The 144,179-nt window shown below is 44.1% G+C and overlaps 1 protein-coding gene across 2 annotated transcripts; it reads left to right on the forward strand.

Moving 5' to 3' along the window:
• The first annotated feature begins 27,825 nt into the window (after window positions 1-27,825).
• Window positions 27,826-113,327, forward strand: CIMIP2C (ciliary microtubule inner protein 2C). Of its 2 annotated transcripts, XM_073672903.1 has the most exons (5): window positions 27,826-28,061; window positions 28,151-28,251; window positions 111,724-111,997; window positions 112,355-112,467; window positions 113,185-113,327. In XM_073672903.1, the coding sequence occupies exons 2-5, from the start codon at window positions 28,211-28,213 to the stop codon at window positions 113,189-113,191; spliced, it is 435 nt and encodes a 144-aa protein (XP_073529004.1). In that variant the 5' UTR covers window positions 27,826-28,061; window positions 28,151-28,210; the 3' UTR covers window positions 113,192-113,327. The 2 variants fall into 2 exon arrangements, with proteins under 2 accessions (XP_073529004.1, XP_073529003.1); XM_073672902.1 differs by lacking the exon at window positions 28,151-28,251.
• Window positions 113,328-144,179: the final 30,852 nt, after the last annotated feature.

Below are 144,179 nucleotides of genomic sequence, written 5' to 3' on the forward strand. Positions count from 1 at the left end.
ATATGTGCTGTATATGGCAGTATTATTACTGTAGTGTTATATAGGCTGTACACACTGTATTATACGTGCTGTATATGGCAGTATTATTACTGTAGTGTTATATGTGCTGTATATGGCAGTATTATTACTGTAGTGTTATATAGGCTGTACACACTGTATTATACGTGCTGTATATGGCAGTATTATTACTGTAGTGTTATATAGGCTGCACATACTGTATTATATGTGCTGTATATGGCAGTATTATTACTGTAGTGTTATATAGGCTGCACATACTGTATTATATGTGCTGTATATGGCAGTATTATTACTGTAGTGTTATATAGGCTGCACATACTGTATTATACGTGCTGTATATGGCAGTATTATTACTGTAGTGTTATATAGGCAGCACATACTGTATTATACGTGCTGTATATGGCAGTATTATTACTGTAGTGTTATATAGGCTGTACACACTGTATTATATGTGCTGTATATGGCAGTATTATTACTGTAGTGTTATATAGGCTGCACACACTGTACTATATGTGCGGTATATGGCAGTATTATTACTGCAGTGTTATATAGGCTGCACACACTGTATTATATGTGCTGTATATGGCAGTATTATTACTGTAGTGTTATATAGGCTGCACATACTGTATTATATGGGATGTATATGGCAGTATTATTACTGTAGTGTTATATAGGCTGCACACACTGTATTACATGTGCTGTATATGGCAGTATTATTACTGTAGTGTTATATAGGCTGTACATACTGTATTATATGTGCTGTATATGGCAGTATTATTACTGTAGTGTTATATAGGCTGTACACACTGTATTATATGTGCTGTATATGGCAGTATTATTACTGTAGTGTTATATAGGCTGCACATACTGTATTATACGTGCTGTATATGGCAGTATTATTACTGTAGTGTTATATAGGCTGCACATACTGTACTATATGTGCTGTATATGGCAGTATTATTACTGTAGTGTTATATAGGCTGCACATACTGTATTATATGTGCTGTATATGGCAGTATTATTACTGTAGTGTTATATAGGCTGCACATACTGTATTATATGTGCTGTATATGGCAGTATTATTACTGTAGTGTTATATAGGCTGCACATACTGTATTATATGTGCTGTATATGGCAGTATTATTACTGTAGTGTTATATAGGCAGCACATACTGTATTATACGTGCTGTATATGGCAGTATTATTACTGTAGTGTTATATAGGCTGCACATACTGTACTATATGTGCGGTATATGGCAGTATTATTACTGTAGTGTTATATAGGCTGTACACACTGTATTATACGTGCTGTATATGGCAGTATTATTACTGTAGTGTTATATAGGCTGCACATACTGTATTATATGTGCTGTATATGGCAGTATTATTACTGTAGTGTTATATAGGCTGCACATACTGTATTATATGTGCTGTATATGGCAGTATTATTACTGCAGTGTTATATAGGCTGCACATACTGTATTATATGTGCTGTATATGGCAGTATTATTACTGCAGTGTTATATAGGCTGCACATACTGTATTATATGTGCTGTATATGGCAGTATTATTACTGTAGTGTTATATAGGCTGTACACACTGTATTATACGTGCTGTATATGGCAGTATTATTACTGTAGTGCTATATAGGCTGCACATACTGTATTATATGTGCTGTATATGGCAGTATTATTACTGCAGTGTTATATAGGCTGCACATACTGTATTATATGTGCTGTATATGGCAGTATTATTACTGTAGTGCTATATAGGCTGCACATACTGTATTATATGTGCTGTATATGGCAGTATTATTACTGTAGTGTTATATAGGCTGTACACACTGTATTATATGTGCTGTATATGGCAGTATTATTACTGTAGTGCTATATAGGCTGCACATACTGTATTATATGTGCTGCATATGGCAGTATTATTACTGTAGTGTTATATAGGCTGTACACACTGTATTATATGTGCTGTATATGGCAGTATTATTACTGTAGTGCTATATAGGCTGCACATACTGTAGTATATGTGCTGTATATTCAGTATATAGAATTAGTTCGGCAGCGTTTGCCTGTATTGTTTGGACACAGTTTTATTTGGTCATGAGTTGTACTGTTTGTCTGGTATACGGCAGTGTAATGTGGACACTATATCGCAGTATCGTTTAGACACAATATGAAGATATTGTTTTTTCTTTGTCCAATATATTTTCATTTGTTTCATGTAACATAACATGAGATTTAACAACTTTGTTAAAAGAGGGGGGGGGGGGGGGTAAGTAGCCTATCATCAGTGGTGGGCTATAAATACAATAGAAGGTGCTGCAATACAATATAATACTATACAAAGGTTGTGAAACTGTGATTCCATGATTCAGTTTGTTTTGATGTATATTTTATATAAAGGTTATTAAGTGCATTTTTCCTGATGAGCCCCCTCCTCCTGTCATCCCAGTCTCAGCGGTATCTGCATCCTCAGGACGCGGAGATCGTTGAATAGAGTGGTGGATCCGAGAGCGCTCGGCTCCCTGCTCCATCATTCAGCCGGCGCTGGTGATTCTGAGGCTCCGTGCTCTGCAGGTGTGATGACATCACTACATCGTGCCCGCAGTGTGGAGTCTCAACACTCACACTGCACAGACCAGGGCAGCGCGCCAGGGGAACGGGGTGAGGGCCATAATACAGAGTGGGGGTCTGGAGGGGGCCATAATACTGAGTGGTGCGGGCCATAATACTGAGTGGTGGGGGCTATAATACTGAGTGGTGGGGGCCATAATACTGAGTGGTGGGGGCCATAATACTGACTGAGGCTGTGGGGGCCATAATACTGACTGAGGCTGTAGGGGCCATAATACTAAGTGGTCAGGGCCATAATACTGAGTGGGGGGGCTGGAGGGGGCCTAATATACTGAGTGGTGGGGGTCATAATACTGAGTGTTGGGGGCCATAATACTTTGTGAGGGGCTATGGGGGACTGTGAATGTCCCCATACTAAGTGGTGTGCTGTGGTGGCCCCAATACTGTGTGAGGGGCTGTGGTGGTTCCCATTCTGTGTGGGGTGCTGTGGTGGCCCCAATACTGTGTGAGGGGCTGTGATGGTTCCCATTCTGTGTGGGGTGCTGTGGTGGCCCCAATACTGTGTGAGGGGCTGTGATGGTTCCCATTCTGTGTGGGGTGCTGTGGTGGCCCCAATACTGTGTGAGGGGCTGTGGTGGTTCCCATTCTGTGTGGGGTGCTGTGGTGGCCCCAATACTGTGTGAGGGGCTGTGGTGGTTCCCATTCTGTGTGGGGTGCTGTGGTGGCCCCAATACTGTGTGAGGGGCTTTGGGGGCCATCATACTGAGCGTGGAGTTGTGGGGGTCATTATATTGTGTGAGGGGCTGTGGGGGCCAATATACTAAGTGGGGGCAAGTAAGGGGCCATAGTACTGAATAGGGGGCTGTGCGATGTCCCATACTGAGTGGGGGACCCCAGACAGAGTGAGGGGGGCTGCTGGGCTGTGTGTGTGTGAGTTGAGGCATTTTTGGGCGCATTATCCTCTAAAGTGGTTATAAAAGGGGTATATTGCTGGTGAGAACACTAAGGGGCGTCAATAGGGATCTATCATTTTCTCATTATTTTTTTGAGGGAGGCCATTAGGACTTTTGCTGAGCCCTGTGTACTCCACTGGAAGTAGGGAATAGTATGTTGATGGTTCCAGTAAAATATACAGCAGAAAGGGAGCCCTGATTTTACTATCCATATCCGGCAGCAGTACAGGGCGGCGATGGTTATACCCTTGGATTGCGGAGTTATACAGTGGTAGTGTCAGTCATCACTGTAATTCTAAAATTCTATTCATTAGCCGTGACGCTGTGACAGGAGTTCTTCAGATGCTGGAGGACTGATTATGTTGGGTCTAGCAGAGCTGAGTGTCATGTACAGTAGAGGTACGTTAGTTTGTCAAATGCCTTACATAGGACTGCGAGTATAACCTAACAGATGAATGACCAATATAACTCTGCTGCACCTCTACATCCTATACCGGCGTAAATTTCTTCACAGAAAGAATTGTGGAGCAGAATTTTGGATGATCTTTTTTTACAGCACGGAATTCTTGTTGTGGGGTCTCGCATAGGACTGCAGGTAATTCTACTTCATTAAAAGGAGTATCCTGATGACAAGATATGCAACAACAGTGAAAGAACACATTTAGCTCTGCTACATCTGCATATATTTATGATGGAAGCACTCGCCCCATATATTCGTTCTCATTATATATGGGAAGTCGAGCAATGGTGGAATAAATCCCGGGCAGCGGAGAGAAACATTCCCAGTTATGTCCACAAGGGGGCCACACTGAGCCTCTAGTAATAAAAGTCATTTCCAATGTAAATTTCCTGAATATCAAGAATGAGAATCAGATTTAGTTGTTTTTTTTGCCTCTGAATTTTGGTACAAACAGAAAAAAAAAAGACAAACTCATGAGAATATCCTGGACAACAATGATGGTTCCTTAGCTTAATATTTTATTGCAGGACCTTTGAGGCGATGGCGGCACACAGATGATTTCTGTTCCTCTCTGTGAGACCCATGCCCCTGTCTCAGGTATATGGCTCCTCGTGTCTCAGGTGCGGAGGAGTCTTCTCCAGACTGCAGGTCTCAGCTCCTCCGTCCACAGATGTTCTGTAGATTTAGATCAGGGCCATAGAAGCCTCCTCAGAAGAGTCCGGTGGTTTGCTCTCCACCTTCTTGGATGTTTTGGGTCACCATCCTGTTGGAGGACCCATGATCTGTGGCTCAGACCGAGCTTTCTGACACTCGGCAGGACATCTTGCTCCAGAATGCCTCCATAGTCTTGAGATTTGATTGTACCCTGCACAGATTCACGACCCTCTGTGCCAGATAGAGCAGAGACGCCCCAGACCATCCCGAGCTCCTCCATGTGCCAGATAGAGCAGAGCCACCCCAGACCATCCCGAGCTCCTCCATGTGCCAGATAGAGCAGAGCCACCCCAGACCATCCCGAGCTCCTCCCTGTGCCAGATAGAGCAGAGCCACCCCAGACCATCCCGAGCTCCTCCCTGTGCCAGATAGAGCAGAGCCACCCCAGACCATCCCAAGCTCCTCTATGTGTCACAGTAGGTACAATGTTCTGTTCTTCTGTGAACATAGAGGTAATGTGATGCCTAAAAGCTCCAGCTTTGTCTCCTCCGTCCACAAGACGTTCTTCTAGGTGCTTTGTGGCTGTCATTTTGTCAAAATCCAGTCTGGCTTTTTATGATTTGCTTTCAGCAGTGGTTTCCATCTTGGGGTCTTCCATGAAGTCCACTTTGGCCAAGACAGCGCCGGATGGTGCGACCTGACACTGATTGACCTGGACCTTGGAGTTCACCTCTAATTTCTTTGGAAGTTGCTCTGGGCTCTGTGGTTCCCATTCCTATTGTCCATCTCTTTGATTTGTCATTATTTCCCTCTTGTGGACATGTCCAGGGAGGTCATCTACAGCCCCACAGACCATACACTTCAACTGTAGTAGCAGGAATACGCGGCTGTGTGGAGACGTCTTTCTAATCTCCTGAGACAACTCTCTCCTCAGCTTTATTTGCTACATGTTCATTGTGGTAGACACCATGATGACAAACAGCACAATGACTACTGTGTGGAGATGTCTTTCTAATCTCCTGAGACAACTCTCTCCTCAGCTTTATTTGCTACATGTTCATTGTGGTAGACACCATGATGACAAACAGCACAATGACTACTGTGTGGAGATGTCTTTCTAATCTCCTGAGACAACTCTCTCCTCAGCTTTATTTGCTACATGTTCATTGTGGTAGACACCATGATGACAAACAGCACAATGACTACTTTTCTCCCTGTAAATAGGCGACTGGTTACAAGTCTGTAGACCCCTGTGATGCCTATTACAGGACATGCCTTAGTTTCACATGTCCTTATGGTCAAAATTATTTTCAATCTTTTCTAGGGGAACCATCATATTTCTCCAGACCAGCATCATTAGTTTTTATTTTTATGTTTAACTACAATTCAGAAGCAAAGTCTGATTGTCATTTGTTGATTTTCAGTATATTTTAAATTATTTTTGTCAGTTTCAAGTTATTTCAGTGATGATTGTGGGTTTTCCTTTCTTTACTAGAAGGTACCAACAATTTTGTCCGTGTGTGTATACTAGTAATGTACAGCGATATCACTGGCTGTACTCCTGTAATTGTGGGATTGTGTCACCTGCCGGGTGTATATACAGTAGTAATGATGTACAGTGTGATGTCACCGGCTGTAGTTATTGGATTGTGTCACCTGCCGGGTGTATATACAGTAGTGTGATGTCACCAGCTGTAGACATTGGATTGTGCTACCTGCCGGGTGTATATACAGTAGTGTGATGTCACCAGCTGTAGACATTGGATTGTGTTACCTGCCGGGTGTATATACAGTAGTGTGATGTCACCAGCTGTAGACATTGGATTGTGCTACCTGCCGGGTGTATATACAGTAGTGTGATGTCACCAGCTGTAGACATTGGATTGTGCTACCTGCCGGGTGTATATACAGTAGTGTGATGTCACCAGCTGTAGACATTGGATTGTGTTACCTGCCGGGTGTATATACAGTAGTGTGATGTCACCAGCTGTAGTTATTGGATTGTGTTACCTGCCGGGTGTATATACAGGAGTGTGATATCACCGGCTGTAGTTATTGGATTGTGTCACCTACCGGGTGTATATACAGTAGTGTGATGTCACCAGCTGTAGTTATTGGATTGTGTTACCTGCCGGGTGTATATATAGTAGTGTGATGTCACCAGCTGTAGTTATTGGATTGTGTTACCTGCCGGGTGTATATACAGTAGTGTGATGTCACCAGCTGTAGACATTGGATTGTGTTACCTGCCGGGTGTATATACAGTAGTAATGATGTACAGTGTGATATCACCGGCTGTAGTTATTGGATTGTGTTACCTGCCGGGTGTATATACAGTAGTGTGATGTCACCAGCTGTAGACATTGGATTGTGTTACCTGCCGGGTGTATATATAGTAGTGTGATGTCACCAGCTGTAGTTATTGGATTGTGTTACCTGCCGGATGTATATACAGTAGTGTGATGTCACCAGCTGTAGTTATTGGATTGTGTTACCTGCCGGGTGTATATACAGTAGTGTGATGTCACCAGCTGTAGTCACTGGATTGTGTTACCTGCCGGGTGTATATATAGTAGTGTGATGTCACCAGCTGTAGTTATTGGATTGTGTTACCTGCCCGGTGTATATACAGTAGTGTGATGTCACCAGCTGTAGACATTGGATTGTGTTACCTGCCGGGTGTATATACAGTAGTGTGAAGTCACCAGCTGTAGTCACTGGATTGTGTTACCTGCCGGGTGTATATACAGTAGTGTGATGTCACCAGCTGTAGTCACTGGATTGTGTCACCTGCCGGGTGTATATACAGTAGTGTGATGTCACCAGCTGTAGTCACTGGATTGTGTTACCTGCCGGGTGTATATACAGTAGTGTGATATCACCGGCTGTAGTCACTGGATTGTGTTACCTGCCGGGTGTATATACAGTAGTGTGATATCACCGGCTGTAGTCAATGGATTGTGTTACCTGGGGGTGTATATATAGGAGTGTGATATCACCAGCTGTAGTTATTGGATTGTGTTACCTGCCGGGTGTATATATAGTAGTGTGATGTCACCAGCTGTAGTTATTGGATTGTGTTACCTGCCGGGTGTATATACAGTAGTGGGATGTCACCAGCTGTAGACATTGGATTGTGTTACCTGCCGGGTGTATATACAGTAGTAATGATGTACAGTGTGATATCACCGGCTGTAGTTATTGGATTGTGTTACCTGCCGGGTGTATATACAGTAGTAATGATGTACAGTGTGATATCACCGGCTGTAGTTATTGGATTGTGTTACCTGCCGGGTGTATATACAGTAGTGTGATGTCACCAGCTGTAGACATTGGATTGTGTTACCTGCCGGGTGTATATATAGTAGTGTGATGTCACCAGCTGTAGTTATTGGATTGTGTTACCTGCCGGGTGTATATACAGTAGTGTGATGTCACCAGCTGTAGTTATAGGATTGTGTTACCTGCCGGGTGTATATACAGTAGTGTGATGTCACCAGCTGTAGACATTGGATTGTGTTACCTGCCGGGTGTATATACAGTAGTAATGATGTACAGTGTGATATCACCGGCTGTAGTTATTGGATTGTGTTACCTGCCGGGTGTATATACAGTAGTGTGATGTCACCAGCTGTAGACATTGGATTGTGTTACCTGCCGGGTGTATATATAGTAGTGTGATGTCACCAGCTGTAGTTATTGGATTGTGTTACCTGCCGGGTGTATCTACAGTAGTGTGATGTCACCAGCTGTAGTTATTGGATTGTGTTACCTGCCGGGTGTATATACAGTAGTGTGATGTCACCGGCTGTAGTCACTGAATGGTGTTACCTGCGGGGTGTATATACAGTAGTGTGATATCACCGGCTGTAGTCACTGGATTGTGTTACCTGCCGGGTGTATATACAGTACTGTGATATCACCGCCTGTAGTCACTGGATTGTGTTACCTGGGGGTGTATATATAGGAGTGTGATATCACCAGCTGTAGTCACTGGATTGTGTCACCTGCCGGGTGTATATACAGTAGAGTGATGTCACCAGCTGTAGTTATTGGATTGTGTTACCTGCCGGGTGTATATACAGTAGTGTGAAGTCACCAGCTGTGGTCACTGGATTGTGTCACCTGCCGGGTGTATATACAGGAGTGTGATGTCACCAGCTGTAGTCACTGGATTGTGTTACCTGCGGGGTGTATATACAGGAGTGTGATATCACCAGCTGTAGTTATTGGATTGTGTCACCTGCCGGGTGTATATACAGGAGTGTGATATCATCGGCTGTAGTCACTGGATTGTGTTACCTGCCCGGTGTATATACAGTAGTGTGATATCACCGGCTGTAGTCACTGGATTGTGTTACCTGCCCGGTGTATATACAGTAGTGTGATATCACCGGATGTAGTTATTGGATTGTGTCACCTGCTGGGTGTATATACAGGAGTGTGATATCATCGGCTGTAGTCACTGGATTGTGTCACCTGCCGGGTGTATATACAGTAGTGTGATTGTCACCAGCAGTAGTCACTGGATTGTGTCACCTGCTGGGTGTATATACAGTAGTGTGATGTCACCAGCTGTAGTCACTGGATTGTGTCACCCGCTGGGTGTATATACAGTAGTGTGATGTCATCAGCTGTAGTCACTGGATTGTGTCACCTGCTGGGTGTATATACAGTAGTGTGATATCACCGGCTGTAGTCAGTGGATTGTGATACCTGCGGGGTGTATATACAGGAGTGTGATATCATCGGCTGTAGTCACTGGATTGTGTCACCTGCCGGGTGTATATACAGTAGTGTTATATCACCAGCTGTAGTCACTGGATTGTGTCACCTGCGGGGTGTATATACAGTAGTGTGATATCACCGGCTGTAGTCACTGGATTGCGTCACCTGCGGGGTGTATATACAGGAGTGTGATATCACCAGCTGTAGTCACTGGATTGTGTCACCTGCCGGGTGTATATACAGTAGTGTGATGTCACCGGCTGTAGTTATTGGATTGTGTCACCTGCCGGGTGTATATACAGTAGTGTGATGTCACCAGCTGTAGACATTGGATTGTGCTACCTGCCGGGTGTATATACAGTAGTGTGATGTCACCAGCTGTAGACATTGGATTGTGTTACCTGCCGGGTGTATATACAGTAGTGTGATGTCACCAGCTGTAGACATTGGATTGTGTTACCTGCCGGGTGTATATACAGTAGTGTGATGTCACCAGCTGTAGACATTGGATTGTGTTACCTGCCGGGTGTATATACAGTAGTGTGATGTCACCAGCTGTAGTTATTGGATTGTGTTACCTGCCGGGTGTATATACAGGAGTGTGATATCACCGGCTGTAGTTATTGGATTGTGTCACCTACCGGGTGTATATACAGTAGTGTGATGTTACCAGCTGTAGTTATTGGATTGTGTTACCTGCCGGGTGTATATATAGTAGTGTGATGTCACCAGCTGTAGTTATTGGATTGTGTTACCTGCCGGGTGTATATACAGTAGTGTGATGTCACCAGCTGTAGACATTGGATTGTGTTACCTGCCGGGTGTATATACAGTAGTAATGATGTACAGTGTGATATCACCGGCTGTAGTTATTGGATTGTGTTACCTGCCGGGTGTATATACAGTAGTGTGATGTCACCAGCTGTAGACATTGGATTGTGTTACCTGCCGGGTGTATATACAGTAGTGTGATGTCACCAGCTGTAGTTATTGGATTGTGTTACCTGCCGGGTGTATATATAGTAGTGTGATGTCACCAGCTGTAGTTATTGGATTGTGTTACCTGCCGGGTGTATATACAGTAGTGTGATGTCACCAGCTGTAGTTATTGGATTGTGTTACCTGCCGGGTGTATATACAGTAGTGTGATGTCACCAGCTGTAGTCACTGGATTGTGTTACCTGCCGGGTGTATATATAGTAGTGTGACGTCACCAGCTGTAGTTATTGGATTGTGTTACCTGCCCGGTGTATATACAGTAGTGTGATGTCACCAGCTGTAGACATTGGATTGTGTTACCTGCCGGGTGTATATACAGTAGTGTGATATCACCGGCTGTAGTCACTGGATTGTGTTACCTGGGGGTGTATATATAGGAGTGTGATATCACCAGCTGTAGTCACTGGATTGTGTCACCTGCCGGGTGTATATACAGTAGTGTGATGTCACCAGCTGTAGTTATTGGATTGTGTTACCTGAAGGGTGTATATACAGTAGTGTGATGTCACCGGCTGTAGTCACTGAATGGTGTTACCTGCGGGGTGTATATACAGTAGTGTGATATCACTGGCTGTAGTCACTGAATTGTGTTACCTGCCGGGTGTATATACAGTAGTGTGATATCACCGGCTGTAGTCAATGGATTGTGTTACCTGGGGGTGTATATATAGGAGTGTGATATCACCAGCTGTAGTTATTGGATTGTGTTACCTGCCGGGTGTATATATAGTAGTGTGATGTCACCAGCTGTAGTTATTGGATTGTGTTACCTGCCGGGTGTATATACAGTAGTGGGATGTCACCAGCTGTAGACATTGGATTGTGTTACCTGCCGGGTGTATATACAGTAGTAATGATGTACAGTGTGATATCACCGGCTGTAGTTATTGGATTGTGTTACCTGCCGGGTGTATATACAGTAGTAATGATGTACAGTGTGATATCACCGGCTGTAGTTATTGGATTGTGTTACCTGCCGGGTGTATATACAGTAGTGTGATGTCACCAGCTGTAGACATTGGATTGTGTTACCTGCCGGGTGTATATATAGTAGTGTGATGTCACCAGCTGTAGTTATTGGATTGTGTTACCTGCCGGGTGTATATACAGTAGTGTGATGTCACCAGCTGTAGTTATAGGATTGTGTTACCTGCCGGGTGTATATACAGTAGTGTGATGTCACCAGCTGTAGACATTGGATTGTGTTACCTGCCGGGTGTATATACAGTAGTAATGATGTACAGTGTGATATCACCGGCTGTAGTTATTGGATTGTGTTACCTGCCGGGTGTATCTACAGTAGTGTGATGTCACCAGCTGTAGTTATTGGATTGTGTTACCTGCCGGGTGTATATACAGTAGTGTGATGTCACCGGCTGTAGTCACTGAATGGTGTTACCTGCGGGGTGTATATACAGTAGTGTGATATCACCGGCTGTAGTCACTGGATTGTGTTACCTGCCGGGTGTATATACAGTACTGTGATATCACCGCCTGTAGTCACTGGATTGTGTTACCTGGGGGTGTATATATAGGAGTGTGATATCACCAGCTGTAGTCACTGGATTGTGTCACCTGCCGGGTGTATATACAGTAGTGTGATGTCACCAGCTGTAGTTATTGGATTGTGTTACCTGCCGGGTGTATATACAGTAGTGTGAAGTCACCAGCTGTGGTCACTGGATTGTGTCACCTGCCGGGTGTATATACAGGAGTGTGATGTCACCAGCTGTAGTCACTGGATTGTGTTACCTGCGGGGTGTATATACAGGAGTGTGATATCACCAGCTGTAGTCACTGGATTGTGTCACCTGCTGGGTGTATATACAGTAGTGTGATGTCACCAGCTGTAGTTATTGGATTGTGTCACCTGCCGGGTGTATATACAGGAGTGTGATATCATCGGCTGTAGTCACTGGATTGTGTTACCTGCCCGGTGTATATACAGTAGTGTGATATCACCGGCTGTAGTCACTGGATTGTGTTACCTGCCCGGTGTATATACAGTAGTGTGATATCACCGGATGTAGTTATTGGATTGTGTCACCTGCTGGGTGTATATACAGGAGTGTGATATCATCGGCTGTAGTCACTGGATTGTGTCACCTGCCGGGTGTATATACAGTAGTGTGATTGTCACCAGCAGTAGTCACTGGATTGTGTCACCTGCTGGGTGTATATACAGTAGTGTGAAGTCACCAGCTGTAGTCACTGGATTGTGTCACCCGCTGGGTGTATATACAGTAGTGTGATGTCATCAGCTGTAGTCACTGGATTGTGTCACCTGCTGGGTGTATATACAGTAGTGTGATATCACCGGCTGTAGTCAGTGGATTGTGATACCTGCGGGGTGTATATACAGGAGTGTGATATCATCGGCTGTAGTCACTGGATTGTGTCACCTGCCGGGTGTATATACAGTAGTGTGATGTCATCAGTTGTGGTCACTGGATTGTGTCACCTGCCGGGTGTATATACACTAGTGTTATATCACCAGCTGTAGTCACTGGATTGTGTCACCTGCGGGGTGTATATACAGTAGTGTGATATCACCGGCTGTAGTCACTGGATTGCGTCACCTGCGGGGTGTATATACAGGAGTGTGATATCACCAGCTGTAGTCACTGGATTGTGTCACCTGCCGGGTGTATATACAGTAGTGTGATGTCACCGGCTGTAGTTATTGGATTGTGTCACCTGCCGGGTGTATATACAGTAGTGTGATATCACCAGCTGTAGTCACTGGATTGTGTCACCTGCCGGGTGTATGTACAGTAGTGTGATGTCACCAGCTGTAGACATTGGATTGTGCTACCTGCCGGGTGTATATACAGTAGTGTGATGTCACCAGCTGTAGACATTGGATTGTGTTACCTGCCGGGTGTATATACAGTAGTGTGATGTCACCAGCTGTAGACATTGGATTGTGTTACCTGCCGGGTGTATATACAGTAGTGTGATGTCACCAGCTGTAGACATTGGATTGTGTTACCTGCCGGGTGTATATACAGTAGTGTGATGTCACCAGCTGTAGTTATTGGATTGTGTTACCTGCCGGGTGTATATACAGGAGTGTGATATCACCGGCTGTAGTTATTGGATTGTGTCACCTACCGGGTGTATATACAGTAGTGTGATGTCACCAGCTGTAGTTATTGGATTGTGTTACCTGCCGGGTGTATATATAGTAGTGTGATGTCACCAGCTGTAGTTATTGGATTGTGTTACCTGCCGGGTGTATATACAGTAGTGTGATGTCACCAGCTGTAGACATTGGATTGTGTTACCTGCCGGGTGTATATACAGTAGTAATGATGTACAGTGTGATATCACCGGCTGTAGTTATTGGATTGTGTTACCTGCCGGGTGTATATACAGTAGTGTGATGTCACCAGCTGTAGACATTGGATTGTGTTACCTGCCGGGTGTATATACAGTAGTGTGATGTCACCAGCTGTAGTTATTGGATTGTGTTACCTGCCGGGTGTATATACAGTAGTGTGATGTCACCAGCTGTAGTTATTGGATTGTGTTACCTGCCGGGTGTATATACAGTAGTGTGATGTCACCAGCTGTAGTTATTGGATTGTGTTACCTGCCGGGTGTATATACAGTAGTGTGATGTCACCAGCTGTAGTCACTGGATTGTGTTACCTGCCGGGTGTATATATAGTAGTGTGACGTCACCAGCTGTAGTTATTGGATTGTGTTACCTGCCCGGTGTATATACAGTAGTGTGATGTCACCAGCTGTAGACATTGGATTGTGTTACCTGCCGGGTGTATATACAGTAGTGTGATATCACCGGCTGTAGTCACTGGATTGTGTTACCTGGGGGTGTATATATAGGAGTTTGATATCACCAGCTGTAGTCACTGGATTGTGTCACCTGCCGGGTGTATATACAGTAGTGTGATGTCACCAGCTGTAGTTATTGGATTGTGTTACCTGAAGGGTGTATATACAGTAGTGTGATGTCACCGGCTGTAGTCACTGAATGGTGTTACCTGCGGGGTGTATATACAGTAGTGTGATATCACCGGCTGTAGTCACTGGATTGTGTTACCTGCCGGGTGTATATACAGTAGTGTGATATCACCGCCTGTAGTCACTGGATTGTGTTACCTGGGGGTGTATATATAGGAGTGTGATATCACCAGCTGTAGTCACTGGATTGTGTCACCTGCCGGGTGTATATACAGTAGTGTGATGTCACCAGCTGTAGTTATTGGATTGTGTCACCTGCCGGGTGTATATACAGTAGTGTGATGTCACCAGCTGTAGTTATTGGATTGTGTTACCTGCCGGGTGTATATACAGTAGTGTGATGTCACCAGCTGTGGTCACTGGATTGTGTCACCTGCCGGGTGTATATACAGGAGTGTGATGTCACCAGCTGTAGTCACTGGATTGTGTTACCTGCGGGGTGTATATACAGGAGTGTGATATCACCAGCTGTAGTCACTGGATTGTGTCACCTGCTGGGTGTATATACAGTAGTGTGATGTCACCAGCTGTAGTTATTGGATTGTGTCACCTGCTGGGTGTATATACAGGAGTGTGATATCATCGGCTGTAGTCACTGGATTGTGTTACCTGCCCGGTGTATATACAGTAGTGTGATATCACCGGCTGTAGTCACTGGATTGTGTTACCTGCCCGGTGTATATACAGTAGTGTGATATCACCGGCTGTAGTTATTGGATTGTGTCACCTGCTGGGTGTATATACAGGAGTGTGATATCATCGGCTGTAGTCACTGGATTGTGTCACCTGCCGGGTGTATATACAGTAGTGTGATGTCACCAGCTGTGGTCACTGGATTGTGTCACCTGCTGGGTGTATATACAGTAGTGTGATTGTCACCAGCAGTAGTCACTGGATTGTGTCACCTGCTGGGTGTATATACAGTAGTGTGATGTCACCAGCTGTAGTCACTGGATTGTGTCACCCGCTGGGTGTATATACAGTAGTGTGATGTCACCAGCTGTAGTCACTGGATTGTGTCACCTGCTGGGTGTATATACAGTAGTGTGATATCACCGGCTGTAGTCAGTGGATTGTGATACCTGCGGGGTGTATATACAGGAGTGTGATATCATCGGCTGTAGTCACTGGATTGTGTCACCTGCCGGGTGTATATACAGTAGTGTGATGTCATCAGCTGTGGTCACTGGATTGTGTCACCTGCCGGGTGTATATACAGTAGTGTGATATCACCAGCTGTAGTCACTGGATTGTGTCACCTGCGGGGTGTATATACAGGAGTGTGATATCAACAGCTGTAGTCACTGGATTGTGTCACCTGCGGGGTGTATATACAGTAGTGTGATATCACCGGCTGTAGTCACTGGATTGCGTCACCTGCGGGGTGTATATAAAGGAGTGTGATATCACCAGCTGTAGTCACTGGATTGTGTCACCTGCCGGGTGTATATACAGTAGTGTGATGTCACCGGCTGTAGTTATTGGATTGTGTCACCTGCCGGGTGTATATACAGTAGTGTGATATCACCAGCTGTAGTCACTGGATTGTGTCACCTGCCGGGTGTATGTACAGTAGTGTGATGTCACCAGCTGTAGTTATTGGATTGTGTTACCTGCCGGGTGTATATACAGTAGTGTGATGTCACCAGCTGTAGTCACTGGATTGTGTCACCTGCCGGGTGTATATACAGTAGTGTGATGTCACCAGCTGTAGTCACTGGATTGTGTTACCTGCCGGGTGTATATACAGTAGTGTGATGTCACCGGCTGTAGTTATTGGTTTGTGTTACCTGCCGGGTGTATATACAGCAGTGTGATGTCACCGGCTGTAGTTGTTGGATTGTGTTACCTGCGGTGTGTATATACAGTAGTGTGATGTCACAGGCTGTAGTTATTGGATTGTGTTACCTGCCGGGTGTATATACAGTAGTGTGATGTCACCAGCTGTAGTTATTGGATTGTGTCACCTGCCGGGTGTATATACAGTAGTGTGATATCACCAGCTGTAGTTATTGGATTGTGTCACCTGCTGGGTGTATATACAGTAGTGTGATGTCACCAGCTGTAGTTATTGGATTGTGTTACCTGCCGGGTGTATATACAGGAGTGTGATATCACCGGCTGTAGTTATTGGATTGTGTCACCTACCGGGTGTATATGCAGTAGTGTGATGTCACCAGCTGTAGTTATTGGATTGTGTTACCTGCCGGGTGTATATATAGTAGTGTGATGTCACCAGCTGTAGTTATTGGATTGTGTTACCTGCCGGGTGTATATACAGTAGTGTGATGTCACCAGCTGTAGACATTGGATTGTGTTACCTGCCGGGTGTATATACAGTAGTAATGATGTACAGTGTGATATCACCGGCTGTAGTTATTGGATTGTGTTACCTGCCGGGTGTATATACAGTAGTGTGATGTCACCAGCTGTAGACATTGGATTGTGTTACCTGCCGGGTGTATATACAGTAGTGTGATGTCACCAGCTGTAGTTATTGGATTGTGTTACCTGCCGGGTGTATATACAGTAGTGTGATGTCACCAGCTGTAGTCACTGGATTGTGTTACCTGCCGTGTGTATATATACAGTAGTGTGATGTCACCAGTTGTAGTTATTGGATTGTGTTACCTGCCGGGTGTATATACAGTAGTGTGATGTCACCAGCTGTAGTTATTGGATTGTGTTACCTGCCGGGTGTATATACAGTAGTGTGATGTCACCAGCTCTAGTTATTGGATTGTGTCACCTGCCGGGTGTATATACAGGAGTGTGATGTCACCAGCTGTAGTCACTGGATTGAGTCACCTGCCGGATGTATATACAGTAGTGTGATGTCACCAGCTGTAGTTATTGGATTGTGTTACCTGCCGGGTGTATATACAGTAGTGTGATGTCACCAGCTGTAGTTATTGGATTATGTTACCTGCCGGGTGTATATACAGTAGTGTGATGTCACCAGCTGTAGTCACTGGATTGTGTTACCTGCCGCGTGTATATATAGTAGTGTGATGTCACCAGCTGTAGTTATTGGATTGTGTTACCTGCCGGGTGAATATACAGTAGTGTGATGTCACCAGCTGTAGTTATTGGATTGTGTTACCTGCCGGGTGTATATACAGTAGTGTGATGTCACCAGCTGTAGTTATTGGATTGTGTCACCTGCTGGGTGTGTATACCGGAGTGTGATGTCACCAGCTGTAGTCACTGGATTGTGTCACCTGCCGGGTGTATACACAGTAGTGTGATGTCACCAGCTGTAGTCACTGGATTGTGTTAACTGCCGGGTGTATATACAGTAGTGTGATTTCACCAGCTGTAGTTATTGGATTATGTTACCTGCCGGGTGCATATACAGTAGTGTGATGTCACCAGCTGTAGTCACTGGATTGTGTTACCTGCCGGGTGTATATACAGTAGTGTGATATCACCGGCTGTAGTCACTGGATTGTGTTAGCTGCCGGGTGTATATACAGTAGTGGGATATCACCGGCTGTAGTCACTGAATGGTGTTACCTGCGGGGTGTATATATAGGAGTGTGATATCACCAGCTGTAGTCACTGGATTGTGTCACCTGCCGGGTGTATATACAGTAGTGTGATGTCACCAGCTGTAGTTATTGGATTGTGTTACCTGCCGGGTGTATATACAGTAGTGTGATGTCACCGGCTGTAGTCACTGAATGGTGTTACCTGCGGGGTGTATATACAGTAGTGTGATATCACCGGCTGTAGTCACTGGATTGTGTTACCTGCCGGGTGTATATACAGTAGTGTGATATCACCGCTTGTAGTCACTGGATTGTGTTACCTGGGGGTGTATATATAGGAGTGTGATATCACCAGCTGTAGTCACTGGATTGTGTCACCTGCCGGGTGTATATACAGTAGTGTGATGTCACCAGCTGTAGTTATTGGATTGTGTTACCTGCCGGGTGTATATACAGTAGTGTGATGTCACCAGCTGTGGTCACTGGATTGTGTCACCTGCCGGGTGTATATACAGGAGTGTGATGTCACCAGCTGTAGTCACTGGATTGTGTTACCTGCGGGGTGTATATACAGGAGTGTGATATCACCAGCTGTAGTCACTGGATTGTGTCACCTGCTGGGTGTATATACAGTAGTGTGATGTCACCGGCTGTAGTTATTGGATTGTGTCACCTGCTGGGTGTATATACAGGAGTGTGATATCATCGGCTGTAGTCACTGGATTGTGTCACCTGCCGGGTGTATATACAGTAGTGTGATGTCACCAGCTGTGGTCACTGGATTGTGTCACCTGCTGGGTGTATATACAGTAGTGTGATTGTCACCAGCAGTAGTCACTGGATTGTGTCACCTGCTGGGTGTATATACAGTAGTGTGATTGTCACCAGCAGTAGTCACTGGATTGTTTCACCTGCTGGGTGTATATACAGTAGTGTGATGTCACCAGCTGTAGTCACTGGATTGTGTCACCTGCTGGGTGTATATACAGTAGTGTGATATCACCGGCTGTAGTCACTGGATTGTGATACCTGCGGGGTGTATATACAGGAGTGTGATATCATCGGCTGTAGTCACTGGATTGTGTCACCTGCCGGGTGTATATACAGTAGTGTGATGTCACCGGCTGTAGTTATTGGATTGTGTCACCTGCCGGGTGTATATACAGTAGTGTGATATCACCAGCTGTAGTCACTAGATTGTGTCACCTGCCGGGTGTATGTACAGTAGTGTGATGTCACCAGCTGTAGTCACTGGATTGTGTCACCTGCCGGGTGTATATACAGTAGTGTGATGTCACCAGCTGTAGTTATTGGATTATGTTACCTGCCGGGTGTATATACAGTAGTGTGATGTCACCAGCTGTAGTCACTGGATTGTGTTACCTGCCGCGTGTATATATAGTAGTGTGATGTCACCAGCTGTAGTTATTGGATTGTGTTACCTGCCGGGTGTATATACAGTAGTGTGATGTCACCAGCTGTAGTTATTGGATTGTGTTACCTGCCGGGTGTATATACAGTAGTGTGAAGTCACCAGCTGTAGTCACTGGATTGTGTTACCTGCCGGGTGTATATACAGTAGTGTGATGTCACCAGCTGTAGTCACTGGATTGTGTCACCTGCCGGGTGTATACACAGTAGTGTGATGTCACCAGCTGTAGTCACTGGATTGTGTTACCTGCCGGGTGTATATACAGTAGTGTGATTTCACCAGCTGTAGTTATTGGATTATGTTACCTGCCGGGTGTATATACAGTAGTGTGATGTCACCAGCTGTAGTCACTGGATTGTGTTACCTGCCGGGTGTATATACAGTAGTGTGATATCACCGGCTGTAGTCACTGGATTGTGTTACCTGCCGGGTGTATATACAGTAGTGTGATATCACCGGCTGTAGTCACTGAATGGTGTTACCTGCGGGGTGTATATATAGGAGTGTGATATCACCAGCTGTAGTCACTGGATTGTGTCACCTGCCGGGTGTATATACAGTAGTGTGATGTCACCAGCTGTGGTCACTGGATTGTGTCACCTGCCGGGTGTATATACAGGAGTGTGATGTCACCAGCTGTAGTCACTGGATTGTGTTACCTGCGGGGTGTATATACAGGGAGTGTGATATCACCAGCTGTAGTCACTGGATTGTGTCACCTGCTGGGTGTATATACAGGAGTGTGATATCACCAGCTGTAGTCACTGGATTGTGTCACCTGCTGGGTGTATATACAGTAGTGTGATGTCACCAGCTGTAGTTATTGGATTGTGTCACCTGCTGGGTGTATATACAGGAGTGTGAAGTCACCAGCTGTAGTCACTGGATTGTGTTACCTGCCGGGTGTATATACAGTAGTGTGATGTCACCAGCTGTAGTCACTGGATTGTGTCACCTGCCGGGTGTATACACAGTAGTGTGATGTCACCAGCTGTAGTCACTGGATTGTGTTACCTGCCGGGTGTATATACAGTAGTGTGATATCACCGGCTGTAGTCACTGGATTGTGTTACCTGCCGGGTGTATATACAGTAGTGTGATATCACCGGCTGTAGTCACTGAATGGTGTTACCTGCGGGGTGTATATATAGGAGTGTGATATCACCAGCTGTAGTCACTGGATTGTGTCACCTGCCGGGTGTATATACAGTAGTTTGATGTCACCAGCTGTAGTTATTGGATTGTGTTACCTGCCGGGTGTATATACAGTAGTGTGATGTCACCGGCTGTAGTCACTGAATGGTGTTACCTGCGGGGTGTATATACAGTAGTGTGATGTCACCGCTTGTAGTCACTGGATTGTGTTACCTGGGTGTGTATATATAGGAGTGTGATATCACCAGCTGTAGTCACTGGATTGTGTCACCTGCCGGGTGTATATACAGTAGTGTGATGTCACCAGCTGTAGTTATTGGATTGTGTTACCTGCCGGGTGTATATACAGTAGTGTGATGTCACCAGCTGTGGTCACTGGATTGTGTCACCTGCCGGGTGTATATACAGGAGTGTGATGTCACCAGCTGTAGTCACTGGATTGTGTTACCTGCGGGGTGTATATACAGGAGTGTGATATCACCAGCTGTAGTCACTGGATTGTGTCACCTGCTGGGTGTATATACAGGAGTGTGATATCACCAGCTGTAGTTATTGGATTGTGTCACCTGCTGGGTGTATATACAGGAGTGTGATATAATCGGCTGTAGTCACTGGATTGTGTTACCTGCCCGGTGTATATACAGTAGTGTGATATCACCGGCTGTAGTTATTGGATTGTGTCACCTGCTGGGTGTATATACAGGAGTGTGATATCATCGGCTGTAGTCACTGGATTGTGTCACCTGCCGGGTGTATATACAGTAGTGTGATGTCACCAGCTGTGGTCACTGGATTGTGTCACCTGCTGGGTGTATATACAGTAGTGTGATTGTCACCAGCAGTAGTCACTGGATTGTGTCACCTGCTGGGTGTATATACAGTAGTGTGATTGTCACCAGCAGTAGTCACTGGATTGTTTCACCTGCTGGGTGTATATACAGTAGTGTGATTGTCACCAGCAGTAGTCACTGGATTGTTTCACCTGCTGGGTGTATATACAGTAGTGTGATGTCACCAGCTGTAGTCACTGGATTGTGATACCTGCGGGGTGTATATACAGGAGTGTGATATCATCGGCTGTAGTCACTGGATTGTGTCACCTGCCGGGTGTATATACAGTAGTGTGATGTCACCAGCTGTGGTCACTGGATTGTGTCACCTGCCGGGTGTATATACAGGAGTGTGATATCACCAGCTGTAGTCACTGGATTGTGTCACCTGCGGGGTGTATATACAGGAGTGTGATATCACCAGCTGTAGTCACTGGATTGTGTCACCTGCCGGGTGTATATACAGTAGTGTGATATCACCAGCTGTAGTTATTGGATTGTGTCAGCTGCCGGGTGTATATACAGTAGTGTGATATCACCAGCTGTAGTCACTGGATTGCGTCACCTGCGGAGTGTATATACAGTAGTGTGATATCACCGGCTGTAGTCACTGGATTGTGTCACCTGCGGGGTGTATATACAGGAGTGTGATATCACCAGCTGTAGTTATTGGATTGTGTTACCTGCTGGGTGTATATACAGGAGTGTGATATCACCAGCTGTAGTCACTGGATTGTGTCACCGGCTGGGTGTATATACAGTAGTGTGATGTCACCAGCTGTAGTTATTGGATTGTGTTACCTGCTGGGTGTATATACAGGAGTGTGATATCACCAGCTGTGGTCACTGGATTGTGTCACCTGCTGGGTGTATATACAGTAGTGTGATGTCACCAGCTGTAGTTATTGGATTGTGTTACCTGCTGGGTGTATATACAGTAGTGTGATATCACCGGCTGTAGTCACTGGATTGTGTCACCTGCGGGGTGTATATACAGGAGTGTGATATCACCAGCTGTAGTCACTGGATTGTGTCACCTGCTGGGTGTATATACAGGAGTGTGATATCACCAGCTGTAGTCACAGGATTGTGTCACCTGCTAGGTGTATATACAGTAGTGTGATGTCACCAGCTGTAGTCACTGGATTGTGTTACCTGCGGTGTGTATATACAGTATTGTGATGTCACCAGCTGTAGTTATTGGATTGTGTCACCTGCGGGGTGTATATACAGTAGTGTGATATCACCAGCTGTAGTCACTGGATTGTGTCACCTGCCGGGTGTATATACAGGAGTGTGATGTCACCAGCTGTAGTCACTGGATTGTGTCACCTGCCGGGTGTATATACAGTAGTGTGATGTCACCAGCTGTAGTTATTGGATTGTGTCACCTGCTGGGTGTATATACAGGAGTGTGATGTCACCAGCTGTAGTTATTGGATTGTGTCACCTGCTGGGTGTATATACAGGAGTGTGATGTCACCAGCTGTAGTTATTGGATTGTGTCACCTGCCGGGTGTATATTCAGGAGTGTGATGTCACCGGCTGTAGTCACTGGATTGTGTCACCTGCTGGGTGTATATACAGTAGTGTGATGTCACCAGCTGTAGTTATTGGATTGTGTTACCTGCCGGGTGTATATACAGGAGTGTGATATCACCGGCTGTAGTTATTGGATTGTGTCACCTACCGGGTGTATATACAGTAGTGTGATGTCACCAGCTGTAATTATTGGATTGTGTTACCTGCCGGGTGTATATATAGTAGTGTGATGTCACCAGCTGTAGTTATTGGATTGTGTTACATGCCGGGTGTATATACAGTAGTGTGATGTCACCAGCTGTAGTCACTGGATTGTGTTACCTGCCGGGTGTATATATAGTAGTGTGATGTCACCAGCTGTAGTTATTGGATTGTGTTACCTGCCGGGTGTATATACAGTAGTGTGATGTCACCAGCTGTAGACATTGGATTGTGTTACCTGCCGGGTGTATATACAGTAGTAATGATGTACAGTGTGATATCACCGGCTGTAGTTATTGGATTGTGTTACCTGCCGGGTGTATATACAGTAGTGTGATGTCACCAGCTGTAGACATTGGATTGTGTTACCTGCCGGGTGTATATACAGTAGTGTGATGTCACCAGCTGTAGTTATTGGATTGTGTTACCTGCCGGGTGTATATACAGTAGTGTGATGTCACCAGCTGTAGTCACTGGATTGTGTTACCTGCCGTGTGTATATACAGTAGTGTGATGTCACCAGCTGTAGTTATTGGATTGTGTTACCTGCCGGGTGTATATACAGTAGTGTGATGGCACCAGCTGTAGTTATTGGATTGTGTTACCTGCCGGGTGTATATACAGTAGTGTGATGTCACCAGCTCTAGTTATTGGATTGTGTCACCTGCCGGGTGTATATACAGGAGTGTGATGTCACCAGCTGTAGTCACTGGATTGAGTCACCTGCCGGATGTATATACAGTAGTGTGATGTCACCAGCTGTAGTTATTGGATTGTGTTACCTGCCGGGTGTATATACAGTAGTGTGATGTCACCAGCTGTAGTCACTGGATTGTGTTACCTGCCGCGTGTATATATAGTAGTGTGATGTAACCAGCTGTAGTTATTGGATTGTGTTACCTGCCGGGTGTATATACAGTAGTGTGATGTCACCAGCTGTAGTTATTGGATTGTGTTACCTGCCGGGTGTATATACAGTAGTGTGATATCACCGGCTGTAGTCACTGGATTGTGTTACCTGCCGGGTGTATATACAGTAGTGTGATATCACCGGCTGTAGTCACTGAATGGTGTTACCTGCGGGGTGTATATACAGTAGTGTGATATCACCGGCTGTAGTCACTGAATTGTGTTACCTGCCGGGTGTATATACAGTAGTGTGATATCACCGGCTGTAGTCAGTGGATTGTGTTACCTGGGGGTGTATATATAGGAGTGTGATATCACCAGCTGTAGTCACTGGATTGTGTCACCTGCCGGGTGTATATACAGTAGTGTGATGTCACCAGCTGTAGTTATTGGATTGTGTTACCTGCCGGGTGTATATACAGTAGTGTTATGTCACCGGCTGTAGTCACTGAATGGTGTTACCTGCGGGGTGTATATACAGTAGTGTGATATCACCGGCTGTAGTCACTGGATTGTGTTACCTGGGGGTGTATATATAGGAGTGTGATATCACCAGCTGTAGTCACTGGATTGTGTCACCTGCCGGGTGTATATACAGTAGTGTGATGTCACCAGCTGTAGTTATTGGATTATGTTACCTGCCGGGTGTATATACAGTAGTGTGATGTCACCAGCTGTAGTCACTGGATTGTGTTACCTGCCGGGTGTATATACAGTAGTGTGATATCACCGGCTGTAGTCACTGGATTGTGTTACCTGCCGGGTGTATATACAGTAGTGTGATATCACCGGCTGTAGTCACTGAATGGTGTTACCTGCGGGGTGTATATACACAGTAGTGTGATATCACCGGCTGTAGTCACTAAATTGTGTTACCTGCCGGGTGTATATACAGTAGTGTGATATCACCGGCTGTAGTCACTGGATTGTGTTACCTGGGGGTGTATATATAGGAGTGTGATATCACCAGCTGTAGTCACTGGATTGTGTCACCTGCCGGGTGTATATACAGTAGTGTGATGTCACCAGCTGTAGTTATTGGATTGTGTTACCTGCCGGGTGTATATACAGTAGTGTGATGTCACCAGCTGTGGTCACTGGATTGTGTCACCTGCCGGGTGTATATACAGGAGTGTGATGTCACCAGCTGTAGTCACTGGATTGTGTTACCTGCGGGGTGTATATACAGGAGTGTGATATCACCAGCTGTAGTCACTGGATTGTGTCACCTGCTGGGTGTATATACAGGAGTGTGATATCACCAGCTGTAGTCACTGGATTGTGTCACCTGCTGTGTGTATATACAGTAGTGTGATGTCACCAGCTGTAGTTATTGGATTGTGTCACCTGCTGGGTGTATATACAGGAGTGTGATATAATCGGCTGTAGTCACTGGATTGTGTTACCTGCCCGGTGTATATACAGTAGTGTGATATCACCGGCTGTAGTTATTGGATTGTGTCACCTGCTGGGTGTATATACAGGAGTGTGATATCATCGGCTGTAGTCACTGGATTGTGTCACCTGCCGGGTGTATATACAGTAGTGTGATGTCACCAGCTGTGGTCACTGGATTGTGTCACCTGCTGGGTGTATATACAGTAGTGTGATTGTCACCAGCAGTAGTCACTGGATTGTGTCACCTGCTGGGTGTATATACAGTAGTGTGATTGTCACCAGCAGTAGTCACTGGATTGTTTCACCTGCTGGGTGTATATACAGTAGTGTGATGTCACCAGCTGTAGTCACTGGATTGTGTCACCTGCTGGGTGTATATACAGTAGTGTGATATCACCGGCTGTAGTCACTGGATTGTGATACCTGCGGGGTGTATATACAGGAGTGTGATATCATCGGCTGTAGTCACTGGATTGTGTCACCTGCCGGGTGTATATACAGTAGTGTGATGTCACCAGCTGTGGTAACTGGATTGTGTCACCTGCCGGGTGTATATACAGGAGTGTGATATCACCAGCTGTAGTCACTGGATTGTGTCACCTGCGGGGTGTATATACAGGAGTGTGATATCACCAGCTGTAGTCACTGGATTGTGTCACCTGCCGGGTGTATATAAAGTAGTGTGATGTCACCGGCTGTAGTTATTGGATTGTGTCACCTGCCGGGTGTATATACAGTAGTGTGATATCACCAGCTGTAGTTATTGGATTGTGTCACCTGCCGGGTGTATATACAGTAGTGTGATATCACCAGCTGTAGTCACTGGATTGCGTCACCTGCGGAGTGTATATACAGTAGTGTGATATCACCGGCTGTAGTCACTGGATTGTGTCACCTGCGGGGTGTATATACAGGAGTGTGATATCACCAGCTGTAGTTATTGGATTGTGTTACCTGCTGGGTGTATATACAGGAGTGTGATATCACCAGCTGTAGTCACTGGATTGTGTCACCGGCTGGGTGTATATACAGTAGTGTGATGTCACCAGCTGTAGTTATTGGATTGTGTTACCTGCTGGGTGTATATACAGGAGTGTGATATCACCAGCTGTAGTCACTGGATTGTGTCACCTGCGGGGTGTATATACAGGAGTGTGATATCACCAGCTGTAGTCACTGGATTGTGTCACCTGCTGGGTGTATATACAGGAGTGTGATATCACCAGCTGTAGTCACAGGATTGTGTCACCTGCTAGGTGTATATACAGTAGTGTGATGTCACCAGCTGTAGTCACTGGATTGTGTTACCTGCTGGGTGTATATATAGTAGTGTGATGTCACCAGCTGTAGTTATTGGATTGTGTTACCTGCCGGGTGTATATACAGTATTGTGATGTCACCAGCTGTAGTTATTGGATTGTGTCACCTGCGGGGTGTATATACAGTAGTGTGATATCACCAGCTGTAGTCACTGGATTGTGTCACCTGCCGGGTGTATATACAGGAGTGTGATGTCACCAGCTGTAGTCACTGGATTGTGTCACCTGCCGGGTGTATATACAGTAGTGTGATATCACCAGCTGTAGTCACTGGATTGTGTCACCTGCCGGGTGTATATACAGGAGTGTGATGTCACCAGCTGTAGTCACTGGATTGTGTCACCTGCCGGGTGTATATACAGTAGTGTGATATCACCAGCTGTAGTTATTGGATTGTGTCACCTGCTGGGTGTATATACAGGAGTGTGATGTCACCAGCTGTAGTTATTGGATTGTGTCACCTGCTGGGTGTATATACAGGAGTGTGATGTCACCAGCTGTAGTTATTGGATTGTGTCACCTGCTGGGTGTATATACAGGAGTGTGATGTCACCAGCTGTAGTTATTGGATTGTGTTACCTGCCGGGTGTATATACAGGAGTGTGATGTCACCAGCTGTAGACATTGGATTGTGTTACCTGCCGGGTGTATATACAGGAGTGTGATGTCACCAGCTGTAGTTATTGGATTGTGTCACCTGCTGGGTGTATATACAGGAGTGTGATGTCACCAGCTGTAGACATTGGATTGTGTTACCTGCCGGGTGTAAATACAGTAGTGTGATGTCACCAGCTGTAGTTATTGGATTGTGTCACCTGCCGGGTGTATATACAGGAGTGTGATGTCACCAGCTGTAGTTATTGGATTCTGTTACCTGCCGGGTGTAAATACAGTAGTGTGATGTCACCAGCTGTAGTTATTGGATTGTGTCACCTGCCGGGTGTATATACAGTAGTGTGATGTCACCAGCTGTAGTTATTGGATTGTGTCACCTGCCGGGTGTATATACAGTAGTGTGATGTCACCAGCTGTAGTTATTGGATTGTGTCACCTGCCGGGTGTATATACAGGAGTGTGATGTCACCAGCTGTAGTTATTGGATTGTGTTACCAGCCGGGTGTATATATATGATTTCTGTGTTTTGTGACATCACTGGGTAGCACTGTTGCTCAGTGACTGTTTGTTGTGAGTCACCCAGTGACAGTCATCAGCTCTCTGTGCAGTAACAATAAGGATCAGGCTGACAGCTGGGGGTCTGGATCCTGCATCCTGCTGCTGGGGGTCTTGGATTTCCCTGTGAGTCACACTACAACGGACACCTGACAGATGGCATCCAGGAGTGCGGGCACCCTCATCACCCACCACAATGCCACCTACATCCCACCTGCTCTCATGCCCGGGTAAGCCTGTATATCTAGTTAAACAGGTTGGAGTTAACCTCTTCATCGCCTCTCACTGTACTTTTAAAGCAATATCATTAATTATACAGTCAGCCTTAACACTGTGGGAGATGCTTTACAGTGCAGCGTGACTTTCCAAAAACTACAGCATGATGGCAAACCGTAGAAAAGACAGACCACCGAAAGAAAGGTCAGTGACTTACTAACCCTGAGTCCTAGAGGTGAAATACAGCAAAAGACGCCCCCAGTGGCAGCCGGCGACACTGCAGCGTCCCAGCATGCTTTGCAAGTTGTTTTTTCTTTAAATATAGAAAATTTTACTTGCAGATGGTTACAATGTAGTCGAATCTACAGAAGATCGCTCCTCTACCTCCCACAGTGATAGATCCTGCAGATTATTACACCTAATGTCTGCAGAACATCGCTCCTCTACCTCCTGACAGTGATATATCCTGCAGATTATTACACCTAATGTCTGCAGAACATCGCTCCTCTACCTCCTGACAGTGATAGATCCTGCAGATTATTACACCTAATGTCTGCAGAACATCGCTCCTCTACCTCCCGACAGTGATAGATTCTGCAGATTATTACACCTAATGTCTACAGACCATCGCTCCTCTACCTCCTGACAGTGCTAGATCCTGCAGATTATTACACCTAATGTCTGCAGAACATCGCTCCTCTACCTCCTGACAGTGATATATCCTGCAGATTATTACACCTAATGTCTGCAGAACATCGCTCCTCTACCTCCTGACAGTGATAGATCCTGCAGATTATTACACCTAATGTCTGCAGAACATCGCTCCTCTACCTCCCGACAGTGATAGATCCTGCAGATTATTACACCTAATGTCTGCAGAACATCGCTCCTCTACCTCCCGACAGTGATATATCCTGCAGATTATTACACCTAATGTCTGCAGAACATCGCTCCTCTACCTCCCGACAGTGATATATCCTGCAGATTATTACACCTAATGTCTGCAGAACATCGCTCCTCTACCTCCTGACAGTGATAGATCCTGCAGATTATTACACCTAATGTCTGCAGAACATCGCTCCTCTACCTCCTGACAGTGATAGATCCTGCAGATTATTACACCTAATGTCTGCAGAACATCGCTCCTCTACCTCCCGACAGTGATATATCCTGCAGATTATTACACCTAATGTCTACAGAACATCGCTCCTCTACCTCCCACAGTGATAGATCCTGCAGATTATTACACCTAATGTCTGCAGAACATCGCTCCTCTACCTCCCACAGTGATAGATCCTGCAGATTATTACACCTAATGTCTACAGACCATCGCTCCTCTACCTCCTGACAGTGATATATCCTGCAGATTATTACACCTAATGTCTGCAGAACATCGCTCCTCTACCTCCTGACAGTGATATATCCTGCAGATTATTACACCTAATGTCTACAGAACATCGCTCCTCTACCTCCTGACAGTGATATATCCTGCAGATTATTACACCTGTCTGCAGAAGATCGCTCCTCTACCTCCTGACAGTGATATATCCTGCAGATTATTACACCTAATGTCTGCAGAAGATCGCTCCTCTACCTCCCGACAGTGATATATCCTGCAGATTATTACACCTAATGTCTGCAGAACATCGCTCCTCTACCTCCCGACAGTGATAGATCCTGCAGATTATTACACCTAAAGTCTGCAGAACATCGCTCCTCTACCTCCCGACAATGATATATCCTGCAGATTATTACACCTAATGTCTGCAGAACATCGCTCCTCTACCTCCCGACAGTGATATATCCTGCAGATTATTACACCTAATGTCGGCAGAACATCGCTCCTCTACCTCCCGACAGTGATATATCCTGCAGATTATTACACCTAATGTCTGCAGAACATCGCTCCGCTACCTCCTGACAGTGTGATAGATCCTGCAGATTATTACACCTAATGTCTGCAGAACATCGCTACTCTACCTCGACAGGAACATAGTGACATAGTCTGAAGATGATTACACCTCTCACGTCTGCAGAACATCGCTCTTCTACCTCCTGACAGGTACACAGTGATATATCCTGCAGATTATTACACCTCTCACGTCTGCAGAACATTGCTCTGTTCCCACTACCTTTTGCCATAGGCTTACTGTTCAGCAGAATATTGCATCACAGGCTAAACTCCCGAGATTCCAGAAGCTGAGACTTAGGCTGCTGTATGTTTAGTCTTCACTTGGTCACAAGGGCGTAAAGAAGGTGAGATTTAGGCTGCTGTATGTGGGGTTCTCTTACTTCACAGCTGATTTGTGGTCCCATTCGATCCATGAAGCTGAGATCTAGGCTGCTGTATAATATGTCCTCACCCCGCAGAGTCATATTCACAGGAGACTAGGAAGCTGAGATATATACTCCTGTATGTGGGATCTTCTCTGGCTGGTGTGGAAGCTTTAGGTGACTCTTTATCTTCTGTTCCCCTCCTTTAACACTTGCTGGAGTGCAGGAAGCTCAGATTTAAGCTGCTGTTTGTAGGCTTTTCAGCTGCTTCTAATCAGGAAGATGAGATCAGGGGTGTTGTATGTTAAACCCACAATGTGCAGCTTCTTCAGCTTTGTTATCGTTTTTACATTCTTGTAAAATAATATTCATAGGGATGTAGAAAGCTGAGCTATAAGCTGCTGTATGTGAAGTCCGGACTGAAGAGCGGCTTTAGGTCTGGGGTCCTATATGTTCCCACATGAGTCCTTCATTGTTTTGTTTTATTATATTCTATTCCCCTCTTACAAAATCATTCGCAGCAGTCAAGGAAGCTGAGATCTGGGGTTCTGTATGTCGGGTTCTTAGTTATCAGATCTTCATTAGCTTTTAGTTATACAATGGGTACGGGAAGTGTTCAGTCCCCTTTACATTTTTCACTCTTTGTTTCATTGCCGCCATTTGGTAAATTCTAAAAAGTTAATTTTTTTCTCATTAAAGTCCACTCTGCACCCCATCTTCACTGAAAAAAAAACAGAAATGTAGAAATTTTTGCAAATTTATTAAAAAAGAAAAACTGAAATATCACATGGTCATAAGTATTCAGACCCTTTGCTCAGACACTCATATTTAAGTCTCACGCTGTCCATTTCCTTGTGATCCTCCTTGAGATGGTTCTACTCCTTCATTGGAGTCCAGCTGTGTTTAATTAAACTTATAGGACTTGATTTGGAAAGGCGCACACCTGTCTATATAAGACCTCACAGCTCACAGTGCATGTCAGACCAAATGAGAATCATGAGCTCAAAGGAACTGCCCAAGGAGCTCAGAGACAGAACTGTGGCAAGGCACGGATCTGGCCAAGGTTACAAAAGAATTTCTGCATTTCACAAGGTTGTTAAGTGCACAGTGGCCTCCATAATCCTTAAATGGAAGTAATTTGGGACCACCAGAAGTCTTCCTAGACCTGGCCATCCAGCCAAACTGAGCAATCGTGGAAGAAGAGCCTTGGTGAGAGAGGTAAAGAAGAACCCCAAGATCACTGTGGCTGAGCTCCAGAGATGCAGTAGGGAGATGGAAGAAAGTTCCACAAAGTCAACTATCACTGCATCCCTCCACCAGTCGGGCCTTTATGGCAGAGTGGCCAGATGGAAGCCTCTCCTCAGTGCAGACATATGAAAGCCCGCATAGAGTTTGCTCAAAAACTCATGAAGGACTCCCAGACTATGAGAAATAAGATTCTCTGGTCTGATGAGACGAAGATACAACTTTTCAGTGATAATTCTAAGCGGTATGTGTGGAGACAACCAGGGCTTAATAAGGTTTATGTGTAGCTGCGACATCGCGGCCCAATACATGTGAATGGGGCTGTATTGTGCCCCCCGGGGGACCGCAACGAGGCGCAAAGACTCCGACCCCGTTTACTTTGCAGCCATCTTTGGTGGTGTGCCTTGTATTGTGGCCCCGGCCTTCATGTTCAGGGACCGTGGCGTTTTCTTGCTCACGGTCTGCGGATCTCCTGGTCCCGGGGGGGATTGCACAGCAGCGCACCGCCGACCATTAGTGTCCGGAACGAGAAAAACTTTATTGCCGTTTAATTAGTTTCATTCAATTATTTATTTATTGCGCATCCATTATTGATGGCGGCAGCGCGTCCCCGGCCTGGATCACAAGTCACGCTCTGAAACGCGCCGTCACCGGTGTCAGTGCTCATATTCAGCGAGATCTAGGGCTGGACAAGGTGCTACCGGAGCCTTAAAGGGGAAGTCCACCAAAAAAACATCCGTTCACATACCATAATGATGTCAGAAGATGTCATAGGGGCTGCAGTCAGGGAGGTGTAAAGTAAGTGCACCCCATCCAGTGCTCTCCAACATAACATAACTGTATATATATATAAAAAAAAAAACTTTGTTGTCTTTGCTTTGAAACGGAATTCTGAACTTTCAAACCTTCATGTGTACTTCCCCTTTAAGAATGAATATGGGGAGGAGAGGGATTGGCTAAAACGTAGAGTGTTTTGTAATTTTTAGCAATTTAACTCTCCTAAAGCTTTAAAGGGATGTGAACAAACCCCCCAAAAAATCTGTATTTAGTCAAAAAAAACAGCGCCACCCTTGTCTATAGGTTACATCTAGTTCAGCACTGCCCAAGTGAATGGAGCTGTAGCGCAGTACTACACACACACCATAGACAGGGGTGGCGCTATAATCCTATACAACCCCTTTAATTGGACTGAGACTGGACTTGCGGGTACAATCACCTTCAGTAATAGTGGAACCCAAAAAGTTATCCAAACCCCGACACAATCAGGGGTCAGCAGGAAACTCCGGCCCCCAAATGTTTAGATGACCATTTCCCTTTATTTCCTTGCGTCGTCTTTAAAATCCGCATCGACTCAATTCTTTCATTCATTCTAATGAAGCAAAAACGCACTAAAAAAACGCCTATTTTACGCAGAGTTTTTTCTGCCAAAACTGTTTTTTTTTTTTTGTGCAGAAAAAAATGCGTCAAAAATGCCACGTGTGAACATTGCCTTATTTTTCCCACCTGATGTTTTTCAAAACCTTTCAGGGAAAAAATGAAACCCTCAAAAACTCCTGATCCTGATCCAGCAAAGTGGATTTCCCATAGAAATAAATTGGAGGAGGTTTTGAGGAGTATTTTGGTGAGGATCCGCTCGGGAGAGGCCATCAATGTACAGGGTGATTATAAAAGATTCACCGGGTCTCAAAGAGGAATATTTCAAAATGTATTATACGGACTGTCATAAAAAATATTAAAATCCATAACAAACTCCAGCGAGGGGGCATTCACCCCCTTACTCCTCTCTCACACAGAACTGCAGTAGGAGAAAGAGCTTACAATCTACAAACCTCTTTTGGTAATAGGACCACATGTTTAACATATGGGAAAAGAGTAAATTACATATTGCTAGGGGGTGAGAAAACCAATTAAGATAGGAAGAGTTAACCATTCAAGTTGCCTTTGAAGCCAAGACTACCTAGGAGTACAGGTAATTAGGAAAGATCTTTTCTGAGGTCCAGATAACAAAAGGGACATGTGTTTAATCATAGATAGAGAAGTGGAGAAGTTTCCTTTGTCCCCAGGGAAGATATCCTGAGGTGAAAGGAAACTTTTGTTCTTTTCAGGGGAAATGTTACACCTGAAACTAGACGCTGGGGCATCGTTCGAAAGTTATAAATATTTGGGTTTGTATAGATCCGATATTGATGGGACATACATTTTCAACTTCAGGACTAATCGGGGAAGAAGATGCATATTTTTTTCATAACTGCAACACCTGCCTATAAGCCACAAATCAATAGTGTACAGATAGTTGACAATAGCCATGCCATGTTTGGTCTCTAGGCAACGGTGGAATCCAGATAAAAAATATGACGGTGATATCAAACTCCTGTGAGCGTCAGGAGTGAAGATGTTGAGAATGTTGGGAATATCATAATTTTCTGAAACTGAAGCCACATCCCATGACCAGCCGTGCTATAAGTCATCAAGGGAAGGTGTGTTGGTGTAACTTAGGTGCTGATAAAAGGTCAAGGCAAATTATGATCTGTGTTCCTGCAGAGATACATATCAGTGTATGCATGATTCCCATCCACTGGACGTTTCCAATTGAAGTGCTCTCCTTCATTAGCTGAGCCATCTCTGTGACCAGCGTAATAAGTTTCTTTTGTTTCGCCTCTTATTTTATGTAATTGTATATGCTGTATTGTTTTGTCCCCTTTGTAAAATATTTTGAATATTTTTTATAAAAACTGTCTATCGTTCTGGATAAATATAAAATTTAATAGTTCTGTTCCTTTTGTTCTGTAAACCGCACCCTGAAGCTATACGCTAATGGAACCCAGGCGTCCAATCAGCCTGTATAAACCATTGGTGGTTCTTGGGTTATCATGGAGTTAGCAGTGACCGTACTGAGGTATATATACTAGCTATTGAACCCGTTCTACGCCCCGATGGCGAGCATTTTTATTGGTGTATGGTCTCCCATGCTGGTATTTGTGCTGCCCCCATCCTGGTATTTTTGCTCCCCAATCCTGTTCCCCCATCCTGTTATGTGCTACCCCCATCCTGGTATGTATGGCTCCCTCATCCCCATCCTGGTATGCATGGCATCCCTCATCCCTATCCTGGTATGCATGGTACCCCTCATCCCTATCCTGCTGTGCATGGCACCCCTCATCTCCAATCCTGGTACACATGGCCCCCTCACCCCCAATCCTGGTATGCATGGCACCCCTCATCCCAAATCCTGATATTCATGGCGCCCCTCACCCCCAATCCTGGTATGCATGGTACCTCTTATCCCTATCCTGCTGTGCATGGCACCCCTCATCTCCAATCCTGGTACGCATGGCCCCCTCATCCCCAATCCTGGTACACATGGCACCCCTCATTCCAAATCTGGTACGCATGGCACTCCTCATCCCAATCCTGGAATGCATGGTCCCCACCTCACCCCACAATCCTGGTATGCATGGTCCCCCCCTCACCACCCAATCCTGGTATGCATGGTCCCCCGCTCACCTTCCAATCTTGGTATGCATTGTCCCCTCACCCCTCAATCCTTGTAGTATGTGTGGTACCCCTAATCCTGGTATGCATGGCACCCCATCCCTCATCCTGGTATGCATGGTCCCCTAACCCCCCAATCCTGGTATGCATGGTACCCCTCAATCCTGGTATGCATGGTACCCCTCATCCCTATCCTGGTATGTATGGCACCCCTCATTCCAATCCTGGAATGCATGGCCCCTCATCCCTAGTCTGTTATGTATGGCACCCCTCACCCCCCAAATCCTGGTATGTATGGCCCCTCACCCCTATTCTGGTATGTATGGCACCCCTCACCCCCCAATCCTGGTAGGCATAGTCCCCCCCCCCTCATCCCCCAATCCTGGTATGCATGGTGGCACCCCCCAATCCCGGTATGCATGGTCCCCTCACCTCCCAATGCTGGTATGCATGGGCCCCTCAACCCCCAATCATGGTATGTATGGCCCCCTCATCCCTATCACGTTGCACACATACAAAAAAATAAACAGTTATACTCACCTTTCTTCCCTGTGCCCCAGCGCTGTGTCCCGTTCTGCTGGAGGCCGGGGGAGGAATGCGGTGCCGGAGTACGCACATGCCCATACCGCCCTGTCCGGCGCCATTTTGCTGAAGACACACTGCAAATGTGTCTTCAGTAGAATGGCGCCGGATAACGCTATGCACATGCGTCGATTCCGACGCCTCACTCATTCCCGGTCAGGTAAGTATTTAAGTATGGCGCCGGAGATCGCGGTATGCGTTCAGTGTCTACGCATACCGTGATCTCCGGCGCTATACACCTCCTCTTACCTGTAACGGCTGGATGCCTGCTTCTATCTGGAGCCAGACTGCGCAGGCGTGTCGAGCTTGCGCAGTCTATAAAGGCTTCAGACAGAGGGACGCATCTCCGGTTATATTATAGATTCCATGATTTGGAATCGAAGGTGTATATATCATATCATACGCTCACTGTTAGTTTCTCAATAACCGGCCTACTAGTAGAAACAGCCTGCAGCCTCCTCCGTTAATCGTCAGTCAATCGTGGAATTGTCCGGACGATAGGGGGCAGCAGAGAGCTGTTTATAACAAAAAGATAACAGCGGGTGGATCGGCGTAACCCCACAAGCTGTGATCTTTGAGAATTGGTGGCAGCAGTGGGATGCAGCCTGTCCCCATCGATGGTCATTAGAGTGGAAGTAACGCGGTTCCGGAGCGCAGCCAGTGTTGGTGGCAATGGTGGCACATAAGCAGTGTCTTTGACGTTCCCCCAACAGAAGAAGTCACACTCTGTCAGTTTGGGAGAACTGGGGGAGCCTCTGAAGAGTGCCAAGTCAACACCAGTGCAGCGCCTAATCCATCGATTTGGGATTTCCTCGCTGAGATAGCGATGCGCCTCTAAATGCCAGTGGAGTGGAGCTCCGTCTTGTTGGAAAATGAAGTTTCTGGAATCGGTCGTCAGTTGCGGAAACAGACATAACTGGAGCATATCGGGGTGCACCTTGGTTTTTGAGATTGCACAGACAACACTGACTTTTGGAGAATCTCTTTGGATTTCCACAATGGCATTGGGGTTTTCCATTCCCCACATTCGGACATTGTGATGCTTCAACTTTCCGCTTAAGTGGAAGGATGGCTCCTCACTGAACACTAGCAAGGAAACAAATTCGCCATCTTCCAATGCTGCCTAGAAAAGTGCACAGAATCGTATCGGACGCCGTGGTCAGCTGGCTGTAAACGCTGCAATAGTTGTAGGCTATATGGCTTCTGGAACAGTCGCAGAATCTTCCAGCCGGCTGAGGAATGCCAAGTTCACGACTTGCGCGATGTGTTGATTTCTACGTGCAAAGGTCTCGCAAACCCTCTCCACCTGCAAAGGTCTCTCAAACCCTCTCCACCTGCAAAGGTCTCTCAAACCCTCTCCACCTGCAAAGGTCTCTCAAACCCTCTCCACCTGCAAAGGTCTTTCGAACCCTCTCCACCTGCAAAGGTCTCTCAAACCCTCTCCACCTGCAAAGGTCTTTCGAACCCTCTCCACCTGCAAAGGTCTCTCGAACCCTCTCCACCTGCAAAGGTCTCTCAAACCATCTCCACCTGCAAAGGTCTCTCGAACCCTCTCCACCTGCAAAGGTCTTTCGAACCCTCTCCACTTGCAAAGGTCTCTCAAACCCTCTCCACCTGCAAAGGTCTCTCGAACCTTCACCTGCAAAGGTCTCTCGAACCTTCTTCACCTGCAAAGGTCTCTCGAACCCTCTCCACCTGCAAAGGTCTCTCAAACCCTCTCCACCTGCAAAGGTCTTTCGAACCTTCTTCACCTGCAAAGGTCTCTCGAACTCTCTCCACCAGCAAAGGTCTCTCGAACCCTCTCCACCTACAAAGGTCTCTTAAACCCTCTCCACCTGCAAAGGTCTCTCGAACCCTCTCCACCTGCAAAGGTCTCTCGAACCCTCTCCACCTGCAAAGGTCTCTCGAACCCTCTCCACCTGCAAAGGTCTCTCGAACCCTCTCCACCTGCAAAGGTCTCTCGAACCCTCTCCACCTGCAAAGGTCTCTCAAATCCTCTCCACCTGCAAAGGTCTTTCAAACCCTCTTCACCTGCAAAGGTCTCTCGAACCCTCTCCACCTGCAAAGGTCTCTCGAACCCTCTCCACCTGCAAAGGTCTCTCGAACCCTCTCCACCTGTAAAGGTCTCTCGAACCCTCTCCACCTGCAAAGGTCTCTCGAACCCTCTTCGCCTGTAACACACTTTCATCTGGGGCTTTTACGTTCACAAAAGCATCCTGTGTCCTTTAATTGTCGACAGCACTGCAGAACGCTCGGGTGACCAGGTGGGTCACTTTCATACTGTCTTCGGAACGCTCTGGTGACCAGGTGGGTCACTTTCATACCGTCCTCGGAACGCTCTGGTGACCAGGTAGGTCACTTTCATACAGTCTTCAGAACGCTCTGTTGACCCAAGGGGGCCACTTTCATACCGCCTTCGGAACGCTCTGGTGACCAGGTGGGTCACTTTCATACCGTCTTCGGAACGCTCTGGTGAACAGGTGGGTCACTTTCATACCGTCTTCGGAACGCTCTGGTGAACAGGTGGGTCACTTTCATACTGCCTTCGGAACGCTCTGGTGACCAGGTGGGTCACTTTCATACCGTCTTCTGAACGCTCTGGTGACCAGGTGGGTCACTTTCATACCGTCTTCGAAACGCTCTGGTGACCAGGTGGGTCACTTTCATACCGTCTTCGGAACACTCTGGTGACCAGGTGGGTCACTTTTATGCCATCTTCAGAACGCTCTGGTAACCAGGTGGGCCACTTTCATACCATTTCCAGAAAACTCTGGTGACAAGGTGGACCACTTTCATACCGTTTCCGGAAAACTCTGGTGAACAGGTGGGTCACTTTCATACCGCCTTGGGAACGCTCTGGTGACCAGGTGGGCCATTTTCGTATTGTCTTCGTAACGCTCTGGTGACCAGGTGGGTGGGTCACTTTCATACCGCCTTCGGAACGCTCTGGTGACCAGGTGGGTCACTTTCATACCGCCTTCGGAACGCTCTGGTGACCAGGTGGGCCATTTTCTTATTGCCTTCGGAACGCTCTGGTGACCAGGTGGGCCATTTTCGTATTGTCTTCGGAACGCTCTGGTGACCAGGTGGGCCATTTTCATACCGCCTTCGGAACGCTCTGGTGACCAGGAGGGCCATTTTCGCATTGTCTTCGGAACGCTCTGGTGACCAGGAGGACCATTTTCGTATTGTCTTCGGAACGCTCTTATGACCAGGTGGGCCATTTTCGTATTGTCTTCAGAAGGCTCTGGTGACCAGGAGGGCCATTTTCGTATTGTCTTCGGAAGGCTCTGGTGACCAGGTGGGCCATTTTCGTATTGTCTTCAGAAGGCTCTGGTGACCAGGAGGGCCATTTTCGTATTGTCTTCGGAAGGCTCTGGTGACCAGGTGGGCCATTTTCGTATTGTCTTCGGAACGCTCTGGTGACCAGGTGGGCCATTTTCGTATTGTCTTCGGAACGCTCTGGTGACCAGGTGGGCCATTTTCGTATTGTCTTCGGAAGGCTCTGGTGACCAGGAGGGCCTTTTTCGTATTGTCTTCGGAAGGCTCTGGTGACCAGGTGGGCCATTTTCTTATTGCCTTCGGAACGCTCTGGTGACCAGGTGGGCCATTTTCGTATTGTCTTCGGAACGCTCTGGTGACCAGGTGGGCCATTTTCATACCGCCTTCGGAACGCTCTGGTGACCAGGAGGGCCATTTTCGCATTGTCTTCGGAACGCTCTGGTGACCAGGAGGACCATTTTCGTATTGTCTTCGGAACGCTCTTATGACCAGGTGGGCCATTTTCGTATTGTCTTCAGAAGGCTCTGGTGACCAGGAGGGCCATTTTCGTATTGTCTTCGGAAGGCTCTGGTGACCAGGTGGGCCATTTTCGTATTGTCTTCAGAAGGCTCTGGTGACCAGGAGGGCCATTTTCGTATTGTCTTCGGAAGGCTCTGGTGACCAGGTGGGCCATTTTCGTATTGTCTTCGGAACGCTCTGGTGACCAGGTGGGCCATTTTCGTATTGTCTTCGGAACGCTCTGGTGACCAGGTGGGCCATTTTCGTATTGTCTTCGGAAGGCTCTGGTGACCAGGAGGGCCTTTTTCGTATTGTCTTCGGAAGGCTCTGGTGACCAGGTGGGCCATTTTCGTATTGTCTTCAGAAGGCTCTGGTGACCAGGAGGGCCATTTTCGTATTGTCTTCGGAAGGCTCTGGTGACCAGGTGGGCCATTTTCGTATGGTCTTCGGAAGGCTCTGGTGACCAGGTGGGCCATTTTCGTATTGTCTTCAGAAGGCTCTGGTGACCAGGTGGGCCATTTTCGTATTGTCTTCAGAAGGCTCTGGTGACCAGGAGGGCCATTTTCGTATTGTCTTCGGAAGGCTCTGGTGACCAGGTGGGCCATTTTCGTATTGTCTTCGGAACGCTCTGGTGACCAGGTGGGCCATTTTCGTATTGTCTTCGGAACGCTCTGGTGACCAGGTGGGCCATTTTCGTATTGTCTTCGGAAGGCTCTGGTGACCAGGAGGGCCTTTTTCGTATTGTCTTCGGAAGGCTCTGGTGACCAGGTGGGCCATTTTCGTATTGTCTTCAGAAGGCTCTGGTGACCAGGAGGGCCATTTTCGTATTGTCTTCGGAAGGCTCTGGTGACCAGGTGGGCCATTTTCGTATGGTCTTCGGAAGGCTCTGGTGACCAGGTGGGCCATTTTCGTATTGTCTTTAGACGGTAACAATTGATTTTACACTTCTCATACTCTAAAACACTAAACGCTTTCTCTTGCATAGTCGCCATTTTTGGGACCTGATGTCGTCCTGCCATCTGGTGGGTCACAAGCGAGACTGCATCGCGAGCTACAAACTCTTGAGATGTGACCTTTCGATATGTTATAAAGTTTATCCATTTGTAATAAGATCTTTGCAGTAATATGAATGCAAAACCCGATGAACCTTTTATAATCACCTTGTATAGTTATGAAAACCCTTTTTGGAGAACCTTTGCCTCCCCGGATCCCTCGGCTCTGGCACATGTCCTGCCGATGTGCCGCTCCCGTCTCCTGCCCCAGTGATAACAAATCCGGGTTTCTTTGCCGGAATGGAAAACAAATGCAGTTTTCTTAGTGAAGATGAATATTTCATTGGCTGGGTTACATAATCCGGGGGCCGGGGATCTTGTTACTGGCTCACCTAACAAGACGCGGCACTTACACTACAGCCTCCCCACATCACCCAGGAGAGAAGTGAGTGAGAAAAGCGCAATTATCCGTCCTGACCTCATTCCAGGGATTATGGAAGTTCTTCTTGGAGCCTAAAGTAACGAGCGGAGCCGACGACGCCTGCATACGAGTTACTAACAATGGCGCAAAGTGGGGCGATATCACTTTAAGGCATTTCAAACATTTCGCCACATCACTTCTGCACCAATAAATCTGCAGCACTTTACAACTCCTGAACAGTGTATGGACACCTGCAAAAATGTATTGATTCTTATATAAATGCATGTATTTAAGGATAAAACTAATCTTTGCAATTAGGTCCCAGTGTTCTGCTTTCACAGGTTCTTTATTTCCCTGCACATTGTTGGCTGCAGAATGAGTTAACTGAGTAGCTGTCAGTGAGCACATTTTCATAGGAATGTTTGTGAGTCTTAGCTGTCTTTGGCTGCTTCAGACGAGCTATCTAATGTTTTAATTATTTATCCCTGGTGATCTATTAATTTACTTTACTCACTTATATAGCGCCATCATAGTCTGCAGCGCTGTACAGTCATCATCATCACTGTCCCCATTGGAACTCACAATATACCATCCTCATCTGTATGTCTTTGGAATGTGGGAAGAAACCGGAGAACCCGGAGGAAACCCGCAGAAACAGGGGGAGAACATACAAACTCCTTGCAGATGTTATACTTGATGGGATTTGGACCCAGGACCCCAGCGCTGCAAGGCTGCAGTGCTAACCACTGAGCCATCGTATAGTGCTAACCACTGAGCCACCGTGCTGCCCTATACATAAAACAGTGGTAACCACTGAGCCACCGTGCTGCCCTATACATAATACAGTGCTAACCACTGAGCCACCATGCTGCCCTATACATAATACAGGGCTAAGCACTGAGCCACCGTGCTGCCCTATACATAATAGAGTACTAACCACTGAGCCACCGTGCTGCCCTATACATAATACAGTACTAACCACTGAGCCACCGTGCTGCCCTATATATAATACAGTGCTAACCACTGAGTCACCGTGCTGCCCTATACATAATACAGTGCTGACCACTGAGCAACTGTGCTGCCCTATACATAATACAGTACTAACCACTGAGCCACCGTGCTGCCCTATACATAATACAGTACTAACCACTGAGCAACTGTGCTGCCCTATACATAATACAGTACTAACCACTGAGCAACTGTGCTGCCCTATACATAATACAGTACTAACCACTGAGCAACTGTGCTGCCCTATACATAATACAGTACTAACCACTGAGCAACTGTGCTGCCCTATACATAATACAATACTAACCACTGAGCAACTGTGCTGCCCTATACATAATACAGTACTAACCACTGAGCAACTGTGCTGCCCTATACATAATACAGTACTAACCACTGAGCAACTGTGCTGCCCTATACATAATACAGTACTAACCACTGAGCAACTGTGCTGCCCTATACATAATACAGTGCTAACCACTGAGCAACTGTGCTGCCCTATACATAATACAGTGCTAACTACTGAGCAATTGTGCTGCCCTATACATAATACAGTGCTAATCACTGAGCCACCATGCTGCCCTATACATAATACAGTGCTAAGCACTGAGCCACCGTTCTGCCCTATACATAATACAATGCTAACTACTAAGCAATTGTGCTGCCCTATACATAATACAGTGCTAAGCACTGAGCCACCATGCTGCCCTATATATAATACAGTGCTAACCACTGAGCAACTGTGCTGCCCTATACATAATACAGTACTAACCACTGAGTCACCGTGCTGCCCTATACATAATACAATGCTAACTACTGAACAATTGTGCTGCCCTATACATAATACAGTGCTAACCACTGAGCCACCATGCTGCCCTATACATAATACAGTGCTAAGCACTGAGCCACCATGCTGCCCTATACATAATACAGTGCTAAGCACTGAGCCACCGTTCTGCCCTATACATAATACAATGCTAACTACTAAGCAATTGTGCTGCCCTATATATAATACAGTGCTAACCACTGAGCCACCATGCTGCCCTATACATAATACAGTGCTAACTACTGAGCAATTGTGCTGCCCTATACATAATACAGTGCTAATCACTGAGCCACCATGCTGCCCTATACATAATACAGTGCTAAGCACTGAGCCACCGTTCTGCCCTATACATAATACAATGCTAACTACTAAGCAATTGTGCTGCCCTATACATAATACAGTGCTAACCACTGAGCCACCGTGCTGCCCTATACATAATACAATGCTAACTACTGAGCAATTGTGCTGCCCTATACATAATACAGTACTAACCACTGAACAACTGTGCTGCCCTATACATAATACAGTGCTAACCACTGAGCAACTGTGCTGCCCTATACATAATACAGTACTAACCACTGAGCAACTGTGCTGCCCTATACATAATACAGTGCTAACCACTGAGCAACTGTGCTGCCCTATACATAATACAGTGCTAACCACTGAGCAACTGTGCTGCCCTATACATAATACAGTACTAACCACTGAGCAACTGTGCTGCCCTATACATAATACAGTACTAACCACTGAGCAACTGTGCTGCCCTATACATAATACAGTACTAACCACTGAGCAACTGTGCTGCCCTATACATAATACAGTGCTAACCACTGAGCAACTGTGCTGCCCTATACATAATACAGTACTAACCACTGAGCAACTGTGCTGCCCTATACATAATACAGTACTAACCACTGAGCCACCGTGCTGCCCTATACATAATACAGTGCTAACCACTGAGCAACTGTGCTGCCCTATACATAATACAGTGCTAACCACTGAGCAACTGTGCTGCCCTATACATAATACAGTACTAACCACTGAGCAACTGTGCTGCCCTATACATGATACAGTACTAACCACTGAGCAACTGTGCTGCCCTATACATAATACAGTACTAACCACTGAGCAACTGTGCTGCCCTATACATAATACAGTACTAACCACTGAGCAACTGTGCTGCCCTATACATAATACAGTACTAACCACTGAGCAACTGTGCTGCCCTATACATGATACAGTACTAACCACTGAGCCACCGTGCTGCCCTATACATAATACAGTGCTAACCACTGAGCAACTGTGCTGCCCTATACATAATACAGTGCTAACCACTGAGCAACTGTGCTGCCCTATACATAATACAGTACTAACCACTGAGCAACTGTGCTGCCCTATACATGATACAGTGCTAACCACTGAGCAACTGTGCTGCCCTATACATAATACAGTACTAACCACTGAGCAACTGTGCTGCCCTATACATGATACAGTACTAACCACTGAGCAACTGTGCTGCCCTATACATAATACAGTACTAACCACTGAGCAACTGTGCTGCCCTATACATAATACAGTACTAACCACTGAGCAACTGTGCTGCCCTATACATAATACAGTACTAACCACTGAGCAACTGTGCTGCCCTATACATAATACAGTACTAACCACTGAGCAACTGTGCTGCCCTATACATAATACAGTGCTAACCACTGAGCAACTGTGCTGCCCTATACATAATACAGTACTAACCACTGAGCAACTGTGCTGCCCTATACATAATACAGTGCCAACCACTGAGCAACTGTGCTGCCCTATACATAATACAGTGCTAACCACTGAGCAACTGTGCTGCCCTATACATAATACAGTACTAACCACTGAGTCACCGTGCTGCCCTATACATAATACAATGCTAACTACTGAACAATTGTGCTGCCCTATACATAATACAGTGCTAACCACTGAGCCACCATGCTGCCCTATACATAACACAGTGCTAAGCACTGAGCCACCGTTCTGCCCTATACATAATACAATGCTAACTACTAAGCAATTGTGCTGCCCTATACATAATACAGTGCTAACCACTGAGCCACCATGCTGCCCTATACATAATACAGTGCTAACTCCTGAGCAATTGTGCTGCCCTATACATAATACAGTGCTAATCACTGAGCCACCATGCTGCCCTATACATAATACAGTGCTAAGCACTGAGCCACCGTTCTGCCCTATACATAATACAATGCTAACTACTGAGCAATTGTGCTGCCCTATACATAATACAGTGCTAACCACTGAGCCACCATGCTGCCCTATATATAATACAGTGCTAACCACTGAGCCACCGTGCTGCCCTATACATAATACAATGCTAACTACTGAGCAATTGTGCTGCCCTATACATAATACAGTGCTAACCACTGAGCCACCATGCTGCCCTATACATAATACAGTGCTAAGCACTGAGCCACCGTTCTGCCCTATACATAATACAATGCTAACTACTAAGCAATTGTGCTGCCCTATACATAATACAGTGCTAACCACTGAGCCACCATGCTGCCCTATACATAATACAGTGCTAACCACTGAGCCACCGTTCTGCCCTATACATAATACAGTGCTAACCACTGAGCTACCATGCTGCCGTATACATAATACAGTGCTAACCACTGAGCCACCGTTCTGCCCTATACATAATACAGTGCTAACCACTGAGCCACCGTGCTGCCCTATACATAATACAGTGCTAACCACTGAGCCACCGTGCTGCCCTATACATAATAGAGTACTAACCACTGAGCCACCGTGCTGCCCTATACATAATACAATGCTAACCACTGAGCAACTGTGCTGCCCTATACATAATACAGTGCTAACCACTGAGCCACCATGCAGCCCTATACATAATACAGTTCTAAGCACTGAGCCACCGTGCTACCCTATACATAATAGAGTACTAACCACTGAGCCACCGTGCTGCCCTATACATAATACAGTACTAACCACTGAGCCACCGTGCTGCCCTAGATATAATACAGTGCTAACCACTGAGCCACCGTGCTGCCCTATACATAATACAGTACTAAACACTGAGCCACCGTGCTGCCCTAGATATAATACAGTGTTAACCACTGAGCCACCGTGCTGCCCTATACATAATACAGTACTAACCACTGAGCCACCGTGCTGCCCTATACATAATAGAGTACTAACCACTGAGCAACTGTGCTGCCCTATACATAATACAGTACTAACCACTGAGTCACCGTGCTGCCCTATACATAATAGAGTACTAACCACTGAGCCACCGTGCTGCCCTATACATAATACAATGCTAACTACTGAGCAATTGTGCTGCCCTATACATAATACAGTGCTGACCACTGAGCAACTGTGCTGCCCTATACATAATACAGTACTAACCACTGAGCCACCATGCTGCCCTATACATAATACAGTGCTAACTACTGAGCAATTGTGCTGCCCTATACATAATAGAGTACTAACCACTGAGCAACTGTGCTGCCCTATACATAATACAGTGCTAACCACTGAGCCACCATGCTGCCCTATACATAATACAGTGCTAACCACTGAGCCACCATGCAGCCCTATACATAATACAGTGCTAAGCACTGAGCCACCGTGCTGCCCTATACATAATAGAGTACTAACCACTGAGCCACCGTGCTGCCCTATACATAATACAGTACTAACCACTGAGCCACCGTGCTGCCCTAGATATAATACAGTGCTAACCACTGAGCCACCGTGCTGCCCTATACATAATAGAGTACTAAACACTGAGCAACTGTGCTGCCCTATACATAATAGAGTACTAACCACTGAGCAACTGTGCTGCCCTATACATAACACAGTACTAACCACTGAGTCACCGTGCTGCCCTATACATAATACAGTACTAACCACTGAGCCACCATGCTGCCCTATATATAATACAGTGCTAACCACTGAGCCACCGTGCTGCCCTATACATAATACAATGCTAACTACTGAGCAATTGTGCTGCCCTATACATAATACAGTGCTAAGCACTGAGTCACCGTGCTGCCCTATACATAATAGAGTACTAACCACTGAGCAACTGTGCTGCCCTATACATAATACAGTGCTAACCACTGAGCCACCATGCTGCCCTATACATAATACAGTGCTAACCACTAAGCCACTGTGCTGCCCTATACATAATACAGTGCTGACCACTGAGTCACCGTGCTGCCCTATACATAATACAGTGCTAACCACTGAGCCACTGTGCTGCTCTAAACATAATACAGTGCTGATCACTGAGTCACTGTGCTGCCCTATACATGATAGAGTACTAACCACTGAGCCACCGTGCTGCCCTATACATAATACAGTACTAACCACTGAGCCACCGTGCTGCCCTATACATAATACAGTGCTAACCACTGAGCCACCGTGCTGCCCTATACATAATAAAGTGCTAACCACTGAGCCACCGTGCTGCCCTATACATAATAGAGTACTAACTACTGAGCAATTGTGCTGCCCTATACATAATACAGTACTAACCACTGAGCCACCGTGCTGCCCTATACATAATAGAGTACTAACCACTGAGCAACTGTGCTGCCCTATACATAATACAGTACTAACCACTGAGCCACCGTGCTGCCCTATACATAATAGAGTACTAACCACTGAGCAACTGTGCTGCCCTATACATAATACAGTGCTAACCACTGAGCCACCATGCTGCCCTATACATAATACAGTGCTAACCACTGAGCCACCATGCAGCCCTATACATAATACAGTGCTAAGCACTGAGCCACCGTGCTGCCCTATACATAATAGAGTACTAACCACTGAGCCACCGTGCTGCCCTATACATAATACAGTACTAACCACTGAGCCACCGTGCTGCCCTAGATATAATACAGTGCTAACCACTGAGCCACCGTGCTGCCCTATACATAATAGAGTACTAACCACTGAGCAACTGTGCTGCCCTATACATAATACAGTACTAACCACTGAGTCACCGTGCTGCCCTATACATAATAGAGTACTAACCACTGAGCCACCGTGCTGCCCTATACATAATACAATGCTAACTACTGAGCAATTGTGCTGCCCTATACATAATACAGTGCTGACCACTGAGCAACTGTGCTGCCCTATACATAATACAGTACTAACCACTGAGCCACCGTGCTGCCCTATACATAATAGAGTACTAACCACTGAGCAACTGTGCTGCCCTATACATAATACAGTGCTAACCACTGAGCTACCATGCTGCCCTATACATAATACAGTGCTAACCACTGAGCCACCATGCAGCCCTATACATAATACAGTGCTAAGCACTGAGCCACCGTGCTGCCCTATACATAATAGAGTACTAACCACTGAGCAACTGTGCTGCCCTATACATAATACAGTGCTAACCACTGAGCCACCATGCTGCCCTATACATAATACAGTGCTAACCACTAAGCCACTGTGCTGCCCTATACATAATACAGTGCTGACCACTGAGTCACCGTGCTGCCCTATACATAATACAGTGCTAACCACTGAGCCACTGTGCTGCTCTAAACATAATACAGTGCTGATCACTGAGTCACTGTGCTGCCCTATACATGATAGAGTACTAACCACTGAGCCACCGTGCTGCCCTATACATAATACAGTACTAACCACTGAGCCACCGTGCTGCCCTATACATAATACAGTGCTAACCACTGAGCCACCGTGCTGCCCTATACATAATAAAGTGCTAACCACTGAGCCACCGTGCTGCCCTATACATAATAGAGTACTAACTACTGAGCAATTGTGCTGCCCTATACATAATACAGTACTAACCACTGAGCCACCGTGCTGCCCTATACATAATAGAGTACTAACCACTGAGCAACTGTGCTGCCCTATACATAATACAGTACTAACGACTGAGCCACCGTGCTGCCCTATACATAATAGAGTACTAACCACTGAGCAACTGTGCTGCCCTATACATAATACAGTGCTAACCACTGAGCCACCATGCTGCCCTATACATAATACAGTGCTAACCACTGAGCCACCATGCAGCCCTATACATAATACAGTGCTAAGCACTGAGCCACCGTGCTGCCCTATACATAATAGAGTACTAACCACTGAGCCACCGTGCTGCCCTATACATAATACAGTACTAACCACTGAGCCACCGTGCTGCCCTAGATATAATACAGTGCTAACCACTGAGCCACCGTGCTGCCCCATACATAATAGAGTACTAACCACTGAGCAACTGTGCTGCCCTATACATAATACAGTACTAACCACTGAGTCACCGTGCTGCCCTATACATAATAGAGTACTAACCACTGAGCCACCGTGCTGCCCTATACATAATACAATGCTAACTACTGAGCAATTGTGCTGCCCTATACATAATACAGTGCTGACCACTGAGCAACTGTGCTGCCCTATACATAATACAGTACTAACCACTGAGCCACCGTGCTGCCCTATACATAATAGAGTACTAACCACTGAGCAACTGTGCTGCCCTATACATAATACAGTGCTAACCACTGAGCCACCATGCTGCCCTATACATAATACAGTGCTAACCACTGAGCCACCATGCAGCCCTATACATAATACAGTGCTAAGCACTGAGCCACCGTGCTGCCCTATACATAATAGAGTACTAACCACTGAGCCACCGTGCTGCCCTATACATAATACAGTACTAACCACTGAGCCACCGTGCTGCCCTAGATATAATACAGTGCTAACCACTGAGCCACCGTGCTGCCCTATACATAATAGAGTACTAACCACTGAGCAACTGTGCTGCCCTATACATAATAGAGTACTAACCACTGAGCAACTGTGCTGCCCTATACATAACACAGTACTAACCACTGAGTCACCGTGCTGCCCTATACATAATACAGTACTAACCACTGAGCCACCATGCTGCCCTATATATAATACAGTGCTAACCACTGAGCCACCGTGCTGCCCTATACATAATACAATGCTAACTACTGAGCAATTGTGCTGCCCTATACATAATACAGTGATAAGCACTGAGTCACCGTGCTGCCCTATACATAATAGAGTACTAACCACTGAGCAACTGTGCTGCCCTATACATAATACAGTGCTAACCACTGAGCCACCATGCTGCCCTATACATAATACAGTGCTAACCACTAAGCCACTGTGCTGCCCTATACATAATACAGTGCTGACCACTGAGTCACCGTGCTGCCCTATACATAATACAGTGCTAACCACTGAGCCACTGTGCTGCTCTAAACATAATACAGTGCTGATCACTGAGTCACTGTGCTGCCCTATACATGATAGAGTACTAACCACTGAGCCACCGTGCTGCCCTATACATAATACAGTACTAACCACTGAGCCACCGTGCTGCCCTATACATAATACAGTGCTAACCACTGAGCCACCGTGCTGCCCTATACATAATAAAGTGCTAACCACTGAGCCACCGTGCTGCCCTATACATAATAGAGTACTAACTACTGAGCAATTGTGCTGCCCTATACATAATACAGTACTAACCACTGAGCCACCGTGCTGCCCTATACATAATAGAGTACTAACCACTGAGCAACTGTGCTGCCCTATACATAATACAGTACTAACCACTGAGCCACCGTGCTGCCCTATACATAATAGAGTACTAACCACTGAGCAACTGTGCTGCCCTATACATAATACAGTGCTAACCACTGAGCCACCATGCTGCCCTATACATAATACAGTGCTAACCACTGAGCCACCATGCTTCCCTATACATAATACAGTGCTAAGCACTGAGCCACCGTGCTGCCCTATGCATAATAGAGTACTAACCACTGAGCCACCGTGCTGCCCTATACATAATACAGTACTAACCACTGAGCCACCGTGCTGCCCTATATATAATACAGTGCTATCCACTGAGCCACCGTGCTGCCCTATACATAATAGAGTACTAACCACTGAGCAACTGTGCTGCCCTATACATAATAGAGTACTAACCACTGAGCAACTGTGCTGCCCTATACATAATACAGTACTAACCACTGAGCCACCGTGCTGCCCTATACATAATAGAGTACTAACCACTGAGCCACCATGCTGCCCTATACATAATACAGTACTAACCACTGAGCCACCGTGCTGCCCTATACATAAAACAGTACTAACCACTGAGCCACCGTGCTGCCCTATACATAATACAGTGCTAAGCACTGAGTCACCGTTCTGCCCTATACATAATACAGTGCTAACCACTGAGCCACCGTGCTGCCCTATACATAATACAGTACTAACCACTGAGCCACCGTGCTGCCCTATACATAAAACAGTACTAACCACTGAGCCACCGTGCTGCCCTATACATAATACAGTACTAGCCACTGAGTCACCGTGCTGCCCTGTACATAATATAGTACTAACCACTGAGCCACCGTGCTGCCCTATACATAATACAGTGCTAACCACTGAGCCACCGTGCTGCCCTATACATAATACAGTACTAACCACTGAGCCACCGTGCTGCCCTATACATAATACAGTACTAACCACTGAGCCACCGTGCAGCCCTATACATAATAGAGTAGTGACCACTGAGTCACCGTGCTGCCCTATACATAATACAGTACTAACCACTGAGCCACCGTGCTGCCCTATACATAATACAGTACTAACCACTGAGCCACCGTGCAGCCCTATACATAATAGAGTAGTAACCACTGAGTCACCGTGCAGCCCTATACATAATACAGTGCTAACCACTGAGCCACCGTGCAGCCCTATACATAATAGAGTAGTAACCACTGAGCCACCGTGCAGCCCTATACATAATACAGTACTAACCACTGAGCAACTGTGCTGCCCTATACATAATAGAGTAGTAACCACTGAGCCACCGTGCAGCCCTATACATAATACAGTACTAACCACTGAGCCACCGTGCAGCCCTATACATAATACAGTACTAATCACTGAGTCACCGAGCTGCCCTATACATAATACAGTGCTAACCACTGAGCCACCGTGCAGCCCTATACATAATAGAGTAGTAACCACTGACTCACCATGCTGCCCTATACATAATGCAGTGCTAACCACTGAGCCACCGTGCTGCCCTATACATAATACAGTACTAATTACTGAGTCACCGAGCTGCCCTATACATAATACAGTGCTAACCACTGAGCCACCGTGCAGCCCTATACATAATAGAGTAGTAACCACTGAGTCACCATGCTGCCCTATACATAATACAGTGCTAACCACTGAGCCACCGTGCAGCCCTATACATAATAGAGTAGTAACCAGAGTCACCGTGCAGCCCTATACATAATACAGTGCTAACCACTGAGCCACCGTGCAGCCATATACATAATAGAGTAGTAACCACTGAGCCACCGTGCAGCCCTATACATAATACAGTACTAACCACTGAGCAACTGTGCTGCCCTATACATAATACAGTGCTAACTACTGAGCAATTGTGCTGCCCTATACATAATACAGTGCTAATCACTGAGCCACCATGCTGCCCTATACATAATACAGTGCTAAGCACTGAGCCACCGTTCTGCCCTATACATAATACAATGCTAACTACTAAGCAATTGTGCTGCCCTATACATAATACAGTGCTAACCACTGAGCCACCATGCTGCCCTATATATAATACAGTGCTAACCACTGAGCCACCGTGCTGCCCTATACATAATACAATGCTAACTACTGAGCAATTGTGCTGCCCTATACATAATACAGTGCTAACCACTGAGCCACCATGCTGCCCTATACATAATACAGTGCTAAGCACTGAGCCACCGTTCTGCCCTATACATAATACAATGCTAACTACTAAGCAATTGTGCTGCCCTATACATAATACAGTGCTAACCACTGAGCCACCATGCTGCCCTATACATAATACAGTGCTAACCACTGAGCCACCGTTCTGCCCTATACATAATACAGTGCTAACCACTGAGCTACCATGCTGCCGTATACATAATACAGTGCTAACCACTGAGCCACCGTGCTGCCCTATACATAATACAGTGCTAACCACTGAGCCACCATGCTGCCCTATACATAATACAGGGCTAAGCACTGAGCCACTGTGCTGCCCTATACATAATAGAGTACTAACCACTGAGCCACCGTGCTGCCCTATACATAATACAGTACTAACCACTGAGCCACCGTGCTGCCCTATATATAATACAGTGCTAACCACTGAGTCACCGTGCTGCCCTATACATAATACAGTGCTGACCACTGAGCAACTGTGCTGCCCTATACATACTACAGTACTAACCACTGAGCCACCGTGCTGCCCTATACATAATACAGTACTAATCACTGAGCAACTGTGCTGCCCTATACATAATACAGTACTAACCACTGAGCAACTGTGCTGCCCTATACATAATACAGTACTAACCACTGAGCAACTGTGCTGCCCTATACATAATACAGTACTAACCACTGAGCAACTGTGCTGCCCTATACATAATACAGTACTAACCACTGAGCAACTGTGCTGCCCTATACATAATACAGTGCTAACCACTGAGCAACTGTGCTGCCCTATACATAATACAGTGCTAACCACTGAGCAACTGTGCTGCCCTATACATAATACAGTACTAACCACTGAGCAACTGTGCTGCCCTATACATAATACAGTACTAACCACTGAGTCACCGTGCTGCCCTATACATAATACAATGCTAACTACTGAGCAATTGTGCTGCCCTATACATAATACAGTGCTAACCACTGAGCCACCATGCTGCCCTATACATAATACAGTGCTAAGCACTGAGCCACCGTTCTGCCCTATATATAATACAATGCTAACTACTAAGCAATTGTGCTGCCCTATACATAATACAGTGCTAACCACTGAGCCACCATGCTGCCCTATACATAATACAGTGCTAACTACTGAGCAATTGTGCTGCCCTATACAAAATACAGTGCTAATCACTGAGCCACCATGCTGCCCTATACATAATACAGTGCTAAACACTGAGCCACCGTTCTGCCCTATACATAATACAATGCTAACTACTAAGCAATTGTGCTGCCCTATACATAATACAGTGCTAACCACTGAGCCACCATGCTGCCCTATATATAATACAGTGCTAACCACTGAGCAACTGTGCTGCCCTATACATAATACAGTACTAACCACTGAGTCACCGTGCTGCCCTATACATAATACAATGCTAACTACTGAACAATTGTGCTGCCCTATACATAATACAGTGCTAACCACTGAGCCACCATGCTGCCCTATACATAATACAGTGCTAAGCACTGAGCCACCATGCTGCCCTATACATAATACAGTGCTAAGCACTGAGCCACCGTTCTGCCCTATACATAATACAATGCTAACTACTAAGCAATTGTGCTGCCCTATACATAATACAGTGCTAACCACTGAGCCACCATGCTGCCCTATACATAATACAGTGCTAACTACTGAGCAATTGTGCTGCCCTATACATAATACAGCGCTAATCACTGAGCCACCATGCTGCCCTATACATAATACAGTGCTAAGCACTGAGCCACCGTTCTGCCCTATACATAATACAATGCTAACTACTAAGCAATTGTGCTGCCCTATACATAATACAGTGCTAAGCACTGAGCCACCATGCTGCCCTATATATAATACAGTGCTAACCACTGAGCCACCGTGCTGCCCTATACATAATACAATGCTAACTACTGAGCAATTGTGCTGCCCTATACATAATACAGTGCTAACCACTGAGCCACCGTGCTGCCCTATACATAATACAATGCTAACTACTGAGCAATTGTGCTGCCCTATACATAATACAGTACTAACCACTGAGCAACTGTGCTGCCCTATACATAATACAGTACTAACCACTGAGCAACTGTGCTGCCCTATACATAATACAGTGCTAACCACTGAGCAACTGTGCTGCCCTATACATAATACAGTACTAACCACTGAGCAACTGTGCTGCCCTATACATAATACAGTACTAACCACTGAGCAACTGTGCTGCCCTATACATAATACAGTACTAACCACTGAGCCACCGTGCTGCCCTATACATAATACAGTGCTAACCACTGAGCAACTGTGCTGCCCTATACATAATACAGTGCTAACCACTGAGCAACTGTGCTGCCCTATACATAATACAGTACTAACCACTGAGCAACTGTGCTGCCCTATACATAATACAGTACTAACCACTGAGCAACTGTGCTGCCCTATACATAATACAGTACTAACCACTGAGCAACTGTGCTGCCCTATACATAATACAGTGCTAACCACTGAGCAACTGTGCTGCCCTATACATAATACAGTACTAACCACTGAGCAACTGTGCTGCCCTATACATAATACAGTACTAACCACTGAGCAACTGTGCTGCCCTATACATAATACAGTGCTAACCACTGAGCAACTGTGCTGCCCTATACATAATACAGTACTAACCACTGAGCAACTGTGCTGCCCTATACATAATACAGTACTAACCACTGAGCAACTGTGCTGCCCTATACATAATACAGTGCTAACCACTGAGCAACTGTGCTGCCCTATACATAATACAGTGCTAACTACTGAGCAACTGTGCTGCCCTATACATAATACAGTACTAACCACTGAGCAACTGTGCTGCCCTATACATAATACAGTACTAACCACTGAGCAACTGTGCTGCCCTATACATAATACAGTGCTAACCACTGAGCAACTGTGCTGCCCTATACATAATACAGTACTAACCACTGAGCAACTGTGCTGCCCTATACATGATACAGTACTAACCACTGAGCAACTGTGCTGCCCTATACATAATACAGTACTAACCACTGAGCAACTGTGCTGCCCTATACATAATACAGTACTAACCACTGAGCAACTGTGCTGCCCTATACATAATACAGTACTAACCACTGAGCAACTGTGCTGCCCTATACATAATACAGTACTAACCACTGAGCAACTGTGCTGCCCTATACATAATACAGTGCTAACCACTGAGCAACTGTGCTGCCCTATACATAATACAGTACTAACCACTGAGCAACTGTGCTGCCCTATACATAATACAGTGCCAACCACTGAGCAACTGTGCTGCCCTATACATAATACAGTGCTAACCACTGAGCAACTGTGCTGCCCTATACATAATACAGTACTAACCACTGAGTCACCGTGCTGCCCTATACATAATACAATGCTAACTACTGAACAATTGTGCTGCCCTATACATAATACAGTGCTAACCACTGAGCCACCATGCTGCCCTATACATAACACAGTGCTAAGCACTGAGCCACCGTTCTGCCCTATACATAATACAGTGCTAACTCCTGAGCAATTGTGCTGCCCTATACATAATACAGTGCTAATCACTGAGCCACCATGCTGCCCTATACATAATACAGTGCTAAGCACTGAGCCACCGTTCTGCCCTATACATAATACAATGCTAACTACTGAGCAATTGTGCTGCCCTATACATAATACAGTGCTAACCACTGAGCCACCATGCTGCCCTATATATAATACAGTGCTAACCACTGAGCCACCGTGCTGCCCTATACATAATACAATGCTAACTACTGAGCAATTGTGCTGCCCTATACATAATACAGTGCTAACCACTGAGCCACCATGCTGCCTTATACATAATACAGTGCTAAGCACTGAGCCACCGTTCTGCCCTATACATAATACAATGCTAACTACTAAGCAATTGTGCTGCCCTATACATAATACAGTGCTAACCACTGAGCCACCATGCTGCCCTATACATAATACAGTGCTAACCACTGAGCCACCGTTCTGCCCTATACATAATACAGTGCTAACCACTGAGCTACCATGCTGCCGTATACATAATACAGTGCTAACCACTGAGCCACCGTTCTGCCCTATACATAATACAGTGCTAACCACTGAGCCACCGTGCTGCCCTATACATAATACAGTGCTAACCACTGAGCCACCGTGCTGCCCTATACATAATAGAGTACTAACCACTGAGCCACCGTGCTGCCCTATACATAATACAATGCTAACCACTGAGCAACTGTGCTGCCCTATACATAATACAGTGCTAACCACTGAGCCACCATGCAGCCCTATACATAATACAGTGCTAAGCACTGAGCCACCGTGCTACCCTATACATAATAGAGTACTAACCACTGAGCCACCGTGCTGCCCTATACATAATACAGTACTAACCACTGAGCCACCGTGCTGCCCTAGATATAATACAGTGCTAACCACTGAGCCACCGTGCTGCCCTATACATAATACAGTACTAAACACTGAGCCACCGTGCTGCCCTAGATATAATACAGTGTTAACCACTGAGCCACCGTGCTGCCCTATACATAATACAGTACTAACCACTGAGCCACCGTGCTGCCCTATACATAATAGAGTACTAAGCACTGAGCAACTGTGCTGCCCTATACATAATACAGTACTAACCACTGAGTCACCGTACTGCCCTATACATAATAGAGTACTAACCACTGAGCCACCGTGCTGCCCTATACATAATACAATGCTAACTACTGAGCAATTGTGCTGCCCTATACATAATACAGTGCTGACCACTGAGCAACTGTGCTGCCCTATACATAATACAGTACTAACCAGTGAGCCACCGTGCTGCCCTATACATAATAGAGTACTAACCACTGAGCAACTGTGCTGCCCTATACATAATACAGTGCTAACCACTGAGCCACCATGCTGCCCTATACATAATACAGTGCTAACCACTGAGCCACCATGCAGCCCTATACATAATACAGTGCTAAGCACTGAGCCACCGTGCTGCCCTATACATAATAGAGTACTAACCACTGAGCCACCGTGCTGCCCTATACATAATACAGTACTAACCACTGAGCCACCGTGCTGCCCTAGATATAATACAGTGCTAACCACTGAGCCACCGTGCTGCCCTATACATAATAGAGTACTAACCACTGAGCAACTGTGCTGCCCTATACATAATAGAGTACTAACCACTGAGCAACTGTGCTGCCCTATACATAACACAGTACTAACCACTGAGTCACCGTGCTGCCCTATACATAATACAGTACTAACCACTGAGCCACCATGCTGCCCTATATATAATACAGTGCTAACCACTGAGCCACCGTGCTGCCCTATACATAATACAATGCTAACTACTGAGCAATTGTGCTGCCCTATACATAATACAGTGCTAAGCACTGAGTCACCGTGCTGCCCTATACATAATAGAGTACTAACCACTGAGCAACTGTGCTGCTCTATACATAATACAGTGCTAACCACTGAGCCACCATGCTGCCCTATACATAACACAGTGCTAACCACTAAGCCACTGTGCTGCCCTATACATAATACAGTGCTGACCACTGAGTCACCGTGCTGCCCTATACATAATACAGTGCAAACCACTGAGCCACTGTGCTGCTCTAAACATAATACAGTGCTGATCACTGAGTCACTGTGCTGCCCTATACATGATAGAGTACTAACCACTGAGCCACCGTGCTGCCCTATACATAATACAGTACTAACCACTGAGCCACCGTGCTGCCCTATACATAATACAGTGTTAACCACTGAGCCACCGTGCTGCCCTATACATAATAAAGTGCTAACCACTGAGCCACCGTGCTGCCCTATACATAATAGAGTACTAACTACTGAGCAATTGTGCTGCCCTATACATAATACAGTACTAACCACTGAGCCACCGTGCTGCCCTATACATAATAGAGTACTAACCACTGAGCAACTGTGCTGCCCTATACATAATACAGTACTAACCACTGAGCCACCGTGCTGCCCTATACATAATAGAGTACTAACCACTGAGCAACTGTGCTGCCCTATACATAATACAGTGCTAACCACTGAGCCACCATGCTGCCCTATACATATTACAGTGCTAACCACTGAGCCACCATGCTTCCCTATACATAATACAGTGCTAAGCACTGAGCCACCGTGCTGCCCTATGCATAATAGAGTACTAACCACTGAGCCACCGTGCTGCCCTATACATAATACAGTACTAACCACTGAGCCACCGTGCTGCCCTATATATAATACAGTGCTAACCACTGAGCCACCGTGCTGCCCTATACATAATACAGTACTAACCACTGAGCAACTGTGCTGCCCTATACATAATAGAGTACTAACCACTGAGCAACTGTGCTGCCCTATACATAATACAGTACTAACCACTGAGCCACAGTGCTGCCCTATACATAATAGAGTACTAACCACTGAGCCACCATGCTGCCCTATACATAATACAGTACTAACCACTGAGCCACCGTGCTGCCCTATACATAAAACAGTACTAACCACTGAGCCACCGTGCTGCCCTATACATAATACAGTGCTAAGCACTGAGTCACCGTTCTGCCCTATACATAATACAGTGCTAACCACTGAGCCACCGTGCTGCCCTATACATAATACAGTACTAACCACTGAGCCACCGTGCTGCCCTATACATAAAACAGTACTAACCACTGAGCCACCGTGCTGCCCTATACATAATACAGTACTAGCCACTGAGTCACCGTGCTGCCCTATACATAATATAGTACTAACCACTGAGCCACCGTGCTGCCCTATACATAATACAGTGCTAACCACTGAGCCACCGTGCTGCCCTATACATAATACAGTACTAACCACTGAGCCACCGTGCTGCCCTATACATAATACAGTACTAACCACTGAGCCACCGTGCAGCCCTATACATAATAGAGTAGTGACCACTGAGTCACCGTGCTGCCCTATACATAATACAGTACAAACCACTGAGCCACCGTGCTGCCCTATACATAATACAGTACTAACCACTGAGCCACCGTGCAGCCCTATACATAATAGAGTAGTAACCACTGAGTCACCGTGCAGCCCTATACATAATACAGTGCTAACCACTGAGCCACCGTGCAGCCCTATAGATAATAGAGTAGTAACCACTGAGCCACCGTGCAGCCCTATACATAATACAGTACTAACCACTGAGCAACTGTGCTGCCCTATACATAATAGAGTAGTAACCACTGAGCCACCGTGCAGCCCTATACATAATACAGTACTAACCACTGAGCCACCGTGCAGCCCTATACATAATACAGTACTAATCACTGAGTCACCGAGCTGCCCTATACATAATACAGTGCTAACCACTGAGCCACCGTGCAGCCCTATACATAATAGAGTAGTAACCACTGAGTCACCATGCTGCCCTATACATAATACAGTGCTAACCACTGAGCCACCGTGCTGCCCTATACATAATACAGTACTAATCACTGAGTCACCGAGCTGCCCTATACATAATACAGTGCTAACCACTGAGCCACCGTGCAGCCCTATACATAATAGAGTAGTAACCACTGAGTCACCATGCTGCCCTATACATAATACAGTGCTAACCACTGAGCCACCGTGCAGCCCTATACATAATAGAGTAGTAACCAGAGTCACCGTGCAGCCCTATACATAATACAGTGCTAACCACTGAGCCACCGTGCAGCCCTATACATAATAGAGTAGTAACCACTGAGCCACCGTGCAGCCCTATACATAATACAGTACTAACCACTGAGCAACTGTGCTGCCCTATACATAATACAGTGCTAACTACTGAGCAATTGTGCTGCCCTATACATAATACAGTGCTAATCACTGAGCCACCATGCTGCCCTATACATAATACAGTGCTAAGCACTGAGCCACCGTTCTGCCCTATACATAATACAATGCTAACTACTAAGCAATTGTGCTGCCCTATACATAATACAGTGCTAACCACTGAGCCACCATGCTGCCCTATATATAATACAGTGCTAACCACTGAGCCACCGTGCTGCCCTATACATAATACAATGCTAACTACTGAGCAATTGTGCTGCCCTATACATAATACAGTTCTAACCACTGAGCCACCATGCTGCCCTATACATAATACAGTGCTAAGCACTGAGCCACCGTTCTGCCCTATACATAATACAATGCTAACTACTAAGCAATTGTGCTGCCCTATACATAATACAGTGCTAACCACTGAGCCACCGTTCTGCCCTATACATAATACAGTGCTAACCACTGAGCTACCATGCTTCCGTATACATAATACAGTGCTAACCACTGAGCCACCGTTCTGCCCTATACATAATACAGTGCTAACCACTGAGCCACCGTGCTGCCCTATACATAATACAGTACTAACCACTGAGCAACTGTGCTGCCCTATACATAATACAGTGCTAACCACTGAGCCACCATGCAGCCCTATACATAATACAGTGCTAAGCACTGAGCCACCGTGCTACCCTATACATAATAGAGTACTAACCACTGAGCCACCGTGCTGCCCTATACATAATACAGTACTAACCACTGAGCCACCGTGCAGCCCTATACATAATAGAGTAGTAACCACTGAGTCACCGTGCAGCCCTATACATAATACAGTGCTAACCACTGAGCCACCGTGCAGCCCTATAGATAATAGAGTAGTAACCACTGAGCCACCGTGCAGCCCTATACATAATACAGTACTAACCACTGAGCAACTGTGCTGCCCTATACATAATAGAGTAGTAACCACTGAGCCACCGTGCAGCCCTATACATAATACAGTACTAACCACTGAGCCACCGTGCAGCCCTATACATAATACAGTACTAATCACTGAGTCACCGAGCTGCCCTATACATAATACAGTGCTAACCACTGAGCCACCGTGCAGCCCTATACATAATAGAGTAGTAACCACTGAGTCACCATGCTGCCCTATACATAATACAGTGCTAACCACTGAGCCACCGTGCTGCCCTATACATAATACAGTACTAATCACTGAGTCACCGAGCTGCCCTATACATAATACAGTGCTAACCACTGAGCCACCGTGCAGCCCTATACATAATAGAGTAGTAACCACTGAGTCACCATGCTGCCCTATACATAATACAGTGCTAACCACTGAGCCACCGTGCAGCCCTATACATAATAGAGTAGTAACCAGAGTCACCGTGCAGCCCTATACATAATACAGTGCTAACCACTGAGCCACCGTGCAGCCCTATACATAATAGAGTAGTAACCACTGAGCCACCGTGCAGCCCTATACATAATACAGTACTAACCACTGAGCAACTGTGCTGCCCTATACATAATACAGTGCTAACTACTGAGCAATTGTGCTGCCCTATACATAATACAGTGCTAATCACTGAGCCACCATGCTGCCCTATACATAATACAGTGCTAAGCACTGAGCCACCGTTCTGCCCTATACATAATACAATGCTAACTACTAAGCAATTGTGCTGCCCTATACATAATACAGTGCTAACCACTGAGCCACCATGCTGCCCTATATATAATACAGTGCTAACCACTGAGCCACCGTGCTGCCCTATACATAATACAATGCTAACTACTGAGCAATTGTGCTGCCCTATACATAATACAGTTCTAACCACTGAGCCACCATGCTGCCCTATACATAATACAGTGCTAAGCACTGAGCCACCGTTCTGCCCTATACATAATACAATGCTAACTACTAAGCAATTGTGCTGCCCTATACATAATACAGTGCTAACCACTGAGCCACCGTTCTGCCCTATACATAATACAGTGCTAACCACTGAGCTACCATGCTTCCGTATACATAATACAGTGCTAACCACTGAGCCACCGTTCTGCCCTATACATAATACAGTGCTAACCACTGAGCCACCGTGCTGCCCTATACATAATACAGTACTAACCACTGAGCAACTGTGCTGCCCTATACATAATACAGTGCTAACCACTGAGCCACCATGCAGCCCTATACATAATACAGTGCTAAGCACTGAGCCACCGTGCTACCCTATACATAATAGAGTACTAACCACTGAGCCACCGTGCTGCCCTATACATAATACAGTACTAACCACTGAGCCACCATGCTGCCCTAGATATAATACAGTGTTAACCACTGAGCCACCGTGCTGCCCTATACATAATACAGTACTAAACACTGAGCCACCGTGCTGCCCTATACATAATAGAGTACTAACCACTGAGCAACTGTGCTGCCCTATACATAATACAGTACTAACCACTGAGTCACCGTGCTGCCCTATACATAATAGAGTACTAACCACTGAGCCACCGTGCTGCCCTATACATAATACAATGCTAACTACTGAGCAATTGTGCTGCCCTATACATAATAAAGTGCTAAGCACTGAGTCACTGTACTGCCCTATACATAATACAGTACTAACCACTGAGCAACTGTGCTGCCCTATACATAATAGAGTACTAACTACTGAGCAACAGTGCTGCCCTATACATAATACAGTACTAACCACTGAGCCACCGTGCTGCCCTATACATAATAGAGTACTAACCACTGAGCAACTGTGCTGCCCTATACATAATACAGTGCTAACCACTGAGCCACCATGCTGCCCTATACATAATACAGTGCTAACCACTGAGCCACCATGCAGCCCTATACATAATACAGTGCTAAGCATTGAGCCACCGTGCTGCCCTATACATAATAGAGTACTAACCACTGAGCCACCGTGCTGCCCTATACATAATACAGTACTAACCACTGAGCCACCGTGCTGCCCTAGATATAATACAGTGCTAACCACTTAGCCACCGTGCTGCCCTATACATAATAGAGTACTAACCACTGAGCAACTGTGCTGCCCTATACATAATAGAGTACTAACCACTGAGCAACTGTGCTGCCCTATACATAATACAGTACTAACCACTGAGTCACCGTGCTGCCCTATACATAATACAGTACTAACCACTGAGCCACCATGCTGCCCTATATATAATACAGTGCTAACCACTGAGCCACCGTGCTGCCCTATACATAATACAATGCTAACTACTGAGCAATTGTGCTGCCCTATACATAATACAGTGCTAAGCACTGAGTCACCGTGCTGCCCTATACATAATAGAGTACTAACCACTGAGCAACTGTGCTGCCCTATACATAATACAGTGCTAACCACTGAGCCACCATGCTGCCCTATACATAATACAGTGCTAACCACTAAGCCACTGTGCTGCCCTATACATAATACAGTGCTGACCACTGAGTCACCGTGCTGCCCTATACATAATACAGTGCTAACCACTGAGCCACTGTGCTGCTCTAAACATAATACAGTGCTGATCACTGAGTCACTGTGCTGCCCTATACATGATAGAGTACTAACCACTGAGCCACCGTGCTGCCCTATACATAATACAGTACTAACCACTGAGCCACCGTGCTGCCCTATACATAATACAGTGCTAACCACTGAGCCACCGTGCTGCTCTACACATAATAAAGTGCTAACCACTGAGCCACCGTGCTGCCCTATACATAATAGAGTACTAACTACTGAGCAATTGTGCTGCCCTATACATAATACAGTACTAACCACTGAGCCACCGTGCTGCCCTATACATAATAGAGTACTAACCACTGAGCAACTGTGCTGCCCTATACATAATACAGTACTAACCACTGAGCCACCGTGCTGCCCTATACATAATAGAGTACTAACCACTGAGCAACTGTGCTGCCCTATACATAATACAGTGCTAACCACTGAGCCACCATGCTGCCCTATACATAATACAGTGCTAACCACTGAGCCACCATGCTTCCCTATACATAATACAGTGCTAAGCACTGAGCCACCGTGCTGCCCTATACATAATACAGTACTAACCACTGAGCCACCGTGCTGCCCTATATATAATACAGTGCTAACCACTGAGCCACCGTGCTGCCCTATACATAATAGAGTACTAACCACTGAGCAACTGTGCTGCCCTATACATAAGAGTACTAACCACTGAGCAACTGTGCTGCCCTATACATAATACAGTACTAACCACTGAGCCACCGTGCTGCCCTATACATAATAGAGTACTAACCACTGAGCCACCATGCTGCCCTATACATAATACAGTACTAACCACTGAGCCACCGTGGTGCCCTATATATAATACAGTGCTAACCACTGAGCCACCGTGCTGCCCTATACATAATACAATGCTAACTACTGAGCAATTGTGCTGCCCTATACATAATACAGTGCTAAGCACTGAGTCACCGTTCTGCCCTATACATAATACAGTGCTAACCACTGAGCCACCGTGCTGCCCTATACATAATACAGTACTAACCACTGAGCCACCGTGCTGCCCTATACATAAAACAGTACTAACCACTGAGCCACCGTGCTGCCCTATACATAATACAGTACTAACCACTGAGTCACCGTGCTGCCCTATACATAATACAGTACTAACCACTGAGCCACCATGCTGCCCTATACATAATACAGTACTAAGCACTGAGTCACCGTGCTGCCCTATACATAATACAGTACTAACCACTGAGCCACCGTGCTGCCCTATACATAATACAGTGCTAACCACTGAGCCACCGTGCTGCCCTATACATAATACAGTACTAACCACTGAGCCACCGTGCTGCCCTATACATAATACAGTACTAACCACTGAGCCACCGTGCAGCCCTATACATAATAGAGTAGTAACCACTGAGTCACCGTGCTGCCCTATACATAATACAATACTAACCACTGAGCCACCGTGCTGCCCTATACATAATACAGTACTAACCACTGAGCCACCGTGCAGCCCTATACATAATAGAGTAGTAACCACTGAGCCACCGTGCAGCCCTATACATAATACAGTACTAACCACTGAGCCACCGTGCAGCCCTATACATAATACAGTACTAACCACTGAGCAACTGTGCTGCCCTATACATAATACAGTACTAACCACTGAGCCACCGTGCAGCCCTATACATAATACAGTACTAATCACTGAGTCACCGAGCTGCCCTATACATAATACAGTGCTAACCACTGAGCCACCGTGCAGCCCTATACATAATAGAGTAGTAACCACTGAGTCACCATGCTGCCCTATACATAATACAGTGCTAACCACTGAGCCACCGTGCTGCCCTATACATAATACAGTACTAATCACTGAGTCACCGAGCTGCCCTATACATAATACAGTGCTAACCACTGACCACCGTGCAGCCCTATACATAATAGAGTAGTAACCACTGAGTCACCATGCTGCCCTATACATAATACAGTGCTAACCACTGAGCCACCGTGCAGCCCTATACATAATAGAGTAGTAACCACTGAGTCACCGTGCAGCCCTATACATAATACAGTGCTAACCACTGAGCCACCGTGCAGCCCTATACATAATAGAGTAGTAACCACTGAGCCACCGTGCACCCCTATACATAATACAGTACTAACCACTGAGCAACTGTGCTGCCGTATACATAATAGAGTAGTAACCACTGAGCCACCGTGCAGCCCTATACATAATACAGTACTAACCACTGAGCCACCGTGCAGCCCTATACATAATACAGTACTAATCACTGAGTCACCGAGCTGCCCTATACATAATACAGTGCTAACCACTGAGCCACCGTGCAGCCCTATACATAATATAGTAACCACTGAGTCACCATGCTGCCCTATACATAATACAGTGCTAACCACTGAGCCACCGTGCAGCCCTATACATAATAGAGTAGTAACCACTGAGTCACCATGCTGCCCTATACATAATACAGTGCTAACCACTGTGCTGCCCTTATGGATCCTGGTGGATTAGTGATCTATCCCTGGTGATCTAGTGTTTGCCGCCTGGACCGCAGTGATCTGCTCCATGGTTGTCATTACCTAGGAGTCCAGTATTGCGTCCTCTTCCCCAGTCTTGTAGTAATCCCCTCTGTAGAAGTTGTTTTTTCTACGCAGGACCCTCCAGAGTGGTAGATATTATCTATGGTGGTCTAGAAATTCCATGCCCAAGCTCGGGGATTTCATTTTTTCATTTTTAATAAATTTGCAACTATTTCTACATTTCTGTTTTTTTCAGTCCAGATGGGGCGCAGAGTGGACTTTACTGAGAAAAAAATGAACTTTTTACAATTTACCAAATGGCTGCAATGAAACAAAGAGTGAAAAATGTAAAGGGGTCTGAACACTTCCCGTACCCAGTTTCTGTTATGTCCAAAATATCCAGTTGGTTCGGAAACATTTCCCTGGAGGTCTAGAGGTGTAAAACAATCCAGAGATCCCCATGATCCTGGTGTCTGGAGGGTCAGACATTGGACAGTGATTTAGGTGTAGAAGGGACTTGTAACATTATTATCGCTCCTGGGGACGTTCCTGGTGGGTTAGTGGTTTCTTCAAGCAATGGAAAATGTAAGACAAAATAAAATCTCTTTCCCTCCCGCGTCCTCTTTAGCGCAGGCGCCTCCGGGCTCGTGTCGGCATCTCACCTCCTCACTAGATGCGTCGCTATCAGCGTCCCCCATTATCCATCGATTTAATAAACATAATTCAGTGAAATCTAAGAACACGGAGCTCCCAGAAGAGCAATTACACGGAAGTGTCAGGCAGCGATTTACGCTGCGCTCAGCTGATAATTCTGTAATATTCACTGACAACCGAGACTTGTATAATGGACCAGAGAACGGGGAAGGCGGGGGCGGCGCGCTAAGAAGTACAGCGGCTCCTTTAAATATTTACAGATCTGCAGCATTAGGAGCGAGCGATAACCCGCCAGCTGCAGAGCATTATGTATAATCTGCTCGCCCGCTGCAGCACACATCTATATAAACCAGAGTCAGAAGCAGAGAAATGTCAGAGATACCGAAAAGGTAAAGGGTTCAGAGAGCAGAAAAGCAGCAGAGCAGGAGAAGAGAAAAGCAGCAGAGCAGGAGAAGAGAAAAGCAGCAGAGCAGGAGAAGAGAAAAGCAGCAGAGCAGGAGAAGAGAAAAGCAGCAGAGCAGGAGAAGAGAAAAGCAGCAGAGCAGGAGAAGAAAAAAGCAGCAGAGCAGGAGAAGACAGCGCAAAATATATAGAATATCCCTGCTCTGTAATAACTGCACGGTAAGGAGACATGAACAACCGCGTGTGACAGCAGCGACCAGGATCAATCCGCTATATACCCTGTGCTGCAATGTAGAGAAAATAGCTGGGCTAAGAATATACCTGCTATTAGTGTTCAGCGAGTATGTTCTGTTCCCAGTATGCTCCGCCAAGCTCCGAGTATTTACAGCTGCTCGGTGATAAGGTTGAATCGCTACCGTGTGCATGATTTGCAACTGTTTGACAGCTTTATTACATGTGAGGAATGTGTAAGAAATAGACAAGACTCACATGTAATAAAGCTGTCAAACAGTCGCAAATCATGCTCATGGGAGGGATTCAAACATATCACCGAGCAGCTGTAAATACTCGGTGCTCGGCCCGAGCATACTCGGCGAAAGGGTTAGCAGGCTCAACACTACCTGCTATAATACTGCCCCCTATATACAAGAATATAACTACTATAATACTGCCCCCTATGTACAGGAATATAACTACTATAATACTGCCCCCTATGTACAAGAATATAACTACTATAATACTGCTCCTATGTACAAGAATATAACTACTATAATACTGCTCCTATGTACAAGAATATAACTACTATAATACTTCCCCCTATGTACAAGAATATAACTACTATAATACTGCCCCTATGTACAAGAATATAACTACTATAATACTGCCCCCTATGTACAAGACTATAACTACTATAATACTGCTCCCTATGTACAAGAATATAACTACTATAATACTGCTCCTATGTACAAGAATATAACTACTATAATACTGCTCCTATGTACAAGAATATAACTACTATAATACTGCTCCTATGTACAAGAATATAACTACTATAATACTGCCCCCTATGTACAAGAATATAACTACTATAATACTGCTCCTATGTACAAGAATATAACTACTATAATACTGCTCCTATGTACAAGAATATAGCAACTATAATACTGCTCCTATGTGCAAGAATATAGCAACTATAATACTGCCCCCTATGTACAAGAATATAACTACTATAATACTGCTCCTATGTACAAGAATATAGCAACTATAATACTGCCCCCTATGTACAAGAATATAACTACTATAATACTGCTCCTATGTACAAGAATATAACTGCTATAATACTGCCCCCTATGTACAAGAATATAACTACTATAATACTGCCCCCTATGTACAGGAATATAACTACTATAATACTGCCCCTATGTACAGGAATATAACTACTATATTACTGCCTCCTATGTACAAGAATATAACTACTATAATACTGCTCCTATGTACAAGAATATAGCTACTATAATACTGCCCCCTATGTACAAGAATATAACTACTATAATACTGCCCCTATGTACAAGAATATAACTACTATAATACTGCTCCTATGTACAAGAATATAACTACTATAATACTGCTCCTATGTACAAGAAATATAACTACTATAATACTGCTCCTATGTACAAGAATTTAACTACTATAATACTGCTCCTATGTACAAGAATATAACTACTGTAATACTGCTGCTATGTACAAGAATATAACTACTATAATACTGCTCCTATGTACAAGAATTTAACTACTATAATACTGCTCCTATGTACAAGAATATAACTACTGTAATACTGCTGCTATGTTCAAGAATATAACTACTATAATACTGCTCCTATGTACAAGAAGATAGCTACTATAATACTGCCCCCCATGTACAAGAATATAACTACTATAATACTGCTCCTATGTACAAGAATATAACTACTATAATACTGCCCCCTATGTACAGGAATATAACTGCTATAATACTGCCCCTATGTACAAGAATATAACTACCATAATACTGCCCCCTATGTACAAGAATATAACTACTATAATACTGCCCCCTATGTACAAGAATATAACTACTATAATACTGCCCCCTATGTACAAGAATATATCTACTGTAACATACCTGGCGGCGCCCTTGCATGGTGGTCCATCTCCCACTGTGCAAGAGCGCGCACTTGATCTCCAGTCCAGAATGTCTCTCTGGCTTCCCTCCATGCTGTCTGTTTGTGTCTGTTTCTGCTGCTTAAGGGCGGCGCCCGATCACTTCCTGCTTTTTGTACCTGCTGCAGGCACACCCCTTGTGCGTCCTCAGCCTATTGCTGTCTGTCACCTGGTATATAAACCAGCTGCTCCAATCAATCCCTGCCTGAGCATTGTGTTTCATTCAGTGTGTGCTTGCACTCTGAAGGTGCCAGGTCCCTTTCTGTGTTTCTCTTGTCTGCCTATCCTGGAGGCTGTATTTCCAGGCCTGTCTGAACACGCTCCTAGCCTGTTCCTCCCGCCTTCTAGGGGCCGATTACCTAGACCCGCTACTGTATCTTGTCTGTCCTGTCTGAACACGCTCCTAGCCTGTTCCTCCCGCCTTCTAGGGGCCGATTACCTAGACCCACTCCTGTATCTTGTCTGTCCTGTCTGAACACGCTCCTAGCCTGTTCCTCCCGCCTTCTAGGGGCCGATTACCTAGACCCGCTCCTGTATCTTGTCTGTCCGGTCTGAACACGCTCCTAGCCTGTTCCTCCCGCCTTCTAGGGGCCGATTACCTAGACCCGCTCCTGTATCTTGTCTGTCCTGTCTGAACACGCTCCTTGCCTGTTCGTCCCGCCTCTCTGGGGGCCGTATTCCCAGACCCGCTCCTGTATCCCGCTCCAGTGTCGGTCTCTTCCGTACACTCAGTTCCAGTCTGAACTCTCTCCTATCCTTTACCTGTTTTGCCTCTATGTCCGTTCCTTTCCTTTTTCTGCAGAGTCTGAACTCGTACCTAACTCCTGCTTGTTGTCTCTGTACTCCCGTTTGTGAGTTTGTGGTCCACTCGCTACTTCACTGCAAGTACCCTGTGGGTATCTGGCTCTGCCTTTCCCTTCCTGTCTGTTCCGTGTGAACAGAGCCCTGCCTCGTCCTGCTCTGCTCTTGCTCACCGCTCCAGGCGGTCTCGTCCTGCTCTGCTCACCGCTCCAGGCGGCCTCGTCCTGCTCTGCTCTTGCTCACCGCTCCAGGCGGTCTCGTCCTGCTCTGCTCTTGCTCACCGCTCCAGGCGGTCTCGTCCTGCTCTGCTCACCGCTCCAGGCGGTCTCGTCCTGCTCTGCTCTTGCTCACAGCTCCAGGCGGCCTCGTCCTGCCCTGCTCTCGCTCACCTCTCTGGGCGGCCTCACTCTGCTGTGTTTGTCTGCCACATCTGTGGTTCTGTTCCTGAGTCCCAGTGTGTACTGGGTCCTATCCCGCCTGTGTTCCTACCTGCTAGTGCCTTCCTGTCTGCACTCTAGCCGTGCTTGCCTGTACCCCCCTGCCTGCATACGCGCCTGCCTGCATACCAGTCGTGCCTGCCTATTCCCACCAGTCTGTGTGCCAGCCTAACCAGTCTGTTCCTGTGTTCCCCTGTGTGGGTCAACAGCCGTGTCCGGGGTCTGTCCTGGAGTAGCACCTGGTCTCTCTGGTCGGTTCCTCCTTGGTGCACTGGCGTCGTATGCCGTCGTGCGACCCTGGTCGGATCGGGTGAATACCTAGTTACGCCCCTCCAGGCATTCACTCTCCGGCACGGTCCAGTGGAATCACACGCACACGCCGCTCAGCCCGGGCGTGTGCATTACAGCATGCTCAGGCCATGATTCCCGTTGAGCCCCACGGCCTTCGCTCTCTGAGACGTTTTCCAGCGAATACATGCATTAAAAATAAATAAATACAATTTTTTTTTTCTTTAGCTGAGTTCCTGGCTAATTACGCACCCGTCCAGATGGATCTATCTGCTCTCGTTCCTGCGGATCCGCTACGTTACTATGGGGATCCAAGACAAAGTCGTGCATTTGTGGAGCAATGCGTGCTACACTTCAAGTTCTACCCTCTATGTTTTCCCACCGATCGGGTTAAGGTGGCATTCATTATGTCTAACCTAGCGGGTGATGCCTTGGAATGGATCAACCCCCTATGGGAGACACAGGATCCTATCGTCCTGGACATAATGGCCTTCCTGGTGGCCTTTCTAATGGTCTTCGATGATCCTAACCCGGAGGCTCCTGCTGAAGCTTCACTTCCCAATATCCCGGAGCAGCCCCGATGGGTAATGTGTGTGGGTAGCGCAATAGTCCTCCAGCCCAATGAGACTACTGCCCACCCAGAATCCTCACAGGGTGACTACGCTCTCCGGAATACTTCTCCCAACCTCAAGAGGCAGTCCAGACGTGCTAGACGTAGAGGCAAGCCGTCACGCCAGGGTCTGTCCTCCCTGAGACCTCCTGACCCCAACCTTGAAGTCCCTACTGAAGCTTCATCTTCCTGTATCCCGGAGAAGCCCCAACGGGTAATGTGCGTGGGTAGTGCACCAGTTCTCCTGCCCGAAGAGACTACTGCCCATCCAGACTCCACACAGGAGAACTTCCTGCACCTGGCATCAGATGCTTCACCCACTTTAACCAGTGTGCATGTCCAAGGATGCTCCGAAGCTGTGATTACCTCAGAGTCTGTGCACCTCTACTACCTGGCGGAGGACCCCCAGTTGCCTCCTGAATCCTCCGGGATACCACTCGATGACAAATGGAGAGAGACTTCTCTACACCTGGTACTCGATACTTTGTCCGCTCCGTCCTGTGAGCCTGACAATGGGTACCCCAAAGTGGTAGTTACCCCCGAGTCTCTACACCCCTCCGACCAGGCGGAGGACCTCCAGTTGTCTCTAGAACCCTTCGGGGTGCTACCTGGTAGCGAAAGGACAGAGACTCTCCTATACTCTGTACCTGATACCTCGCTCGCTTCGTCCAGTGAGTCCAACCTAGTGTACTCTGAAGCAGAGGTTACCCATGAGTCTCTACACCCCTCCGACCAGGCGGAGGACCTCCAGTTGTCTCCAGAACCCTTCGGGGTACTACCTGGTAGCGAAAGGACAGAGACTCTCCTATACTCTGTACCTGATACCTCGCTCGCTTCGTCCAGTGAGTCCAACTTAGTGTACTCTGAAGCAGGGGTTACCCATGAGTCTCTACACCCCTCCGACCAGGCGGAGGACCTCCAGTTGTCTCCGGAGCTCTTCGGGGTGCTACCTGGTAGCGAAAGGACAGAGACTCTCCTATACTCTGTACCTGATACCTCGCTCGCTTCGTCCAGTGAGTCCAACCTAGTGTACTCTGAAGCAGAGGTTACCCATGAGTCTCTACATCCCTCTGACCAGGCGGAGGACCTCCAGTTGTCTCCAGAACCCTTCGGGGTGCTACCTGGTAGCGAAAGGACAGAGACTCTCCTATACTCTGTACCTGATACCTCGCTCGCTTCGTCCAATGAGTCCAACCTAGTGTACTCTGAAGCAGGGGTTACCCATGAGTCTCTACACCCCTCCGACCAGGCGGAGGACCTCCAGTTGTCTCCAGAACCCTTCGGGGTGCTACCTGGTAGCGAAAGGACAAAGACTCTCCTATACTCTGTACCTGATACCTCGCTCGCTTCGTCCAGTGAGTCCAACCTAGTGTACTCTGAAGCAGAGGTTACCCATCAGTCTTTACACCCCTCTGACCAGGCGGAGGACCTCCAGCTGTCTCCAGAACCCTTCGGGGTGCTACCTGGTAGCGAAAGGACAGAGACTCTCCTATACTCTGTACCTGATACCTCGCTCGCTTCGTCCAATAAGTCCAACCTAGTGTACTCCGAAGCAGAGGTTACTCCCGAGTCTCTACACCCCTCCGACCGGGCGGAGGACCTCCAGTTGTCTCCAGAACCCTCCGGGGTGCCACCTGGTGGTGAATGGACAGAGACTTTCCTATACTCGGTACCCGATACCTCGCCTGCTTCGTCCAGTGAGTCCGACCTAGTGTACTCTGAAGCAGATGTTTTCTCCGAGCCTCTGCACTCTTCTGACCCGGCGGAGGACCTCCAGTTGTTTCCTGAATCCTCCGGGGTACCACCAGATAACAAAGAGACAGTGACTTTTCCTCATCCTGTACCTGATAACCCGTCTATTTCTTCCTGTGAGCTTGACAAGATGTACCTCGAAGCAGAGTTTACCCCCAAGTCTCTGCTCCCCTCCAACCCGGTGGAGGACTTCCAGTTGTCTCCTGTACCCTCTGGGGTGCCACCTGAAAATATGTGGAGAGAGACTTCCTTGTGTGCTGTTCCTGGTACTCCACCCGTTTCGTCTGTTGCTGAGGATGGCTGGATAGGAAGTAGCATCCTAGCTAACCAGATGAGACCAGTTTTTCCTGTGGACAGTGGGAGTGATCTCCTTGAAGTGAAGGATTGGCCTTCGAATTCCCTGCGGAAGATTCTGGCAGGCCTGAAGAAGAGGGGGCGTAAGGGGGGGGGTACTGTAACATACCTGGCGGCGCTCTTGCATGGTGGTCCATCTCCCACTGTGCAAGAGCGCGCACTTGATCTCCAGTCCAGAATGTCTCTCTGGCTTCCCTCCATGCTGTCTGTTTGTGTCTGTTTCTGCTGCTTAAGGGCGGCGCCCGATCACTTCCTGCTTTTTGTACCTGCTGTGGGTCACACCCCTTGTGCGTCCTCAGCCTATTGCTGTCTGTCACCTGGTATATAACCCAGCTGCTCCAATCAATCCCTGCCTGAGCATTGTGTTTCATTCAGTGTGTGCTTGCACCCTGAAGGTGCCAGGTCCCGTTCTGTGTTTCTCTTGTCTGCCTATCCTGGAGGCTGTATTTCCAGGCCTGTCTGAACACGCTCCTAGCCTGTTCCTCCCGCCTTCTAGGGGCCGATTACCTAGACCCGCTCCTGTATCTTGTCTGTCCTGTCTGAACACGCTCCTAGCCTGTTCCTCCCGCCTTCTAGGGGCCGATTACCTAGACCCGCTCCTGTATCTTGTCTGTCCTGTCTGAACACGCTCCTAGCCTGTTCCTCCCGCCTTCTAGGGGCCGATTACCTAGACCCGCTCCTGTATCTTGTCTGTTCTGTCTGAACACGCTCCTAGCCTGTTCCTCCCGCCTTCTAGGAGCCGATTACCTAGACCCGCTCCTGTATCTTGTCTGTCCTGTCTGAACACGCTCCTAGCCTGTTCCTCCCGCCTTCTAGGGGCCGATTACCTAGACCCGCTCCTGTATCTTGTCTGTCCTGTCTGAACACGCTCCTAGCCTGTTCCTCCCGCCTTCTAGGGGCCGATTACCTAGACCCGCTCCTGTATCTTGTCTGTCCTGTCTGAACACGCTCCTAGCCTGTTCCTCCCGCCTTCTAGGGGCCGATTACCTAGACCCGCTCCTGTATCTTGTCTGTCCTGTCTGAACACGCTCCTTGCCTGTTCGTCCCGCCTCTCTGGGGGCCGTATTCCCAGACCCGCTCCTGTATCCTGCTGCAGTGTCGGTCTCTTCCGTACACTCAGTTCCAGTCTGAACTCTCTCCTATCCTTTACCTGTTTTGCCTCTATGTCCGTTCCTTTCCTTTTTCTGCAGAGTCTGAACTCGTACCTAACTCCTGCTTGTTGTCTCTGTACTCCCGTTTGTGAGTTTGTGGTCCACTCGCTACTTCACTGCAAGTACCCTGTGGGTATCTGGCTCTGCCTTTCCCTTCCTGTCTGTTCCGTGTGAATAGAGCCCTGTCTCGTCCTGCTCTGCTCTTGCTCACCGCTCCAGGCGGACTCGTCCTGCTCTGCTCTTGCTCACCGCTCCAGGCGGTCTCGTCCTGCTCCGCTCTTGCTCACCGCTCCAGGCGGTCTCGTCCTGCTCTGCTCTTCCTCACCGCTCCAGGCGGTCTCGTCCTGCTCTGCTCTTGCTCACCGCTCCTGGCGGTCTCGTCCTGCTCTGCTCTTGCTCAACGCTCCAGGCAGTCTCGTCCTGCTCTGCTCTTGCTCACCGCTCCAGGCGGTCTCGTCCTGCTCTGCTCTTGCTCACCGCTTCAGGCGGTCTCGTCCTGCTCCGCTCTTGCTCACCACTCCAGGCGGTCTCGTCCTGCTCTGCTCTTGCTCACCGCTCCAGGCGGTCTCGTCCTGCTCTGCTCTTGCTCACCGCTCATGGCGGTCTCGTCCTGCTCTGCTCTTGCTCACCGCTCCAGGCAGTCTCGTCCTGCTCTGCTCTTGCTCACCGCTCCAGGCGGTCTCGTCCTGCTCTGCTCTTGCTCACCGCTTCAGGCGGTCTCGTCCTGCTCTGCTCTTGCTCACCGATCCAGGCGGTCTAGTCCTGCTCTGCTCTTGCTCACCGCTCCAGGCGGTCTCGTCCTGCTCTGCTCTTGCTCACCGCTCCAGGCGGTCTCGTCCTGCTCTGCTCTTGCTCACCGCTCCAGGCGGTCTCGTTCTGCTCTGTTCTTGCTCACCGCTCCAGGCGGTCTCGTCCTGCTCTGCTCTTGCTCACCGCTCCAGGCGGCCTCGTCCTGCCCTGCTCTCGCTCACCTCTCTGGGCGGCCTCACTCTGCTGTGTTTGTCTGCCACATCTGTGGTTCTGTTCCAGAGTCCCAGTGTGTACTGGGTCCTATCCCGCCTGTGTTCCTACCTGCTAGTGCCTTCCTGTCTGCACTCTAGCCGTGCTTGCCTGTATCCCCCTGCCTGCATACCCGCCTGCCCGCATACCAGTCGTGCCTGCCTATTCCCACCAGTCTGTGCGCCAGTCTAACCAGTCTGTTCCTGTATTCCCCTGTGTGGGTCAACAGCCGTGTCCGGGGTCTGTCCTGGAGTAGCACCTGGTCCCTCTGCTCGGTTCCTCCTGGGTGCACTGGCGTCGTATGCCGTCGTGCGACCCTGGTCGGATCGGGTGAATACCTAGTTACGACCCTCCAGGCATTCACTCTCCGGCACGGTCCAGTGGAATGACACGCAGACGCCGCTCAGCCCGGGCGTGTGCATTACATCTACTATAATACTGCTCACTATGTATAAGAATATAACTGCTATAATACTGCTCCTATGTACAAGAATATAACTACTATAATACTGCTCCTATGTACAAGAATTTAACTACTATAATACTGCCTCTATGTGCAAGAATATAACTACTATAATACTGCTCCTATGTACAAGAATATAACTACTATAATACTGCCCCTATGTACAAGAATATAACTACTATAATACTGCTCCTATGTACAAGAATATAACTACAATAATACTGCTCCTATGTACAAGAATATAACTACTATAATACTGCCCCTATGTACAAGAATATAACTACTATAATACTGCTCCTATGTACAAGAATATAACTACTATAATACTACTCCCTATGTACAAGAATATAACTATTATAATACTGCCCCTATGTACAAGAATATAACTACTATAATACTGCTCCTATGTACAAGAATATAACTACTATAATACTGCCCCCTATGAACAAGAATATAACTATTATAATACTGCCCCTATGTACAAGAATATAACTACTATAATACTGCTCCTATGTACAAGAATATAACTACAATAATACTGCTCCTATGTACAAGAATATAACTACTATAATACTGCCCCCTATGAACAAGAATATAAGTACTGTAATACTGCCCCCTATGTACAAGAATATAACTACAATAATACTGCTCCTATGTACAAGAATATAACTACTATAATTCTGCTCCCTATGTACAAGAATATAAGTACTGTAATACTGCCCCCTATGTACAAGAATATAACTACTATAATACTGCCCACTTTGTACAAGAATATAACTACTATAATACTGCCCCCTATGTACAAGAATATATCTACTATAATACTGCCCCCTATGTACAAGAATATAACTACTATAATACTGTCCCCTATGTACAAGAATATAACTACTATAATACTGCCCATATGTACAAGAATATAACTACTATAATACTGCCCCTATGTACAGGAATATAACTACTATAATACTGCCCCTATGTACAAGAATATAACTACTATAATACTGCCTCTATGTACAAGAATATAACTACTATAATACTGCCCGCTATATACAAGAATATAACAACTATAATACTACCCCCTATGTACAAGAATATAACTACTATATTACTGCCCCTATGTACAAGAATATAACTACTATAATACTGCCCCTATGTACAAGAATATAACTACTATATTACTGCCCCTATGTACAAGAATTTAACTACTATAATACTGCCCCTATGTACAGGAATATAACTACTATAATTCTGCCCCTATGTACAAGAATATAACTACTATAATACTGCCCCCAATGTACAAGAATATAACTACTATAATACTGTCCCCTATGTACAAGAATATAACTACTATAATACTGCCCCTATGTACAAAAATATAACTACTATAATACTGCCCCTATGTACAGGAATATAACTACTATAATACTGCCCCTATGTACAAGAATATAACTACTATAATACTGCCTCTATGTACAAGAATATAACTACTATAATACTGCCCCCTATATACAAGAATATAACAACTATAATACTACCCCCTATGTACAAGAATATAACTACTATATTACTGCCCCTATGTACAAGAATATAACTACTATAATACTGCCTCTATGTACAAGAATATAACTACTATAATACTGCCCCCTATATACAAGAATATAACAACTATAATACTACCCCCTATGTACAAGAATATAACTACTATATTACTGCCCCTATGTACAAGAATATAACTACTATAATACTGCCCCTATGTACAAGAATATAACTACTATATTACTGCCCCTATGTACAAGAATTTAACTACTATAATACTGCCCCTATGTACAGGAATATAACTACTATAATTCTGCCCCTATGTACAAGAATATAACTACTATAATACTGCCCCCAATGTACAAGAATATAACTACCATAATACTGTCCCCTATGTACAAGAATATAACTACTATAATACTGCCCCTATGTACAAAAATATAACTACTATAATACTGCCCCTATGTACAGGAATATAACTACTATAATACTGCCCCTATGTACAAGAATATAACTACTATAATACTGCCTCTATGTACAAGAATATAACTACTATAATACTGCCCCCTATATACAAGAATATAACAACTATAATACTACCCCCTATGTACAAGAATATAACTACTATATTACTGCCCCCTATGAACAAGAATATAACTACTATAATACTGCCCCCTATATACAAAAATATAACTACTATAATACTGCCCCCTATATACAAAAATATAACTACTATAATACTGCCCCTATGTAGAAGAATATATCTACTATAATACTGCCCCTATGTACAAGAATATAACTAGTATAATACTGCCCCTATGTACAACAATAACTACTATAATACTGCTCCTATGTACAAGAATATAACTACTATAATACTGCTCCCTATGTACAAGAATATAACTATTATAATACTGCCCCTATGTACAAGAATATAACTACTATAATACTGCCCCCTATGTACAAGAATATAACTACTGTAATACTGCTCCTATGTACAAGAATATAACTACTGTAATACTGCTCCTATGAACAAGAATATAACTACTATAATACTGCCACCTATATACAAAAATATAACTACTATAATACTGCCCCTATGCACAAGAATATATCTACTATAATACTGCCCCTATGTACAAGAGTATAACTAGTATAATACTGCCCCTATGTACAAGAATATAGCTACTATAATACTGCCCCCTATGTACAAGAATATAACTACTATAATACTGCTCCTATGTACAAGAATATAACTACAATAACACTGCTCCTATGTACAAGAATATAGCTATTATAATACTGCCCATATGTACAAGAATATAACTACTATAATACTGCCCCTATGTACAGGAATATAACTACTATAATACTGCCCTTATGTACAGGAATATAACTACTATAATACTGCCTCTATGTACAAGAATATAACTACTATAATACTGTCCCCTATATACAAGAATATAACAACTATAATACTACCCCCTATGTACAAGAATATAACTACTATATTACTGCCCCCTATGTACAAGAATATAACTACTATAATACTGCTCCTCTGTACAAGAATATAACTACTATAATACTGCCCCTATGTACAAGAATATAACTACTATATTACTGTCCCTATGTACAAGAATATAACTACAATAATACTGCTCCTATGTACAAGAAAATAAGTACTGTAATACTGCCCCCTATGTACAAGAATATATCTACTATAATACTGCCAACTATGTACAAGAATATAACTACTATAATACTGCCCCCTATGAACAAGAATATAACTACTATAATACTGCCCCTATGTACAAGAATATAACTACTATAATACTGCCCCTATGTGTAGGCATATAACTACTATAATACTGCCCCTATGTACAAGAATATAACTACTATAATACTGCCCCTATGTACAGGAATATAAGTACTGTAATACTGCCCCCTATGTACAAGAATATAACTACTATAATACTGCCCCTATGTACAAGAATATAACTACTATAATTCTGCTCCCTATGTACAAGAATATAAGTAATGTAATACTGCAAACAATGTACAAGAATATAACTACTATAATACTGCTCCTATGTACAAGAATATAACTACTATAATACTGCCCCTATGTACAAGAATATAACTACTGTAATACTGCCACCTATGTACAAGAATATAACTACTATAATACTGCCCCCTATATACAAAAATATAACTACTATAATACTGCCCCTATGTAGAAGAATATATCTACTATAATACTGCCCCTATGTACAAGAATATAACTAGTATAATACTGCCCCTATGTACAACAATAACTACTATAATACTGCTCCTATGTACAAGAATATAACTACTATAATACTGCTCCCTATGTACAAGAATATAACTATTATAATACTGCCCCTATGTACAAGAATATAACTACTATAATACTGCCCCCTATGTACAAGAATATAACTACTGTAATACTGCTCCTATGTACAAGAATATAACTACTGTAATACTGCTCCTATGAACAAGAATATAACTACTATAATACTGCCCCCTATATACAAAAATATAACTACTATAATACTGCCCCTATGTACAAGAATATATCTACTATAATACTGCCCCTATGTACAAGAGTATAACTAGTATAATACTGCCCCTATGTACAAGAATATAGCTACTATAATACTGCCCCCTATGTACAAGAATATAACTACTATAATACTGCTCCTATGTACAAGAATATAACTACAATAACACTGCTCCTATGTACAAGAATATAGCTACTATAATACTGCCCATATGTACAAGAATATAACTACTATAATACTGCCCCTATGTACAGGAATATAACTACTATAATACTGCCCTTATGTACAGGAATATAACTACTATAATACTGCCTCTATGTACAAGAATATAACTACTATAATACTGTCCCCTATATACAAGAATATAACAACTATAATACTACCCCCTATGTACAAGAATATAACTACTATATTACTGCCCCTATGTACAAGAATATAACTACTATAATACTGCCCCTATGTACAAGAATATAACTACTATATTACTGCCCCTATGTACAAGAATATAACTACTATAATACTGCCCCTATGTACAGGAATATAACTACTATAATTCTGCCCCCTATGTACAAGAATATAACTACTATAATACTGCCCCCAATGTACAAGAATATAACTACTATAATACTGTCCCCTATGTACAAGAATATAACTACTATAATACTGCCCCTATGTACAAGAATATAACTACTATAATACTGCCCCTATGTACAGGAATATAACTACTATAATACTGCCCCTATGTAGAAGAATATATCTACTATAATACTGCCCCTATGTACAAGAATATAACTACTATAATACTGGCCCTATGTACAAGAATATAACTACTATAATACTGCTCCTATGTACAAGAATATAACTACTATAATACTGCTCCCTATGTACAAGAATATAACTATTATAATACTGCCCCTATGTACAAGAATATAACAACTATAATACTACCCCCTATGTACAAGAATATAACTACTATATTACTGCCCCTATGTACAAGAATATAACTACTATAATACTGCCCCTATGTACAAGAATATAACTACTATATTACTGCCCCTATGTACAAGAATATAACTACAATAATACTGCTCCTATGTACAAGAATATAAGTACTGTAATACTGCCCCCTATGTACAAGAATATAACTACTATAATACTGCCCCCTATGTACAAGAATATAACTACTATAATACTGCCCCCTATGTACAAGAATATATCTACTATAATACTGCCCCCTATGTACAAGAATATAACTACTATAATACTGTCCCCTATGAACAAGAATATAACTACTATAATACTGCCCCTATGTACAAGAATATAACTACTATAATACTGCCCCTATGTGTAGGAATATAACTACTATAATACTGCCCCTATGTACAAGAATATAACTACTATAATACTGCCCCTATGTACAGGAATATAAGTACTGTAATACTGCCCCCTATGTACAAGAATATAACTACTATAATACTGCCCCTATGTACAAGAATATAACTACTATAATTCTGCTCCCTATGTACAAGAATATAAGTACTGTAATACTGCCCACAATATACAAGAATATAACTACTATAATACTGCTCCTCTGTACAAGAATATAACTACTATAATTCTGCTCCTATGTACAAGAATATAACTACTATAATACTACCCCTATGTACAAGAATAAAACTACTGTAATACTGCCCCCTATGTACAAGAATATAACTACTATAATACTGCCCCCTATATACAAAAATATAACTACTATAATACTGCCCCTATGTAGAAGAATATATCTACTATAATACTGCCACTATGTACAAGAATATAACTAGTATAATACTGCCCCTATGTACAAGAATATAACTAGTATAATACTGCTCCTATGTACAAGAATATAACTACTATAATAATGCTCCCTATGTACAAGAATATAACTATTATAATACTGCCCCTATGTACAAGAATATAACTACTATAATACTGCCCCCTATGTACAAGAATATAACTACTGTAATACTGCTCCTATGTACAAGAATATAACTACTGTAATATTGCTCCTATGTACAAGAATATAACTACTATAATACTGCCCCCTATATAAAAAATATAACTACTATAATACTGCCCCTATGTACAAGAATATATCTACTATAATACTGCCCCTATGTACAAGAGTATAACTAGTATAATACTGCCCCTATGTACAAGAATATAGCTACTATAATACTGCCCCCTATGTACAAGAATATAACTACTATAATACTGCTCCTATGTACAAGAATATAACTACAATAATACTGCTCCTATGTACAAGAATATAGCTACTATAATACTGCCCCCTATGTACAAGAATATAACTACTATAATACTGCTCCTATGTACAAGAATATAACTACAATAATACTGCTCCTATGTACTAGAATATAACTACTATAATACTGCCCCCTATGTACAAGAATATAACTACTATAATACTGCTCCTATATACAAGAATATAACTACTATAATACTGCTCCTATGAACAAGAATATAACTACTATAATACTGCCCCCTATATACAAAAATATAACTACTATAATACTGCCCCTATGTACAAGAATATATCTACTATAATACTGCCACTATGTACAAGAATATAACTAGTATAATACTGCCCCTATGTACAAGAATATAGCTACTATAATACTGCCCCCTATGTACAAGAATATAACTACTATAATACTGCTCCTATGTACAAGAATATAACTACTATAATACTGCGCCTATGTACAAGAATATAACTACTATAATACTGCTCCTATGTACAAGAATATAACTACTATAATACTGCCCCTATGTACAAGAATATAAATCCTATAATACTGCTCCTATGTACAAAAATATAACTACTATAATACTGCCCCTATGTACAAGAATATAACTACTATAATACTGCCCCTATGTACAAGAATATAACTACTATAATACTGCCCCTATATACAAGAATATAACTACTATAATACTGCTCCTATGTACAAGAATATAACTACTATAATACTGCCCCCTATGTACAAGAATATAACTACTATAATACTGCCCCTATGTGCAAGAATATAACTACTATAATACTGCTCCTATGTACAAGAATATAACTACAATAATACTGCTCCTATGTACAAGAATATAACTACTATAATACTGCCCCCTATGTACAAGATTATAACTACTATAATACTGCCCCCTATGTACAAGATTATAACTACTATAATACTGCTCCTATGTACAAGAATATAACTACTATAATACTGCCCCCTATATACAAGAATATAACTACTATAATACTGCCCCCTATGTACAAGAATATAACTACTATAATACTGCCCCCTATGTACAAGAATATAACTACTATAATACTGCCCCCTATGTACAAGAATATAACTACTATAATACTGCCCCCTATGTACAAGAATATAACTACTATAATACTGCCCCTGTATAAGAATATAACTACTATAATACTGCTCCTATGTATAAGAATATAACTACTATAATACTGCCCCTATGTACAAGAATATAACTACTATAATACTGCCCCTGTATAAGAATATAACTACTATAATACTGCTCCTATGTACAAGAATATAACTACTATAATACTGCCCCTGAGTACAAGAATATAACTACTATAATACTGCCCCTATGTACAGGAATATAACTACTATAATACTGCTCCCTATGTACAGGAATATAAATAGTATAATACTGCTCCTATGTACAAGAATATAACTACTATAATACTGCCCCTATGTACAAGAATATAACTACTATAATACTGCCCCTATGTACAAGAATATAACTACTATAATACTGCCCCTATATACAAGAATATAACTACTATAATACTGCTCCTATGTACAAGAATATAACTACTATAATACTGCCCCCTATGTACAAGAATATAACTACTATAATACTGCCCCTATGTGCAAGAATATAACGACTATAATACTGCTCCTATGTACAAGAATATAACTACAATAATACTGCTCATATGTACAAGAATATAACTACTATAATACTGCCCCCTATGTACAAGATTATAACTACTATAATACTGCCCCCTATGTACAAGATTATAACTACTATAATACTGCTCCTATGTACAAGAATATAACTACTATAATACTGCCCCCTATGTACAAGAATATAACTAATATAATACTGCCCCCTATGTACAAGAATATAACTACTATAATACTGCCCCCTATGTACAAGAATATAACTACTATAATACTGCCCCCTATGTACAAGAATATAACTACTATAATACTGCCCCCTATGTACAAGAATATAACTACTATAATACTGCCCCTGTATAAGAATATAACTACTATAATACTGCTCCTATGTATAAGAATATAACTACTATAATACTGCCCCTATGTACAAGAATATAACTACTATAATACTGCCCCTGTATAAGAATATAACTACTATAATACTGCTCCTATGTACAAGAATATAACTACTATAATACTGCCCCTAAGTACAAGAATATAACTACTATAATACTGCCCCTATGTACAGGAATATAACTACTATAATACTGCTCCCTATGTACAGGAATATAACTACTGTAATACTGCCCCTAAGTACAAGAATATAACTACTATAATACTGCCCCTATGTACAAGAATATAACTACTATAATACTGCCCCTAAGTACAAGAATATAACTACTATAATACTGCCCCTATGTACAGGAATATAACTACTATAATACTGCTCCTATGCACAAGAATATAACTAATATAATACTGCTCATATGTACAAGAATATAACTACTATAATACTGCTCCTATGTACAAGAATATAACTACTATAATACTGCTCCCTATGTACAAGAATATAACTACTATAATACTGCCCCTATGAACAAGAATATAAGTACTGTAATACTGCCCCCTATGTACAAGAATATAACTACAATAATACTGCTCCTATGTACAAGAATATAACTACTATAATTCTGCTCCCTATGTACAAGAATATAAGTACTGTAATACTACCCCCTATGTACAAGAATATAACTACTATAATACTGCCCCTTATGTACAAGAATATAACTACTATAATACTGCCCCCTATGTACAAGAATATATCTACTATAATACTGCCCCCTATGTACAAGAATATAACTACTATAATACTGTCCCCTATGTACAAGAATATAACTACTATAATACTGCCCCTATGTACAAGAATATAACTACTATAATACTACCCCCTATGTACAAGAATATAACTACTATAATACTGCCCCTTATGTACAAGAATATAACTACTATAATACTGCCCCCTATGTACAAGAATATATCTACTATAATACTGCCCATATGTACAAGAATATAACTACTATAATACTGCCCCTATGTACAGGAATATAACTACTATAATACTGCCCCTATGTACAAGAATATAGCTACTATAATACTGCCTCTATGTACAAGAATATAACTACTATAATACTGCCCCCTATATACAAGAATATAACAACTATAATACTACCCTCTATGTACAAGAATATAACTACTATATTACTGCCCCTATGTACAAGAATATAACTACTATAATACTGCCCCTATGTACAAGAATCTAACTACTATATTACTGCCCCTATGTACAAGAATATAACTACTATATTACTGCTCCTATGTACAAGAATATAACTACTATAATTCTGCTTCCTATGTACAAGAATATAAGTACTGTAATACTACCCCCTATGTACAAGAATATAACTACTATAATACTGCCCCTTATGTACAAGAATATAACTACTATAATACTGCCCCCTATGTACAAGAATATATCTACTATAATACTGCCCCCTATGTACAAGAATATAACTACTATAATACTGTCCCCTATGTACAAGAATATAACTACTATAATACTGCCCCTATGTACAAGAATATAACTACTATAATACTACCCCCTATGTACAAGAATATAACTACTATAATACTGCCCCTTATGTACAAGAATATAACTACTATAATACTGCCCCCTATGTACAAGAATATATCTACTATAATACTGCCCATATGTACAAGAATATAACTACTATAATACTGCCCCTATGTACAGGAATATAACTACTATAATACTGCCCCTATGTACAAGAATATAGCTACTATAATACTGCCTCTATGTACAAGAATATAACTACTATAATACTGCCCCCTATATACAAGAATATAACAACTATAATACTACCCCCTATGTACAAGAATATAACTACTATATTACTGCCCCTATGTACAAGAATATAACTACTATAATACTGCCCCTATGTACAAGAATATAACTACTATATTACTGCCCCTATGTACAAGAATATAACTACTATATTACTGCCCCTATGTACAAGAATATAACTACTATAATACTGCCCCTATGTACAGAAATATAACTACTATAATTCTGCCCCCTATGTACAAGAATATAACTACTATAATACTGCCCCCTATGTACAAGAATATAACTACTATAATACTGTTCCCTATGTACAAGAATATAACTACTATAATACTGCCCCTATGTACAAGAATATAACTACTATAATACTGCCCCTAAGTACTAGAATATAACTACTATAATACTGCCCCTATGTACAGGAATATAACTACTATAATACTGCTCCTATGTACAAGAATATAACTACTATAATACTGCTCCTATGTACACGAATATAACTACTATAATACTGCTCCTATGTACAAGAATATAACTACTATAATACTGCTCCCTATGTACAAGAATATAACTACTATAATAATGCCCCTATGAACAAGAATATAAGTACTGTAATACTGCCCCCTATGTACAAGAATATAACTACAATAATACTGCTCCTATGTACAAGAATATAACTACTATAATTCTGATCCCTATGTACAAGAATATAAGTACTGTAATACTACCCCCTATGTACAAGAATATAACTACTATAATACTGCCCCCTATGTACAAGAATATAACTACTATAATACTGCCCCCTATGTACAAGAATATATCTACTATAATACTGCCCCCTATGTACAAGAATATAACTACTATAATACTGTCCCCTATGTACAAGAATATAACTACTATAATACTGCCCATATGTACAAGAATAAAACTACTATAATACTGCCCCTATGTACAGGAATATAACTACTATAATACTGCCCCTATGTACAAGAATATAACTACTATAATACTGCCTCTATGTACAAGAATATAACTACTATAATACTGCCCCCTATATACAAGAATATAACAACTATAATACTACCCCCTATGTACAAGAATATAACTACTATATTACTGCCCCTATGTACAAGAATATAACTACTATAATACTGCCCCTATGTACAAGAATATAACTACTATATTACTGCCCCTATGTACAAGAATATAACTACTATAATACTGCCCCTATGTACAGGAATATAACTACTATAATTCTGCCCCCTATGTACAAGAATATAACTACTATAATACTGCCCCCTATGTACAAGAATATAACTACTATAATACTGTCCCCTATGCACAAGAATATAACTACTATAATACTGCCCCTATGTACAAGAATATAACTACTATAATACTGCCCCTATGTACAGGAATATAACTACTATAATACTGCCCCTATGTACAAGAATATAACTACTATAATACTGCCTCTATGTACAAGAATATAACTACTATAATACTGCCCCCTATATACAAGAATATAACAACTATAATACTACCCCCTATGTACAAGAATATAACTACTATACTACTGCCCCTATGTACAAGAATATAACTACTATAATACTGCCCCCATGTACAAGAATATAACTACTATATTACTGCCCCTATGTACAAGAATATAACTACAATAATACTGCTCCTATGTACAAGAATATAAGTACTGTAATACTGCCCCCTATGTACAAGAATATAACTACTATAATACTGCCCCCTATGTACAAGAATATAACTACTATAATACTGCCCCCTATGTACAAGAATATATCTACTATAATACTGCCCCCTATGTACAAGAATATAACTACTATAATACTGTCCCCTATGAACAAGAATATAACTACTATAATACTGCCCCTATGTACAAGAATATAACTACTATAATACTGCCCCCTATGTACAAGAATATAACTACTATAATACTGCCCCTATGTACAGGAATATAAGTACTGTAATACTGCCCCCTATGTACAAGAATATAACTACTATAATACTGCCCCTATGTACAAGAATATAACTACTATAATTCTGCTCCCTATGTACAAGAATATAAGTACTGTAATACTGCCCACAATGTACAAGAATATCACTACTATAATACTGCTCCTCTGTACAAGAATATAACTACTATAATACTGCTCCTATGTACAAGAATATAACTACTATAATACTACCCCTATGTACAAGAATATAACTACTATAATACTGCCCCCTATATACAAAAATATAACTACTATAATACTGCCCCTATGTAGAAGAATATATCTACTATAATACTGCCCCTATGTACAAGAACATAACTAGTATAATACTGCCCCTATGTACAAGAATATAACTACTATAATACTGATCCTATGTACAAGAATATAACTACTATAATACTGCTCCCTATGTACAAGAATATAACTATTATAATACTGCCACTATGTACAAGAATATAACTACTATAATACTGCCCCCTATGTACAAGAATATAACTACTGTAATACTGCTCCTATGTACAAGAATATAACTACTGTAATACTGCTCCTATGTACAAGAATATAACTACTATAATACTGCCCCCTATATACAAAAATATAACTACTATAATACTGCCCCTATGTACAAGAATATATCTACTATAATACTGCCCCTATGTACAAGAGTATAACTAGTATAATACTGCCCCTATGTACAAGAATATAGCTACTATAATACTGCCCCCTATGTACAAGAATATTAACTACTATAATACTGCTCCTATGTAGAAGAATATAACTACAATAATACTGCTCCTATGTACAAGAATATAGCTACTATAATACTGCCCCCTATGTACAAGAATATAACTACTATAATACTGCTCCTATGTACAAGAATAAAACTACAATAATACTGCTCCTATGTACAAGAATATAACTACAATAATACTGCCCCCTATGTACAAGAATATAACTACTATAATACTGCTCCTATATACAAGAATATAACTACTATAATACTGCTCCTATGTACAAGAATATAACTACTATAATACTGCCCCCTATATACAAAAATATAACTACTATAATACTGCCCCTATGTACAAGAATATATCTACTATAATACTGCCCCTATGTACAAGAATATAACTAGTATAATACTGCCCCTATGTACAAGAATATAGCTACTATAATACTGCCCCCTATGTACAAGAATATAACTACTATAATACTGCTCCTATGTACAAGAATATAACTACTGTAATACTGCCCCTATGTACAAGAATATAACTACTATAATACTGCTCCTATGTACAAGAATATAACTACTATAATACTGCCCCTATGTACAAGAATATAAATACTATAATACTGCTCCTATGTACAAGAATATAACTACTATAATACTGCCCCTATGTACAAGAATATAACTACTATAATACTGCCCCTATGTACAAGAATATAACTACTATAATACTGCCCCTATATACAAGATTATAACTACTATAATACTGCTCCTATGTACAAGAATATAACTACTATAATACTGCCCCCTATGTACAAGAATATAACTACTATAATACTGCCCCTATGTGCAAGAATATAACTACTATAATACTGCTCCTATGTACAAGAATATAACTACAATAATACTGCTCCTATGTACAAGAATATAACTACTATAACACTGCCCCCTATGTACAAGATTATAACTACTATAATACTGCCCCCTATGTACAAGATTATAACTACTATAATACTGCTCCTATGTACAAGAATATAACTACTATAATACTGCCCCCTATGTACAAGAATATAACTACTATAATACTGCCCCCTATGTACAAGAATATAACTACTATAATACTGCCCCCTATGTACAAGAATATAACTACTATAATACTGCCCCCTATGTACAAGAATATAACTACTATAATACTGCCCCCTATGTACAAGAATATAACTACTATAATACTGCCCCTGTATAAGAATATAACTACTATAATACTGCTCCTATGTATAAGAATATAACTACTATAATACTGCCCCTATGTACAAGAATATAACTACTATAATACTGCCCCTGTATAAGAATATAACTACTATAATACTGCTCCTATGTACAAGAATATAACTACTATAATACTGCCCCTAAGTACAAGAATATAACTACTATAATACTGCCCCTATGTACAGGAATATAACTACTATAATACTGCTCCCTATGTACAGGAATATAACTACTATAATACTGCCCCTAAGTACAAGAATATAACTACTATAATACTGCCCCTATGTACAAGAATATAACTACTATAATACTGCCCCTAAGTACAAGAATATAACTACTATAATACTGTCCCTATGTACAGGAATATAACTACTATAATACTGCTCCTATGTACAAGAATATAACTACTATAATACTGCTCCCTATGTACAAGAATATAACTACTATAATACTGCCCCTATGAACAAGAATATAAGTACTGTAATACTGCCCCCTATGTACAAGAATATAACTACAATAATACTGCTCCTATGTACAAGAATATAACTACTATAATTCTGCTCCTTATGTACAAGAATATAAGTACTGTAATACTACCCCCTATGTACAAGAATATAACTACTATAATACTGCCCCTATGTACAAGAATATAACTACTATAATACTGCCCCCTATGTACAAGAATATATCTACTATAATACTGCCCCCTATGTACAAGAATATAACTACTATAATACTGTCCCCTATGTACAAGAATATAACTACTATAATACTGCCCATATGTACAAGAATATAACTACTACAATACTGCCCCTATGTACAGGAATATAACTACTACAATACTGCCCCTATGTACAAGAATATAACTACTATAATACTGCCTCTATGTACAAGAATATAACTACTATAATACTGCCCCCTATATACAAGAATATAACAACTATAATACTACCCCCTATGTACAAGAATATAACTACTATATTACTGCCCCTATGTACAAGAATATAACTACTATAATACTGCCCCTATGTACAAGAATATAACTACTATATTACTGCCCCTATGTACAAGAATATAACTACTATAATACTGCCCCTATGTACAGGAATATAACTACTATAATTCAGCCCCCTATGTACAAGAATATAACTACTATAATACTGCCCCCTATGTACAAGAATATAACTACTATAATACTGTCCCCTATGTACAAGAATATAACTACTATAATACTGCCCCTATGTACAAGAATATAACTACTATAATACTGCCCCTATGTACAGGAATATAACTACTATAATACTGCCCCTATGTACAAGAATATAACTACTATAATACTGCCTCTATGTACAAGAATATAACTACTATAATACTGCCCCCTATATACAAGAATATAACAACTATAATACTACCCCCTATGTACAAGAATATAACTACTATATTACTGCCCCTATGTACAAGAATATAACTACTATAATACTGCCCCCATGTACAAGAATATAACTACTATATTACTGCCCCTATGTACAAGAATATAAATACAATAATACTGCTCCTATGTACAAGAATATAAGTACTGTAATACGGCCCCCTATGTACAAGAATATAACTACTATAATACTGCCCCCTATGTACAAGAATATAACTACTATAATACTGCCCCCTATGTACAAGAATATATCTACTATAATACTGCCCCCTATGTACAAGAATATATCTACTATAATACTGCCCCCTATGTACAAGAATATAACTACTATAATACTGTCCCCTATGAACAAGAATATAACTACTATAATACTGCCCCTATGTACAAGAATATAACTACTATAATACTGCCCCCTATGTACAAGAATATAACTACTATAATACTGCCCCTATGTACAGGAATATAAGTACTGTAATACTGCCCCCTATGTACAAGAATATAACTACTATAATACTGCCCCTATGTACAAGAATATAACTACTATAATTCTGCTCCCTATGTACAAGAATATAAGTACTGTAATACTGCCCACAATGTACAAGAATATAACTACTATAATACTGCTCCTCTGTACAAGAATATAACTACTATAATACTGCTCCTATGTACAAGAATATAACTACTATAATACTACCCCTATGTACAAGAATATAACTACTGTAATACTGCCCCCTATGTACAAGAATATAACTACTATAATACTGCCCCCTATATACAAAAATATAACTACTATAATACTGCCCCTATGTAGAAGAATATATCTACTATAATACTGCCCCTATGTAGAAGAATATAACTAGTATAATACTGCCCCTATCTACAAGAATATAACTACTATAATACTGCTCCTATGTACAAGAATATAACTACTATAATACTGCTCCCTATGTACAAGAATATAACTATTATAATACTGCCCCTATGTACAAGAATATAACTACTATAATACTGCCCCCTATGTACAAGAATATAACTACTGTAATACTGCTCCTATGTACAAGAATATAACTACTGTAATACTGCTCCTATGTACAAGAATATAACTACTATAATACTGCCCCCTATATACAAAAATATAACTACTATAATACTGCCCCTATGTACAAGAATATATCTACTATAATACTGCCCCTATGTACAAGAGTATAACTAGTATAATACTGCCCCTATGTACAAGAATATAGCTACAATAATACTGCCCCCTATGTACAAGAATATAACTACTATAATACTGCTCCTATGTAGAAGAATATAACTACAATAATACTGCTCCTATGTACAAGAATATAGCTACTATAATACTGCCCCCTATGTACAAGAATATAACTACTATAATACTGCCCCTATGTACAAGAATATATCTACTATAATACTGACCCTATGTACAAGAATATAACTAGTATAATACTGCCCCTATGTACAAGAATATAGCTACTATAATACTGCCCCTTATGTACAAGAATATAACTACTATAATACTGCTCCTATGTACAAGAATATAACTACTATAATACTGCTCCTATGTACAAGAATATAACTACTATAATACTGCCCCCTATGTACAAGAATATAACTACTATAATACTGCTCCTATGTACAAGAATATAACTACTATAATACTGCTCCTATGTACAAGAATATAGCTACTATAATACTGCCCCCTATGTACAAGAATATAACTACTATAATACTGCTCCTATGTACAAGAATATAACTACTATAATACTGCCCCTATGTACAAGAATATAACTACTACAATACTGCTCCTATGTACAAGAATATAACTACTATAATACTGCCCCTATGTACAAGAATATAAATACTATAATACTGCTCCTATGTACAAGAATATAACTACTATAATACTGCCCCTATGTACAAGAATATAACTACTATAATACTGCCCCTATGTACAAGAATATAACTACTATAATACTGCCCCTATATACAAGAATATAACTACTATAATACTGCTCCTATGTACAGGAATATAACTACTATAATACTGCCCCCTATGTGCAAGAATATAACTACTATAATACTGCCCCTATGTGCAAGAATATAACTACTATAATACTGCTCTTATGTACAAGAATATAACTACAATAATACTGCTCCTATGTACAAGAATATAACTACTATAATACTGCCCCCTATGTACAAGATTATAACTACTATAATACTGCCCCCTATGTACAAGATTATAACTACTATAATACTGCTCCTATGTACAAGAATATAACTACTATAATACTGCCCCTATGTACAAGAATATAACTTTTACAATACTGCTCCTATGTACAAGAATATAACTACTATAATACTGCCCCTATGTACAAGAATATAAATACTATAATACTGCTCCTATGTACAAGAATATAACTACTATAATACTGCCCCTATGTACAAGAATATAACTACTATAATACTGCCCCTATGTACAAGAATATAACTACTATAATACTGCCCCTATATACAAGAATATAACTACTATAATACTGCTCCTATGTACAGGAATATAACTACTATAATACTGCCCCCTATGTACAAGAATATAACTACTATAATACTGCCCCTATGTGCAAGAATATAACTACTATAATACTGCTCTTATGTACAAGAATATAACTACAATAATACTGCTCCTATGTACAAGAATAAAACTACTATAATACTGCCCCTATGTACAAGATTATAACTACTATAATACTGCCCCCTATGTACAAGATTATAACTACTATAATACTGCTCCTATGTACAAGAATATAACTACTATAATACTGCCCCCTATGTACAAGAATATAACTACTATAATACTGCCCCTATGTGCAAGAATATAACTACTATAATACTGCTCCTATGTACAAGAATATAACTACAATAATACTGCTCCTATGTACAAGAATATAACTACTATAATACTGCCCCCTATGTACAAGATTATAACTACTATAATACTGCCCCCTATGTACAAGATTATAACTACTATAATACTGCTCCTATGTACAAGAATATAACTACTATAATACTGCCCCCTATGTACAAGAATATAACTACTATAATACTGCCCCCTATGTACAAAAATATAACTACTATAATACTGCCCCCTATGTACAAGAATATAACTACTATAATACTGCCCCCTATGTACAAGAATATAACTACTATAATACTGCCCCCTATGTACAAGAATATAACTACTATAATACTGCCCCTGTATAAGAATATAACTACTATAATACTGCTCCTATGTATAAGAATATAACTACTATAATACTGCCCCTATGTACAAGAATATAACTACTATAATACTGCCCCTGTATAAGAATATAACTACTATAATACTGCTCCTATGTACAAGAATATAACTACTATAATACTGCCCCTAAGTACAAGAATATAACTACTATAATACTGCCCCTATGTACAGGAATATAACTACTATAATACTGCTCCCTATGTACAGGAATATAACTACTATAATGCTGCCCCTAAGTACAAGAATATAACTACTATAATACTGCCCCTATGTACAAGAATATAACTACTATAATACTGCCCCTAAGTACAAGAATATAACTACTATAATACTGTCCCTATGTACAGGAATATAACTACTATAATACTGCTCCTATGTACAAGAATATAACTACTATAATACTGCTCCCTATGTACAAGAATATAACTACTATAATACTGCCCCTATGAACAAGAATATAAGTACTGTAATACTGCCCCCTATGTACAAGAATATAACTACAATAATACTGCTCCTATGTACAAGAATATAACTACTATAATTCTGCTCCTTATGTACAAGAATATAAGTACTGTAATACTACCCCCTATGTACAAGAATATAACTACTATAATACTGCCCCCTATGTACAAGAATATAACTACTATAATACTGCCCCCTATGTACAAGAATATATCTACTATAATACTGCCCCCTATGTACAAGAATATAACTACTATAATACTGTCCCCTATGTACAAGAATATAACTACTATAATACTGCCCATATGTACAAGAATATAACTACTACAATACTGCCCCTATGTACAGGAATATAACTACTACAATACTGCCCCTATGTACAAGAATATAACTACTATAATACTGCCTCTATGTACAAGAATATAACTACTATAATACTGTCCCCTATATACAAGAATATAACAACTATAATACTACCCCCTATGTACAAGAATATAACTACTATATTACTGCCCCTATGTACAAGAATATAACTACTATAATACTGCCCCTATGTACAAGAATATAACTACTATATTACTGCCCCTATGTACAAGAATATAACTACTATAATACTGCCCCTATGTACAGGAATATAACTACTATAATTCTGCCCCCTATGTACAAGAATATAACTACTATAATACTGCCCCCTATGTACAAGAATATAACTACTATAATACTGTCCCCTATGTACAAGAATATAACTACTATAATACTGCCCATATGTACAAGAATATAACTACTACAATACTGCCCCTATGTACAGGAATATAACTACTACAATACTGCCCCTATGTACAAGAATATAACTACTATAATACTGCCTCTATGTACAAGAATATAACTACTATAATACTGCCCCCTATATACAAGAATATAACAACTATAATACTACCCCCTATGTACAAGAATATAACTACTATATTACTGCCCCTATGTACAAGAATATAACTACTATAATACTGCCCCTATGTACAAGAATATAACTACTATATTACTGCCCCTATGTACAAGAATATAACTACTATAATACTGCCCCTATGTACAGGAATATAACTACTATAATTCTGCCCCCTATGTACAAGAATATAACTACTATAATACTGCCCCCTATGTACAAGAATATAACTACTATAATACTGTCCCCTATGTACAAGAATATAACTACTATAATACTGCCCCTATGTACAAGAATATAACTACTATAATACTGCCCCTATGTACAGGAATATAACTACTATAATACTGCCCCTATGTACAAGAATATAACTACTATAATACTGCCTCTATGTACAAGAATATAACTACTATAATACTGCCCCCTATATACAAGAATATAACAACTATAATACTACCCCCTATGTACAAGAATATAACTACTATATTACTGCCCCTATGTACAAGAATATAACTACTATAATACTGCCCCCATGTACAAGAATATAACTACTATATTACTGCCCCTATGTACAAGAATATAACTACAATAATACTGCTCCTATGTACAAGAATATAAGTACTGTAATACTGCCCCCTATGTACAAGAATATAACTACTATAATACTGCCCCCTATGTACAAGAATATAACTACTATAATACTGCCTCCTATGTACAAGAATATATCTACTATAATACTGCCCCCTATGTACAAGAATATAACTACTATAATACTGTCCCCTATGAACAAGAATATAACTACTATAATACTGCCCCTATGTACAAGAATATAACTACTATAATACTGCCCCCTATGTACAAGAATATAACTACTATAATACTGCCCCTATGTACAGGAATATAAGTACTGTAATACTGCCCCCTATGTACAAGAATATAACTACTATAATACTGCCCCTATGTACAAGAATATAACTACTATAATTCTGCTCCCTATGTACAAGAATATAAGTACTGTAATACTGCCCACAATGTACAAGAATATAACTACTATAATACTGCTCCTCTGTACAAGAATATAACTACTATAATACTGCTCCTATGTACAAGAATATAACTACTATAATACTACCCCTATGTACAAGAATATAACTACTGTAATACTGCCCCCTATGTACAAGAATATAACTACTATAATACTGCCCCCTATATACAAAAATATAACTACTATAATACTGCCCCTATGTAGAAGAATATATCTACTATAATACTGCCCCTATGTAGAAGAATATAACTAGTATAATACTGCCCCTATGTACAAGAATATAACTACTATAATACTGCTCCTATGTACAAGAATATAACTACTATAATACTGCTCCCTATGTACAAGAATATAACTATTATAATACTGCCCCTATGTACAAGAATATAACTACTATAATACTGCCCCCTATGTACAAGAATATAACTACTGTAATACTGCTCCTATGTACAAGAATATAACTACTGTAATACTGCTCCTATGTACAAGAATATAACTACTATAATACTGCCCCCTATATACAAAAATATAACTACTATAATACTGCCCCTATGTACAAGAATATATCTACTATAATACTGCCCCTATGTACAAGAGTATAACTAGTATAATACTGCCCCTATGTACAAGAATATAGCTACTATAATACTGCCCCCTATGTACAAGAATATAACTACTATAATACTGCTCCTATGTAGAAGAATATAACTACAATAATACTGCTCCTATGTACAAGAATATAGCTACTATAATACTGCCCCCTATGTACAAGAATATAACTACTATAATACTGCCCCTATGTACAAGAATATATCTACTATAATACTGACCCTATGTACAAGAATATAACTAGTATAATACTGCCCCTATGTACAAGAATATAGCTACTATAATACTGCCCCCTATGTACAAGAATATAACTACTATAATACTGCTCCTATGTACAAGAATATAACTACTATAATACTGCTCCTATGTACAAGAATATAACTACTATAATACTGCCCCCTATGTACAAGAATATAACTACTATAATACTGCTCCTATGTACAAGAATATAACTACTATAATACTGCTCCTATGTACAAGAATATAGCTACTATAATACTGCCCCCTATGTACAAGAATATAACTACTATAATACTGCTCCTATGTACAAGAATATAACTACTATAATACTGCCCCTATGTACAAGAATATAACTACTACAATACTGCTCCTATGTACAAGAATATAACTACTATAATACTGCCCCTATGTACAAGAATATAAATACTATAATACTGCTCCTATGTACAAGAATATAACTACTATAATACTGCCCCTCTGTACAAGAATATAACTACTATAATACTGCCCCTATGTACAAGAATATAACTACTATAATACTGCCCCTATATACAAGAATATAACTACTATAATACTGCTCCTATGTACAGGAATATAACTACTATAATACTGCCCCCTATGTACAAGAATATAACTACTATAATACTGCCCCCTATGTACAAGAATATAACTACTATAATACTGCCCCCGATGTACAAGAATATAACTACTATAATACTGCCCCCTATGTACAAGAATATAACTACTATAATACTGCCCCCTGTGTACAAGAATATAACTACTATAATACTGCCCCTGTATAAGAATATAACTACTATAATACTGCTCCTATGTATAAGAATATAACTACTATAATACTGCCCCTATGTACAAGAATATAACTACTATAATACTGCCCCTGTATAAGAATATAACTACTATAATACTGCTCCTATGTACAAGAATATAACTACTATAATACTGCCCCTAAGTACAAGAATATAACTACTATAATACTGCCCCTATGTACAAGAATATAACTACTATAATACTGTCCCCTATGAACAAGAATATAACTACTATAATACTGCCCCTATGTACAAGAATATAACTACTATAATACTGCCCCCTATGTACAAGAATATAACTACTATAATACTGCCCCTATGTACAGGAATATAAGTACTGTAATACTGCCCCCTATGTACAAGAATATAACTACTATAATACTGCCCCTATGTACAAGAATATAACTACTATAATTCTGCTCCCTATGTACAAGAATATAAGTACTGTAATACTGCCCACAATGTACAAGAATATAACTACTATAATACTGCTCCTCTGTACAAGAATATAACTACTATAATACTGCTCCTATGTACAAGAATATAACTACTATAATACTACCCCTATGTACAAGAATATAACTACTGTAATACTGCCCCCTATGTACAAGAATATAACTACTATAATACTGCCCCCTATATACAAAAATATAACTACTATAATACTGCCCCTATGTAGAAGAATATATCTACTATAATACTGCCCCTATGTAGAAGAATATAACTAGTATAATACTGCCCCTATGTACAAGAATATAACTACTATAATACTGCTCCTATGTACAAGAATATAACTACTATAATACTGCTCCCTATGTACAAGAATATAACTATTATAATACTGCCCCTATGTACAAGAATATAACTACTATAATACTGCCCCCTATGTACAAGAATATAACTACTGTAATACTGCTCCTATGTACAAGAATATAACTACTGTAATACTGCTCCTATGTACAAGAATATAACTACTATAATACTGCCCCCTATATACAAAAATATAACTACTATAATACTGCCCCTATGTACAAGAATATATCTACTATAATACTGCCCCTATGTACAAGAGTATAACTAGTATAATACTGCCCCTATGTACAAGAATATAGCTACTATAATACTGCCCCCTATGTACAAGAATATAACTACTATAATACTGCTCCTATGTAGAAGAATATAACTACAATAATACTGCTCCTATGTACAAGAATATAGCTACTATAATACTGCCCCCTATGTACAAGAATATAACTACTATAATACTGCCCCTATGTACAAGAATATATCTACTATAATACTGACCCTATGTACAAGAATATAACTAGTATAATACTGCCCCTATGTACAAGAATATAGCTACTATAATACTGCCCCCTATGTACAAGAATATAACTACTATAATACTGCTCCTATGTACAAGAATATAACTACTATAATACTGCTCCTATGTACAAGAATATAACTACTATAATACTGCCCCCTATGTACAAGAATATAACTACTATAATACTGCTCCTATGTACAAGAATATAACTACTATAATACTGCTCCTATGTACAAGAATATAGCTACTATAATACTGCCCCCTATGTACAAGAATATAACTACTATAATACTGCTCCTATGTACAAGAATATAACTACTATAATAATGCCCCTATGTACAAGAATATAACTACTACAATACTGCTCCTATGTACAAGAATATAACTACTATAATACTGCCCCTATGTACAAGAATATAAATACTATAATACTGCTCCTATGTACAAGAATATAACTACTATAATACTGCCCCTCTGTACAAGAATATAACTACTATAATACTGCCCCTATGTACAAGAATATAACTACTATAATACTGCCCCTATATACAAGAATATAACTACTATAATACTGCTCCTATGTACAGGAATATAACTACTATAATACTGCCCCCTATGTACAAGAATATAACTACTATAATACTGCCCCCTATGTACAAGAATATAACTACTATAATACTGCCCCCTATGTACAAGAATATAACTACTATAATACTGCCCCCTATGTACAAGAATATAACTACTATAATACTGCCCCCTGTGTACAAGAATATAACTACTATAATACTGCCCCTGTATAAGAATATAACTACTATAATACTGCTCCTATGTATAAGAATATAACTACTATAATACTGCCCCTATGTACAAGAATATAACTACTATAATACTGCCCCTGTATAAGAATATAACTACTATAATACTGCTCCTATGTACAAGAATATAACTACTATAATACTGCCCCTAAGTACAAGAATATAACTACTATAATACTGCCCCCTATGTACAAGAATATAACTACTATAATACTGTCCCCTATGAACAAGAATATAACTACTATAATACTGCCCCTATGTACAAGAATATAACTACTATAATACTGCCCCCTATGTACAAGAATATAACTACTATAATACTGCCCCTATGTACAGGAATATAAGTACTGTAATACTGCCCCCTATGTACAAGAATATAACTACTATAATACTGCCCCTATGTACAAGAATATAACTACTATAATTCTGCTCCCTATGTACAAGAATATAAGTACTGTAATACTGCCCACAATGTACAAGAATATAACTACTATAATACTGCTCCTCTGTACAAGAATATAACTACTATAATACTGCTCCTATGTACAAGAATATAACTACTATAATACTACCCCTATGTACAAGAATATAACTACTGTAATACTGCCCCCTATGTACAAGAATATAACTACTATAATACTGCCCCCTATATACAAAAATATAACTACTATAATACTGCCCCTATGTAGAAGAATATATCTACTATAATACTGCCCCTATGTAGAAGAATATAACTAGTATAATACTGCCCCTATGTACAAGAATATAACTACTATAATACTGCTCCTATGTACAAGAATATAACTACTATAATACTGCTCCCTATGTACAAGAATATAACTATTATAATACTGCCCCTATGTACAAGAATATAACTACTATAATACTGCCCCCTATGTACAAGAATATAACTACTGTAATACTGCTCCTATGTACAAGAATATAACTACTGTAATACTGCTCCTATGTACAAGAATATAACTACTATAATACTGCCCCCTATATACAAAAATATAACTACTATAATACTGCCCCTATGTACAAGAATATATCTACTATAATACTGCCCCTATGTACAAGAGTATAACTAGTATAATACTGCCCCTATGTACAAGAATATAGCTACTATAATACTGCCCCCTATGTACAAGAATATAACTACTATAATACTGCTCCTATGTAGAAGAATATAACTACAATAATACTGCTCCTATGTACAAGAATATAGCTACTATAATACTGCCCCCTATGTACAAGAATATAACTACTATAATACTGCCCCTATGTACAAGAATATATCTACTATAATACTGACCCTATGTACAAGAATATAACTAGTATAATACTGCCCCTATGTACAAGAATATAGCTACTATAATACTGCCCCCTATGTACAAGAATATAACTACTATAATACTGCTCCTATGTACAAGAATATAACTACTATAATACTGCTCCTATGTACAAGAATATAACTACTATAATACTGCCCCCTATGTACAAGAATATAACTACTATAATACTGCTCCTATGTACAAGAATATAACTACTATAATACTGCTCCTATGTACAAGAATATAGCTACTATAATACTGCCCCCTATGTACAAGAATATAACTACTATAATACTGCTCCTATGTACAAGAATATAACTACTATAATACTGCCCCTATGTACAAGAATATAACTACTACAATACTGCTCCTATGTACAAGAATATAACTACTATAATACTGCCCCTATGTACAAGAATATAAATACTATAATACTGCTCCTATGTACAAGAATATAACTACTATAATACTGCCCCTATGTACAAGAATATAACTACTATAATACTGCCCCTATGTACAAGAATATAACTACTATAATACTGCCCCTATATACAAGAATATAACTACTATAATACTGCTCCTATGTACAGGAATATAACTACTATAATACTGCCCCCTATGTACAAGAATATAACTACTATAATACTGCCCCCTATGTACAAGAATATAACTACTATAATACTGCCCCCTATGTACAAGAATATAACTACTATAATACTGCCCCCTATGTACAAGAATATAACTACTATAATACTGCCCCCTGTGTACAAGAATATAACTACTATAATACTGCCCCTGTATAAGAATATAACTACTATAATACTGCTCCTATGTATAAGAATATAACTACTATAATACTGCCCCTATGTACAAGAATATAACTACTATAATACTGCCCCTGTATAAGAATATAACTACTATAATACTGCTCCTATGTACAAGAATATAACTACTATAATACTGCCCCTAAGTACAAGAATATAACTACTATAATACTGCTCCTATGTACAGGAATATAACTACTATAATACTGCCCCTAAGTACAAGAATATAACTACTATAATACTGCCCCTATGTACAAGAATATAACTACTATAATACTGCCCCTAAGTACAAGAATATAACTACTATAATACTGCCCCTATGTACAGGAATATAACTACTATAATACTGCCCCTATGTACAAGAATATAACTACTATAATACTGCCCCCTATGTACAAAAATATAACTACTATAATACTGCCCCCTATGTACAAGAATATAACTACTATAATACTGCCCCCTATGTACAAGAATATAACTACTATAATACTGCCCCCTATGTACAAGAATACAACTACTATAATACTGCTACTATGTACAAGAATATAACTACTATAATACTGCTCCTATGTACAAGAATATAACTACTATAATACTGCCCCCTATGTACAAGAATATAACTACTATAATACTGCTCCTATGTACAAGAATATATCTACTATAATACTGCCCCTATGTACAAGAATATATCTACTATAATACTGCTCCTATGTACAAGAATATAACTACTATAATACTGCTCCTATGTACAAGAATATAACTACTATAATACTACCCCCTATGTACAAGAATATAACTACTATAATACTGCCCCTATGTACAAGAATATAACTGCTATATATTACTGTTCTGTACTTTTGTTAGTCACAGTTAGGATTCCATAGTGCAGTAATTACATATTGATCTGATAATATCTGTAACTTTCTGTACTATTCTGAATCAACATGTGGATTGTAAATCTCTCCTCTCAGTACATTTCTGTCACTGCTTGTAATATATATGTATTTTGCATGTTAGCCCTCTTCACATGTACAGCACCCAATAATCAATAATGGACTAAAAATAAATAATAATAAACAGCAGAAACCAATTAGGTGCATTTCCATTGGTTTCTCAGACTGATTACTTGCAGCAATGAGGTGTAGACTGTGCCAATTATCAGTAATTAAATCCGTTATCTCCGTCTCAGGCTCATTAGCTCAGCGCTCCCATCTCTGCTTGATTGTCATTGAAATGGAAGAACCAAACCAGCTTCAGAAATCAGAAAATACCATTAACATTTCCCAATAAAGCGGATAAAGGTCAGCGACAGCCTGACTGCTGGGACCCCAAATCCTAAGTCCTTGGTAATAGGGAGTTAACGCTGACTTCTATGGACCTTGGCTACAAGTGTGTTTTGTACAATTATTGTATGATGTATATTCATGTACACTGCAGTAATATTATAGTAGTTATATTCTTGTACATAGGGGTAGTATTATAGTAGTTATATTCTTGTACATAGGAGCAGTATTATAGTAGTTATATTCTTGTATATAGGGGCAGTATTATAGTAGTTATATTCTTGTACATAGGGGGCAGTATTATAGTAGTTATATTCTTGTACATAGGGGCAGTATTATAGTAGTTATATTCTTGTACATAGGGGGCAGTATTATAGTAGTTATATTCTTGTACATAGGAGGCAGCATTATAGTAGTTATATTCTTGTATATAGGGGCAGTATTATAGTAGTTATATTCTTGTACATAGGAGCAGTATTATAGTAGTTATATTCTTGTACATAGGAGCAGTATTATAGTAGTTATATTCTTGTACATAGGAGCAGTATTATAGTAGTTATATTCTTGTACATAGGGGCAGTATTATAGTAGTTATATTCTTATACATAGGGGCAGTATTATAGTAGTTATATTCTTGTACATAGGGGCAGTATTATAGTAGTTATATTCTTGTACATAGCAGTATTATAGTAGTTATATTCTTGTACATAGGGGGCAGTATTATAGTAGTTATATTCTTGTATATAGGGGCAGTATTATAGTAGTTATATTCTTGTACATAGAGGCTGTATTATAGTAGTTATATTCTTGTACATAGGAACAGTATTATAGTAGTTATATTCTTGTACATAGGAGCAGTATTATAGTAGTTATATTCTTGTACATAGGGGGCAGTATTATAGTAGTTATATTCTTGTATATAGGGGCAGTATTATAGTAGTTATATTCTTGTACATAGTGGGCAGTATTATAGTAGTTATATTCTTGCACATAGGGGCAGTATTATAGTAGGTATATTCTTGTACATAGGGGGCAGTATTATAGTAGTTATATTCTTGTACATAGGAGCAGTATTATAGTAGTTATATTCTTGTACATAGGAGCAGTATTATAGTAGTTATATTCTTGTACATAGGGGGCAGTATTATAGTAGTTATATTCTTGTACATAGGGGGCAGTATTATAGTAGTTATATTCTTGAACATAGGGGGCAGTATTATAGTAGTTATATTCTTGTACATAGGGGGCAGTATTATAGTAGTTATATTCTTGCACATAGGGGCAGTATTATAGTAGTTATATTCTTGTACATAGGGGGCAGTATTATAGTTGTTATATTCTTGTACATAGGGGGCAGTATAATAGTAGTTATATTCTTGTACATAGGAGTAGTATTATAGTAGTTATATTCTTGTACATAGATGGCAGTATTATAGTAGTTATATTCTTGTACATAGGAGCAGTATTATAGTAGTTATATTCTTGTACATAGGGGACAGTATTATAGTAGTTATATTCTTGTACACAGGAGTAGTATTATAGTAGTTATATTCTTGTACATAGGGGGCAGTATTATAGTAGTTATATTCTTGTACATAGGAGTAGTATTATAGTAGTTATATTCTTGTACATAGGGGCAGTATTATAGTAGTTATATTCTTGTACATAGGAGTAGTATTATAGTAGTTATATTCTTGTACATAGGGGGCAGTATTATAGTAGTTATATTCTTGTACATAGGAGCAGTATTATAGTAGTTATATTCTTGTACATAGGAGGCAGTATTATAGTAGTTATATTCTTGTACATAGGGAGCAGTATTATAGTAGTTATATTCTTGTACATAGGGGCAGTATTATAGTAGTTATATTCTTGTACATAGGGTGCAGTATTATAGTAGTTATATTCTTGCACATATGAGTAGTATTATAGTAGTTATATTCTTGTACATAGGGGGCAGTATTATAGTAGTTATATTCTTGTACATAGGAGTAGTATTATAGTAGTTATATTCTTGTACATAGGGGGCAGTATTATAGTAGTTATATTCTTGTACATAGGGAGCAGTATTATAGTAGTTATATTCTTGTACATAGGGGCAGTATTATAGTAGTTATATTCTTGTACATAGGGGGCAGTATTATAGTAGTTATATTCTTGTACATAGGAGTAGTATTATAGTAGTTATATTCTTGTACATAGGGAGCAGTATTATAGTAGTTATATTCTTGTACATAGGAGTAGTATTATAGTAGTTATATTCTTGTACATAGGGGCAGTATTATAGTAGTTATATTCTTGTACATAGGAGCAGTATTATAGTAGTTATATTCTTATACATAGGGGCAGTATTATAGTAGTTATATTCTTGTACATAGGGGCAGTATTATAGTAGTTATATTCTTGTACATAGGGGCAGTATTATAGTAGTTATATTCTTGTACATAGGGGCAGTATTATAGTAGTTATATTCTTGTACATAGGAGCAGTATTATAGTAGTTATATTCTTGTACATAGGAGCAGTATTATAGTAGTTATATTCTTGTACTTAGGGGGCAGTATAATAGTAGTTATATTCTTGTACATAGGAGTAGTATTATAGTAGTTATATTCTTGTACATAGATGGCAGTATTATAGTAGTTATATTCTTGTACATAGGAGCAGTATTATAGTAGTTATATTCTTGTACATAGGGGACAGTATTATAGTAGTTATATTCTTGTACACAGGAGTAGTATTATAGTAGTTATATTCTTGTACATAGGGGGCAGTATTATAGTAGTTATATTCTTGTACATAGGAGTAGTATTATAGTAGTTATATTCTTGTACATAGGGGCAGTATTATAGTAGTTATATTCTTGTACATAGGAGTAGTATTATAGTAGTTATATTCTTGTACATAGGGGGCAGTATTATAGTAGTTATATTCTTGTACATAGGAGCAGTATTATAGTAGTTATATTCTTGTACATAGGAGGCAGTATTATAGTAGTTATATTCTTGTACATAGGGAGCAGTATTATAGTAGTTATATTCTTGTACATAGGGGCAGTATTATAGTAGTTATATTCTTGTACATAGGGGGCAGTATTATAGTAGTTATATTCTTGTACATATGAGTAGTATTATAGTAGTTATATTCTTGTACATAGGGGGCAGTATTATAGTAGTTATATTCTTGTACATAGGAGTAGTATTATAGTAGTTATATTCTTGTACATAGGGGGCAGTATTATAGTAGTTATATTTTTGTACATAGGGAGCAGTATTATAGTAGTTATATTCTTGTACATAGGGGCAGTATTATAGTAGTTATATTCTTGTACATAGGGGGCAGTATTATAGTAGTTATATTCTTGTACATAGGAGTAGTATTATAGTAGTTATATTCTTGTACATAGGGAGCAGTATTATAGTAGTTATATTCTTGTACATAGGAGTAGTATTATAGTAGTTATATTCTTGTACATAGGGGCAGTATTATAGTAGTTATATTCTTGTACATAGGAGCAGTATTATAGTAGTTATATTCTTATACATAGGGGCAGTATTATAGTAGTTATATTCTTGTACATAGGGGCAGTATTATAGTAGTTATATTCTTGTACATAGGGGCAGTATTATAGTAGTTATATTCTTGTACATAGGGGCAGTATTATAGTAGTTATATTCTTGTACATAGGAGCAGTATTATAGTAGTTATATTCTTGTACATAGGAGCAGTATTATAGTAGTTATATTCTTGTACTTAGGGGGCAGTATTATAGCAGTTATATTCTTGTACATAGGAGCAGTATTATAGTAGTTATATTCTTGTACATAGGAGCAGTATTATAGTAGTTATATTCTTGTACATAGAGGGCAGTATTATAGTAGTTATATTCTTGTACATAGGGGGCAGTATTATAGTAGTTATATTCTTGTACATAGGGAGCAGTATTATAGTAGTTATATTCTTGTACATAGCAGTATTATAGTAGTTATATTCCTGTACATAGGGGCAGTATTATAGTAGTTATATTCTTGTACATAGGAGCAGTATTATAGTAGTTATATTCTTGTACTTAGGGGGCAGTATTATAGCAGTTATATTCTTGTACATAGGAGCAGTATTATAGTAGTTATATTCTTGTACATAGGAGCAGTATTATAGTAGTTATATTCTTGTACATAGGGGCAGTATTATAGTAGTTATATTCTTGTACATAGCAGTATTATAGTAGTTATATTCCTGTACATAGGGGCAGTATTATAGTAGTTATATTCTTGTACATAGGAGCAGTATTATAGTAGTTATATTCTTGTACTTAGGGGGCAGTATTATAGCAGTTATATTCTTGTACATAGGAGCAGTATTATAGTAGTTATATTCTTGTACATAGGAGCAGTATTATAGTAGTTATATTCTTGTACATAGGGGCAGTATTATAGTAGTTATATTCTTGTACATAGGAGCAGTATTATAGTAGTTATATTCTTGTACATAGAGGGCAGTATTATAGTAGTTATATTCTTGTACATAGGGGGCAGTATTATAGTAGTTATATTCTTGTACATAGGGAGCAGTATTATAGTAGTTATATTCTTGTACATAGCAGTATTATAGTAGTTATATTCCTGTACATAGGGGCAGTATTATAGTAGTTATATTCTTGTACATAGGAGCAGTATTATAGTAGTTATATTCTTGTACTTAGGGGGCAGTATTATAGCAGTTATATTCTTGTACATAGGAGCAGTATTATAGTAGTTATATTCTTGTACATAGGAGCAGTATTATAGTAGTTATATTCTTGTACATAGGGGCAGTATTATAGTAGTTATATTCTTGTACATAGGAGCAGTATTATAGTAGTTATATTCTTGTACATAGAGGGCAGTATTATAGTAGTTATATTCTTGTACATAGGGGGCAGTATTATAGTAGTTATATTCTTGTACATAGGGAGCAGTATTATAGTAGTTATATTCTTGTACATAGCAGTATTATAGTAGTTATATTCCTGTACATAGGGGCAGTATTATAGTAGTTATATTCTTGTACATAGGAGCAGTATTATAGTAGTTATATTCCTGTACATAGGAGCAGTATTATAGTAGTTATATTCTTGTACATAGGAGCAATATTATAGTAGTTATATTCTTGTACATATGGGGCAGTATTATAGTAGTTATATTCTTGTACATAGGGGCAGTATTACAGTAGTTATATTCTTGTACATAGAGGGCAGTATTATAGTAGTTATATTCTTGTACATAGGAGCAGTATTATAGTAGTTATATTCTTGTACATAGGAGCAGTATTATAGTAGTTATATTCTTGTACATAGGGGCAGTATTATAGTAGTTATATTCTTGTACATAGGTGCAGTATTATAGTAGTTATATTCCTGTACATAGGGGCAGTATTATAGTAGTTATATTCTTGTACATAGCAGTATTATAGTAGTTATATTCCTGTACATAGGGGCAGTATTATAGTAGTTATATTCTTGTACATAGCAGTATTATAGTAGTTATATTCTTGTACATAGGGGCAGTATTATAGTAGTTATATTCTTGTACATAGGAGCAATATTATAGTAGTTATATTCTTGTACATATGGGGCAGTATTATAGTAGTTATATTCTTGTACATAGGGGCAGTATTACAGTAGTTATATTCTTGTACATAGAGGGCAGTATTATAGTAGTTATATTCTTGTACATAGGAGCAGTATTATAGTAGTTATATTCTTGTACATAGGAGCAGTATTATAGTAGTTATATTCTTGTACATAGGAGCAGTATTATAGTAGTTATATTCTTGTACATAGGAGCAGTATTATAGTAGTTATATTCTTGTACATAGGAGCAGTATTATAGTAGTTATATTCTTGTACATAGGGGCAGTATTATAGTAGTTATATTCTTGTACATAGGAGCAGTATTATAGTAGTTATATTCTTGTACATAGGAGCAGTATTATAGTAGTTATATTCTTGTACATAGGAGCAGTATTATAGTAGTTATATTCTTGTACATAGGGGCAGTATTATTGTAGTTATATTCTTGTACATAGGAGCAGTATTATAGTAGTTATATTCTTGTACATAGGGGCAGTATTATAGTAGTTATATTCTTGTACATAGGGGTAGCGTCTCTCGTTGTGGAGAGTGACATGCCAGGCCTGACATGTCAGTAGTGATTTCTTCTGTGTTGTATGAAGCTGTTGGGGTTTCTGGATATATGATTTTTTTACATGGAGGGTCCTCAGTAATTCGCTCGCTCTCATATCTGTGTTTTCTGCTGCACAGGTATCGTGGCCACGTCCCTACAGAAGCCTTCACTTATGGGGACACCTACGGTAATACCACAGCGCGATGCTTTCAGGATTTCCGCTCCGCGGCGCTCAGCACCGGTCAGAGTCCGTACTATCGGGGAGGGCAGTTTCCAACAAGTTTCTCTAATGACCCTGCTCTGGTGATCGCTAATCGCTCCCGAGGTTGGGACAGATTTCTACATAGTCCGACCTGGTCCCGATTCAACGTAGATCATGACCGCGCACAAGAGCTGGAGTTGTTCATGAAGGTTGGTGACATTTATTTACTATATATGATATATACATAGTAAATCATGATGGAGACCTCCCAGGGTCCCGTGAAGAGCAGCGGAGACCAATTTCATGCACTTGGAGGGAGGGAGGTGCTGTGTGGGGCTTCTGGTTGAGTTCTTTTGTAACAGCGCACCGTGTGGTCAGAAACAGTATTGCAAGAAGTCTGAATAATGCAAGCTCTTCGATCTGATGCCGGTTGTGGGTTCAATACAGGCAAGCTCAGCTTCAGGACAATCCTTAAAAGTGGAAAGATCCTCTAAGTATCCCAAAATCATTACAGTGAGACCCAGGGATACAGAAGCTGCAACATCTGAAGTTACTTGTCGTTTTAGAGCGCGCAGCAACACCGGGATCACTACAGGGACAAAACCGGCACCGTCCACCAGGTGCCACACTTCACCCTGCCCGTCCAGAATGAGGAAAGCTACCCGCTGCCCCAGCAAATGTGAGTATCAAGAACGGCCACATTACACTACAAGTCTTTTAGGCCGCGTTCACACCTTGTATTCGTAGGCAGTTTTGTTTCCGCTTTCTTGAAGTCGTTGCAAAACTGCAGCGTTTTTTTTTTGTTGTTGCAACGCTGGAAGAGTTCAGCTCACAGAGGATCGTCCATTGGAGCAAACTGCCGCTGTGTGAACAGGTCTATAAAGGTTTTCATCATCTGAATGTAAATCTCCACAGCTGCAGGGTTGTCGCATTGCACCTCCTGACCCCTCATAGGCTAAGATTGCTGCTCAGTCCTTCCCTCGTGCTTTACACTGCAGCTCTGCTTCCAAGCTGTGGTTCTGTTCCTTTCTTTTCTCTTGAAGAAATGGGCAGGTAAGCGCTTCTGCCTTCTCCGCAGGATGGTGGAAAGCAGCAGCAGCAGCACGGCGGGTGGGGTTCACATACTTATAGCCTGTAGGACATGGCTATAAGTATGTGAACCCTTCAGAGGTAGAATAAGTTTCTCCCTTGCTGTAATAATGATGGTATAACTCCACCTCCCTTCCGTCCTTGGGGCGGCGGGTGACGTTGTGATCTCCGCCGCCGTACAGCGGGTATCTGCAGGTCTCTGAACTTCCGTTAGTCTGAACATTCCTATAATCCATCGTCTGTACGAGCATTGGAGGTTTGCGGTTATCTAACACATTGATGTTTTGCCTTCTTTTTCCATTTCTAGGCTTTGACCGTCATGGACGTCAATAAAAAGAGGATCCTTAACCCGACCCGACCTAGAAGAACTGAACGTCTATGGGGGTCCTCTGTGCATTGTACCCCATTATCTCTGCTCCATAACCTGAATTAAAGGATGCGTTCCTGACACCTGCCGTGTTTTTCTAATCCGGTACAACCCAATGGTGGCAAACGATGACCTTGTCTGAGGTTGATCTTAGTGTCTTAAAAGTGAAGAAGCAACATCCAGGGTGTGGAGGGCGAGGGTAGATTAGGGGGACCTCCTACCATGAGGCTTCGCTCGGTGAGGTGGGCTCCACACCACCATTACCGAGGATGGTACCCCTTTTCCAGGTACCTCAATGTCTGTAAACGATGGTGCGGCCCTGGGGGGGTCACATTGTCCTTCTGCACTGTGGGGCGGTGGGCACACAGTGGGGTCCTAGGATGGGGGGGCTTCATCTGCACATTGTGAATGGCTCTTGTGAATGTGCTCAATATGATCGGTCCAATTCCGCTGTCCAACTTGCAAACCACCCCAAGGGTCAGAAGTGGGGCGTAAAACGTCCCGATCTTAAGTATTATGGTGTTGGTAAGTAAGTACTCCTCCAATGGATAACGCTTATCTCCAATTGCATCAGAACCTTCACTCCAGTCACCTCCAGAGCTGCACTCACAGCAGTTTCTTGGTTGGTTTGCCTATGACTTGCGGTATATTTCTCCAGCATTTTGATATACGGCATTGGGGGAGCTGTATACTTCACACCAGGTTCTGCGGGATAATCTGCTGCATGAGATGTGAAGGGGTGTGCTAACAAGAAGCCAAGATGAATTGTGAATGCAGCTCCGAGGGCGAGTCATAATGGATGTAACAATAAGGCGAAGATGCAGGTTGTGTTGTGTGATGTGTGTTTTCAGGGTTAATTTATTTACCAGCGGAGGAGTGTATGTGCCGCAGAGTCACCTGTCTGCAGCACAGATTGTATACATGTCATGGATACCGCCTCGGCATCACACGCAGAACTGTCACCTTCACCCCATCCTTGTCTTGTTATTTTTTATAGTACTTTTCATACACCTCATTTTTCCGAGCAGCACTTGTTTTCTTATATAGAGAGCAAATGAAACGACTTGGCTGTTTTTATATTCCACCCACATCAACTGCTTAAGATCCAATTCACACTCACAGTACAGGGAGAATCCCTTCTGATCAGCCATGGTGGAGGATGCCGGCACGTGGTGGAGGATGCCGGCACGTGGTGGAGGATGCAGGCACGTGGTGGAGGATGCGGGCACGTGGTGGAGGATGCGGGCACGTGGTGGAGGATGCAGGCACGTGGTGGAGGATGCGGGCACGTGGTGGAGGATGCAGGCACGTGGTGGAGGATGCCGGCACGTGGTGGAGGATGCCGGCACGTGGTGGAGGATGCCGGCACGTGGTGGAGGATGCAGGCACGTGGTGGAGGATGCGGGCACGTGGTGGAGGATGCGGGCACGTGGTGGAGGATGCAGGCACGTGGTGGAGGATGCGGGCACGTGGTGGAGGATGCAGGCACGTGGTGGAGGATGCCGGCACGTGGTGGAGGATGCCGGCACGTGGTGGAGGATGCCGGCACGTGGTGGAGGATGCAGGCACGTGGTGGAGGATGCGGGCACGTGGTGGAGGATGCGGGCACGTGGTGGAGGATGCCGGCAGGTGGTGGAGGATGCGGGCACGTGGTGGAGGATGCCGGCAGGTGGTGGAGGATGCGGGCACGAGGTGTGAGAGCACGACACAACATTACTCCTCCATGTGCTGTGACCTCAGTCGTCTTTGTAGAAGGGAAGTGCCCCAAAATGGACATATATAGATATATATATATATGTATATGGATATACTGTGTATATGTAGAAATATATGTATATGGAAATATATATATATATATATATATATATATACAGTGCAGACCAAAAGTTTGGACACACCTTCTCATTTAAAGATTTTTCTGTATTTTCTTGACTATGAAAATTGTACATTCACACTGAAGGCATCAAAACTATGAATTACCACATGTGGAATTATATACTTAACAAAAAAGTGTGAAACAACTGAAAATATGTCTTATATTCTAGGTTCTTCAAAGTAGCCGCCTTTTTCTTTGATGACTGCTTTGCACACTCTTGGCATTCTCTTGATGAGCTTCAAGAGGTAGTCACCGGAAATGGTCTTCCAACATTCTTGAAGGAGTTCCCAGAGATGCTTAGCACTTGTTGGCCCTTTTGCCTTCACTCTGCGGGCCATCTCACCCCAAACCATCTCGATTGGGTTCAGGTCTGGTGACTGTGGAGGCCAGGTCATCTGGCGTAGCACTCCATCACTCTCCTTCTTGGTCAAAGAGCCCTTACACAGCCTGGAGGTGTGTTTGGGGTCATTGTCCTGTTGAAAAATAAATGATGGTCCAACTAAACGCAAACCGGATGGAATAGCATGCCGCTGCAAGATGCTGTGGTAGCCATGCTGGTTCAGTATGCCTTCAATTTTGAATAAATCCCCAACAGTGTCACCAGCAAAGCCCCCCACACCATCACACCTCCTCCTCCATGCTTCACGATGGGAACCAGGCATGTAGAGTCCATCCGTTCACCTTTTCTGCGTCGCACAAAGACACGGTGGTTGGAACCAAAGATCTCAAATTTGGACTCATCAGACCAAAGCACAGATTTCCACTGGTCTAATGTCCCTTCCTTGTGTTCTTTAGCCCAAACAAGTCTCTTCTGCTTGTTGCCTGTCCTTAGCAGTGGTTTCCTAGCAGCTATTTTACCATGAAGGCCTGCTGCACAAAGTCTCCTCTTAACAGTTGTTGTAGAGATGTGTCTGCTGCTAGAACTCTGTGTGGCATTGACCTGGTCTCTAATCTGAGCTGCTGTTAACCTGCGATTTCTGAGGTTGGTGACTCGGATAAACTTAGCCTCAGAAGCAGAGGTGACTCTTGGTCTTCCTTTCCTGGGGCGGTCCTCATGTGAGCCAGTTTCTTTGTAGCGCTTGATGGTTTTTGCAACTGCACTTGGGGACACTTTCAAAGTTTTCCCAATTTTTCGCACTGACTGACCTTCATTTCTTAAAGTAATGATGGCCACTCGTTTTTCTTTACTTAGTTGCTTTTTTCTTGCCATAATACAAATTCTAACAGTCTATTCAGTAGGACTATCAGCTGTGTATCCACCAGACTTCTGCACAACACAACTGATGGTCCCAACCCCATTTATAAGGCAAGAAATCCCACTTATTAAACCTGACAGGGCACACCTGTGAAGTGAAAACCATTTCCGGTGACTACCTCTAGAAGCTCATCAAGAGAATGCCAAGAGTGTGCAAAGCAGTCATCAAAGAAAAAGGTGGCTACTTTGAAGAACCTAGAATATAAGACATATTTTCAGTTGTTTCACACTTTTTTGTTAAGTATATAATTCCACATGTGGAAATTCATAGTTTTGATGCCTTCAGTGTGAATGTACAATTTTCATAGTCATGAAAATACAGAAGAATCTTTAAATGAGAAGGTGTGTCCAAACTTTTGGTCTGTACTGTATATAGATATATATATATGGATATACTGTATATATGTAGAAATATATGTATATGGAAATATATATATATATATATATATATATATATATATTATACACACTTGCATGCAGTCTTCTAGGGCTGTTCTGTCTTCAACAGGATTTCCTTCCCCTTTGGGCTCTGATATAAATACTATATCTGGGCCCATCACCTCTCAGAACACGACTTTCCATTCTGTTATGTGAAACTAGAATAGAAAATAAAGAGCAAATTCTGGGATGGGGGGGAACATTGAAAGTTAGAGAATGAAGCTGAGGTCAGGGCAGGTGGAGAACAGTGGTAGTCAGAGAACAAGGCTGAGTTCAGGACAGGTGGAGAACACAGGTAGTCAGAGAACAAGATGAGGTCAGGGCAGGTGGAGAATACTGATAGAGAACAAGACTGAGGTCAGGGCAGGTGGAGAACGCTGGTAGTCAGAGAACAAGGCTGAGTTCAGGACAGGTAGAGAACACTGGTAGTCAGAGAACAAGGCTGAGGTCAGGACAGGTAGAGAACAGTGGTAGCCACAAAATAAGGCTGAGGTCAGGGAAGATGGAGAATAGTTGTAGTCAGAGAATAAGGCTGAGGTCAGGGCAGGTGAAGAACACTGGTAGCCAGAGAACAAGGCTGAGGTCAGGGCAGGTGGAGAACACAGGTAGCCAGGGAACAAGGCTGAGGTCAGGGCAGGTGGAGAACACTGGTAGTCAGAGAACAAGGCTGAGGTCAGGACAGGTAGAGAACACTGGTAGTCAGAGAACAAAGCTGAGTTCAGGACAGGTAGAGAACAGTGGAAGTCAGAGAACAAGGCTGAGTTCAGGACAGGTAGAGAACAGTGGTAGTCAGAGAACAAGTCTGAGGTCAGGACAAATGGAGAACACTGGTAGCCATAGAATAAGGCTGACGTCAGGACAGATGGAGAATAGTGGTAGTCAGAGAACAAGGCTGAGGTCAGGGCAGGTGGAGAACACTGGTAGTCAGAGAACAAGGCTGAGGTCAGGGCAGGTGGAGAACACAGGTAGCCATAGAATAAGGCTGAGGTCAGGGCAGATGGAGAATAGTGGTAGTCAGAGAATAAGGCTTGCGTCAGGGCAGATGGAGAATAGTGGTAGTCAGAGAACAAGGCTGAGGTCAGGGCAGGTGGAGAACACTGGTAGCCAGAGAATAAGGCTGAGGTCAGGGCAGATGGAGAATAGTGGTAGTCAGAGAATTAGGCTGAGGTCAGGGCAGGTGGAGAACACTGATGGTCAGAGAACAAGGCTGAGGTCAGGGCAGGTGGAGAACACTGGTAGCCAGAGAACAAGGCTGAGGTCAGGACAGGTGGAGAACACTGGTAGCCAGAGAACAAGGCTGAGGTCAGGGCAGGTGGAGAACACTGGTAGCCAGAGAACAAGGCTGTAGTCAGGGTAGGTGGAGAACATTGGCAGCCAGAGAACAAGGCTGAGGTCAGGACAGGTGGAGAGTAGTGGTAGTCAGAGAACAAGGCTGAGGTCAGGGCAGGTGGAGAACACTGGTAGTCAGAGAACAAGGCTGAGGTCAGGGCAGGTGGAGAACACTGGTAGCCACACAACAAGGCTGAGGTCAGGGCACGTGGAGAACACTGGTAGTCAGAGAACAAGGCTGAGTTCAGGACAGGTGGAGAACAGTGGTAGTCAGAGAACAAAGCTGAGGTCAGGACAGGTGGAGAACAGTGGTAGTCAGAGAACAAGGCTGAGGTCAGGACAGGTGGAAAACAGTGGTAGTCAGAGAACAAAGCTGAGGTCAGGGCAGGTGGAGAACGCTGGTAGTCAGAGAACAAGGCTGAGATCAGGACAGGTGGAGAACACTGGTAGCCAGAGAAAAAGGCTGAGGTCAGGGCAGATGGAGAATAGTGGTAGTCAGAGAATAAGGCTGAGGTCAGGGCAGGTGGAGAACACTGATAGTCAGAGAAAAAGGCTGAGGTCAGGGCAGGTGGAGAACACTGGTAGCCAGAGAACAAGGCTGAGTTCAGGACAGGTAAAGAACACTGGTAGCCAGAGAATAAGGCTGAGGTAAGGGCAGATGGAGAATAGTGGTAGTCAGAGAATAAGGCTGAGGTCAGGGCAGGTGGAGAACACTGGTAGTCAGAGAACAAGGCTGAGGTCAGGGCAGGTGGAGAACACTGGTAGTCAGAGAACAAGGCTGAGGTCAGGGCAGGTGGACGACACTGGTAGCCAGAGAACAAGGCTGAGGTCAGGGCAGGTGGAGAAAACTGGTAGCCAGAGAACAAGGCTGAGGTCAGGACAGGTGGAGAACACTAGTAGTCAGAGAACAAGCTGAGGTCAGGGCAGGTGTAGAACACTGATAGTCAAAGAACAAGTCTGAGGTCAGGACAGGTGGAGAACACTGGTAGTCAGAGAACAAGATGAGGTCAGGGCAGGAGGAGAACACTGATAGTCAGAGAACAAGGTTGAGGTCAGGGCAGGTGGAGAACTCTGGTAGTCAGAGAACAAGGCTGAGTTCAGGACAGGTAGAGAACACTGGTAGCCAGAGAATAAGGCTGAGGTCAGGGCAGATGGAGAACACTGATATTCAGAGAACAAGGTTGAGGTCAGGGCAGGTGGAGAACGCTGGTAGTCAGAGAACAAGGCTAAGTTCAGGACAGGTAAAGAACACTGGTAGCCAGAGAACAAGGCTGAGGTCAGGGCAGATGGAGAATAGTGGTAGTCAGAGAATAAGGCTGAAGTCAGGGCAGGTGGAGAACACTGATAGTCAGAGAACAAGGCTGAGGTCAGGGCAGGTGGAGAACACTGGTAGCCAGAGAACAAGGCTGAGGTCAGGGCAGGTGGAGAACACTGGTAGTCAGAGAACAAGGCTGAGGTCAGGGCAGGTGGAGAACACTGGTAGTCAGAGAACAAGGCTGAGGTCAGGGCAGGTGGACGACATTGGCAGCCAGAGAACAAGGCTGAGGTCAGGGCAGGTGGAGAAAACTGGTAGCCAGAGAACAAGGCTGAGGTCAGGACAGGTGGAGAACACTAGTAGTCAGAAAACAAGCTGAGGTCAGGGCAGGTGTAGAACACTGATAGTCAAAAAACAAGGCTGAGGTCAGGGCAGGTGGAGAACACTGGTAGTCAGAGAACAAGGCTGAGTTCAGGACAGGTGGAGAACGCTGGTAGTCAGAGTACAAAGCTGAGGTCAGGGCAGGTGGAGAACACTGGTAGCCAGAGAACAAGGCTGAGTTCAGGACAGGTGGAGAAAACTGGTAGCCAGAGAACAAGGCTGAGGTCAGGACAGGTGGAGAACACTGGAAGTCAGAGAACAAGCTGAGGTCAGGGCAGGTGGAGAACACTGATAGTCAGAGAACAAGGCTGAGGTCAGGGCAGGTGGAGAACACTGGTAGTCAGAGAACAAGGCTGATGTCAGGGCAGGTGGACGACACTGGTAACATAGTTTGTAAAGCCGAATAAAGACTTGCGTCCATCAAGTTCGACCTGTTAGTTCTGTAATTGCTAAAGTTGATCCGGAGGAGGCAAAAACCCCAAATGATTTGGCCAATCTTCACCTGAGGAAAAATTCCCTCCCGACTCTGAAACCAGTAGTCAGAATAAATCCCTGTATCAACCTACTATTTTATTTTATTTTTAAGTATATGCTGAAATCTGCCTGGTATCTAGAAATGCATCCAGTCCCCGCTTGAACTGGTGTAGTGAATCCGACATAACCGTCTCCTCACTCAGTGAATTCCATATTCTCACTGCTCTTACCGTAAAGAACCCCTTCCTATGCTGGTGCTGAAACCTTTTCTCTTCCAGTCTTAGTGAATGCCCTCTTGTTACCGTAATATCCCTCCTTTTGAACAAATCCCGGGTAAGATCTCTATACTGTCCCCTAACATATTTGTACACATTTATTATGTCCCCCCTCAACCTTCTCTTTTCCAGGCTGAATAGTCCTAGTTTTGCCAACCTCTCTGGGTATTGCAGTCCCTCCATTCCCCTTATTAATTTTGTTGCCCTCCTTTGAACCTTTTCAAGCTCATTTATATCCTTTCTATATATTGGGGCCCATAACTGAGCACAGTATTCCAAGTGTGGTCTGACCAGTGCTTTGTACAGTGGAAGAACAATGTTCTCCTCCTTTGCAGCTATACCTCTTCTGATACATCCCATTACCCTGTTTGCCCTTACAGCAGCAGCCTGACTTTGGGCACTCCAATTTAGTTTGCTATCAATCAAGATGCCCAAGTCCTTCTCCATCTCTGAATTCCCCAATGATTTCCCATTCAGTGAGTACTGGTGTAGTGCCGGCGTCCCTGCCCTCTGCTAGGCAGGGACGCTGTTCCCCTCACCGCTCTGCTCCGTGCCCGGCGTCCCTCTCCCGCTCTGCTGGCAGCGCGCGCTCCTTCCCGGCCACTGTGCTTAGGGCGCGCGCCCTCCCTCCCTCTTAAAGGGGCCGCGCGCGCCGTCCTAAGGAGTCCCCGGCCAATGGCCGGAGGACTTTACCATATATAAGGCACCTCCTCCAAAATGGAGGTGCCCGAGCAATGTTGTTTGCACCTGTGTCTCACCTGTGCTTCAGCCCTCAGGTCCCGTTGCCAGTTACCTGCCAGTTACCTGCCTGATTACTTGCTACCTGCCTGCTAGTCTGAGGTCCGACGGTCTGCCTTACTAATCCTGTCAGTCTGTCTAAGGACCAGCCTGCCCGCTCACCTGGGAGCGCACATCTGCTACCTGCCTGCTAGCCTACCTGGAGGTTCCGCCGTCACGTGCTGTGACCACCTGCCTGTTCAGTGACTCCTGCCCGCTCACCTGGGAGCGCTCATCTGCTACCAGTCTGCTTGCCTACCCGGAGGCTCTGCCGTCACGTGCTGTGACCACCCGCCTGTCCAGAGACTTCTGCCCGCTCACCTGGGAGCGCTCATCTGTCGCCTGTCCGCTGGTCTTCCTGGAGGCTCCGCCGTCACATGCTGTGACCACCCGTTCATCCAGAGACTCTCGCCTGCTCACCTGGGAGCTCACGTCTATCTTCAGCCGCCACAGGTCGTACCAACCCTATACCTAGAGACTGCCCCGGTCACTTGCCGTGACCTCCTGCCCGTTCACTCAGAGACTGTCCCGTTCACTCAGAGACTGTCCCGTTCACCTGCTGAGACTTCCAGCCCGTCTTCCCTGGTCGCCACCCGCTCCTTTACAAGGACCGCCCCCTTGTATAGTAGCTCAGAGGTTCCGCCTCCCAGACCCGTTACAGTTTGCTCGGGCCATGGAACCCGGTGGCACCCAAGCTCTCTCGCTTTCGGACCTACGTCATGAACTGTCCCGTCAGAGGTCCCAACAGGAGTCCATCCTGAGTCATCTGCGGAATGTCAACTCTTTCCTGGACACTCTGACTGCTCCACCAGCAACCACCGCTAGTGTCATGACTCGCAGCCCGGCAGCGCCGCTGCCCACCAATACCATGGCATCCTGCCCCGGACCCCGGCTTTCTACACCTCCACGCTTCGGAGGCGACCCCGCTCAAGCTAGGGGCTTCATAAACCAGTGCACCCTGCACTTTGAACTATTGTCCCTCCAGTTTAACTCCGACCGGGCCAAAATTGCCTTCATCATGTCCCATCTCACCGGGGAGGCCCTGGCCTGGCTAAATCCTCTATGGGAGAGAGGAGACCCCCTGTTGTCCGACTTGCCTGCCTTTCTCTCGGCTTTCCGGAAAGTCTTCGACGAAGCCGGACGAAAGACCTCATCCGCATCATCGTTGCTACGCCTCCGTCAGGAGAGTCTCACCGTGGGCCAATATGCCAAACGGTTCCGTACCCTTGCCTCGGAGCTGGCCTGGGATAACGACGCTCTGGTTTCCGTCTTCTGGGAGGGTCTGTCCGGCCGTATTAAAGATGAACTTGCCGGTCGGGACATTCCTACCACTCTCGATGACTTAATAACTCTTGCCACCCGGATTGACCTACGGTTCCAGGAGCGTGCCAGAGAGGTCACCCGTGAGAGGAGGTTACCACGTCTAGCTCCTACTTTTCAGAAACCCGTCACTCCTTCTGTCTCTAACCAGGTACACCCTCCTGAGCCTATGCAGGTCGACCAGACCAAGATGGTCAAGACCCGTCAGGACTTACGCCGTGCCGAGGGGACCTGCTTCTACTGTGGCAGTAAGGAGCACCGGATCCGTGCCTGCCCGGAGAGGTCGGGAAACGCCTGTGTCTAGGTTCGCTCAGAGAGGTCCACCTAGACAAGAATAAATCCTCTCCATCCCTGCTGTTGTCAGTTTCAATCGTCTACGGGGAGAACCGTTATTTCGAACTAGCCCAACTGGACTCTGGAGCAGCCGGGAATCTTATTTCACAGTCCCTGGTAGAGAAATACCGCATCCCCACCAAACCTCTGGCTGTACCCTTGTCTGTTGCTGCCGTGGATGGGGGGCTCTTACCACACCCCATCCAACTCATCACCGAATCCATTACTCTGCAGGTGGGAATGCTGCATTCTGAAAGTATCTCCTTCCATGTTCTGCCTGGACTCTCTCACGCCCTCTTGCTAGGCCTACCTTGGCTCCAGAAACATGCACCCGTTCTTGACTGGCAGACCGGAGAAGTCCTTCGCTGGGGACAGGGCTGCCATAAGACCTGTCTGGTTCCCGTTCATCCCGTCCGTCCTTCTCCTACCCCAGCTAATCTACCTGGACTTCCAATTCCTTATTGGTCTTATGCTGATGTCTTTAATAAAAAGGAGGCAGAGACACTACCCCCTCATAGACCATACGACTGCCCTATCGACCTGTTACCTGGTACTTCTCCTCCCCGTGGGCGTATTTATCCATTATCCGCTGCTGAGACCCGGTCGATGTCCGAATATATTGAGGAGAATCTGGCCAGGGGATTCATCCGGAAATCTACCTCCCCGGCGGGAGCAGGCTTCTTTTTCGTCAAAAAGAAGGACGGCTCTCTCCGTCCCTGTGTAGACTATAGAGGCCTTAACCAGATCACGGTGAAGAATAAGTACCCCCTTCCGCTCATTCCGGAGTTATTTGATCGTCTGAGGGGGGCTAGAATCTTCACCAAACTGGACCTCCGTGGGGCGTACAACCTGGTTCGTATCCGTCAGGGGGATGAATGGAAGACGGCATTCAACACCCGGGACGGCCACTATGAATATCTGGTAATGCCCTTTGGCCTCTGTAACGCTCCTGCCGTCTTTCAAGAGTTGGTCAATGACATCTTCCGGGACCTTCTCTACTCCTGCGTAGTGGTGTACCTGGACGACATCTTGGTCTTCTCTCCGGATCTCCAAACTCACCGGAGGGATGTTCGTCAGGTCCTGCTCAGGCTCAGGCAGAACCATCTCTACGCTAAATATGAGAAGTGCCTCTTTGAGCAGACCTCGCTTCCGTTTCTGGGCTACATTATCTCTCAGACCGGCCTACAAATGGATCCTGAGAAACTGTCTGCCATCGAGAAATGGCCCCGACCAGAGGGGTTGAAGGCTATTCAACGGTTCCTGGGCTTCGCCAACTATTACCGCCTCTTCATCCCGCACTTCTCTTCCCGGACTGCCCCAATTTCCGCGCTCACCCGTAAGGGTACTAATCCCAAAGAGTGGCCGCCCGAAGCAGAGGAGGCCTTTCTTTCCCTAAAACAGGCCTTCTCTTCCGCCCCGGTGCTGCATCGCCCGGACGGCAACAAGCAGTTCTTCCTGGAAGTTGACGCCTCCTCCTCTGGAGCCGGAGCGGTACTTACTCAAAAATCATCTTCCGGGAGAATGGTAACTTGTGGCTTCTTCTCCAAACTCTTCTCCTCTTCTGAGCGCAACTATTCCATAGGAGACCGAGAGTTATTGGCCATCAAGCTGGCGTTGGAGGAGTGGCGTTACCTACTCGAGGGGGCTCTTCATCCGGTAATAATTTACACTGACTACAAGAACTTGGCTTACCTCCAGCATGCCCAGAGACTTAACCCGCGCCAAGCCCGGTGGTCCTTGTTTTTTGCTCGCTTTGATTTTGTTCTTCATTTTCGCCCGGCTGACAAAAACGTCAAAGCAGACGCCTTGTCCCGATCCTTTCTGGTGTCCGATCTCGAGGAAGAACCTAAACATATCATCGATCCCGCCAGAGTAATGCAGGTGGCTCCCGTGAGTCTAAATCGTCTCCCTCCCGGTAAGACGTTTGTTTCAGTACCTGATCGGGAGAAGATCCTACACTGGGGCCATTCGTCTAAACTAGCTGGCCACGCCGGTCAGAAAAAGACCCTCCAGCTTATTGCCCGGCACTATTGGTGGCCTACCCTGCACAAGGACACAATAGACTTTGTTTCTGCCTGTGTGTCCTGCGCCCGCAACAAAGTCCCGAGACATCTGCCAGCCGGACGCCTCCTTCCGCTTCCTGTACCTGCTGCCCCCTGGCAGCATATAGCAATGGACTTTATAACTGATCTCCCCATCTCTGCCGGTTGTACGGTCATTTGGGTGGTCGCTGACCGCTTTTCCAAGATGGCTCACTTTATTCCCCTGCCAGGCCTTCCGTCTGCACCCGAGCTGGCTAAAGACTTTATCCGCCACATCTTCCGTCTTCATGGCCTGCCCCTCCACATCGTGTCGGATCGTGGGGTACAGTTCACCTCACGTTTCTGGAGAGCCACTTGTAAACTACTAGACGTCACCCTGGACTTCTCTTCCGCTTACCACCCACAGTCCAATGGTCAAGTGGAGCGGATCAATCAGAACCTGACCAGTTACCTCCGGCACTTCGTTAATGCCCACCATTCTGACTGGGTGGATCTCCTACCATGGGCCGAGTTCTCTTATAATAATCACGAGAGCGAATCCTCCTCCAAATCCCCGTTTTTTGTAGTCTTTGGTCAGCATCCTTGGATTCCTTTTCCTGTCTCCACCTCTGTGGACAACCCGGCTGCGGAATCTCTCGTTAGCAAATTTTCCTCCATATGGGAGAGTACCCGGTCCGCACTCCTTCTGTCATCCGAGCGTATGAAAAGACACGCTGACAAAAAACGCCTGGATCCTCCACAATTTCGTCCAGGAGATAAAGTCTGGCTCTCATCTAAATATGTTCGACTTAAGATACCTTCTTACAAGTTAGGTCCTCGGTTCATCGGTCCTCTGGAGGTCATCAGTCAGATCAACCCGGTGGCCTATAAATTGAAACTCCCGGCCAACTTACGGATCCCTAACTCCTTCCATGTATCTCTCCTCAAACCCGTGGTGCTTAACTCTTTTTCCAAGTCTACAGGTACGCCTCCTGCTCCGGTTTCTGCTGAGGACGAGTTTGAGGTAGAGAACATTCTTGCCACCAAAAGGGTAAGAGGAAAGACCTTTTTTCTGGTAGATTGGAATGGGTTTGGTCCTGAGGAGAGAACGTGGGAGCCCCGGGAGAACATCCATGCCCCTCTCATCCTAGCTAAATTTCTATCTGGACTAAAAAAGGGGGGGCCTAAAGGGGGGGGTACTGTAGTGCCGGCGTCCCTGCCCTCTGCTAGGCAGGGACGCTGTTCCCCTCACCGCTCTGCTCCGTGCCCGGCGTCCCTCTCCCGCTCTGCTGGCAGCGCGCGCTCCTTCCCGGCCACTGTGCTTAGGGCGCGCGCGCGCGCCCTCCCTCCCTCTTAAAGGGGCCGCGCGCGCCGTCCTAAGGAGTCCCCGGCCAATGGCCGGAGGACTTTACCATATATAAGGCACCTCCTCCAAAATGGAGGTGCCCGAGCAATGTTGTTTGCACCTGTGTCTCACCTGTGCTTCAGCCCTCAGGTCCCGTTGCCAGTTACCTGCCAGATTCCTGCCTGATTACTTGCTACCTGCCTGCTAGTCTGAGGTCCGACGGTCTGCCTTACTAATCCTGTCAGTCTGTCTAAGGACCAGCCTGCCCGCTCACCTGGGAGCGCACATCTGCTACCTGCCTGCTAGCCTACCTGGAGGCTCCGCCGTCACGTGCTGTGACCACCTGCCTGTCCAGTGACTCCTGCCCGCTCACCTGGGAGCGCTCATCTGCTACCAGTCTGCTAGCCTACCCGGAGGCTCTGCCGTCACGTGCTGTGACCACCCGCCTGTCCAGAGACTTCTGCCCGCTCACCTGGGAGCGCTCATCTGTCGCCTGTCCGCTGGTCTTCCTGGAGGCTCCGCCGTCACATGCTGTGACCACCCGTTCATCCAGAGACTCTCGCCTGCTCACCTGGGAGCTCACGTCTATCTTCAGCCGCCACAGGTCGTACCAACCCTATACCTAGAGACTGCCCCGGTCACTTGCCGTGACCTCCTGCCCGTTCACTCAGAGACTGTCCCGTTCACTCAGAGACTGTCCCGTTCACCTGCTGAGACTTCCAGCCCGTCTTCCCTGGTCGCCACCCGCTCCTTTACAAGGACCGCCCCCTTGTATAGTAGCTCAGAGGTTCCGCCTCCCAGACCCGTTACAACTAGTGACTTCCATTTTTCCTTCCCATATGTATGACCTTACATTTCTCCTCGTTAAACCTCATTTGCCATTTAATGCTCCACCTACCCAGCTTATCCAAATCCCTCTGTAGGTCTGCACTGTCCTCTTTTGTATTAATTGTTTTACATAACTTTGTGTCATCGGCAAATATTGATATTTTACTATTTATCCCGTTGACTATGTCGTTAATAAAGATATTAAATAACATTGGGCCTAGTACAGACCCCTGTGGTACCCCACTAGTGACGCTTACCCAATCTGAGTATATTCCATTTATAACCACCCTCTGCCTTCTATCCTTTAGCCAGTTAGCTACCCACTTGCAGACATTTTCCCCCAGCCCCATCATTCTCATTTTGTATACCAACCTATTATGTGGCACGCTATCGAACGCTTTTGAGAAGTCGAGATACACGACATCCACTGGTTCCCCCTGATCTACTCGAGAGCTCACCTCCTCGTAGAAGTCAATCAGGTTTGTTTGGCAGGAGCGATTCCTCATGAATCCATGTTGGTTCTGGGTTAATAGATTATTAGCATCAAGATGCTCCGTAATTGCCTCTTTAATGAAGCTTTCAAAAATTTTGCCCACAACGGACGTCAGACTCACCGGCCGATAGTTTCCGGCGTCACTTTTCGCTCCCTTTTTGAATATTGGCACTACATTCGCCTGTCGCCAATCAAGTGGTACAGACCCAGTCTCAACAGAGTCCTTAAATATAAGATATAACGGTCTGTCTATCACATTACTTAGTTCCCTTAGTACCCGTGGGTGTATGCCATCAGGTCCTGGTGATTTGTTTATTTTAATGTTACTGAGGCGTTTCTGTACCCCAGCTTGGGTTAGATTTGTCATACTTAGTGGAGGATTAAGTTTGTCACTTCTCATTTCTCCTGTTAGTTCTTTTTCCTTTGTGAAAGTTGTCGAAAAAAAATTATTTAATAGATTAGCTTTATCCTCATCTTTCTCTATGATTTTGCCTTCCTCACTTTTTATCGGTCCAATATTATCCGATTTAATCCTTTTACTATTTATATACGTAAAGAACAGTTTGGGATTTGATCTACTTTCCCTAGCAATACGTCTCTCTGTTTCCTCCTTCGCTATTTTTATTTGTTTTTTGCAGGTTCTCGTTTTTTCCTTGTAACACATTAGTGCCTCCTTACTGTTTTCCTGTTTTAATCTCTTGAATGCCTCTTTTTTGCTATTTAACGCCCCTTTTACGTTCTTATTCAACCATATTGGTTTCCTCTTATTTCTGGCCCTTTTATTCCCATACGGTATATACCTCTCGCACTGAGTATTCAGAATTCTTTTGAAGGTTTCCCATTTACTATTCGTATTCCTTTGATTAAGAACTTTGTCCCAGTCTATAAGTTGAAGGTTTTCTTTCAGCTGATCAAACTTCGCCCTCCTAAAGTTTAATGTTTTAGTTGTTCCCTTATTGATAACCCTACTGAAGGGCATTTTGAAGTCGATAATATTATGGTCGCTATTACCTAGGTGCCCCCCTATCTGTACCTCAGTTATTCTATCAGGCCTATTAGTCAATATTAAGTCCAACACAGCCTTCCCTCTCGTTGGTTCCTGCACTAGTTGGGAGAGATAATTATCCTTAATATTTGTCAAGAACCTTTTACCTTTCTGCGATCTACAGGTTTCTGTTTCCCAGTCAATATCCGGGTAGTTGAAATCCCCCATTACAATCACTTCATTATGTTTTGCTACTTTGTCTATTTGTCCTAATAGCAGTTTCTCATTCTCCTCTGTTATATTTGGTGGCTTATAGCAGACCCCCAGTAATATTTTATTATTATTTTTAGTTCCCTCTATCTCTACCCACATGGACTCGACCCCCTCTTCTCCCTCTCCTATATCTTCCCTTAGTCTGGGTTTTAGACATGACTTTACATATAAGCAGACTCCTACGCCTTTCCCCTGTTTCCGGTCCCTTCTAAATAAACTATAATCTGTTACATTTACCGCCCAGTCGTAGCTATCGTCTAGCCAAGTCTCTGTTATACCTACGATGTCATACCTCTCCTCCGATATAAGCGCCCGCAGCTCATCCGCCTTATTGGTCAGGCTTCTTGCGTTGGTCAGCATGCAAGATAAAACTTTGGGGTTATTTAGCATCCTATTCTTCTCTAACGATCTAACTGTACTATCCCCACCCCCCTCTCCACCCTCATTATATTCACTTCTCCCCTTCCCCCTTGCTTGCCTCACATCCCACCTAATTCCTTGGTTCCCCCCCCCCCACCCCGTCTCTGGTAGTCAGAGAACAAGGCTGAGGTCAGGGCAGGTGGAGAAAACTGGTCGCCAGAGAACAAGGCTGAGGTCAGGGCAGGTGGAGAAAACTGGTCACCAGAGAACAAGGCTGAGGTCAGGACAGGTGGAGAACACTGGAAGTCAGAGAACAAGCTGAGGTCAGGGCAGGTGGAGAACACTGATAGTCAGAGAACAAGGCTGAGGTCAGGGCAGGTGGAGAACACTGGTAGTCAGAGAACAAGGCTGAGGCGAGGGCAGGTGGAGAACACTGGTAATCAGGGAACAAGGCTGAGGTCAGGGCAGGTGGAGGGTAGTGGTAGTCAGAGAACAAGGCTGATGTCAGGGCAGGTGGAGAACACTGGTAGTCAGAGAACAAGGCTGAGGTCAGGGCAGATGGAGAACAGTGGTAGCCAGAGAACAAGGCTGAGGTCAGGGCAGGTGGAGAACACTGGTAGCCAGAGAACAAGGCTGAGGTCAGAACAGGTGGAGAACACTGGTAGCCACAGAACAAGGCTAAGGTCAGGACAGGTGGAGAACAGTGGAAGTCAGAGAACAAGGCTGAGGTCAGAGCATGTGGATAACACTGGTAACCAGAGAATAAGGCTGAGGTTAGGGCAGGTGGAGAGTAGTGGTAGCCAGAGAACAATGCTGAGGTCAGGACAGGTGGAGAATAGTGGTAATCAAAGAACAAGGCTGAGGTCAGGACAGGTGGAGAATAGTGGTAATCAAAGAACAAGGCTGAGGTCAGGGCAGGTGGAGAACAGTGGTAGCGACACAACAAGGCTGAGGTCAGGGCAGGTGGAGAACACTGGTAGCGACACAACAAGGCTGAGGTCAGGGCAGGTGGAGACCAGTGGTAGTCAAAGAACAAGACTGAGGTCAGGGCAGGTGGAGAACAGTGATAGAGAACAAGGCTGATGTCAGGGCAGGTGGAGAACAAAGATGTAGTCAGTATTGGTGGTGACAGGATAAAAAGTGTGGTTGAGGGTAAAAAGCTCTGAGCTTTCCTGTACATTAAATGTAAGGGTTAACACTAAGTACCAGGATTATTGCGAGGCCCTATATGTTTCTACCTTGGGCCCCATCACATTAGAGCATATCCCCTGCTCTCAGGTCTTGTGCTATTATCAGCACACAGGACCCTGACGTCGCTGTGCACATCTGGGCCGCCGTCTCCTCTCTGAGCATCTGTCCACAGCCCCCAGGGAGGCGCTCATTTATAGCTGTGATCCCTGGGGGTAATGTCTGATAATAAACCTCTCATCACAGCAGTGTGTCCGCTAATCACAGGCTGCGGCCACCAGCAGACCCCACCAAGGGCCCGTTGCCCTCTGTCCATATGATCATCCTTTTCTCATTGCCTTTCAGTTATAGTCGCTCTGTCCTTCCTGTATTGGTCATCAGGCCCAGGTGCGCCGAGCTTGTGCTTATATGCATTAGCCAGGCAGAACACGATGAGCTGCGGTGTAAAGCATAGAGGACAAAGCAACAGACTAAACCTACGATGATACCGAAGGAGGATTTCAGATTAGCCTAGTCCAAATTTCCCCTCAACTGGTCATGATTTGAGGATATCTGCTGGACAGCTATTGACAATAAAGACATCAGATCCTGAAAATATGCCGTGCTGGTGGGTCAGCAGATGACGAGCGCGGCCCGGACACCTCTAAGACCATTCAGCTGAGCTGCAGTCACTCATCAGAGCTGTATACCAACGGGAAAATCTCAAAGGCGTACCCTATAATATTATATCTGCTGCAGACCCCTTATGGGTTAATGAAGTCAGGCGCGCTCCGCACTCCAACTAATTGTTCTACATGGAAAAACCTTGAAAGAGAACAAGAACCTGCAACACAATGAGTTTCTATTGTTCCATCATGTCTGTACACAAGTCACACAGGTGGGCCCTGATCTGTGGCACCTTAATCCCTGGTGCCCAATCCTGTAGTGTTCTGATCTGTGGCACCTTCATCCCTGGTGCCCAATCGTGTAATGCCCTTATCTTTGGCACCTTCATCTCTGGTGCCCAATCCTGTAGTGCCCTGATCTGTGGCACCTTAATCCTTGGTGCCCAATCCTGTAGTGCCCTGATCTGTGGCACCTTAATCCCTGGTGCCCAATCCTGTAGTGTTCTGATCTGTGGCACCTTCATCCCTGGTGCCCAATCGTGTAATGCCCTTATCTGTGGCACCTTCATCCCTGGTGCCCAATCGTGTAATGCCATGATCTGTGGCACCTTCATCCCTGGTGCCCAATCGTGTAATGCACGGATCTGTGGCACCTTCATCCGTGGTGCCCAATCCTGTAGTGCCCTGATCTGTAGCACCTTCATCCATGGTGCCCAATCCTGTAGTGCCCTGATCAGTGGCACCTTCATTTCTGGTGCTCAATCCTGAAGTGCCCTGATCTGTGGCACCTTCATCCCTGGTGCCCAATCCTTTAGTGTCCTGATCTGTGGCACCTTCATCCCTGGTGCTCAATCCCGAAGTGCCCTGATCTGTGGCACCTTCATCCCTGTTGCTCAATCCCGAAGTGCCCTGATCTGTGGCACCTTCATCCCTGGAGTCCAATCCTGTAGTGTCCGGATCTGTGGCATCTTCATCCCAGGTGCTCAATTCTGAAGTGCCCTGATCTGTGGCACCTTCATCCCTGGAGCCCAATCCTGTAGTGGCCTGATCTGTGGCACCTTCATCCCTGGTGTTCAATCCTGTAGTATCTTGATCTGTGGCAACTTCATCCCCGGTGCTCAATCCTGAAGTGCCCTGATCTGTGGCACCGTCATCCCTGGTGCTCAATCCTGTAGTGTCCTGATCTGTGCCACTTTCGTCCCTGGTGCTCAATCCTGAAGTGCCCTGATCTGTGCCACCTTCGTCCCTGGTGCCCAATCCTGTAATGCCCTGATCTGTTGCACCTTCATCCCTGGTGCCCAATCGTGTAATGCACAGATCTGTGGCACCTTCATCCCTGGTGCCCAATCCTATAGTGCCCGGATCTGTGGCACCTTCATCTGTGGTGCCCAATTCTGTAGTTTCCTGATCTGTGGCACCTTCATCCCTGGTGCTCAATCCTGTAGTGCCCTGATCTGTGTCACCTTCATTTCTGGTGCTCAATCCTGAAGTGCCCTGATCTGCAGCACCTTCATCCCTGGTGCCCAATCCTTTAGTGTCCTGATCTGTGGCACCTTCATCCCTGGAGCCCAATCCTGTAGTATCTTGATCTGTGGCACCTTCATCCCTGGTGCCCAATCCTGAAGTGTCCTGAGCTGTGGCACCTTCATCCCTGGTGCTCAATCCTGAAGTGTCCTGATCTGTGAACCCGTCATCCCTGGTGCTCAATCCTGAAGTGCCCTGATCTGTGGCACTTTCTTCCCTGGTGCCCAATCCTGTAGTGTCCTGATCTGTGGCACCTTCATCCCTGGTGCCCAATCCTGTAGTGGCCTTATCTGTGGCACCTTCATCCCTGGTGCTCATTCCTGTAGTGCCCTGATCTGTGGCACCTTCATCCCTGGTGCCCAATCCTGTAGTGTCCTGATCTGTGGCACCTTCATCCCTGGTGCTCAATCCTGAAGTGCCCCGATCTGTGGCACCTTCATCCCTAGTGCCCAATCCTGTAGTGTCCTGATCTGTGGCACCTTTATCCCTGGTGCCCAATCGTGTAATGCCCTGATCTGTGGCACCTTCATCCCTGGCGCCCAATCCTGTAGTGCTCTGATCTGTGGCACCTTCATCCCTGGTGCCCAATCCTGCAGTGCCCTGATCTGTGGCACCTTCATCCCTGGTGCCCAATCCTGTAGTGCCCTGATCTGTGGCAATTTTATCTCTGGTGCTCAATCCTGTAGTGCCCAGATCTGTGGCACTTTCATCCGTGGTGCCCAATCCTGTAGTGTCCTGATCTGTGGCACCTTCATCACTGGGGCCCAATCCTGTAATGCCCTGATTTGTGGCACCTTCCTCCCTGGTGCCCAATCGTGTAATGCCCGGATCTGTGGCACCTTCATCCCTGGTGCCCAATCCAGTAATGCCCTGATCTGTGGAAGATTCATCCCTGGTGCCCAATCGTGTAATGCACGGATCTGAGGCACCTTCATCCGTGGTGCCCAATCCTGTAGTGTCCTGATCTGTGGCACCTTCATTCCTGGTGCCCAATCCTGTAGTGTCCTGATCTGTGGCACCTTCATCCCAGGTGCCCAATTCTGTAGTGTCCTGATCTTTGCCACCTTATCCCTGGAGCCCACTCCTGTAGTGCCCTGATCTGTGGCACCTTCATCCCTGGTGCTCAATCCTGAAGTGCCCTGATCTGTAGCACATTCATCTGTGGTGCCCAATCCTGTAGTGTCCTGATCTGTGGCACCTTCATTCCTGGAGCCCAATCCTGTAATGCCCTGATCTGTGGCACCTTCCTCCCTGGTGCCCAATCGTGTAATGCCCGGATCTGTGGCACTTTCATCCCTGGTGCACAATCTTGTAATGCCCTGATCTGTGGAAGATTCATCCCTGGTGCCCAATCGTGTAATGCACGAATCTGTGGCATCTTCATACCTGGTGCCCAATCCTGTAGAGCCCTGATCTGTGGCACCTTCATCCCTGGAGCCCACTCCTGTAGTGCCCTGATCTGTGGCACCTTCATCCCTGGTGCTCAATCCTGAAGTGCCCTGATCTGTGGCACATTCATCCGTGGTGCCCAATCATTTAGTGTCCTGATCTGTGGCACCTTCATGCTTGGTGCTCAATCCTGTAGTGCCCTGATCTGTGGCACCTTCATCCCTGGTGTCCAATCCTATAGTGTCCTGATCTGTGGGACCTTCATCCTTGGTGCTGAATCCTGTAGTGTCCTGATCTGTGGCACCTTCATACTTGGTACTCAATCCTGTAGTGCCCTGATCTGTGGCACCTTCATCCCTGGTGCCCAATCCTGTAGTGCCCTGATCTGTGGCACCTTCATCCCTGGTGCTCAATCCTGAAGTGTCCTGATCTGTGGCACCTTCATTCCTGGTGCTCAATCCTGTAGTGCCCTGATCTGTGGCACCTTCATCCCTGGTGCTCAATCCTGAAGTGCCCTGATCTGTGGCACCTTCATCCCTGGTGCCCAATCCTGTAGTGCCCTGATCTGTGGCACCTTCATCCCTGGTGCTCAATCCTGTAGTGTCCTGATCTGTGGCACCTTCATCCCTGGTACTCAATCCTGTAGTGCCCTGATCTGTGGCACCTTCATCCCTGGTGCTCAATCCTGTAGTGCCCTGATGTGTCGCACCTTTATCCCTGGTGCCCAATCGTGTAATGCCCTGATCTGTGGCACCTTCATCCCTGGTGCCCAATCCTGTAGTACCATGATCTGTGGCACCTTCATCCCGGGTGCCCAATCCGGCAGTGCCTTGATCTGTGGCACGTTCATCCCTGGTGCCCAATCCTGTAGTGCCCTGATCTGTGGCACCTTTATCTCTGGTGCCCAATCCTGTAGTGTCCTGATCTGTGGCACCTTCATCCCTGGTGCCCAATCCTGTAGTGCCCTGATCTGTGGCACCTTCATCCCTGGAGTCCACTCCTGTAGTGCCCTGATCTGTGGCACCTTCATCCCTGGTGCTCAATCCTGAAGTGCCCTGATCTGTGGCACATTCATCCGTGGTACCCAATCATTTAGTGTCCTGATCTGTGGCACCTTCATGCTTGGCGCTCAATCCTGTAGTGCCCTGATCTGTGGCACCTTCATCCCTGGTGTCCAATCCTATAGTGTCCTGATCTGTGGCACCTTCATCCCTGGTGCTGAATCCTGTAGTGTCCTGATCTGTGGCACCTTCATCCCTGGTACTCAATCCTGTAGTGCCCTGATCTGTGGCACCTTCATCCCTGGTGCCCAAACCTGTAGTGCCCTGATCTGTGGCACCTTCATCCCTGGTGCTCAATCCTGAAGTGTCCTGATCTGTGGCACCTTCATCCCTGGTGCTCAATCCTGTAGTGCCCTGATCTGTGGCACCTTCATCCCTGGTGCTCAATCCTGAAGTGCCCTGATCTGTGGCAACTTCATCCCTGGTGCCCAATCCTGTAGTGCCCTGATCTGTGGCACCTTCATCCCTGGTGCTCAATCCTGTAGTGTCCTGATCTGTGGCACCTTCATCCCTGGTACTCAATCCTGTAGTGCCTGATCTGTGGCACCTTCATCCCTGGTGTTCAATCCTGTAGTGCCCTGATGTGTGGCACCTTTATCCCTGGTGCCCAATCGTGTAATGCCCTGATCTGTGGCACCTTCATTCCTGGTGCCCAATCCTGTAGTACCCTGATCTGTGGCACCTTCATCCCTGGTGCTCAATCCTGTAGTGCCCTGATCTGTGGCACCTTCATCCCTGGTGCCCAATCGTGTAATGCCCTGATCTCTGGCACCTTCATCCCTGGTGCTCAATCCTGAAGTGCCCTGATCTGTGGCACCTTCATCCCTGGTGCTCAATCCTGTAGTGTCCTGATCTGTGGCACCTTCATCCCTGGTACTCAATCCTGTAGTGCCCTGATCTGTGGCACCTTCATCCCTGGTGCCCAATCCTGTAGTGCCCTGATCTGTGGCACCTTCATCCCTGGTGCTCAATCCTGTAGTGCCCTGATCTGTGGCACCTTCATCCCGGGTGCCCAATCCGGCAGTGCCTTGATCTGTGGCACGTTCATCCCTGGTGCCCAATCCTGTAGTGCCCTGATCTGTGGCAACTTTATCTCTGGTGCCCAATCCTGTAGTGTCCTGATCTGTGGCACCTTCATCCCTGGTGCTCAATCCTGTAGTGCCCTGATCTGTGGCACCTTCATCCCTGGTGCCCAATCCTGCAGTGCCTTGATTTGTGGCACCTTCATCCCTGGTGCTCAGTCCTGTAATGCCCTCATCTGTAGCATCTTCATCCCTGGTGCCCAATCCTGTAGTGGCCTGATCTGTGGCACCTTCATCCCGGGTGCCCAATCCTGTAGTGCCCGGATCTGTGGCACCTTCATCCCGGGTGCCCAATCCTGTAGTGTCCTGATCTGTGGCACCTTCATCCCGGGTGCCCAATCCTGCAGTGCCCTGATCTGTGGCACCTTCATCCCGGGTGCCCAATCATGTAATGCCATGATCTGTGGCACCTTCATCCCTGGTGCCCAATCCTGTAATGCCCTGATCTGTGGCCCCTTCATCCCTGGTGCCCAATCCTGTAGTGCCCTGATCTGTGGCACCTTCATCCCTGGTGCTCAATCCTGTAGTGCCCTGATCTGTGGCACCTTCATCCCTGGTGCCCAATCCTGTAGTGCCCTGATCTGTGGCACCTTCATCCCTGGTGCTCAAGCCTGTAGTGCCCTGATCTGTGGAACCTTCATCCCTGGTGCCCAATCCTGTAATGCCCTGATCTGTGGCACCTTCATCCCTGGTGCTCAATCCTGTAGTGCCCTGATCTGTGGCACCTTCATCCCGGGTGCCCAATCCTGTAATGCCATGATCTGTGGCACCTTCATCCCTGGTGCCCAATCTTGTAATGCCCTGATCTGTGGAAGATTCATCCCTGGTGCCCAATCGTGTAATGCACGGATCTGTGGCATCTTCATACCTGGTGCCCAATCCTGTAGAGCCCTTATCTGTGGCACCTTCATCCCTGGAGCCCACTCCTGTAGTGCCCTGATCTGTGGCACCTTCATCCCTGGTGCTCAATCCTGAAGTGCCCTGATCTGTGGCACATTAATCCGTGGTGCCCAATCATTTAGTGTCCTGATCTGTGGCACCTTCATGCTTGGTGCTCAATCCTGTAGTGCCCTGATCTGTGGCACCTTCATCCCTGGTGTCCAATCCTATAGTGTCCTGATCTGTGGCACCTTCATCCCTGGTGCTGAATCCTGTAGTGTCCTGATCTGTGGCACCTTCATCCCTGGTACTCAATCCTGTAGTGCCCTGATCTGTGGCACCTTCATCCCTGGTGCCCAATCCTGTAGTGCCCTGATCTGTGGCACCTTCATCCCTGGTGCTCAATCCTGAAGTGTCCTGATCTGTGGCACCTTCATCCCTGGTGCTCAATCCTGTAGTGCCCTGATCTGTGGCACCTTCATCCCTGGTGCTCAATCCTGAAGTGCCCTGATCTGTGGCACCTTCATCCCTGGTGCCCAATCCTGTAGTGCCCTGATCTGTGGCACCTTCATCCCTGGTGCTCAATCCTGTAGTGTCCTGATCTGTGGCACCTTCATCCCTGGTACTCAATCCTGTAGTGCCCTGATCTGTGGCACCTTCATCCCTGGTGCTCAATCCTGTAGTGCCCTGATGTGTGGCACCTTTATCCCTGGTGCCCAATCGTGTAATGCCCTGATCTGTGGCACCTTCATCCCTGGCGTCCAATCCTGTAGTACCCTGATGTGTGGCACCTTCATCCCTGGTGCTCAATCCTGTAGTGCCCTGATCTGTGGCACCTTCATCCCTGGTGCCCAATCGTGTAATGCCCTGATCTCTGGCACCTTCATCCCTGTTGCTCAATCCTGAAGTGCCCTGACCTGTGGCACCTTCATCCCTGGTGCTCAATCCTGTAGTGTCCTGATCTGTGGCACCTTCATCCCAGGTACTCAATCCTGTAGTGCCCTGATCTGTGGCACCTTCATCCCTGGTGCCCAATCCTGTAGTGCCCTGATCTGTGGCACCTTCATCCCTGGTGCTCAATCCTGTAGTGCCCTGATCTGTGGCACCTTCATCCCGGGTGCCCAATCCGGCAGTGCCTTGATCTGTGGCACGTTCATCCCTGGTGCCCAATCCTGTAGTGCCCTGATCTGTGGCACCTTTATCTCTGGTGCCCAATCCTGTAGTGTCCTGATCTGTGGCACCTTCATCCCTGGTACTCAATCCTGTAGTGCCCTGATCTGTGGCACCTTCATCCCTGGTGCCCAATCCTGTAGTGCCCTGATCTGTGGCACCTTCATCCCTGGTGCTCAATCCTGTAGTGCCCTGATCTGTGGCACCTTCATCCTGGGTGCCCAATCCGGCAGTGCCTTGATCTGTGGCATGTTCATCCCTGGTGCCCAATCCTGTAGTGCCCTGATCTGTGGCACCTTTATCTCTGGTGCCCAATCCTGTAGTGTCCTGATCTGTGCACCTTCATCCCTGGAGTCCACTCCTGTAGTGCCCTGATCTGTGGCACCTTCATCCCTGGTGCTCAATCCTGAAGTGCCCTGATCTGTGGCACATTCATCCGTGCTACCCAATCATTTAGTGTCCTGATCTGTGGCACCTTCATGCTTGGTGCTCAATCCTGTAGTGCCCTGATCTGTGGCACCTTCATCCCTGGTGTCCAATCCTATAGTGTCCTGATCTGTGGCACCTTCATCCCTGGTGCTGAATCCTGTAGTGTCCTGATCTGTGGCACCTTCATCCCTGGTACTCAATCCTGTAGTGCCCTGATCTGTGGCACCTTCATCCCTGGTGCCCAATCCTGTAGTGCCCTGATCTGTGGCACCTTCATCCCTGGTGCTCAATCCTGAAGTGTTCTGATCTGTGGCACCTTCATCCCTGGTGCTCAATCCTGTAGTGCCCTGATCTGTGGCACCTTCATCCCTGGTGCTCAATCCTGAAGTGCCCTGATCTGTGGCACCTTCATCCCTGGTGCCCAATCCTGTAGTGCCTCTGTGGCACCTTCATCCCTGGTGCTCAATCCTGTAGTGTCCTGATCTGTGGCACCTTCATCCCTGGTACTCAATCCTGTAGTGCCCTGATCTGTGGCACCTTCATCCCTGGTGCTCAATCCTGTAGTGCCCTGATGTGTGGCACCTTTATCCCTGGTGCCCAATCGTGTAATGCCCTGATCTGTGGCACCTTCATCCCTGGTGCCCAATCCTGTAGTACCCTGATCTGTGGCACCTTCATCCCTGGTGCTCAATCCTGTAGTGGCCTGATCTGTGGCACCTTCATCCCTGGTGCCCAATCCTGTAGTGCCTCTGTGGCACCTTCATCCCTGGTGCTCAATCCTGAAGTGTCCTGATCTGTGGCACCTTCATCCCTGGTGCTCAATCCTGTAGTGCCCTGATCTGTGGCACCTTCATCCCTGGTGCTCAATCCTGAAGTGCCCTGATCTGTGGCACCTTCATCCCTGGTGCCCAATCCTGTAGTGCCCTGATCTGCGGCACCTTCATCCCTGGTGCTCAATCCTGTAGTGTCCTGATCTGTGGCACCTTCATCCCTGGTACTCAATCCTGTAGTGCCCTGATCTGGGGCACCTTCATCCCTGGTGCTCAATCCTGTAGTGCCCTGATGTGTGGCACCTTTATCCCTGGTGCCCAATCGTGTAATGCCCTGATCTGTGGCACCTTCATCCCTGGTGCCCAATCCTGTAGTACCCTGATCTGTGGCACCTTCATCCCTGGTGCTCAATCCTGTAGTGGCCTGATCTGTGGCACCTTCATCCCTGGTGCCCAATCCTGTAGAGCCCTTATCTGTGGCACCTTCATCCCTGGAGCCCACTCCTGTAGTGCCCTGATCTGTGGCACCTTCATCCCTGGTGCTCAATCCTGAAGTACCCTGATCTGTGGCACATTAATCCGTGGTGCCCAATCATTTAGTGTCCTGATCTGTGGCACCTTCATGCTTGGTGCTCAATCCTGTAGTGCCCTGATCTGTGGCACCTTCATCCCTGGTGTCCAATCCTATAGTGTCCTGATCTGTGGCACCTTCATCCCTGGTGCTGAATCCTGTAGTGTCCTGATCTGTGGCACCTTCATCCCTGGTACTCAATCCTGTAGTGCCCTGATCTGTGGCACCTTCATCCCTGGTGCCCAATCCTGTAGTGCCCTGATCTGTGGCACCTTCATCCCTGGTGCTCAATCCTGAAGTGTCCTGATCTGTGGCACCTTCATCCCTGGTGCTCAATCCTGTAGTGCCCTGATGTGTGGCACCTTTATCCCTGGTGCCCAATCGTGTACTGCCCTGATCTGTGGCACCTTTATCCCTGGTGCCCAATCCTGTAGTACCCTGATCTGTGGCACCTTCATCCCTGGTGCTCAATCCTGTAGTGCCCTGATCTGTGGCACCTTCATCCCTGGTGCCCAATCGTGTAATGCCCTGATCTCTGGCACCTTCATCCCTGGTGCTCAATCCTGAAGTGCCCTGACCTGTGGCACCTTCATCCCTGGTGCTCAATCCTGTAGTGTCCTGATCTGTGGCACCTTCATCCCAGGTACTCAATCCTGTAGTGCCCTGATCTGTGGCACCTTCATCCCTGGTGCCCAATCCTGTAGTGCCCTGATCTGTGGCACCTTCATCCCTGGTGCTCAATCCTGTAGTGCCCTGATCTGTGGCACCTTCATCCCGGGTGCCCAATCCGGCAGTGCCTTGATCTGTGGCACCTTCATCCCTGGTGCCCAATCCTGTAGTGCCCTGATCTGTGGCACCTTTATCTCTGGTGCCCAATCCTGTAGTGTCCTGATCTGTGGCACCTTCATCCCTGGTACTCAATCCTGTAGTGCCCTGATCTGTGGCACCTTCATCCCTGGTGCCCAATCCTGTAGTGCCCTGATCTGTGGCACCTTCATCCCTGGTGCTCAATCCTGTAGTGCCCTGATCTGTGGCACCTTCATCCCGGGTGCCCAATCCGGCAGTGCCTTGATCTGTGGCATGTTCATCCCTGGTGCCCAATCCTGTAGTGCCCTGATCTGTGGCACCTTTATCTCTGGTGCCCAATCCTGTAGTGTCCTGATCTGTGGCACCTTCATCCCTGGAGTCCACTCCTGTAGTGCCCTGATCTGTGGCATCTTCATCCCTGGTGCTCAATCCTGAAGTGCCCTGATCTGTGGCACATTCATCCGTGCTACCCAATCATTTAGTGTCCTGATCTGTGGCACCTTCATGCTTGGTGCTCAATCCTGTAGTGCCCTGATCTGTGGCACCTTCATCCCTGGTGTCCAATCCTATAGTGTCCTGATCTGTGGCACCTTCATCCCTGGTGCTGAATCCTGTAGTGTCCTGATCTGTGGCACCTTCATCCCTGGTACTCAATCCTGTAGTGCCCTGATCTGTGGCACCTTCATCCCTGGTGCCCAATCCTGTAGTGCCCTGATCTGTGGCACCTTCATCCCTGGTGCTCAATCCTGAAGTGTAATGATCTGTGGCACCTTCATCCCTGGCGCTCAATCCTGTAGTGCCCTGATCTGTGGCACCTTCATCCCTGGTGCTCAATCCTGAAGTGCCCTGATCTGTGGCACCTTCATCCCTGGTGCCCAATCCTGTAGTGCCCTGATCTGTGGCACCTTCATCCCTGGTGCTCAATCCTGTAGTGTCCTGATCTGTGGCACCTTCATCCCTGGTACTCAATCCTGTAGTGCCCTGATCTGTGGCACCTTCATCCCTGGTGCTCAATCCTGTAGTGCCCAGTGTGTGGCACCTTTATCCCTGGTGCCCAATCGTGTAATGCCCTGATCTGTGGCACCTTCATCCCTGGTGCCCAATCCTGTAGTACCCTGATCTGTGGCACCTTCATCCCTGGTGCTCAATCCTGTAGTGGCCTGATCTGTGGCACCTTCATCCCTGGTGCCCAATCCTGTAGAGCCCTTATCTGTGGCACCTTCATCCCTGGAGCCCACTCCTGTAGTGCCCTGATCTGTGGCACCTTCATCCCTGGTGCTCAATCATGAAGTGCCCTGATCTGTGGCACATTAATCCGTGGTGCCCAATCATTTAGTGTCCTGATCTGTGGCACCTTCATGCTTGGTGCTCAATCCTGTAGTGCCCTGATCTCTGGCACCTTCATCCCTGGTGTCCAATCCTATAGTGTCCTGATCTGTGGCACCTTCATCCCTGGTGCTGAATCCTGTAGTGTCCTGATCTGTGGCACCTTCATCCCTGGTACTCAATCCTGTAGTGCCCTGATCTGTGGCACCTTCATCCCTGGTGCCCAATCCTGTAGTGCCCTGATCTGTGGCACCTTCATCCCTGGTGCTCAATCCTGAAGTGTCCTGATCTGTGGCACCTTCATCCCTGGTGCTCAATCCTGTAGTGCCCTGATCTGTGGCACCTTCATCCCTGGTGCTCAATCCTGAAGTGCCCTGATCTGTGGCACCTTCATCCCTGGTGCCCAATCCTGTAGTGCCCTGATCTGTGGCACCTTCATCCCTGGTGCTCAATCCTGTAGTGTCCTGATCTGTGGCACCTTCATCCCTGGTACTCAATCCTGTAGTGCCCTGATCTGTGGCACCTTCATTCCTGGTGCTCAATCCTGTAGTGCCCTGATGTGTGGCACCTTTATCCCTGGTGCCCAATCGTGTAATGCCCTGATCTGTGGCACTTTCATCCCTGGTGCCCAATCCTGTAGTACCCTGATCTGTGGCACCTTCATCCCTGGTGCTTAATCCTGTAGTGCCCTGATCTGTGGCACCTTTATCCCTGGTGCCCAATCGTGTAATGCCCTGATCTCTGGCACCTTCATCCCTGGTGCTCAATCCTGAAGTGCCCTGACCTGTGGCACCTTCATCCCTGGTGCTCAATCCTGTAGTGTCCTGATCTGTGGCACCTTCATCCCAGGTACTCAATCCTGTAGTGCCCTGATCTGTGGCACGTTCATCCCTGGTGCCCAATCCTGTAGTGCCCTGATCTGTGGCACCTTCATCCCTGGTGCTCAATCCTGTAGTGCCCTGATCTGTGGCACCTTCATCCCGGGTGCCCAATCCGGCAGTGCCTTGATCTGTGGCACGTTCATCCCTGGTGCCCAATCCTGTAGTGCCCTGATCTGTGGCACCTTTATCTCTGGTGCCCAATCCTGTAGTGTCCTGATCTGTGGCACCTTCATCCCTGGTACTCAATCCTGTAGTGCCCTGATCTGGGGCACCTTCATCCCTGGTGCCCAATCCTGTAGTGCCCTGATCTGTGGCACCTTCATCCCTGGTGCTCAATCCTGTAGTGCCCTGATCTGTGGCACCTTCATCCCGGGTGCCCAATCCGGCAGTGCCTTGATCTGTGGCATGTTCATCCCTGGTGCCCAATCCTGTAGTGCCCTGATCTGTGGCACCTTTATCTCTGGTGCCCAATACTGTAGTGTCCTGATCTGTGGCACCTTCATCCCTGGTGCCCAATCCTGTAGTGCCCTGATCTGTGGCACCTTCATCCCTGGTGCCCAATCGTGTAATGCCCTGATCTGTGGCACCTTCATCCCTGGTGCCTAATCCTGTAGTACCCTGATCGGTGGCACCTTCATCCCTGGTGCTCAATCCTGTAGTGGCCTGATCTGTGGCACCTTCATCCCTGGTGCCCAATCGTGTAATGCCCTGATCTCTGGCACCTTCATCCCTGGTGCTCAATCCTGAAGTGCCCTGATCTGTGGCACCTTCATCCCTGGTGCTCAATCCTGTGGTGTCCTGATATGTGGCACCTTCTTCCCTGGTAATCAATCCTGTAGTGCCCTGATCTGTGGCACCTTCATCCCTGGTGCCCAATCCTGTAGTGCCCTGATCTGTGGCACCTTCATCCCTGGTGCTCAATCCTGTAGTGCCCTGATCTGTGGCACCTTCATTCCGGGTGCCCAATCCGGCATTGCCTTGATCTGTGGCACGTTCATCCCTGGTGCCCAATCCTGTAGTGCCCTGATCTGTGGCACCTTCATCCCTGGTGCCCAATCCTGCAGTGCCTTGATCTGTGGCACCTTCATCCCTGGTGCTCAGTCCTGTAATGCCCTCATCTGTAGCATCTTCATCCCTGGTGCCCAATGATGTAGTGGCCTGATCTGTGGCACCTTCATCCCGGGTGCCCAATCCTGTAGTGCCCGGATCTGTGGCACCTTCATCCCGGGTGCCCA

This window comes from Phyllobates terribilis, unplaced genomic scaffold (assembly GCF_046119375.1).
Source record: "Phyllobates terribilis strain yellow unplaced genomic scaffold, ASM4611937v1 Scaffold_3__8_contigs__length_932513732, whole genome shotgun sequence".
Classification (NCBI taxonomy): Eukaryota; Metazoa; Chordata; class Amphibia; order Anura; family Dendrobatidae; genus Phyllobates; species Phyllobates terribilis.

Coding starts and splice junctions, on each gene's coding strand:
- CIMIP2C (XM_073672902.1), top strand. CDS start 27,988: ATGGCATCCAGGAGTGCGGGCACCCTCATCACCCACCACAATGCCACC. Junction 28,062..111,723: donor CCACCTGCTCTCATGCCCGG/GTAAGCCTGTAT, acceptor TCTGCTGCACAG/GTATCGTGGCCACGTCCCTA. Junction 111,998..112,354: donor AGCTGGAGTTGTTCATGAAG/GTTGGTGACATT, acceptor TTGTCGTTTTAG/AGCGCGCAGCAACACCGGGA.